Source organism: Protopterus annectens, chromosome 14.part0 (genome assembly GCF_019279795.1).
Source record: "Protopterus annectens isolate FY-2018-M chromosome 14.part0, PAN1.0, whole genome shotgun sequence".
Lineage (NCBI taxonomy): Eukaryota > Metazoa > Chordata > Ceratodontiformes > Protopteridae > Protopterus > Protopterus annectens.
Window position 1 is genome coordinate 374372964 of NC_056748.1, and position 144179 is coordinate 374517142.

Below are 144179 nucleotides of genomic sequence, written 5' to 3' on the forward strand. Positions count from 1 at the left end.
GTTGAGGCCAGCCTCCCAAGAGAGTCTCAGGGATGTTTCACGTTAGGCCCAAGCAAATCACAAAATGTTAAGTATTTAAAACTTTTAACTGTGTATTGCTTTATGGTACTAGGCTAAATCTGCAAGTACAACACTCCAAGAATATGCATTACCTGACTGAAAATCAAATGAAAAAAAATAATTTACAGTGCAAAATCTTGGTTATTTCAAGTCAAATGGGATGGCTTAAAGTACTTATTTGATACCAATGGGATGCTTAATGACTTATACATGTTTTGAAGACAGTTTACTATGATGCAGTCCAAGATCATATGCTTTCTGCTATACAGTATGTGATCTACCACTTCTGCAAAGACTGCTGATATGATGACCTAATATACTTCATTATTTAAAACGTGTGAGCTAAGCTGTTTGACAGTCATTTATTATGGGATATTTACCTGGAGTTATGCGTATTAAACTACAAGCTGGATACCTAGCATATGCACAGTTTGTATCAGTTTGTAAGGGAATAAAATCAATATATGAAAAGGTTTATACTGTTTTCAGGGACTTAAAATAATAACAACTAACTACTGTCAGATTATGTCGAGTCAAAAACAAGAAAAAGGCAATTTAATTGATTTCATGATATTTTAAAACTTATAATTTGGGAGTTAGGAAATGTGTAGGCACAGAAACCATTTTCCCTTATGCTGAGCTAAAATTTGTAAATATATGAAGCTAAAAGATTTTAGAATAACTAAAAGTTAATGCCAAAGTTGTTAAATTATCATTTAAGTATGGCTCATAGAGAGTAACTTATCTGTAAAGCATTGTGATTGCATAAATAAAATAACACTCCTAGCAAAATCCATAAAACAGTTAGCTTAGATGTGCCTATGTTTTTATATCTGAAGATGAAATACAGCTGTCTCTTCAATGTTTACAGCCTTAGGCTTCTGCATAAATAAATCATTGTTTGAAATGTAGTAGCAAATGTTTTCTAATCTGTTCTCCTTAGCCTGCCAATTCACAAAGGATAATGACAAGGATCTATACAGAACTTCAAAAGGACTTCAATAAGTGAAGTTGTAAATATGTATAAAATGTAATTCCTAATGTGGAAAGAATATCAGCATTTCCTAGGTATTAACTTGTACCTGCCAAGTATTTTGATTTAAAACAGATTAAGTTATCTAGGAACACTGTACTTACAATTAGTTCCCATGATTCTGGCCCCTCAAACAATGTTGGCTGAATCTGTACACTTTTTTATATATTCTTACATTTTTAATTGGAGTCACATACCTACAGATACCCACTGTATGCCTGAGTATCACGTATGCTCACTCACCAAGGATTTTTCTAACTTCCTTAAGCAGTGCAGGTAAGGCATAGTGTGCCACTTAAATCAAAGGGTACATAAGAAGATACCCCCCAAAACTCACTCTCTCTCTCACACATGCACACACACACACACACACACACGCACACACACACACACACACACACACACACACACACACACACACACACACACACACACATACACACACACACACACATATATACGCTGTTGAATATGCTTATAATTGATAAAATGTGTTCCTTTGTTGTGTGCACTATGACTTTGTAAATTAAGTGGGGTTTGTGCTAATGCTGAACCTTTCAGCTATACTGAAAGCTTTGGTATTAGGTGAAGGAGAGTGTGCATATGTATGTGTGTATGTGTGAGTGTTTGTGAGTTAGGGTTTGGGTTAGACTTAGAGCTAGTGAAGGGAATAGGTTAAGTGTTTTGTGTGAGTGTTGATATTTGTTAAGGGATATGAGTTCATGTGTGTGTTCAAGTGTTTTTGGGTTCGAGTTACAGTAAGAGCTAGGTTAGGTGGTAGTTTTAGTGTTTTGTGTGTTTGTTGCTGTATGTGAATTGTGTGTCTTTTGCAGTGGTACTGTTAGGGAAAGGGTTTTTGGTAAAATAATGTGTAAGGCAGGCTGGAGTTAGGGGCAGTGGCAGAGTTAGCAGTAGCAGTCATGAATAAGGTAGTATGGGGAGAAGCCCCCTTGACGATCTTTACTCGTGTGCTAATCCTAATCCTACTACTACCCCAGCTGCAAAGATATGCTGCACACTATGCAATTTTTTTTAGCAGTACTTCTTTGCATCACTTCCAAATAGCGCACTAAGACCATTGTAGTGCTGAAGCCGTATGAAACCTTTGGCAAGTTGCACTACAGTGGTCTGCTGGATACCGATGCATGTAAATTAGTCATGTCTTCTGCCACAGAACTTACATTTAGTCTTAACTAGCACAGTAGAGCATTCAAAGGCAAGCTCTATAACTTTTTTTGAAATGAGTAGTGGTTAGTGAACAAGGTATTTTTTGGTGTACACCCACTGCTTTCAATGGCAGCAGAAGGTCTATAAGTGCCACAGCAGGTAAGTATTGTTCATAGGTTCATACTAGGCTACTAGGTTAATGACCACCAGGGTCTTTACAAGCCTAGCTGTGCAACCCAACCCAGGTTTGTCCCAGAGTTCTTTTGATGCCTATATGGTGAGGTATGTTAGTAAAGAGGTAGCTAAGGGTTATGTGTGGGGTTATATTATGTGGGGGGTTATATTAGTTGGGGATTAATTTACTTGCTATTGATATCTGTCTATCAGAGACCTGGGGGGGGGGGCAGACTGGGGTTGAATTTGTGATTTCCCATCCAGTGATCAGTTTCTTTTGAAGAGAATCAAGGATGAACTCTGCTTCAAGTAGATGGGGAGCTTATTCCATAGCATTGGGTTACTTTGAGACACATATTGGTCTCTCCAGCATGTTCTATTTATGTTGCAGACAATGTTCAGGTCCTTGGATCAAGTGTTTCTGGTGTTGTTTGTCTTGCAGATGTGCAACAGATCCATCAGATTTGCATCTGATAATGCCTTATATGCTAGGCATAGATTGCCCCTCAGTAACCTGTAGGAAACTAAGTACAGATATAGAACCCTATGGTGAGCTGTGCAGGACAGGGTATTCATACCCTGGATTCTACTGGTGAGGAACCTTTAAGACTGTTCCAACTGTAAAGTGCCTGGCAAGGTACAAGGCAAAAGGGGCATTGTATTCAATGATGGGTCTAATAAGGGCTGAGTAGAGTGGTACTATTACCTCCTTGGACCTTGATGCCATAACCTTGCTTATGAGATGGGTGACATAGAATGGTTTTCTTACCATTCTGGCTATGTGTTGGTCAAACACCAGATGACTGACTACATATGTTCCCAGATCCCAAATTATTAGGTCGGTTCTTGGGGGTGTTTTATCAATGAAGTAATTATCTTGGGTGGATGCTTTCCAAAGGACAGTATAATGTATTTCTTTGCTATGAGTTTTAATCCATGTCTTTTGCATCAATCATTTGTTTGTGTTAGACCCTTTTGTAGTATGTTGGTGTCATGGGAGGGGAACCTGTGATGGCTCCCAGTTTACAGTCATCTGCAAACTTGGTGAGCCAGAGGCATTGACTTTCAAGAAATTGATGCCAAACAGGAGTGGGCCCAACACAGAGCCTGGGGTACTCCACTGGTGGATAGTCTCTTGGTGGAGGTGGTCTTACTGATACTGACTTCTTGGGTTGTATCTGTGAGCCAGATGGCAATCCAATGGGTTATGAAAGGATTTATGCCTAATTTAACAATTTCTGAGTGGGATAATATATCAAATGCCTTGGCCAGGTTAAGGTAGGCAGTATGCACCATTTTCGCCTATCCATAACCATGATGACCCTCTCAAAGAAGTCTAACAGAGCTGCACAGGATAGTAGGAACAGAGTGCAGTTAGATAGTGTTTAATTCAAATGCAAATGAGTCACTAATGAGCTTTTCTTTTTGTGATGCTTGTTTATTTCTGAATTACTAGTTAGCTGTATTGTGGTCCTAGAGCACAACAACAAAGCACTACTAGTGTAACAGACGTAACTTTTCCAAATACACCTCAAGGTGTGAAAAATAGTTGATATTTTTTTTTCAGTTTGAAGCATAGTTGCATACTGAGATAATATTGGTTTCTTCTGGTAACTCCACTTTGTTGCATACTCACTCGCTCGGGGATGTTCTGTTGCTTCCACAGGCCACACAACATAATGAATGGTGTGGCACAGGCAGGGCAGTAAAAGCCATTAAGTGACCTTATTTTATAAGAAAAGTATTGTGTGTACTATAAATAAAATAGAACAAGAATCACAAATAAATAAAGAAATACAAATAACAAACTTAAAGGTAGGAAGGTTAGGCAAGTCTTCTGGATAGTGCCTGATAGAGTAGCAAAGACAAACTGGTGTGTTTAATTGGAAAAAAAAACTCTTTATGGTTCATTCAAAGGCAAAGATTTTGCAGCCCAAGCCATCATTTCCTTGGGGGTTGAAGTTAGGGAAAAGACATGAGACACAACATGCTTTTCTATCAATGTGAGCAATTATTTTTTTTATCAAAGTGAGGATTTTGTTACTTAAAATGAACTACGCTATCAACAGAGTTTCTGGATTTGCCAACTTCCTAAAGGCTGTACAACCTTAGAATTAGTACATATAAGTAAGAGTGGGTGGAAGTTCCCCTCATGGGGATAGAAAGAGTATAACTCCCCATAAAACACTATTTTGGACTGTGTTTTATTTTGCTGTTGTGCATTATGGTTACTTGATGTTTGTTATGGTTTCCTTTAAATATGTTTGTTGTAAGCACATTTCTGTCACATGTGACTTTTCTTTATTTTGATTCAAATGTCATGGATTTTATTATTCTTTATTTCCATGATATTACTATAATGGCAACACACCAAAGATATCAGTAATAAGCAAGAAATGACTGTGTGGAACACACTTCAGCCATTATTTGCCAGTGCTTTGCAAATTATTTTATGAGGGCAACTTTTCCTTAGACTTAGCATTTTTAAGAGGGTGTTATTTTTGACAGTGTATTGACTTACACTATGAACCTAATTTCAATTTGAGACACTACACAGTGTCCGCACACCCAAAGTAAGTGCAAACCAATATTCTATGCAATAATAATTTGTGCTATGTAATTCTTAAATGGTATTACTATTGCTGGAACTGATTTACTCGACATGTACTCAAGTTATGGATAAGCGCATAAGTCGGAGTAACATATTGACTTACCAGCAATCACATCACTAAACTTTCACCTGATGCTGTCCTGATAATGTTTGTGATATGATGCTGTATTTGTGTACATGGCATCTTAAAGTACTGCACCAGGAGTTATATTTATATACTGCAATTCAATGACTTGTCTTGTATGAAAATAAATCAAACTGCAGCTTGTTACGTTATTTTAGTTTCACACATGCACACAACCTACCAAACTCTTATTCCGTACTTTAGAATGTCTAGTATTTAAAGAGCTTGCTTTTTATTTTCCACCATCAATGGTCAGGAGTCAATGGTGAATTTAGTGCCAGACTTTTCTAGTCTGCTGCATTTTACCTATGACATGATATAGCATTAACTTACCATACTTTTTGCTCTCTTGTAGGACCATAAACTGGTATGCATCATCTCATCTGTTTACCTGTTTAATACAATTGCTTTTAAGAGATATATGTTTTCCAAGCAAGGCTACCTGGAGATTTTTGTTTTCTTTCCTTGATTCCTGAACTTTGCAATACCAGAAAGGTATACATAAGGGGAGATTATGCATGGTCCAAAGAATTGGCAGACTCAGGGTAATGTACTTTATGAATGAACCATTTTCAGCGTGATGCCATCTTTATAAAGTAACACAGGGAAAATATCTTTGGTTATAGGGCCACCTCCTGACCATACAAAGTAGGGGATAGCAAGCATCTAAGATGAAATGAAGAGATACAATCGTCAACAAATACCATGTTTATAGTTACATTTACATAACATGGCAGCATTCACCAGAATCATTAAAAACAGCATGTAAAGTCTGCAGCAAGTTTGGGACAAGCAATAAAACATATGAACTGGAGTAGCTGATTCTGCAATCTGTGTATATAAATTTGCAGCTGCTAAAAGAGATAAGCTGGAAAAGTTATAGAATGGAAAAAAAAACAAGAAATAATCTAAGATATGTAAAATAGGCCTACATCCACCTGGAAAAAAATATCATTGAAATTCAGTAGATGCAAAAACATCAGTGCAGACATTGACTTAAAGAGGAATAATTATATGCGGAAACATCTGGAATGGAAATAGCAGTTGCACTGGAAGTTAATACGCTGTCAAAAATAATGCCCTCTCAAAAATGCTAATTCTAAGGTGGAAATTATTTAAATTGCTTCCTTCATACAGCTGAGAAAACAGGCCCTCCTTTTCAACATCTTACGAATTTGTTTTAGGATCTTAATGCAGTCTTCAAATAAATTTATGGGACAAACAGGCCTAAAATTAAACCAGCTTTGCCAAGATGCTGTTGAATGACTACTGAAAAACATGTTAAATGCAAACATTCACAAGTGCTTGTGCATACTTAAAGGATATGGTACATGTATCACTGTAGAAGTTCTGAAGGCTGCCTGTAATTACTGAATTTATTTTCCAAGTACTGCCATGACTGCCCAATGATGGCCTCAGTGAAGCAAGCTCCAGATAGGGGTAACCATACAGTCAAAATGTCAGACAGACATTTTTGCCAAATGTAGCAGCTATAATAAAAAGACAGCAACCCTGCAAGGCCAGCCTAAATAAAACAGTGTGGAATTCAAAACAGAAGCCCTATTCAAATACAAGGAAAGACAGTTACCCATAAGGATGCATATGTCAAAAGCAGAGATCTGTGCTGCTGTTGAGTTCCTCGCTATACAGGCAGATGTGTGCATGTTTGCTAGAAAGTGTAGTCTGCTTAAAGAAGGGAAACAGGCATGATGGAAAATCTTAAGGGAGTAAAGGTCATCCTTTTCACATTCTCCCATTCAAATCAATTCTGGCTACACCATCTAAACTCAAAGTTCTAAAATGGGACAAGTGTAATTCTTCTCCGCACTTGGTAAGAGAATGAAAATACATTTACTTACCTAGCTTAAGTTTCAAAAGGTAGTGGTTGGTGTATATATTGGGGGTGGGATAGAGAAAAAAGTGGTTGGTGTATATATATTGGGGGTGGGATAGAGAAAAAAGCCCAACCTACTTAAACTGTATTAGAATATATACAAAATAGTTTGTATTCTAAGAGCATAAACTAATCAACTGGCAGTGGTATGAACTGAACAACTTTGCTGAAGGTGAGTAATACATTAAAATATAGTGGTTAATGAAGACTTTCTTTAATACTTTGTCTAATGAATAATAACCAAAAAATGCAAGATAAAGCAAACAATCTTTACTAATCCCAACACAGTAGAAGATGTACACTATGTATTGAAAAAAGTGGCAGTCTGAGGCTGCCTTTTGCACTGAAGTGGTGGAAACAATAAGCTCTTAAAAATAATTTACAAACACTGAACTGGAATCACATTAATAGAATGAGCAGCTACAGATGCAAAAAAAAAAAATCTACCATGCAGCTCTGAGAACATGAAACAGCATAATCCTGTTTAGAAAGGGAAACACAATTAATATAAAGTACATGCTTATTTTGAGTAGTCTGATGTAGACAATATGGGATCTCCACTATGTCATTAATCTCAGAAAGGAAAAATACATGATGAATACAATATGGTGCTATTAGCTTATGCTAATCAGTACTTCCTAGGCTTTGGCAGTGAATTCCACTGAGACTATCAAGTGAGATGGAAATCTACTGTATATGGTTTCTGAATCTGGTTAATGCTTTCAAGACAATATTTCAGAAGCATGCATTTCACATTAGCTCTGATAAAAGAATCAGAGCAGGAATGTAAAATATTGCAGTTATATTGATCACATTACCACGCAGTATTATTTACTCTTATCCTCTGCTTTAATGCCACTTTCAAAATGTGCTAACATTTTACTGAGCACGGTAGTATTTTTTAAATGACTGCCTCTATTCCCTTTTCCAATGGAAAGTACAACTTCTTTTTTAACATTGGAACATTTTATGCATACCAGGTTCTAAGTTTATGAATGTGTATGCTTAAGGTGGAATGAATGAGAAAAGAAAAACATTTTATTTTGATTTCAGAAGAGATGGCAATGATTATCACACACCATCCATGTTTGAAAAGCAGAGCAAAAAGATGAAAGGGGGAGAGTCACCAAGCAGTTAACTCATAATAACAACAAAATTTTGGCCCAGATCATAATATGGCTATCAGTCTCAACCATAACATACTTACTCGTAACAATAAATATAGGATTACAGATTAGGACAGCTTTGGCAGGTAAAACTGGCAGAGTAACTTAAACAGTGAACCAGATTTCTAAAGTTCTCCTTCCCAAATCTTGCCTAAAATGTACTATACAAAGCATTTTAGTAAGCCAAGGAAATTCTTAATCTTCATGCTTCCATTCGTTCAAAGAAAACTAAGACAGTAGATGTTCCTTGGCTTTCTAAAGAGACCAGGCTCAAAATTAATCTTAGAAATAAAGCTTGGTCTGTATGGCGAACCACTAAACTCCCTCTTGACCAAATTAACTACAGACAACTTAGGAATGAAACCAAAAGACAAATCTTACTTGACAAAAGACAATACTATTGTAAACTGCAGACAGAACATCAAAACTGTCCACAAAAATTCTGGGCTGGATTAAACAATCTTCTTCACCCTGGTCGCTCTACCACCCCTGTCCCAGCCACACTCATCGATAAACCCTCTGATGTAGTCTCCAACAGCTTTAACCGTTTCTTCACCGAGACAATCCAAACCCTTTCTAATCAACTGCCACTCAGCTCCCATAGCCTAGATACTCCCACCTATAAAAACCTCCCCTCATTTACCTTTCAACCTGTAGCTACTTCATTTATCCACAAATTAATCAGAAAACTAAAACCCACCAACTTCCAGCTGAATATTTGCAAAAATCAGCTGAGGCCATTGCCTACCCTGTGTCACTACTTATCAATCGTTCATTAGCAGAGGCCAAAATTCCTGATATCTGGAAGGTATCCTATGTAATACCTCTCCACAAAGGTGGCACTTCCACAGAGCTATCAAATTATAGGCCCATATCTATACTTTCCCCTCTAGCAAAGATAATGGAAAAATGTGTTCAGAAACAATTTAAACAACACCTACTCATCAACCACCTATTGGCTGACACTCAACATGGTTTCAGACCTCTCCACAGTACTACCTCAGCCCTACTTGTCTTCTCTAATACCATAAATACCTATCAAAACAATAACAATATTTCCTCTGCACTATTCTTGGATCTGTCCAAAGCCTTCGATATGGTGGACCACAAACTTCTAATTAACACTCTGCAATCACTCTGTCTGGATACTATAGCCCTTCAATGGTTTAGTTCCTATCTAAATGGAAGAAAACAGGCAGTTTTATGGCAGACTAAACTCTCTACCTTACTGCCCAACACTCTGGGAGTCCCACAAGGATCCATTTTAGGACCACTGTTATTTTCCATCTTCATCAACGACTTGATTACAGTCATACCTAATGACAGTTGTATTCAATATGCAGACGACTCCACGCTGATCTGCTCTGGCACAACCCTCACAGAGTTACAATTAACAACCCAGACCACTTTTAGCAAAATAGAAAACTGGCTCTCCAGTCGTCGCCTGATACTTAATCCCAAAAAAACTAAAATGATGCTGTTTCTACCTACACAAAGGTCTAGCCCCATCTACTTTTCAATCCAAGCCAAGGAGGGGACCATAATCTCTCCAGACCTCTCTACTAAATTACTAGGGGTAATTATTGACAACAACCTAAAATTTGATATACATGTAAACCAAATGATCAAAACCATCAATAAGAAATTAGGCTCGTTATATAGAATAAAAAGCTTTTTGACCCCCCCAAGCCAAAACTGCCATTGCCCAAACTCACCTTCTCTCCACACTCTTGTATTTGTCCCCTCTACTTCACAATATTAGTAAAACTGTCATGAACAAACTCACCTTCTGCTACAATCATATCGCCAGGTTTGTAACTGGGTCACCTTTCAGGACCCATCATTGTACCAATCTAACCCAGCTTAACTGGCTTGAGCTACCAAACCTAATTTCTTATAACCTACTAGTTCTGACCCACAAAATAATATACAACCCCGACTACACTCCCTCGCTCAAAAAACTGGTTACCCCTTGTAATAACCCTCGACCTCTGAGGTCATCCAGCCGACTCCTTATCCAGACATGCAAAACTAAAAACATAGCTGGTGATTCCCTCCTCACCAACTCTGCAGGGAGAACTTGGAACAAACTTCCCCCTGATATTACCTCGCTCTCCTCTTTAAATCAATTTAAAGCTAAACTTAAACCACACCTGGCATCAATACGGAGTGGCCATTGTCTAAACCCTGGCTAGCTAATTCCCTGTTTCACATAGTTTCAGGTACCTGGCTATCACTGCATATTTCTTTATTATGTCAATTCTCTAACATCCTGAACAATAATTATGGAATAAGTAATAGTTTTTGTGCTGTGAATTGTAAATGATTCTGTGACTTTATTAAAGTTTTGTACTGGTTGGAGCTTTTCTCCCCGGGCCTCCGCTGAAAATGGACATGTATCCAGTCGGATTATCCCGGTTAACAAATATAAAATAAAATAAAAAAATAAATAAATAAATAAAATATACATCCAGATCATTTACAGAACCCATTGGTGAACAGATACTTGCTGCCAAGGCTTGACAAGTGTTACATAGCCACAGTCAAGACACCAGAACTATTAAACATGACACTTTGGTGATAAGGGAAAACATATGACCAGGACCTGAAGAACGAGTCTGACTTTTTGAAGATTCGTTGCAATAATCTAGAGAGTAAAGCTAGTATTTTTGTTGCTAATAATGTGAACTGTCTGGTGAGTTTTGTTAGAGTTTTACCCAACCATTTGCAACCATTCAAAATGCTAAGGTCAAAAATACAGCTGAAAAAGCATAGTGAAAAGCATGCACTCCTATAGACCCATATAATTCTATCAGAAATCAACTATGCAAAGTAGTAGATATGTCAGATAACATAAAAGCATTATGGTGCTCAGCCCTGACTTTGTTCTTAAATGATTTGCAAAGGTGTCACAACTTCTGAGAGGTTGCAGGACACCACATGGTAAATCTTAAAGGGGATGTCTATGAGTCGGTGATGAAGAAACCTGCCCCCTAAGCTACAAGCAACCTGGATTCACATTAGAGGCCCAGGGGCTGCAGGTCAGCTGGTAGGTAGAAATGAATGGCTAGGGACCAGCTCTCCTTCTTCAAACAGGGCACTACTGCCACAACAGTGACACTATTGCTCAGAAAGCCCACATGGGGACAGTATACCAACAGCTTTCCACTGGTGTTTCTTATATGCATATGAATAAGCAAGCATTCATTTATATATCAATATGTTCTAACCTATCAAGGGAAATGAGATTTCATGAAGTCATTAAGAAATAACTAACCTACCGTTCATACATCAACCAGATGTTTATCAGGATCAAATGACTTTTATCCTTTTCATCATGTGTACCAGTCTGACACTCTCATTGAATATATACTTTATATATTATATATATATATATATATATATATATATATATATATATATATATATATATATATATATATATATATATACATATATATATATATATAGGTTTACTACCAAAAGGTGGAACGTGAAATGTTTGCAGATGGAAACTCGTAAATGGATGTGCGAATGTCCATCTTGCCAAACATCCCCATGTCTGAAAGTTTATATCAGTGAATGCACAGTGCATTTGCTGATATAAACTTGAAGTACTGTACAGAGATCATGGTACAGTGCAGTGCAGGAAATGTATCCCTTTCCTCACTGTAGTGCGATCTTGGAGTTAGAATATATATAGTTAGCAGGGGGTGTGGGGGGCACAGCCCCTCGCAGGGTGGTGCAGGAGACCTTTCCCCCCTTTAAAAACGTGATGTTAGGTATAGGAGTTTCCTTTACCTGAGCTGCTGTACGGACATCACGTCATGCGTTCGCAAATAATGTGGAATCTGCTGAATTAATTCTGCTGATTCGATGTTGTGCATTTTGACTTTCTTTTTTTTTATTTCGGAGTTTCGAACGGAAATAATTTTAATTTTCAACATTTTAATAGTAAACCATGTGTATATATATATATATATATATATATATATATGTAGGTCTACCTGAAAATGCCGAAATCGCAGAACGCCGACAACAAGAACATTGACACCAGAAGATCGACAATGGAGAAGACCGACAGTTGAGAATCCCGATGCTGAGAACACCGACATGTTAAGGTAAGTGTGCGATAGGGACGGACATTAGGGTCAGGGTGTGGGTAAGGTAAGTGTGTGATAGTGATGGACGTTAGGGTAGGGTGCGGGTCAGGTAAGTGTGCGATAGTGATGGAGTTCAGATTTAGGGGCGGGTTAAGTGAGTTAGGGTGTGGGTAAGGTAAGTGTGCGATAGTGACAGATTTGAGGGTTAGGGGCAGATTAAGTGAGTTAGGGTTAGGGTGTGGGTAAGGTAAGTGTGCGATAGTGACGGACCTTAGGGTTAGGGTTTGGGTTAAGGTTAGTGCATAGATAGTTGTGTATGTAAGGTTTAGTGTAGGTTTGTAAGGATTTTGGTGTGTTTGTGTTGTGTGAGTGTTTTTCGGGAAAGGTATTTGTTTTGTTGATTTCGGGATTTTGGTTTGTCGGGCATGTGAAGTTTCATGTTTTTGAACTTTTTTTTTTTTTTTTTTTCGTGTCGGATATTTCGTTGGTGTTTTGGCATGTCGATGTTATCAGGTAAACCCATATATATATATATATATATATATATATATATATATATATATATATATATATATATATATATATATATATAGATAGATATATATATTCATCAAGTGTGTGTTTGTGGGACATCACTGTGGTAATCTGGTTCAGTCTTATATAGTAAGTGTTTGTCACCATATAAGAGAGTTGCCAGGTTTACACACCAATGTGTCTGTGGGGTGAAAGTTGTTGGTGAATTTACTCACTCTGCAGAGTAAGGCTTGTATGGTGAGCATCTTGTAGGAAGGGCTTGAAGTGGGTTGTCAAAACTGTGTTGCATGGAGGGTTTTGTTAGCGTGGGAGGTCAAAAGCACACAGTTTTTATGTGCTAGTTGGGCTCTAACTGACTGTTCAACAGTGGGGTGTAGTGTGGGTTCTACTTTGTGGAGTGGAGGGTTGAAAGGTTGCAGGCATGTTGTACATACACAGATGGCTGTAGTATGCATGGCCAGAAGCATGAGGTGTATCTGGAATGGTACAGCTTTGTGCGTCTGATTGATTGACCAACAGAATGCAGTATGTGTATACAGGTAAATGTTACAAGGTGCATTTGGGTGTGTGCAATTGCTGGTGAGAAGCTAATGTTTAAATGTACATTACATGTGTGTGGTGGGGATGTGTGAAAAGTATGTGGTGGGTGCTGTGCGAGACTAGTGCAAATCTGTGTCATGAATGGCACTTTACTCAATGAACATTGCAATCTCTGAGTACGTTCAATAAGTCTGAGGGGAGTGGTTGTCTTACCCCATGTTAGAAGTGTTTTATATGTCTGTTTTTATGTGAATAAATGAATGAGTGTCAATTAGTATGTGGGGTGAGCAAGGGGTTCCTGGCATGACTATGCTTTCATGTGTTTGCAATGTCTGTGACAGTTATTTTTAAATTAATTAATGACTGCTCTGTTTCAATGTATATTGTTCAGTGAAGTGGTCATTAACTAGTCTGGTAGTGCTGTAACAAACTACCTTCTTTCACTGTTAGTAGTACCTTTCAGGAGAATGGCAGAATGAAATAGTCACTACAGGCAGTGAAAGCAAGAGGCCACATAAAGAATGTGGGGTGGAAATTTGACTTAAAAGGTTTTTCAACTTAATGTATAGGAAAACTGCAAAGAAAGAATAGAAAAACATCATAAGACATTACAAGTTAGGAATATCAAAGCATGGATTGGACTCTACCAAAGCTGATGTCACAGTTCTGATTCTGAAGCATTACAATACTCATAATTCATACCTCACTAACAGGGCTATGGTAAAAAGTGTTTTAGCTATTTTGGTTGCACTTTTGCACCCATATTCCTACCAGTCCAAATGAATATCCAAGCAGTGCTCCTTTACCCAGGGGTCCCTTCTGGCCCAGGAATCTCCGCTAAAACAGGCAAGACTCAGTATGGAAGGAAGTGACATCATCATGTAGCTGTTTCTACCTTATAGCTCAAACACAGTGCCTGCACAACTACCATCTGCAATGAAGATAGCTCATATTAGGGACTGGTCCCACAAAACTTCTCAGTGTATCATCTCTGGTCCCCCCTCCCCCACCAGTGCATCAAGGATTATGCTGCAGCAGAAGGTGAACACCTCCCTCCTTCTGGCTCAGTAGCCATATCCAAGATGCTAGCATTGCAGGAGGCACTTGACCATATTGCAAATGTGTTGACCTGGTAGCTACATTTTATTATTGGAGAGAAGTACAGTACATGTACTATGAAAATGCTTCATATTACTGACATAGTGCTCTGACAGTTAGTACAGCACAGCTTAAATTATTAGTGCATGGAATACTGAGTCACCATCATTTCTGGTACTACAAACTGCTCAAAAGTGTATTTTTGCATTGGGTCTACTAGATCTCCCCAAGTTTCAACTGAATGAAGCTTCAACTGGACAAAAATAGTTGGCACTTTAATCCAACAAAAAAGTGCTACAAAATATTTTTTGTTGGGGACAAGCCCCTTTGTGTCTTCGACTCCTTCCTTTCTAGCAGATGCTATATCAGCACTGATATTCAGTAGTGAATGTCAATAACTAAACTAAATCCTGGTGAGTTTAAATTAGTGAGTTGAAACCATGTAACACCTGCCAACTGGTAGGGTAATGTTTCTGCAGGTTTATATCAGGGAGGGAGGCAATCTGTTATCTTAAGTTCATTCAAAAATCTCATCCATCATATAATATAATCAAAATTAAGCTGACAGCAATGAAAACTCTTGAGTCTGTTTTAACCTGAAATGAATCCCAGCCTACCCACTTCACTGACAAATGTAGATTTCAAGTGCCCATCTTCAAAAGAAAACTTATAGCACTCCACAAACCCTAATTTTTTTTTCAAAGCTCTCCTGCCAAAATCATGTTTTGAGCAACATTGTCCCATTTAGGAGAAATGAAGTGAGGGAATGCACTCTTAAGACCAAACCAATCTCTGCTGACCAGATGAAGGGTAGAAGAAATAATACAGTTTACTGCCAACAGGCGAAGAAGTATTTTTTTAGTGTAGTGCTGCTTTTGGCACTTGTGTCATCTGAAGAAAAACAAAAGATAACAAATGTCTTGAAATTCTAGTAAAAAGATACGGTCTTACTTTTCTCTAAAACTGCAGAAAGCCACTGTCTCTTACTGTAGTAAGATATGAGAGAGTGTAAACTAATATTCTACAGCAGAAACCTTGGTGTCTGTGATAAAGTAAAATCATATCCAGCCAAAAGTCTGAAGTATCCTGCAAAATCTTACATTCCAGCAACAAAATATTTCATTTTGACAATATGAATGGTAGCTACCTTATTCAGCAAGATCACTGTTCTTTTCTGATGTTACCTACACAGATATAACACCATCTGGCTGTGTACGGTTGGCCAATAATAAAAAGATTAACCAAGCTTACATTATGATCATGGCCATAAAAGGGGCACTGCATCAACACTGGCACACCATATATTTTCCTGTACAGTGACAGCTTCTTTCAGAGCTGTCTGTCTCACCCCTTAGATGCTCCAGGCAGTCAAGGACCAGCTCCCAGCTTCATATACAACACCGCAATACGACCAAGCTGACTAACAATCGTTAAGGCTCCCAATACCTATTGAAACAGCATGACTGGTGATACTGTATGAGGAAAGTGATCTGCTCATCCTCAGCAGAAGCAATTTTAGTAGATAACCCCCCTGTTCTGGGAGTGGATATACTGCAAAGACATCCCCAGTAAGTGTAACCACATTACTAGCAGCCTGACTGGTAAACATAAGAATCCATCAAATGTATTCCTGCCAACAAAACAGGCAGTGTCAATGACTAAACAAACTTCCTTTATTAGATAGCATAGCTAGCTGATGAGCTGTAAGACAGACGTAACAAAGCAGTGTTTTGAAAAGGATAGCCTCAGATGTTTTCTATAATCCCCCTTAGTCATAAACACAAAATCTACTTAGCTTCCCTTATTTCTCATTTGTCATCCTTTACTGACAGAAAGCACTGTACACCCACAGATGCTGGGCTTTCTGCTGAAGCTAATTTGTCAGAAGCACAGGATGTAGATGAATTGCCAGAAAAGCATCAGAAGCCCTGCCAATTCATATGGTTTTAGAGCTCTCCTTCAAAGGCAAAACACTTTAAATACTTAATAACCACTCTGCCTCAATACTGTCATCTCCTTTCTTGGCAAAACAAACTTTATGCAGTAAATGTTCAAGGTATTGTTTGTCGTTTAGTAATTACTGACTTCTTCCCAGAGCTTTCTGGCTGGAATTCACCTAGTAGCTATGGAAAAAAAATGGAAAATTGGATTAAGGAATGGGATGCAGCCTCATAAAATATGCTTGTAATGTCCGACTTTCATTTATTTCCAGCATGTGTTTTTGCAAATCTTTATTGTGCATTTTCTGTTTTATATTGCCAGCCAGGCAAAACGCTAAATGTTTTTTACAGACATACAAATGAATGGAAGATCTCATTCCTCTGTCTCTATCTCTCTCTCTCTCTCTCTCTTTCTCTTTACTTGCAAAATTTACAGTTCACCACATGATCTCTATCTCATAAAAAGACTTATTCACTACACTGATGACCACGAGTCTCGTCCATGGTCTCCTTGCAATAGCAAATTATGTCCTTGGAACTTTAACCACTACATTATTTCTTTACTCGGTTTAACTCTCCTCAACATACCAGGCATGGTAGCCTTCAATGCCCTCTCAGTCTTGTGTCTGTGTTTGTCTAACATTAGCAACTTAATAACTCCCAAAGAAAGGTTCACAAGCTAAAGTATTTGCAAAACCTGTTGGTCCAATAAAAGCTATTACATTAAGTCTGTGTTCCAGTGGTTTGTGTCATATTTTACTGAACCAACACAGCATTTCTTACTTTTTCTTGCTTTTACCTAATGTGCATTTACTTAACAATGATGTAAGGGCTTTGTAAATCTAGGATTTGCTCCCACCTTGTGGCAAATTGTCTAGGAAATTCATGAAATACTCATGTTGCCCATACTATTATGCTTCAGCGCTACTACACCAAACTTCACACTTTTGAGGCCTGCTGTATTTTCTGCTACTCTGGCCTCACACAGGATCAAATCAAGGTACATCTGCTCAAATCAGGCCACACATTTCCACATTGCTCTGTCTGAAAGTGAATGCATGAGCAGACACACTATATCCTAACATATTCATAAATCAGCAAGATCTAGCTTATGTCGGCCACCTATAACGCCAACATACATCTGGAAAGGAGCATCAAATACAGATTCATTAAACTTACAAAAAGGCTAGTTCAGCCCATTTATGTGCCTCATGCTTTTCACACCCCATTACATCTTCTGTGAGATGCCTGGAACAGATTCATTAGGCACTTCTAAGAATATTCACATTTGTTGTGAATAAATTTGTCTTGAGAACACTGGATATTGGCAATAACTACATTGTTATGATCTGTCAGAAAATTCCTAGTGAGTGACATCATTCAAATAAATGTTTCTCAACAAAGGTCTACAAAACTATTGGTATGGCTTCCACTACCTGCCTCCACAGAGAGAGTATACATTTTAAAAGCACATTTAAAAGAAATTTTCAGCTTCAAACCCAATTCTACAAGTGAAAGTGAAAATGAGTTTTCATATCTGTGTTCTACAAAACAGTGACAATGACAGGCTTTGACCCTATATTCCCAGGCCCCCACCCAGACATACACAAAATACAGTTACTTCTAACTCTTCAAAACTAGGATCCAAAGGGTGTCATAACACCTCAATTTAGTGTGCTTGAAGGAGTAAATTTTACACTGATATGTTTCTGTGAGTTGCATGCCTCCTACCCCACCATCACGACCAAATACTCTGTACATCCTCAGCTTTTCTCGCACAAGCTAGGACTACTGGATAAGCACACTAAACAGTAGATCTAGGAAGACATACAGCAAGAGCCCAGAACATTAAAACATCATAGTGGAATGGTCTATGAAGAGATGGCGGAAGCGGGCACAATAGCTCAGTGGTTAAGGCAGCATGTTCAAACAAACCATACCATGGTAACCAAAGATGGATTCCCACAACTTCCACCTGCACACACTATGACTTGGAGCTACCTGAACAGATCAACAATCACTGATTAGTATTCAGTTAAAGCGTTTACATTTAGCGTGTCTCGCTTAGTTATCAAAAGAGAATAATTCCCCGACACAAAAAAATGTGGGCAATACATGAAAGGATGTCTTAACCCTCTAAATGCATTTTCACTTGATCTTTGACAGTGTAGGTTATATTAGCAGCCTCTAGCAGTGTTTTCCTTTGCGCTAAACATCATTCCAATTCATTATGTAGGGGGAGGGACATTTCGATGAGCACATCCCTTTGCAACTTAGCCAACTCTTCAGTGACTTGAGCCTATTTCTGCACTTAGTTGACTAGTATCACAACTCAAAATCTGACCATGGCATCAAATGCTCACTCTGTATAGAAACCATAGAACCATAATACTGATTGACGTGAAGACATCTCACATAAGTGGTGTAGCTATTTAAACTCTTGCTAATAACCTTACCTCAAATTTGATCCTAAACTTCTCAAGGCATATAACATTGACCAGATGACACTAAAGTGACCCTGAATCAAGTAGCCAAAGTACTGCCAGGCAGCCTAAGTAGCCTGTAATATAGCAATATAGATTCAGTATGTCATAACGTATTGGTCAAGCTAATCTTGCATGATTATGAATAAATATATTCCCCCTTAGTGTCTCATTTTTTTCACCTGTATGTTATTCTTTCCTTAATTCAAGAAGCACATTCCAGCTCTTTTATCTGACATTTTGAGAGAGTTCTCCATGCACATTTTAGTGAAAATTTCTGATCATTTTATATTCCTGTCATTAGCTAGTTAATTAGTTCTTCAGTAATAGGTAGGTGGGCTGGTTTGAGGATCCTTCTCTGATACAAGCCAGCACTTAGGCCAGTGCATACATACCTTCAGATACATACAATACACAGATATACAACTAAAGATTTAACATAAGCACACACAGTTAAAATGATACATCAGTGTAATGTGAGGTATAAAACACAGGTATATACTTGTAATAAAGTAAAGAAAGAAAGAAAAACTATGAAAGTGGAGCATTACGAAAGAAACTAAGAAAAAGTGGCATGTATAGTTATCCCCTTTGGGAAAAAACATGTACCCGTGAATTACCACATAGGTGGCAGTACACTAAACACCAAAAGTGTGATAAGAGACTTAGGGACACAGGTGAACAGTGGTCTCACCTTCAATAACCACATCGCCACAACAGTCAGGAAATCCTTCTATGTGGCACACCTCATCACTAAGGGCTTTTCATCCAGAAAAAAGGAGGTCATTGTCCCACTGTACTCATCCCTCATTAGACCCATTATAGAATACAATGCCCCATTTGGTATGTACCTCTCAAGACATCTGCAACAACTGGAAAGGCCGCAGAAATACCTCACTAAAAGAATCACAGGCCTAAAGCAGATGCCCTATGCTGACCGCCTTAAAAAACTCCAGCTATACTCTGTCACATATCATCTACTCCGAGGCGATCTCTGCGTAACATACAAGGCCATGTCAAACCCAGAGCTGTTGGACATGCTACACTAAAAGAAATCCCAATCCCTTAGAGCCACATGCTCCAGGGATCTAAACCTTGTCATCACAAGAAACAAAACATGATGGAGGGATAGGTTCCTGACCCAGAGCCTCCCCAGACTCTGGAATAGACTGCCCATACATGTCAAGCAGAGCAGCTCTTTGGCCCTCTTCAAAAGGAACCTTGATGACTGGATGGGAGAAAGGAAATTCACCCCGGGGATCACGTCAGTTGCCCTGCTAGACAGGCATCCAGGGAAGTAAATAGTGTGGGAAGAAATAGCCAGGGAATTGTTATGGCTAGGCTTGTATAGGCCCTAGGGTCGATAGCCTAGTACCAACCTATGAACCTATGAAGAAAGTGTAACGCTGACAGCTGAAAGAAAGAATTTGATTTAAATTCCCAAAAACACCTTTATTTCACCATAAACACAATAAATGAATGAGCGCTTTTGTTCCTTCAACTAAGGGACTTCATGCAAAAGAGCTCATTCATTTATTGTGTTTATGGTGAAATAAAAGTGCTTTTTGGAATTTAAATCAAATTCTTTCTTTCAGCTGCCAGCATTACACAAAGAAAAAAAGAAGTTATAACTCTTAGTATATAGCAAAATAAGCAAAACTGCTAGTTCATTATATATTATTTCTACATGACTGTGACTTCTACATAGCTAACATTACAGTAATAGTGCATTACCACAAGCTAAACCGTGAGTGACATATTCACAGCTTAAAGTTGTAAGTAATTAAAAGTTTCCAGTTAATGAAAATCACTATATGTTCCTAAATTCATTGTTGATTCTAACTAGACTCGCATAAAGGCTGGGATTCATATATGTCTGTGCAGCAGCAAAACTTCCATTGATCAGATCGGCTTAGTTGTGCTGCTCTACAATACATTAGTTGCTAATACGCATGATTGTGAATCACCCACCTCAGCAGTGTAGTGTAAGAAAGTAGGTGCCTTAGCAAACTGCACAAGTAGTGCATGTTTGTAAACAGAAGCATGCACACAAACAATGACAGATAGATACATGTGCACCCAGACATAAATATTTGCACATATACTGATAGGCATGCAGTCACATACACACACACACACACACACACACACACACACACACACACACACACACACACACAGACAAACAATGAGTACAGTTTCTTATGTTATTTACCTATGTGGATATCAGAGCAGCAAAAGCTGAGTACAGCAGGACTTCTGCAATTTGCACACCTCTGCTCTACTCAGCTGGGCAGATAGTACAACAGCCTACAATTGGTGTAGACACCTAATAGCCATGTACATCTGCTTTATCCAGATCATGTGTATTATTGTCATTTATGATTTGTTCTGTTATGCAGATCACATGCAAAGCAGTTCTTGGAGGTACACTGGTAATAGAAATGCTTAAAATATAATTTTTCAGGATGGGTTTTCCCTAATAGAATTATTTCTGAGCAAGCTAGGCCAGAAATATGTTTGTTTTTGTGAGACATGATGCTGCAGCTATATGTTAGATAAGAGATTGTAGCCCTGCTTTGTTTGTTATTATGAAACATTGCTTGCCTAGGAGAAATATTTAAAAACGTATGCAATCTGCCATTGAATTTCATCCTTACCTTTGTTACAAGTTCAGTTCATACATAAATACTAGGCTAATCCATCTGCAAATTATCAGATGCCTAGCCAGTAACCAGATAGTGACCAAAGGTGAGAATCACAGCCTGTATTTTATATCCACGAAGTAAACACATTAACCAATATGCCAATCCCAACCCCCATTATGCCAGTGTATAAAGTAAATAATAGACAACTGTAATAAACAGAGTATTGTTTGTATAAAAGTAAAAATAGATCATGGGAGATCAGCTGAGAGTAATGAGAACATTCTGAAATGCAACTGTCTGAGTTGTTACAAGATTATGATTGCATTATTTTTCTGTCCGCTTACAGTGCATGAACTATGATTGAAAGGAATGTTCCAGAAAGGTATCACCTAATTTGATTCATGCGTTTAAGTTAATCTTCATAGTCTACCATGCATTAGATTGCCCTTTGTGTAATCTAAGTATCTGTAAATAATATTCCAGACCAATGACACTTCTTGACATAACACGATTTGTGTCTCAGTGAATTTCTTTTGCGTCATACAGTTATTGAATAGTTTACATACAAAGGACCTAATTTCCACAGGCTGCTGCAGCACACTACTGCATTTACATGGGACACAGAAAACCTTTATTACTCAGTTGTATGTCTCTTCCACGTTGCTCAGACACAAGTCTTTCCTTCTTTGCATACTACACACAGTTCTATGAATTACAGCTACTGTTGGATAAAGATTTTTCCTGCATTTTGTTTGCAAGCAATACATCCCAATGAACAGGCAGTTGCTTTGTTAGCATTATTTGTATCTACTAATACTGTACTTAAATGTTTGACTTTTATCTGGAAGTGTACGCTGATCATTATAGCTTTTTGCACTTTCAGTTTTGTGCTCTTTACCTTATATTAATAATTATTAACTTATATCAGTAATTGTTGATATTCATACACTTATGAACAATGTTACTTTATTGATCGCTGGACAATTGAACCCCTACCACCTAAATAATCTCACAATTGTCAAAAGCCCCAAGCCTTTTGTTTTTTGCTTCTTGTAGATTTCACTGTCTTTATGCAATCCACTGTTTAAGACTCCAACACACTATTTCATTCTTGCATGTCACTTGTAAGCCACTCAAATAAGAAAAACATGGATGACAAATCATGGAATAGGCCCCTTGTTGCATTAACAAAAAAAGAAGAACCAAATGGGATGTGAATACACCAAAAATAGAGCAGTTCCACAGCAGTTAAAACTTTATTCACTGATTCTAGCGCCTTGGTGCAACCACCTTCTAGGAATACAAATAGACAACCCAAAACCTCCACTTTTATACAAATCACTCAGCCAATGAACTTCAATACATTCCAATTAAACAATTAAATAATTAATAACACTTCACTTTTAAAGCAAATATTTTGAGTTTTACTCATTATTTAGTCCTTTAGGGACCATTATTTTATACTTTAAAATATAAATGCATTCCTTGTAAAGCAACTTTTCTTTTAATACTTGTTCACTTCCTCATTTACAATTAATTTGTTCCAAAACTGAACCCTGCAATAAAGCAGGGTTACTATCATGTTCTGTTTTAAAGTGGACAGAAATTATTTTATCTTCTCTCCGATGTTTTATATCCCTTAAATATTCCAAAAATCTAATATGGAACATCCTTTTTGTTTCCCCAATATAAAATAAATTACATGGGCAGCATAGAACATATACAACCCCTTTACTATCACATGTATATACCCCTCTAGATGTAAATTTAACATTATTAATAGTACTAAAAAAATTAACAACATGGGAACAGGTCTAACATTTTCCACATTTAAAAGTTCCAAAACTTCTTAAAGGCCTTTGTCTATGAATTAATGCATCTCAAAAGTCCCATGGACCAACATATCCTTTAAACTTTTGCCCTTTGTATAGGACAAAGAGGGATAATTGGGTAATAACTTTGCCAGAAATTCATCTTGAAACAAAAATTTCCAATAACGTTTAACCATACTTACAATTTTCTCACTTTTAATATTATACATAGATACAAAAACATTTGTTCTTTTTTATGTTGCTTAGATATAATACCCTGAGGCTGTATCATGCCCCTTCTGTTCTCAAACCTATTATTTTGAACCATACCATTCGTAACTCTATACTCAGCCTCTTATACCATAATTGGATCATATCCTCTTTCTAGGAACATTTTGGCTGATTGTTTTATTTCCTGTCTCAAAATATACCTATCATTACAAATCCTAGACAAATGCAAAAATTCCCCATAAGGGAGAGTTGCCAATAAATGGTGAGGATGACAACTAGAGGTATGGAGGTATTGACTACCATCTAAAAACTTCCTGTGTACATTGGTAGCAATAGAGCCCTCACTCCTACCCTCTAGAATTAAATCCAAGTATGCTACTTTAATTCCTTGTTGTAACCCATTGAAAGAGAAACCAAAAGGATTTTTATGTAAATCAGCTACAAAATGAACTACTTTTATCTTGAGCCCCATTACAAATAAAAATTAAATCATTGATATATCTAAAATAATGACAGACATGTTCTTTCATAAAATCCTGCTTAAATTAAAAAGGAAATTTCAAAAAAAGCCATAAACAAGTTAGCATATATGGGGGCAAAAGGAGCCCCCATGGCTGTTCCTTGTTTCTGTTTAAACATCTGATTATTATAACAAAAATAATTGTTTTTTTTAAACATAAATCTACTAATTCCACTGTAAAATTAGAAAGTGGATCATCCCCCAAAAAAACAAGAAATGGCCAGCAGGGCATCCATATGTTTAATGGAAATGTAAAGGCTTTTTATGTCTAACACTCCCCAATGCATATCTTTATCCCAAATTATTGAGGAGATCTTTCTCAAAAAGTCAAAATTATATATATATATATATATGAAGATATTCTTTGCATTAAACCTGTCATTACCATATCTAAATCTCATCTTGCGTCTTTTCTTTGCTACTATAGTCCCTACCACCTTTCTCATAACTGCTTCTTTCTACTCTCTTGACTCTCCTAAACTGTACTTTCTACCCCTCTATTTCTACCCCTCTATTTAATACTTCCTTTTCCTCTCTACCAACTTCTTTTTTTCTTTTCCAATGCTTTAATGACGTTTTTCTGATGACCTATTTTAAAATTGTAATTTATAATTTTTAGCCATTGTTTTTGCTTAAGTTTTATGCTTTGTTAATATTCCATTTTTGCATGAATATTAGTTGCATTTTTGTACTCATATTCTCTGATTTGGCATGGATGTATGTATAGTTATGTAACCAAATTTCACATTGCTGCTTATTGTACACTTTGTTACTTATTTCTTTTTGTGGAGCTTTTCTCCTCGGGTCTCCAATGAAAATGGGCCCCTAGCCCAGCTGGACTAACCCGGTTAACAAAAGACATACATGCATAAATAAATAAATAAATAAATAACTGTTCTGTGCTTCCTGCCGTCTACCTAATGTATTAACTACTGTATGATTTGTTCACATAGATCCTAAACTACTAAAGTCTGTACAAGTCTTTTATGACTGAGCAACATGTGTACCTTATACCTTATTATATTTATTATATTGAAATGCTAATTTCATACAGTGATAACAATTGTTCTCAAATAATGGCCCCATTCTACTATAGTTTTATCTGCCAGTTATTCCATCTGGATTTAAATCCAATTCTTAACTCAACATTGGCCATATTTCCACCAGAAGAATTACAAATATCTACCACCCACAGTGTTAAACCATCTCTATATTGCCCTTAAACATTTACAACAAAATTTGACTACCATGCCTTCTTCTACCACCTTACATGCCAACCATATTCCTCAATCCCATTTTAGAATCTTGTGTATGCACATCATACCCCTCTATTTTTTCTTTAATCATGGTAGAGTAACTCCTACCCCTGAAGCTTCTAATTAACTATACCTTTTCAATTTCTGTTACCATTTCAGTAGATCTTATCTGAATATTCCACTAAATTAATCTCCCTATCTCTATCAGGACCCCAAAACTCTATAAAAGTACACCAAATGTGATTGAAACAAGGTCCTTTGAAGTGGCAACAAAGTCCATCAATTGAATCCCTATCCAGTTGATGCAATTCACCATCTCTGAAGATTTTACTAAAATGTTCACATACTAACAAGTGCATTTTAAACCAGGAATAAGTCTAGCCCACTAATGCAGCAGCAAGGGTGTCTGTCTACACCAGATATGACCCGACTTCAATTAGCAGCCCTGACACAAGGAGATCAGTCTGGAAAGCCAAAGCTGTCCTGCATTTTTGTGGGAAGGTGTGGTACTTCCTGACCACAGCAGTGTCCCCAGTACAAACTGGTGACTAAATCCAAGTAGTAGTTGGCTGCTTACATTACAATAATTATGGGATAGACTGGTACCATACCTGCAACTATAACCTATGCAGTTATAGTTGTTGGCAGATGTCAGGTGAGGGGATGTAATCCACATCTCTAGACCCTTGTTTCTGCAGTAACATCAGAAACTACAACAGTCATTATACATATACATACATATTATACAGCATGGAGAAAATCGATGTTTGTGCAGTGACGGAAACCTGGTTCAAGGCTCAAGAGAGCACCCCACAGCACTGCCAGGTTACAATTCATATCATATCTTCTGGCTCCAGTTACCGGATCGCAGTACAAAGGGTGGAAGTGTATCCATATTCATCAAGGATACCCATATCTCCAGGTTAGTAGCGCAGCATGATGCCCCAGAGATCATCCATGTGCAACTATCAGCAGACAAAACCACATTTCAAGTCGTAGCCGGTTATAGACTGCCCACCATGTCCCAAGATGCTCACTCTGCATTCCTTGAGACATTGGAAAATATAAAGGTCCTACCCAACACCATAATCTTGGGTGATTTTAACTACCCTGGTATAGACTGGGCGAACTACCAATGTTCCAACTCCTATGCTCAGTGATTCATAGAATTTATAAATTCAAATGCCCTTGAACAACTAGTATGTTCCCCCACTAGAGGGGACAACATATTGGTTTTAATCATCACAAATATGGGCGTCCATTGTACCACACCCATTATCACCCCCTCCTTGGTCAGATCAGACCACAAACTGATAACCCTGGACATCCTCACTCCTCCACCTCCCCCAATCAAAGAAACCATAGTCAAAAACCTTTCCAAAGCAAACTTCAAACTACTTGCATTCTAAGTGGAAAGCTTCACTATTCCTTTGCAGAAGGATAATGATATCCAGGATGCGGAATCCTACACCAAGACACTCTATATGCATCTTCAGGATTGCATGGACCGTGCTATCCCAAATAAAACCAAGACTCCTTCCTCAAGCAAGAAGAAACCAGTCTGGTGGACCCTGGCCATAAGCAAACTTTACAATGAATGGAGGAGACTTATACAAAAAAAGGCCAAATCTCAAGTAGAAAAATCATCCCTGATCAGCATTAGTAAGAAATTGAGGGCCCTCATCAAGTCAACTAAAGCTAATTTTGAAAAGAAAGTTGCCAAGGATAACCATAAGGCCTTCTATGGCTACGTCAAAAACCTAAATGGCAACACTCAGGTTTGTTCTGAGCTAGTACAAAATGGAACAAAATACACTGACCCTTCTGACATTGCCAACATCTTGGCTGACAGGTTCAGTGCAAATTTGTCTCCCCCCTCACCACCTACAGGGCCTATTACCATTCTAGAGGATTGTGTAAGTCCAATTATTACTGATACGTTGGTTAACAAGGCTTTATCTAAAGCTAAAAACACTGCCTCCATGGGACCAGATGGTATCCCAGGCTGTATCATACACGAGCTCCAAAAGGAATTAACCCCGCATCTTAATACCCTGTTCAGTCTCAGCATCTCTACAGGATATGTGCCCATAGAATGGCGCACGGCAATGGTGGTCCCACTACACAAGGGTGGGGCCACAACTGACCCTGGGAACTACCGACCAATAAGCCTGACCAGTCTGATCTGTAAGGCTATGGAGCGAATCATTATGGAACTCATAAATGGAGAGATTGGGAACATCCAGTCGCTGGACCCCACACAGTTCGGCTTCGTCAAGAGCAGATCACGCCTCCTGAACCTGGTGGATTTTCTTTGAGACAGTTACTCAGGCTATAGATAAGGGAAAGGAGGTACACACGGCTTACGTTGACCTTGCTAAAGCATTTGACACCATTCCCCATTCAGGTATTATTGATAAGCTCACCAGCCTGGGCATAAACCCTTATGTCACAAGATGGATTGCAAACTGGCTCTCAGACAGATCCCATAAAGTAAGAGTAGCGGGATCTATGTCCGAATCCAGACCAGTAATGAGTGGTGTGCCTATCTACATAAGGCAGAGCCCCTCACTATCACTCTTCAAGAGGAACCTTGATGAGTGGATGGGTAACAGAAAGTTCACACCGGGGATCACACCAACAGCACTACTAGATAGGGGCCAAGGGTACTAGCTGCTAAAGGGGCGGTGAATACCGCACAACCTGGCTGGGCTAATATATGCCTTCGGGCAGATAGCCCAGTACCAACCTATGAACCTATGAACCTATATTCATTCTCCAGCAGTGCAAAAATGTATTTCTTTATATTTCACAGTGTTAAAATGCTATTTTCAAAGCCTAGTTTGCAGACCATCCTTCTCTGAGTTTTTCCAACAGAAATAAAACTCCACTTCTGAATTCTCTTTAAAGAGACAGACTACATTTTCTAACCCAACAGAAATAACCAAAAATTAAATAATAAACAGGTCCTTAATTTCAATTTCTGAGACACAACCAAAAAAAACACATTCGCACTTAAAACTACCCCAATCTAAACTAATACTCTTTCAGCTCTTTAGCTCCATCCACTGCTAACACAAACAAACCAGTTTTCTTCCCAGCTCCATATCACTCAAGTCTGACACCAACCTTTCTGAATGCCATCAAGCAAAATATTGTACTAAAATACAAGAATATTATATTAACAGGTACAATGTTATCCAAAGCATTTGTTAGCTAGTCACAGATGCACATCACACTGGAATGATATTCCACTAGCCAAAGTCATGCTTCCCCACACTGTAGACTCATAAAGAAAATATCCATTGTCAGTCCCCTGTCCTCTACCTCTGCTTCTGAGTCAGAGAAATTCAGTTAGTTTATAATATAAAATGGCGTTTATGAAATCTGTATGGATTTATTTCCTCCAAGTTCTTTCATTTTAAATAACCTCTTGTTCTTTCTCCAGAATTACCTTTCTATTAATCTCTACAAATGAATTAAAAAAAATCACATGAAAATACAGTTCTGAATAGGTCACCATTGCAGTAGCCTAAGCTACATGGTCTTTATCCTGCCAAGGATATGACAGCTGACCACCTTCCAAAGCTTAAGGGGCATTCCACAAACTGTAACCACTGAACAGATTATGGAGAGCAGTTTAAAGTCAGTGGCTAGGGCTCCAAACCATTACAGCTTTCCTGCCTCAGACTAAGGGAGGCTACAGCCCAGGGAGATATGTATATGCTATGAATAAAGTAAAATGAAAAATATCCACATCCTGTCCTAATACATAATTAAAGAAGGGGAACGTCTTCCTATAAGAACAGTGATCATTTGAATGTCAACTGTTATAGTAAGTTTACTTACACAGCTATACTATGTTCAGGATTACATCACTGTTGCAGTAGCCTCAGCTATATGGATTGAATAACAATGCTTAGAAAGAAAGAAAGGGTGGAGGAAGAAGGACCAAACTCTAGGAGCCACTGAAGAATGGTCTCAGCATAACCTGCTCTGGACCTAGAGAAAGAGTGCAGTTTGTAGCATTTGGTGAATGTGAGCACAGATGACCACCCTGCCTCTAGTATATTTCTAGAGTCTATTCCTTTCCAAAAACCCTCACAAGTAGTCAAAGCTCTGGTACAGTGGGCCTTTACCCTGCCTTGAAGTGCCTTGTTATGATGAGGACAACAAAAGGCAATAGCATGTGACAATCATTTAAAAATCATGTTTATCGTGCATTGTCTCTTTTTGTTGTCTTCATAAGAAATAAACTGTTGATCAGAATTCTTGAAGGTTTTTGCCCTGTCAATGCAATATCTGAGATGGCTGTGAACATCTACATTGTTTAATATTCTTTTGGCCCTTTTGTTTTTGCTTCTGGATAGAAAACAGGGAGATGTATACCATGGCTCAAGGTAAATTCTGAAACCACTTTAGGCATAAATGAAGGACTTGTTCTCAAAGTTACTTTTTTGTTGTGAAAAATTAGATAAGGTTGGAATGCCATCAGAGTTTGTAACTCAGATACTCATCTTGCCAAAGTCAGATTGATGAATAACACTGCTTTCCTTGGTAAGAATTTCAAATCAGCCTCATGAATAGATTCAAATGGAAAAATTGCATTTTTTTTTCAGTATAAAATATAGATCCCAAGAAGGATCTACCTATCTTCTATAAGGGTGGACATGTGAAATCTTTTTCAATAACTGTTTCCCTTGAGACAGAGCTAAAAGAGAGATCTTGGGCAAACAAGCATAGATGGCTAAGAAGTGAGTCTTGTCAGAAGAGTATGAGAGGCAACAACTCACACAAGCACTGTAGAAACAGATGTATCTGAGCCTTAAAAGGGGCCTGGTTCTTACTTTGGCACCCAACTAGAAAATCTTTTCGTTAAGCTAAATACGATTTTCTAGTAGCACGTTTCTTAGCCTTCTTTAATACCTGTAACTTATCCTCAGAAAACAAGGGCTTAAAAGGTGTTGCAATTCAGTCATCCACATATCTCTCAACCTGTAGACAATGAAAAAGGGAACAAAGGTCCTTGAAAAGTAGGGTCATCCAGCCAAACATATGGACATCTGATTAGTATAAAATATGAATAACAAATAGTACGTAACCATTCCCAGTTCCATTACAAATGTGAGACACAATTCAGAATCACATGTTTAAAAAACAGAGGAACAAAAATGATAGAAAATATTAGGACATTTCAATGAAACAGTGAAAACCTATATCATTTAATGAACTGTATTTCAAAATTCTATCATGCAAGGTCATTTAATTTAGCTTCTGAAAAGAGGAGATGTAAGATGTGTGACATCATATTATTGGTGCCACTAGTGTGTTGTTCATGTAGTGAGGTTTTCTGTTGCACAGTTTCAAAAATCATGTGTGATGAGGGAAGATTTTGAAAATTATGTGAAGGGGTATATTAAGTCTAAACATAGAGGTATACTTCCAATAATAGGTACATCATGTACATGGGTATATCAGGCCTGAAAATAGGAACCTTTCTCCCTACCCCACCCCAGGTTCAACTTCCATTTGTGGACAGTTAAGATGTCTGATCATCCAGACAGTGAGTTGAAGTAACTAAAGGTTGGGGTATATCAAACAACTCCAGTACTGTATGAATAAGTCCATCCTGTGAGGGAGCTTATAGTGACGGGTCTATATTACTAGACCGAAAGAGCACAACAGCAAATGTATGTACATCGACACACTTACGTCGATGTACATACAGAGTGAAACACCTAAACGGCAAAAACCAGAAGGCCGAACGTGTTTCATAGCCAGCAGCATGATGGTGAGGATAAGGAAATATATCCTTTTCCCCACTGTAGTGTGGTCTCGGAGTTGGTATATTTAAGTAGGGGGGTGTGGGGGGGTGCAGGGGGGCTTACCCCCCTGCAAAAGCTAATTAATTTAATATTTTAGTTTAGATTTTACCTACCTGTGTGGCACATTATGATGATGAAACACATTCGGCGTTCTGGTTTTCGCCATTTAGGTGTTTTGCTCATTATGTACATCGACGTACATGTGTCGATGTACATACATTCACTGTTGTGATCTTTCGGTCTCGTAATATAGACCCTATAGTAACTATCATAAGACATTTTCAAAACTGCTGCCTGGACCAAAAGGGTGTCATCACAGTTATTCTGGGAGAGTCCTTCTGAATCTTTAGAAGAAACCTATTTATCAGAGTAATGGGTGGAAAGGCATGTGAATTAAAAGGCATCTATCTTCCAGGCCTTTGGGCTAGGAGTCCAGGAGCAAAATTTGTTTAACTCTCTTTTGTGAGTGGAGAGAAAAAGATCTATTTGAAGAGTTCCCCCATAGTCCAGAAGATCCTTGGTTTCAACTTCCATTCAATGGGTTTTGTCCGTATCCTTCTCAGATTGCAATATTCTACTCTGGCAGAATATAAGCAGCCTATAGGGACAAATTGTGGTGATTTTCCATTTCCCAGGCTACCATAGCTAGTCTGCAAAGGGTAAAGAATCTGGTTCCCCACTATTTGTTTAAGCATCACACCACCACTATGGTGCTGTCCATGATTACTAACTGAGAGTCTACAATACAAAGATGATTTAGAGATGTGAAAGCATTTATTAGAGCCACCATTTCTTTCTTTCTTTCTTTCTTTGACAATTATGTGTTTCAATCTGTCATGCTTGTTCCACAGACCCTGAATTTTCACCACCTTGGAAATGACTCCCTATACAAAGTCTGAGACATCTCTGGTTACAGACTGAGCTGGGATGGGAAGGTCAAGTGGATACCTGAGGTAAGAGACAGCTGCTCTACCCACTAAAGTAATTAGTGGGATCTGAAATGACGGGGTGCTGATGTTGGGTTTAATCTGATTTGAGGTACCACTGGATGTCCCTCATGTTTAGTCTGGCCTATACCTCCCAATTTATTTCTTCATCACTTACCTCAGAATCATCTTCTATGTCCTCTTTATTATTTTTTTTCTCATCTGATTTTTCTTCTATTTCCACTGCTTCTAAAATTTCTTCTTGTTCATTTTCTTCTATTCCTGTTTCTTTTTCCTTACTGTTATTTTCATTTTTGCAGTCCATCCATAAATGGCTAATTTTGTTGCACTTATAACATTTCTATATAAGATATTTCTTTAAAAGCAGAATTGTCTGAAAGAATGAAATATATGGACATTGAACAAAAATGGTGAGCCATACAGACATCTGTATACAAGAAAATGGTACATAAAAATAAATTATCTCCATTACACTAGCATGCACTCTCCCCACATTTATAGAGTGAGATTATGACAAAAAAAATTACATAATATAAAAGAAGTCATAACTGTGAGAGATGTAGAATTTCCACCTTATTTTAGTAATCAATATCCTACTAATAAAAGTGTTAGACAAAGTGTAAGTGGTAATATACTCCGTTAACCCACTACATATACTAGATGTAGTGATGGTGTGAAAAACATAATTGTTTAGAAATTGGAGCATTTAAAGAAGTGCCCCAAAACTACTAGATATCATCTCTGATAAACCTAGATTTTCTTATTCTAATTGTGTGAATTTAAAGCAAATGTTATAAGGACATGAAATGTGTAGATAATAGTCAACTAATAATGTAAAAAGGAACTGTCCCCTGTTTTAATTGTAGTTCTTGTTCATCTATTAACAATGAAGAAAATTTCATACATCCTGCCACTGGGAAGACTCATACTTTAAAATATTTTGCCACATGTAATACCTGTAATGTAGTATATTTAGCTACTTGCCAGATTTGTTCTAGTTTTTATGTAGGCAAATCTACTAGGCATCTCAGAGATGGAATAATAGAATATAAGTTGGATATAAGAAGAAATAATATAACAAATTCATTGACAAAACATATTAATGAGAACAACTCAAGTCATAATTTTACGTTTAGAGTCTTGACTGTCGTTCATAAAAATATTAGGGGAGGTGACCTGAACAACAAGCTTGAACTAAAGGAATATGAGTGGATTTTATTATTACAAGCTGACACTTTTCCTGGTATTAATAAAATGGTTACACTTAAACCAGTTTTAAAAGACAGGATGTTCCATTTAGAGTAGTTCCTAAGCCATAGAGCATTTGGTATAAGTGAAGATGTGAAATTGATGTTTTAGATTTAAATTTAAATTGATGTTCTTAACAGAGTTGTGTTTATGCTTACATACATATATCTATATTCACATATTCTCATATCTATATATTCACGTACTGTAGTGCATATTCATTCTTTGCATTTTAAAATTCTAATTAATGTGTTTGTCTTATTGGCTGTGCTTTATTGAATAAATGATACAAATTTATATTTAAATGTGGAAATAATTGTGCATTCTATCAACTAAGTTTGTAAGAGAATATTTTAAAAAATTCCCTATTTTTGAGCCTTTGTCCAGATTTCTTGCTCTAAGAGGTTGAGAGATATGCTACACAAAAGGTGTCAGAATATTTTATCTTGAAGCATACATGATTGCAAACACAATTGTGTTGATATCTGACCACTGTCACTGAGTGTTTGTTAGAACTGTAAGGTGATAACTTCATTTTTTAAAGGCTCAAGCCACACCCACTGGGAATTAAAGGTACATAGAAGAGCTGTACTGGATGGAAAGAGTTAACAGCTAAGGAACTAAATGTGCACATTTTACCATATTTATCTAACAACCTAGAATCTTTATCAAAAGGTAAAAGAATGTCAAAGAGAAGGTTTTGTCAATTTGCATCTGTGTCTGTTAATTAAAGGTTATAATTGGATCTGCCTTGTGTGGACTGCATATGCCCTGTCTGGTCAAGCAGGTTTGCATATTACATCACCTGTTTTTAGATTGGAGACAATGAACACAATCTGATACGACCACAGAGGATATCAATGTAATTACCAATGAAGTTGCCCTAAGGTTTATCTTTCAGCAGCACTGAGGTTAGAGAGGAGACTTTGTTTTTTTTTTTTGTTTTTTTTTGATAGATTTAATGCACCTGCTTTTGGATCTCATTTGAATAGTTGTACCTTCCCTCTTCAAAAATGGAACTATTAGTAGAGTATTAATTGTTTTTTAATATATACTGCATTCAAAGACAGTTCATGAGTCATGCTTTTTAGTTTTGGCTGCTCACTGTCTAAATGTTATGGTTAAAAGTCCTAAATCTTTGCTTTCTTACTCCAGAATTCCCTAAATACTTTCTTCTGATTATTAATGCAGAACTGCCCTTTGTTTCTCTTATGATGTGTCATAAACTGAAGAGTGGGTTTATTTCAAATATCCTGCTAGCCTCCCACCAACCATTTACTGGACTTGCATCTACCTTTTCAAAAATCAATCAAATCCAGCTCTGTCAAATCACATGTGACTCCCACATAAGTAGTCAATGCTATCAACTACATTCAGAAACAAAAAACTTGAGGTGTAGCCAAGATAGTTAACTGAGACCTCCAACTGATGAATGTTCTGTGACGGAAAACATTTCTCTGACCAAAAATATAGTCAAAAATTTTAAATTTGGAGATACCTGTTAGCTAATTTTATTAAATAATAGTCAGAGAAAAGATTTATAGCTTCAAGTTCTTCAAAAGCTGTAATTTTTCCTGTCAGAATTTCAACTGTTTGATTAAGCAAGAAGATATTTCAACATGAGCCACTCAAGATATGGTACTCATGATTCTTATGTTAAAAAGACATCCAGTCAATAATATCAAGTATACAGGATATATTACTTAAATTGGACAAAATAGAAAGATTCAAAAAAAGAGACCTGAAAGAAGATTGTTGTTTCATAAGAATGTCGAAATGCTCTAAGTGCAAAAATCAGCAGCATGGAAGAAGCTTTAAATGATCATGAAGGGAGAATATCTGAAGGTGAGTCTAAGATGAATTTCTTTTAAAATAAAATAACTGACTCACAGATAAAGTTGATGATTTGGAAAATAGACTGAGATGAAATAATATTAGAATTTATGATATATAACAGAGACAATATAATACATTTTTTAACCTGGCTACATAAAATATTAAATCTACCCTAAACTTTATATTTTGGAATTGAAATAGCACATGGATCCTAGGTTGTACCTTCAAAGAAGGAAAACTCACCACCACTTTCAATTACAATTAAGTTTATGTCTAGCTTAGAAAATGATCAAATATTAAAAACAATGCATTCTAGCCCACCTGTTAAAATAGGTGAACATGTAGTCATATTTGACAATAATTATTCCAATAAAGTAATGAGTAAAAGAAAACCCCTGTTTACCACTGATCAAGGAACTTAAAAAGAACAATATTAAAACTATTTTAGTGCATCCCACAAAGATCAAATTATTTCTTTCTGAAGGAATGAATATATTTGACACACGGAAGAAGGCATCCACTTTTGTTAACAGCAATAAAATCCTTAATAATACAAAATAAATGAAATGGAACATTATATCCCTCAAGGGACAGACTGAGCTGTATTCCTTGAAAACTCTTCTAAAATTAAAAAGATTAAAAACAAGTCAATTTTATTCTTTGATTACAGGACTCTTATTTTTGAAACAACAGATTTACCCTTTAAGTAAAAGGTTGATATTGGACTTTAAGCTTCAAAACATATGTAACTATGTATGTATACTTTAATTTAAAACATTTTTCATGTTGAAGAATACAAATGGTTAGTTTTACTACATTTACAATGAAAGACTTAATATATTTTACTTAACTAAACTTATAAGTGTATTTTTAAATGTTAAAAATACTTCCTGTAAGAGAATGTCATTCAATTATAAGCAATAGAATTGGTAGCTTTACAACTATATCAGTTAAGAATTGTATTTTATTTGTTCAAATTTGCTTAGTATGTGCATTGCTGGGTTAACTGAATGTCAGATCTAAGTAATATGTTAATTACAAGTGTTAAAGTGCTGGTGATTTTGTTTTCGTGGTTCCTGTGTAACACATTCCATCCATGGGTCATTTATGAGGCATGTAACACTTAAAGAAAGCGTGAACAAAAAGAATGTTCAGGTTGTGTCAGAATGCTGGATTCTTGCTTGCTTTGCTTCCTGCCTTGAGTAATTCTAAGAAAATCTACATCAAAGTTCATCATCAGTGATGTCTGTGAAAACAGAAGGGAACCTTCTTTTTATTTTTTTCAAGTGTATATGTGAGGAATCTACTCAAAATAATATCTTTATTTTTCTTTTTTATAAGTGAAGAATTGGTTAAACAAAAGCTAAAGTAATGTTTTATATTGTGCTGTTGCTGACACATAACTTACATTTTGCTCAATGTTGACAGCCAATACTGTTGCGTTATTAACATTAACTATATATATTAATGGAAAGAAGTAAAGTAACATGTGTGTTACTGATTAGAACAGTTCAACAGAATTAAGAAGACTGAAAAACTTGCAGAGGAAATAAGTATCTGCTATGTACTGTGAGTTGTCATTTTCATGTGCAGTAATCAAATTCTAATGCCAGAATGTGAAGCTTAGATCAGAACAGCAGTTCACAATAGCTAAAAACACATTCAAATTAAACAAGCAGGAATTCTTTATATATAGTCAAAATTGCTTGTAATACTAGAATTAATAAGAAGAGTAAATATCTTATGAATAATATGCACATGCACAATGAATGAAATATCTACCGTGTAAGATTAATAAAAGAGCATTATCAGTAAGCTGAGAAATATATACACATAATGTAATCTCTAACAGAGAGATAATTATTACATAGCTCTTTGATTGGGAGATTTTAGAAATACAAGTTATACAGCATAAGGTAGAATATTTGTGGGCAAATAAGGTGGAAAATATATTTAAATAATAAACTGCTTATAAAGAAATATATGTATTACATATACTTGCATATTGGAGACATGTGACTGTACAAGATCCCACATAATATACATAGAAAATCAAATGCAAATATTTGAAAATATCCTGAAAAGCTGAAATCTGAAGCTTGGCCATGTGAATTTTGAAGCATTTTACATACTATACGTTATTAGATTCACTAATACTATCTGAAATAACTCATTTCATAAGTCAGAGCTGAAACTTGAGTGTTATACTGCAGCATTAGTACATCCATTTTGATGGAAAATAAAGTAATTTTTTTAATATAAATCCAAAGCTCCATACAACAACGTAATCACAACAATGAGACTGGAAATAGTCTCTGCTAGGTTAGCAACCAAAGCGTGAATGGACTCGGAACAAGGAATAGAAAAACACAATTTATTGAAGTACTCTGTACAACGTGGTAAGCGCTTTCATCTGCAAAGCAGACTTCTTCAGACCACTAAACATCAAAATAAGGAACATATTTAAAAACTTTTTGGCGCCAGAATTCATTGATAATTGAATAATCACTTCCTATTTAAAGTGCCAATGCAAGTAATATTTAAACACCATAATAAAATACTTTTCCTCCAATAATTAAAAATTTTATACACAATAAAAATACAATAATTAATAATAACATTAAATACCAAAATTGTAATAAATGAATTGACTGTACTAATATATAAAAACTGTAAAATGTAAATGCTGTAAAATGTACATAATATATTTGATGTATACATAATGTATTAGCTATAAATAGAACTCTGCCTGGAAAAATATTGAAAATCAAACTGCACTGAATAAATACTGCTCAAAGTGAGAATAATAATGTCATAAACAATCATATGTATATAAAATTTGATATAAACACATACAAAATAGTGTGACTAAGAAATTAAATATTTTGCTAACTTTCCATATCACACAAACTACAAGTGATATTATATCTATTCAAAATTGATATATCAATACATCTTATAATAACTGCAAAAAAGGTTTAATAGAAATGAATTCATTAATACCAGGGAATTTTGTGGCATTAGTCATCATCTGCCACATACTTTCCCTTTTCGCAAGGAGTGCTTTAAAATTACCACCCCATGGTGTAATAACTACCTGATCAATTATGGCAAATCTAAATGTATGGGTATCACCATGTTCCTTTAAATGTCTATATAAGGCATTTTTGGTGTCATGCACCTTAATCCTATACAAATGCTCATAAATCCGCTTTCTAAATTGCCTTTCAGTTTTCCCAATATAGAAAGCTGTACAGGACATACATTTAGCAAGATATACTATGTTGGTACTATAACAATTCCCTTTCTTAAACCTGATGTAAGTCTTATTGATGTCATTCAACTTGCATCCCTTGCTCTCGTTTATAGCAAAGCATTGTCGACATGAGCCACATTTTTTGGTAGATGCATCCAATTTCTTGTAATTCAAGTTTTTTGCACTCTCTAATATTCTTTTTACATTAAACCCCATTTTGTATACATAACAAGGTCGTTCACCTACTATATTTCTCACTTCATCATCAACAGTTAAGGTGTACCAATGTCTAAACAATATATTTTTAATTTCATTGACATGCGGAGAAAACATTAAGACACAAACTTTGTTAGTCTCAAGCCTATCAATATTACATGACTGGATGTCAGTGTTGTAATTGTATACTGTTCCTAATATCGGAGGGTATTTTTTACCCCATTCATTAGTAATATAAAGAGCAACATCATTCAATAGAGATATAGTAATAAAATTTATTTCTTTGACCATTGTCTCATAATTGGAGGACATCCTAGCTGCCTGTATACATTGTCCTTTAAAAATGTTTCTTAAAATGTGTTTGGGGTGATTACTTGAATATTCCAAATACCCATTGGAAAAAGTTTCCTTTCTAAAAATTTCTGACTGAAACCCAAGATCCGTGTGTCTTATAAAAGTGTCCAAATAGGCAATGCCTTCGTTGTTAACTTTATGAGTAAATTTCAAAAACTATTGGACTGGTTAAGATATACCATGAATTCATCCAAAAGTTCACTTGGTCCATCCCATAACAGGAACATGTCACCCAGGAACCTTGTGTAGTATACTACATGTTGAAAATATGTACAGTTAAAAAAACACTGGTTCTCCCATTCCAACATTACTAAATTCGCAAAAATGGGAGCACACGAGGGCCCCATAGCCACACCTCGTGTCTGTTTATAATACTCCCCTTCAAAATAAATGAAGTTATTATCCATTACCAATTCCATCATATCAGTGATCGAATTGATACGGTCCCAACTAAGATTGGAAAATCTTCTCAGACTCTCACTAAAAAATTCTAGTCCTTCTGCTTTAGGTATACAGGAGAATAAGTCTATGGCGTCTATAGTGATATATAACAAGTTCTTTTTCTATTTTCTGGGGTAAGGTGAGATAAAAAAATCCATGAGTCCTTTATAAGGTGCGGAGTTCTCCCATATATGTGTTTGACCCATCTGTCTATAGCTACTCCTATGTTGTAAGTTTTGGACTTACTGCCCGAAATAACAGGACGAAATGGTGGATCAACAATATCCTTGTGGATTTTTGGTATGCCTACTATTGTAGCTAACACAGGAAAATCAACCTTTAAAAAATTGTAAGTATCCACAGTAATCCTATTGTCAATAAGATACCCTTCCAAAGCTAGGTCAATCTTGCGATATCCTAAGTTAACTTCATTAACTCCTTATTTTGATGTTTAGTGGTCTGAAGAAGTCTGCTTTGCAGATGAAAGTGCTTACCACGTTGTACAGAGTACTTCAATAAATTGTGTTTTTCTATTCCTTGTTCCGAGTCCATTCACGCTTTGGTTGCTAACCTAGCAGAGACTATTTCCAGTCTCATTTTTTTTAATATGTTTGAACCCAGGAAGGGAGAATGGAATTTGAATTAAGTGCATTGTAACTTTTGAATACAATATAGACTGCAATTTTTTTTTTACTCCATAGAAATAGCAACATATCCTCATTGACATTTGTAATGTACAGATTTTTAAGAATTAGTTTAATAAGCTAAATGATTTTTAAATATGTTGATATTTATCATATTGACTGTTACACAACTTTGACATACAGACACTTGTACTTTCAAAATTAATTTAGAGCTTTTGTAGATGTATAAAATATGTGTACATCTTTCAGCATGATAAATATATATGTGCAGACTTGTTTTGTTATTTACAAGTGTTACTATTTTAGTTTGTAGAAAGGAAGAATTCAAAACAAAAATGTGGAATGATAAGATAATGTTGGAAGAATACATTAGAGTTTTATATACAATTAAATTAATATGGTAGATGAATGTGTCATATTATCATTTAAAATAAATCTTTTTAAATACACAGAATGGACAATTTTAATCTCTTAACTATTAATGTAATGGAATAAATGATGTAAAAAAGTGAAATCAACGAGATATCTAAAATTAAATATAGAAGATGTAATATTCTTGGAAGAGACTCACTTGATAGATAAAGATGTACAATATTTAAAAAAAACTTAGGTTATCACCTGCTTCTTTTAACAAAAAGAAAAGAGGAACAGCTATACTTTGGCGAAATCTACTGTAATGCCTAAGGTCAAGGAATCTATTAATGATCCCAAAGAAATGTATACATTTGTAATAATTAAATATAATGGCAAACTATATACACTATCTATTTTTTACTGGATCCATGCAATAGATGCAAGAGTGGCAAAAGATCACTTAAACTTACTATAAAGTCAATAGCTGGTTAATTTAATTCTAGCAGGGGATTTTAACTGCATATTTTGTATAGAATATACAAGTGAACAGAAGAAAGATAAAATTTTGAAATCAGCTAAAGCACTATAGAGATGGTGTAGTAATACTAATTTAGTTGATTTAATTGTAAAAGCAGAAGATAAATCATTGTTCTTCACTCATTGTTCTTATAAGCATGGGAAGCAAACTAGAATTAATAGGAAGTATGCCTCTACAGATTTAATTAATAAAGTAAATTACTTTAAAACTATTCCTTGTCCTTAATCTGATTATAATGCACTAAGTACTAATATATTAATAGATATAAGGAAATGTCAGATTATTTACAGAATCCCAGTATATATGATGAAATTGAAAGAATGTAACAGTTATTTTAATGAGCAAATCAATATTTTTTTTATCTTTGAATGATAATGGTCAGGTTGGTAAACTCATACTACTGGACTCCTTAAAATGCATATTAAAGATAGAATGGGACGATGAGCTGGTAATAAAATGAAAGAGTGGGATAAAGAATTGCTATAAATACAAGATGAAATACACAAAGCAAGGTCTGAACAACAAACAAAGAAATTAGATAACACTGAAGTCATTAAAAATTACCGACAAAATATCAAACAGTTTTAATGCATAAAGTGGAGATAGCTTTAGAAAAAAATAAAATTGCACAGATATGTGATGGCTTCAAAAATGTATATATATATATTAATAAAAGAAATATGTTAAAAAAGGCACACATCAATAATATTATAAATATAGAAGTTATGTTCTTACCATAACGTTCCATGTTAGTTGTCTTCTTCTCGCCTTCTTTCTTGCTGGATGGGTTCGGAGCCGACCTCGGCTCCGACTCGGCCACTCTAAAGCTCGAGAGTTGGTTCCACCGGCTCGAGGCCCCCCTTATATCCCACAATGCTAGGCGTGAATTACCTCAGATCTCATTTGTGAGCTAGGCCCAGCTAATAATACAACCAGGAAAAAACTGGAAAAGAGTCCACCTCTATAAACAAAGGGAAGGAGAAAAGGTGACCTAAGCCTGATCTAGGAAAATATGCACAGCAGAGCATATACCTATCGCAAAGAGGTGGTAGAAAGAGAGGTCACAATCAAACTCCTCTAGGTCTGTCCAGGCCAGGGGAAGGAGGTGGGACGAAGAAAGAAGGCGAAGAAGACAACTAACATGGAACGTTATGGTAAGAACATAACTTCTATATGTTAAGTTGTCTATCTCGCCTTCATTCTTGCTGGATGGGACCGCGTCCCTAGCACCTTGTCCCGGGTGGTCTAACGGAACAGACTCTTGAGAACAGTGGAACCAAAGTTAGCTCTATGCCTAGAAGCTAAATCCAACTTATAATGTGAAATGAAAGTGTGAGGAGTAGCCCAAGTAGCCGCTGCACAAATGGTGTCAATAGGCAGTCTGTCTTGGAAGGCTATAGAAGTAGCCAAAGCTCTGGTGGAATGGGCTTTAGGTTTGTTAGGCAGCTTTTGGTGTCTTATTTCATAGACAATGGAAATTAGAGATGTTAGCCATCTAGATAGTGATACCTTGGAAACAGAAAGAGACAAACAGCTGGTCAGATTTTCTGAATTGTTTGGTTCTATCCAAATAGTACCTTAACTGACGATGAACATCTAGCCAATGCAATTTTTGTTCAGACCTATTAGAATATTCTGGAAAAAACACAGGGAGGTCAATGCTTTGATTTAGGTTAGACGCCGAGGCTATTTTAGGTAAAAAGGATGGGTTGGTTCGTAAGGATACCCTGTCCTTATGGAACAACAGATAAGGAGGTCGACAGCTGAGTGCATGAAGTTCTGAAACTCTTCTAGCTGAAGTAATAGCTACCAGAAAGAGAGTCTTCCATGATAGCAGTTTTAAAGAACAGGAAGCTGCAGGTTCGAAAGGGGAGAATTAAGGAACTGAGAACTAAATTTAGGTCCCAAGGAGGAGGAGGATTTCTTATAGGAGGTCTGAGTAGAAAAACTCCTTCAAAAAGGCTTTGCAAAGCTTGTGGGACATTATGGCAGACTCTGAAATGCCCACATGAAAGTTAGAAATAGCTGCCAATTGAACTTTAAGAGTAGAAGGAGATGAACCTGCATGGAAGAGTTCAGCTAGAAAATCAAGGACTATTTGGATGGAAGCCGTGAAAGGATCTATGTCCCTTCCTTGAGCCCAATAGGCTAAACGCTTCCACTTACTCAGATAAATCTTCGAGTGGAAGATTTATGGGAAGCTATCAAAATATCTCGAACAGAGTGAGATATTTGAGGAAGCCTGGCTAAGGTTGGAATTGGAGGAACCAAGCAGTGAGGTTCAGAGAGGGAGGAGCGATGAAACTGACCCGACTGATGGATCAAAAGATCTGGAACTAGGTCCAGATGCCAAGGTTGCTCCAACAGAAATTGATGTAGAAAGGGGAACCAAACCTGTCGAGGCCAGTAAGGAGCAATGAGGATCAAGGAGGCCTTCTGAGCGATAGCTTTCTGTATCACTTGAGAGATTAGTGGGAAGGGAGGAAATGCATACAGAAGTCCCCGGGCCCAAATTTGGACTAGAGCGCCTCTGCTGGGCTGGCCTGGTAACGGGAATAGGGTGAAATAATCTCTGCACTTGCTGTTTTGGGGAGCAGCAAAAAGGTCGCAGCAAGGCTGACCCCACTTGAGAAAAATTTCTCTCACAACAGAGTCTTTCAGAGACCACTCGTGAGGCATGAGGATAGCTCTGCTCAACTTGTCCGCGATTTGATTGGATTTCCCGGGGATGTGCGTTGCTATCAGAAACCGCTGAGAAGAAATCGCCCATTGCCACAGTCTGAGTGCTTCTCAACATAGGGGATAGGACCTGGTTCCGCCTTGTTTGTTGATATACCACACTACAGACATATTGTCCGTCTGGATTGCTATCGTTCCCAAGGGAAGAGAGTCTTGAAGGGCTTGCAACGCTAAAAGCACTGCTCTCATCTCTAGAACATTTATGTGCAAGTGGCATTTGTGTGGTTGCCATGTGCCCTGGACAGTTCTGCCCTGATAATGCCCCCCCCCACCCGATCAGGGAGGCGTCCGTTGTCAGAGTAGCAACCGGAGGGGAAGGAACAAAGGGTCTTCCCAAGAAGAGCTGAGGGGAAGACATCCACCACAGAAGATGATTCCTGCATGTTTGCGTAATCATAATGGTGTGGGACATCGGAAGTTGCTGGTATGACCATTGTGTGAAGAGCATCCATTGAAGGATTCTCATGTGGAATCTGGCTAATGGAAGCAGAGGTATGGCAGCCGCCATAATCCCCAATACTTTCAGAACTAACCTGGCTTTGACCCTGTTGCTGCTGAAGAGGAGCGAGACCAGTTTGTGTATGTCTGTTATTCTCTGATCTGTTAGTCTGGCAGACATGTTGACTGTGTCTAGATTTGCGCCTATGAAGGTAATAGTACGACAAGGCAACAAAACAGACTTTTCACAATTTATTGAAATGCCTAAGTTTTGACAAATGCGAAAGGTGTAGTCCCTGGCCATTAGAAGAAGATGCTTGGTGGGAGCTGTGAGGAGCCAGTCGTCCAAATATGGAAACACCTGGAATCCTTGACGTCTCAGGTGAGAAGCTACCACTGCCATGCATTTGGTAAACACCCGGGGGGCAGTGGTGAGACCAAAGGGCAGGGCCCTGAATTGAAAATGACTGGTTCCCAGCCTGAAGCAGAGAAACCTTCTGGAGCGTCTGTTCATTTTTATGTGATAGTACGCATCCTGAAGGTCTATAGAGCACATCCAGTTTTCCTTTCCCAATAGGGGAAGGATGGACTGTAGCGTGACCATCCAAAATCTTGTTTTCTTGACAGACTTGTTCAAGATACTGAGATCCAAAATTGGTCTCCAGTCCCCTGTTTTCTTTGGAACCAAAAAGAACCTGGAGTAGATTCCGGATCCTTGCTGGTCTGCTGGAACTGGCTGAATTGCTCTTTTTGCAAGCAGCTTTGAAATTTCCAAAGCTGCAAGATCCCTTTGAGCGGGTGGAACATCTGGAAGGGATTTTTTTGATCGGTTTGGAATGCGAACGAAGGGAATGGAATAGCCTTCGGAAATGATGGACTGTACCCACTTGTCTTGAGTTAGGGATAGCCAGGCTTCTGGGTACAGTGACAATCTTCCCCGACTGCCTCCGAAGGTGGACAGTCGGGCAACACCTCAGGGATGCTGAAAGGGCTTATCGGAAAAAGTGTCTCGATTGCCCTGGTTCTGTGGACCCCCTCTGCCTCTGGGGCGACGTCTACCATTATTGTTCCCTCCTCTGCCTCTGGAGGGGAACCGACTCTGTGCGTCAGGCAAATTCCCTTGAGATTGTTTGCGGAACCACATTTTCCCACTTTTCTGGCCTTTGGGGTAAGGTCTAGAAGGAGTAGAAAAACGGACTCCGACGGCAGATAGAGTTTTGCCATCCGTCTCGCACCTAGTCAAGGTTTCTTTCACTTGAGGACCAAAGAGAGATGATCCATCAAACGGGGAATTAGTGAAAGACGTTTTAAAGGGGTCCGCAAAATTGCATAGTCGCATCCAGGCATGCCGGCGTAAGGCAACACCTGTCCCTGCGGCTCTACTCGCTCCATCAGCCGCATATGAAAGGAGGCGCATGGAGGAGTTAGCTATCGAATTCAGGGTAGTCAGCTGGGTGTTCATTTTGTACTGAAAATCTGCAGCTGTAGGATCCTTCAACATCTCACTCGCTTCCTTGATCAAGTCTCTCTGGAGACGGGTGAAATGGCATAGGTAGTTCAGCTTAACGCATTGCAAAGGTCGCTGACGAAAACATCCGCTTCCCATACCTGTCCATAGACCTAGATTCTTTGTTAGGGGGGTGAACAGGCACTGAAGGATCAGCTAGTTCCTTCTTGGTGGCAGCAGCTACCACCATAGCATCCACAGTAACACCTTTGGTCAGAAATTGTTTGTCAGTTGGTGCTGTTATAAATTTAGAAGGTCTCCTGGGGGTAGGGTCCACTGAGTCAGGAGCCGTCCAGGCTTTCTTTGCCACCACCTGCATGAGGGGATCAAAGGGGGGGGACACCCAGGAGGTGGAAGGGCAAGAGCCAAACGCCTCAAGATACACAGATTCATCCTCTGAAGGGTTAAGGGCTGGCCAATTTCCCCTCTGTTTCAGGATCTCTAGAATGTCCGCAAAGGAGACATCTTCAGAAGGGGAACGGGGGACTAAATCTGTGTCAGAGGTGACAGACTCAGGTGAGTCTATGTGCTTCCTCTTACACTTTCTCTTCCTAGGGGGCTCCCCTGCCAATTCAGGGGAGGCCTCGGAAGAGGATGAGATCCCCACAGGGGATTCTTGAGGAGCTGGCTCTCTGCGGTCTGGGATGAGGGAGTGAGTAGACATAACCTGAGGCACCGAAGAGGGAGGGACGGACGGAGCCGACTGTGGAGTTGAACAAGGTTCCAACACTCTCTGCATGACCTCGAACGCACCCCTGTCAGGCAGAGCCAGAGGTCCCCGCTCCGAGAAGCTGAGAACCTCCCTCGGCACCGACAGAGATGGCTCCGAGGCCGATGTCGGAGCTGAACTCACCAGCGCCGAAGCACCGAGAGGGAGAGGGGGGTCGGACAAGGGTCCGATGCCACTCACCCCCTCGGAGCCAACGAGGGAAGTCCGGCGCCGAGATTCTTCAAAAGAAGAAATCGGAGCCGACGACGGAGCCGAAGACAAATTTATCGGCTCCGATGCTACCACAGTCTCGGTTCCGAGGCGCCTCGGCTCCGAGCTCAAAGGAGTCGGAGGAGGAATATTTAGAGGAATAGGTTGAGGCATCGACTGATGAGTCGGGCTCTGAAGCATTTGGGCCAGTGCCTCGGACTTTAGAAGTCGACTCACTACCCTCTGGAGGTCATGATCCGAGAGCCTCGATGACCTGGAGGAGTGAGATCTATGGCTCCGTTCAGACAGCAAGGGAGACGCTGGAGCCGAATGAACGGAGCCAAGGGATGGTGACCTCGACCTCTTTCTAGATGTCGGCTCCGATGGTCTGATCGGAGCCGACCCAGGAATCTCCAATACCTCGGCTCCAGCTGGAGCCGAGGGAACCACAGAAACTGTAGTCAAAGACTCATCGGCTCCAGCCGGAGCCGATGTAGCAGTAGGCTTCGAAGCCTTAGGCCTCGACTCAGAAACTGAAGTCGAGGTCTTAGAAGCCTTGGAAGGTTTTCCCAATGAAGCAGTTAGGGAACCTTCAGGCTTGAGCAAACCCCTTAGGATGAGTTTGTTCTTTCTTTCCTGCAGGACTCTGGGGCTGAAGCCATGGCATACAGCACAAGAGTCCTGCAGGTGTAAAGGTCCCAGGCAGTACACACAAGAAGTGTGACCGTCTGTCAGAGACATTTTCTGACAGCACGAGTCACACTTCTTGAAGCCTGAGACCTTTGAGTCCTTGGACATTTTCAAGGAACCGAAGTGTAATCACCACACAAAACACACACACACAGATTACACTATCAGAAAAAGGTAAATTAACTAAAAGCTAAAGAAATTAGTTATTTATATAAAATAAATCCCTACAAAACACATACACACCACTATTAGGGATAGAGGGCCCGAAGGCCTAAGGAAAAAACTTAACAGTTCTTGTGGGAAAGGGGCTGGATAAGGGTAGAAAGGATAATATCCACTACACTATAGCTAAAGAAGAAAAAGCTAAGCTAAAAAGGGGTTTAAATAGTTTTTAAGACTGATCTAATACCACTGACCTGAGCCGGTAGAAAAAACAACACCTCGATCGCTGTAGCGGCAAACTAGATCTGAGGTAATTCACGCCTAGCATTGTGGGATATAAGTGGGGCCTCGAGCCGATGGAACCAACTCTCGAGCTTTAGAGTGGCCGAGTCGGAGCCGAGGTCGGCTCCGAACCCATCCAGCAAGAATGAAGGCGAGATAGACAACTTAACATCCATGTTTTAATAATCTTACTTTAGACAGAGGAAATGCTTAATATTTTAAAAAATCCATGAGGATCTTAATAAAGAGAAAAATAGCAATCCTGATGGTTACACAATTGATAAGTATTTAAAGAAAAATGTTAATAATAATTTTAATGACCAATAAATATCTCTGTTGAATAAGCCTATTAACCCAGTATAAGTTAAATAAGCCTAAACAAGAGAAAATGGTAAAGCTCCAGGGTTAAATTGTTTAAGTATGGAATTATATAGTCTGCTTCCATTAAATATTTTGGAATTACTGAGTTACATTTTCAGAATAATTCAGAGTAACAAAATAATTGCTCTCTCGTAGAAATTTTCTGAAATCTCACCTATACTTAAACAAGGGAAATATAACTTAGTTTCCCCATATAGACATAAAATATTTACTCCTATCTTCACTACAAGATTAAAAGATATAGCAGATTAATTAATAAAGATCAGACAGGAATTTTAGTCAATAGATTAACGTACGATAATACAAAAAGTGTAGTATCTATCTTAGATTTAGCAAAAGGAATAAACAAGAAATTGGCCCTAATTAGCTTAGATACTAAGAGAGCTTTTCATTCTGTCGAGTAGAACTACTTCTTTAAAACTTTATAAATATATGCATTTCCAGAACATTTTAATGGAATTAAAAAAACTGTATTGAGACTCCAACCATGTGTTAAAATTGAATCTTACATTTCTCAAGGACTCACTTTAAACAAAGGTGCAAAGCAAGGGTGTCCCCTCAACTATTTGCATTAGTTTTCAAACCCTTAGCTAATAGTTTAAGAAGCAATGAGAAAAATTATGTATTCTCAATTAATAAGGATTGTCAATTTAAAATACAACCTTTTGCAGATGATATTTTGCAAACTATATGAGATTTGAATTATTCAATTGAAGAAATAGATGAAGAAATTGAAAAGTTTCAAGAAGTACTACTGCTGAAATTTAATAATAATAAAACTAAAACTTTAGTGTTAAATCAATTACTAGACAGTAAGTTTAAAAATAAATATAAATAAATTGGAAAGGAAAATAACGAAAATATTTAGGAATAAAAATCTATCAAGATGTGGGTATGACTGTTGATAATAATTTTGAAAAAATAGTTGAAGAAGTGTTGCTTCTTATTAAAAAATGGAATTAATGTTTTTTACTATTGAAAATAGGTTAGTATTTATTAAAACTATTACATTATCCAAGATTATATACATACTGCATTCAATAGCTTTAATGCCTGACAAAAACAATGAAAGAAAATGGGAAAAAATGATAACTTCATTCTTATGATATCCTAAAAAGTTGAACATTTCTTAAAGAATTCATATAAGACTGTGGGAGTGTTGTGGTATTAGCTTCCCAGATACTGAATCTTATTCTGTTGCTGCAAATTTTAACTTTATTATTCTCTAGATAGACTCAACTTGTACCAGTCAATGGAAAACCATTCAGGAGCAGATTCCACTAAATTCTTATAAGTTTATCAAATATAATAAATCAGAAATATGAAACAATCCTTTCATCTAGTTAATAAAATTTACCTTATAAGGAACTTAATTTCATTCTTTAGATTCTGCATATATGAAATCAATTTTTAAAACAGTTAAGAAATGTGCTTTTAAACCTCCATTAATATCAAAATGGAAATTTTTGTGCTTTCCCATTGTACGTACATCTAGACTTAAGGAATCTCAGAACATTGTTAAAATGAATTTACCAAAAAAGAATGGATTAGTATTATGGTCTGATTGCTTTGAAAAAGGAAAAGCTAAGTTGCCAAAATATTTAATGAAAGATTGTAAGTTGGATGGATCTGTTAACCAGTTAATATTAGCCACTATTAAGAAATTAAATGAATTTATAGATAATATAAGTAAGAGGAACAGTACACTATTCCCCCATTATATGAATATATGAATGCTATAACTGAGGGTAAACTGACCTACAAAGGAAGTTTGTCCAAATTATATGTTACTTAAATCAGTTAGTCAAACTTCAACTTGTACTCAAAATTTCTTATGTGGAAATATATACACAGAATGTTTGTTACTTCCTATAAAATCTCTAAGTTTAGTAAAATTACTTCTTCATTCTGTGGGAGATGTACTAAAGAGTTTAAAGCTGATTGGACACACATGCTTATGGATTGTGAAAAATTAAATGTATACTGAGAAGAGATAAATATGTTTTTTCAGGACTTATGATCTGATAATTGTTCTTTAACTAGATCAGTAATACTAATAAATGTTCCACTTTGTTTATCAGCAAATGCCAAACAACAAAACCTGTTTTGAAGTTTCCTGCCAGTTGTTAGAAAAGTTATTACAAAAAATTAGGAATCTAATTCAGTTCCTACATTCAAATATTTGTTTAAATTTAACAGCAATATTATGTAAAACTGAAAAAGAAGTGATCAAAAAAAGATCTTTAAATCATACTAAGACTTTTAGTGTTTGGGATAGCCTTGAAATGTTGCTACTGAAATACAAAGACTCTTAATTTGTTAATTGTATAAGATTACCTTGATGATTCAATGTATTCCTAACATTGCATAACAGTATGTGATGTTGAATTTCTTCCTGTGTATATACTATAAATATGTTAAATTAGTAAAAATGTTCTTAAAAAAGAAACAATATGCTCATACTGTGTATGAGAAACACAAACCTCTATTAGCTTATCAAATGCATGCTAGGCTATATAACGAACAGAAATTCATACAGAGATGCCTTAAATGTTTTTCACACATTTACAAAAGTTTGTTTCAAATAATTAAAAAGGTCAAATACTACCCTATCAAATGTAGGATTTTATGCATTATAACAATTAAAACACTTAGCTTCATATAAAAGGTTGGCATTTAACTTTAAATATGGATAAACATGAAGAAAAGAACCCAACAGTAACAGCAAGTGAAGGAAGTAAAAATACAAATAACAGCAGGACCATTGCAATTGTCAGTCATAGTAGCCACAAGAAAAAGAATCTGCACAACTACAGAGAAGAAAATAGACAAACTGCAAAAACAGAACAGGTAAACAGTCATTTGAATTTAATTTTCCATAATAAAGTGAACAAGGCATTGTTTGACCATTGCATCCACAGTGAAAAATCACAGGCATGAAAGTTACATTTCAGAAATAAAGTAATTGGATATAGTCTCATAGAGGGCAACCCCAATGTAGAGTTTTAAAAAGGAGATTCAAATATGTATGTATGGTACACCTTGGTGAGTTCTAATTCAATTTCACAACAGTTTAATAGCTACTGTAGCAGACTGCAGTTTCAAAGGAAAAATAAATCCATTCTACCACATGGATAACTGCTGTATTAATGTCATTCATGCCAAACAACATTAAATACTTTTGAAAAATTCTGCTGCTGTTAGAGACTACTGCAACACACTGCAGAGTCCTTTAAAAATGAGATTAACCTTGCCAGATTTACTACATCGGGGAAGGGGAGATAATATAACATAATAATTACCTATTCAAGTTACTCACAATAATAAAGGAAGACTATTTCAAATCTGCAAATAATTTTAATGGAAATGTGAACATATTCAGGACAAATCATGCCCATGACCAGAGGACTAGACTTCATTTTTTTTTTTGCCAAAATTAAAACTCAATCTTGTAACGTATGAGTTATATATGTTCGTTCTTGTAATATTATGGTGCTCTAGATAAAAAATAATTACTTTATGGAACTATTATAGCAAAATTAGGAAATACATTTTGTCCTAAAATCTCAGGATATTTCCAGTTATCATGTTTTTTTCCCCCAGGACACAAGTGCCCAAATAAGACCTGTCCTGCATCAAGAGAGAGAGAGGGATATGGCAACCTTATGCAAAATATGCAATGAAGTTGGGGGGGGGGGTGCAATTCAAGAGACTATGACTAAATAATTGACCACTGACACTTTATTGTTGTTTAGAAAAGATTGTTAACAGAACTGGTGCAGGAGTGCTGAAGCACACAAGGTACATTGAATAGTACAAAATCAGATGGAAGGGCAAAAAAAAAAGACTGTACTGGTGAAATGCAAGCAGATATTTAGCACACTATGCGAGTTAAACATATCACTTTTCATTACTAATTTTTTATGATTTTATATAACAATGAAGGTAAAGGACAAAAGTAATCTATCAGATACCAAAAGGACCCCTGGCAGGAACATGCTAGCCTTCAGGATATCAGATACAATAGGAATCCTAGGAGAGTATAAAAAGGCAGCAAATATCAGACAGAAGAGATGCAGACATCCATCCATTTTCCAATAACTTACTTTATCCTTTTCCAGAGTGATGGGGATGTCAGAATTTATCTTGGCAACCAGTGGATGGAAGGCACTAAAATCCCATTTTGAACAGGGAGCAAGTCTATCCCAAAACAGACATACAAACGCACTGACACACTTTATGTACATGGACAATTTGGAGAATGACAACTCACCTCCTATATGTTTTACCGAGGTGAGAGGAAACTGAAGTACCCAGAGAAAGCCAACACAAATGCAGGAAGGCAATGCCAGACTTTGCCAAGAAGGCAAGAAGTCAATCCAGCTGAAAATTAAACCAGAGAATCTCTTTCTGTGAGGTGGACACTATTTCACATCAGAAGAGGTGCAATTAAGCTGAAATGTAAGAGCCTCTGCTAGTGACTGAGCATAAAATGGCACTAACATATCAAACATTAGCATAATGTGTTAGTTCTCATCAGAAAGAAGTGTAAATGACCCAAATGTGCGTCAAAAGTGGTGTAAAAATGTCTATATGTGAAAATTGTGTTGTAAATATTGTTTATACCAGTGTTGCAAAGAATCAAACACAAACAGTGATAGTTCTTTCATTTCATTAAGTGTGACCCATTGTTTTTAAGATCAGATAGTAACCTAGCTGTATTAGAAACAGCAAGTTTCTTTAAAGGTTTACTTAATGTAATATAAAAACAGGGCTGAAGAAAGTTTGCCCTTTGTGGAAATGGACTGAGAGTCCAGAGCAGCGGCTGTGAAACAGAGTACCAACTACATTACGAATGAAGATGAAAACTATTGCTACCAGAGAAAATCAGTGTGAGAGACAGACCGAGAGAGAGAGAGAGACATACCAACAGAGACAGTTTCCCAGCATTATAAGCCTGACGCAACAGTATTTGTTGTACATAAAGATTTTGTTTTGTTTGAAAAAACCTTTCTTATTTGCAGTTTGATATAATAAATTGCTTTTTTTTAATAAAGATTGGTGGTCTGCATACATTGTACTTTTTTCTACTCTGTGTATGTGTGTATATATGTGTGTGTGTGTGTGTGTGTGTGTGTGTGTGTGTGTATCTACATACACACACGTGTTTATGTTTATTATAATATTTTGGTGTCCTGTTACTTAAAATACAAATATTTGTCAATGATCTATACGAGATGTACATATAAAGATAACTGATAAAGATCACTTACCACACAAAAAAAACAAAACAATCTTGCCTTATGTGAATTGACAGGATAAGACTTCTTTCTATTTCTCCCTCGCCTCTGCCCAACAGCAGATTCACTCTTCTTTCTATTCTACAGAAGCTGGTCCCATTCTCTTTAGCTCTTCCTTTTTTCTGAGAAGGGGACATATCCTCCTCCACATCCACAGTGGCCCATTACCGCAGCCCACATCTTGCCTGATGATTTAACAATGTGGTGAGGTAGCATCTGGTGCTTTTCAAGATATATTTTATGTTCCAATGGGACTGCCACTGGAGATGCCACACAAAATGTTAAAAAGACAAAGTAACAGGCTCACAGAAAATAAATGCATTTAAATGTCTCAAACATAAATGTTTTGAGTAACCTTTTCATCATCCTGTTCAAACACATTCAGAAGAACATTGTCTTATGTAACAGCATTAATTAAATAATTTTCCAGTTACTTACCTAACTGTTCTTGCTTCACTGAAAGTAAAAATACAATATGAAACTTGATATTTACTCCAGGAGGTTTACAAGCCTCAACTTTAAGTTGCAGCTGGGTTTTTAAATTTAAAATGTTGTTTTCATGATCCCTTTCACATTTTAAGTAAGATATCAAAACACTAAAAGTTAAACCTTTTGATATTAGTTTGGTCTCACCAGCTACCTATGCATGTTTAGCCAGGGCATTATCAAAATGCTTGCTGCTTATGTCCTTAATATGTTTGTATAATGATAAGTTATGTACTTACCATAACGTTCCATGTTAGTTGTCTTCTTCTCGCCTTCTTTCTTGCTGGATTGGTTCGGAGCCGAACCTCGGCTCCGACTTGGCCTATTACTAAAGCTCGAGAGCTATTTTTACAGGCTCGAGGCTATCCTATGTTCCATAATGCTAGGCGTGATGTACCCAGATCTCGTTTGATAGCTAACACTATGGACATACATGTCCCCACCATGACAGAGAATATATATATATAGATATATATATATATATATATATATATATAGATATAGATATAGATATATGTATGTATATATATATATATATATATATATATAGATATAGATATATGTATGTATATATATATATATATATATATATATATATATATATATATATATATATATATATATATATATATATATATATATATATATCTACCTCTATACATCTAGGTATACAAAACTCTTATAAGAGTTACCAAGAAAAGGAAAGAGGTAGCTAAGAAGATAACTCTCATGATAACACATCTCAGAAGATACTCTCGGTCTTGCCAGGCTAGGGGGATGGAGGGTGGGACGCAAGAAAGAAGGCGAGAAGAAGACAACTAACATGGAACGTTATGGTAAGTGCATAACTTCTCAATGTTAAGTTGTCAATCTCGCCTTCATTCTTGCTGGATGGGACAGCGTCCCTAGCACCTTAGTCCTGGGTGGCTCAATGGAACAAACTCTTGAGCACAGTGGAACCAAAATCAGCCCTACTTCTAGAGGTCATGTCCAGCTTGTAATGAGAAATGAAGGTATGAGGAGGGGCCCATGTGGCTGCTGCACAAATGGAATCCATTCGCAATCTTGCCTGAAAGGCTACTGAAGAAGCTAATGCTCTGGTTGAATGAGCTCTGGGCTTAATAGGGAGCTCTTTATGCCTCAATTGGTAAATCAACATGATAAAAGAGGTCACCCAGCTGGACAAGGTTACTTTGGAAACTGGCAGGCCTTGTTTCCCTTCCGCGTAAGACAGGAAGAGCTGTTCTGATTTCCTTGTCTGCTTGGTTCTATCCAGGTAGAAGCGTAATTGACGGTGAACGTCTAGATAATGTAACTTCCGTTCAGACCTATTGGTATAAAGTGGGAAGAAAACAGAAAGATTGATGATGTGAGTCAGATTTTTTTCAGAGAGTACTTTGGGTAAAAAGGACGGAATAGTCCTAAGTGACACTCTATCTTTGTGAAAAACAAGGTAAGGAGGGCGAACACAAAGGGCTTGAAGTTCCGATACCCTTCTCGCTGAAGTGATGGCTACTAAAAACAGAGTTTTCCAAGAGAGCAACTTTAACGAACAGGAAGCTGCAGGCTCAAAGGGAGGGAGAATTAAAGATGACAGCACCAAATTTAGGTCCCATGGTGGGGGAGGATCTTTTACCAGGGGCCTAAGTAAGAGGGTTCCTTTTAGAAAGGCTTTACAAAGTTTGTGTGACATAATGCAGGTCTCTGACACTCCAACATGAAAATTCGCAATAGCTGCCAACTGAACTCTGATGGTGGCTGAAGAAGACCCCATTTGAAAAAGTTCTGCCAAAAACTCTAAGACTGTATGGACAGGGGCTGTAAAAGGGTCAGCTTGTTTCTCCCCTGCCCAAACAGAGAAACGCTTCCATTTGCTAGCATAAGTCTTTCTGGTAGTAGACTTGTGCGAAGCGAGGATGATGTCACAAACTGAATGAGAGATTGAGGGAAGCCTGGCTAGGGTTGGAAGTGAAGCAACCAAGCTGTGAGGTTGAGAGATTGGAGAGACTGATGCAGCCCGCCTGACTGATGTGTCAGAAGATCTGGCGCTGGGACAAGATGCCAGGGTTGATCTAGCAGATGACGTTGCAGGAACGGAAACCAAATTTGTCGAGGCCAGTAAGGGGTAACAAGGATCATTCTGGATCTCAAAACAGTTGCTTTCTGGATTAGCTGAGTAATTAAGGGAAAGGGAGGAAAAGCATACAGAAGACACCGGGGCCAATCGTGGACTAGAGTGTCTCTGGGGGGAAGACCTGGGAGAGAGAAGAGGGTGAAGAAGTCTGGGCACTTGCTGTTTTGAGGGGTTGCAAAAAGATCGCAGCAAGGCTGACCCCACCTCCTGAAGATTTTTTCCGCTACTAGCTGGTTGAAAGACCACTCGTGGGGCATGAGAATGGCTCTGCTCAGCCTGTCCGCTATGACGTTGGACTTCCTGGGGATATGCGTTGCTACCAGAAACCGTTGAGTAGAGATTGCCCACTGCCACAATCTGAGTGCTTCTCGACATAGGGGGTAGGACCTGGTTCCGCCCTCTTGTTGATGTACCACACTACAGACATATTGTCTGTCTGAATTGCAATAGTTCCGGTCGGTAGAGAGTCTTGAAGGGCCTGCAACGCTAAAAGTACCACTCTCATTTCCAAGACATTTATGTGCAGGTGGTTTTCGAAAGGCTGCCATGTGCCCTGGACTGTCCTGCCCTGAAAATGCCCCCCCCCCACCCGATCAGGGAGGCATCCGTTGTCACAGTAGCCACAGGAGAAGGAAGGACAAAGGGTCTGCCCTGAAGAACCTGAGGGGAGACCATCCACCATGAAAGGTGCCTTTTGCATGACTGAGTGATTAGAATGCTGTGTGACATTGGAAGCTGTTGAAAGGACCACTGGGAAAACAGCATCCATTGCAGGATCCGCAAGTAAAAGTGAGCTAGGGGGAGTAATGTGATAGCTGCTGCCATGAGACCTAGGGTTTTTAGTACGAATCTGGCCTGGACTCTGCTCTCTTGTAGTAGGATTTGAACATGATCGCGAATGTCTGAAATCCTTTGTACAGGCAGTTTTGCTGACAGTTCCACAGTGTCCAAAATGGTGCCTATGAAGGTAATAGATTGACAAGGCGACAAGGCAGACTTTTCAAAGTTTATAGAGATACCTAGCTCGTTGCAAATTTGGAGGGTATAATCTCTGGAATGGAGTAGCTGACGCTTGGTGGTGGCAGTAAGGAGCCAGTCATCTAAGTATGGAAACACCTGGAATCCTTTTCGTCTCAGATGAGCCGCAACCACTGCCATGCATTTGGTAAACACCCTGGGGGCTGTGGTGAGGCCAAAGGGCAGGGCTCTGAATTGGTAGTGACTGGCTCCCAGCCAGAAGTGGAGAAACCTCCTGGAGCACCTGTTCATTTTGATATGATAGTACACATCCTGAAGGTCTACAGAGCACATCCAATTGTCCTGACCCAGTAAGGGTAGAATGGACTGAAGCATGACCATCCGGAATTTCGTTCTTTGAACAGACTTGCTCAGCCTGCTGAGATCCAAAATAGGTCTCCAGTCCCCTGTCTTTTTTGGTACCAAAAAGAACTTGGAGTAGACTCTGGATCCTTGCTGGTCTGCTGGGACTGGCTGGATGGCTCTTTTTTCTAGCAGCTTTGAAATTTCTAGTGCTGCTTGATCCCTCAGACTGGGTGGAATGTCTGGAAGGGGCCCTTTTGGCAGTTGTGGGGTATGAATAAAGGGAATTTTGTAACCCTCAGATATGATTGACCGTACCCAATTGTCTTGCATGAGGGAATGCCAGGCTTCTGGGTACAGTGATAGTCTTCCCCCGACTGCCTCCGAAGGTGGACAGTCGGGCAGCTCCTCAGGGGTGCTGGAAGGGTTTGTCAGAGAAAGATTCTCTGCTACCCTGATTCTGCGGACCCCCCCTGCCCCTCGGGCGGTGTCTATTATTGTTCCCTCCTCTGCCTCTGGAGGGAAGCTCACCACGTGCGACAGGCAGTACTCCCTGAGGTTTGCGGAACCACATTTTCCCACCTTTCTGACCCTTAGGGTATGGTCTAGAAGGGGTAGAAAAACAGACTCCTACAGCAGAGAGAGTCTTGCCTTCCTGCTCGCACCTGGTCAATTTATCCTTCACTTGAGGTCCAAACAAGGCAGAACCATCAAAGGGGGTGTTAGTGAAGGATGCCTTGAAGGGGTCAGCAAAATTGCAAAGCCGCATCCAGGTGTGTCTCCTTAGAGCAACGCCCATGCCTGCAGCCCTACTCACTCCATCGGCTGCAGAGGAAATGAGCCGCATGGAGGAGATGACAATAGAGTTTAGGGTCCCCAGCTGGGAGTTGATCTTTTCCTGAGACCCCGCAGCTGATGGGTCCTGTAAGGTATCACCCAGTTCCTTGAGAAGGTCTCTCTGGAGACGGGTGAAATGGCACAAATAATTCAGCGACCGCATAGCAAAGGTCGCTGAGGAAATCATCCGCTTGCCATACCTGCCCATAGTCCTAGATTCCTTATTAGGAGGATGGACAGGTACTGAAGGGTCAGCCAACTCCTTTTTAGTGGCCACCGCCACCACCATGGCATCAACAGGGATGCCCTTAGTTAGAAACTGCTTGTCAGAAGGGGCTGTAATAAATTTTGTAGGCCTCCGGGGAGTTGGTTCCATAGTATCCGGAGCCGTCCATGCCTTCCGAGCCACCACATCCATGAGTGGGTCGAAAGGCGGAGACACCCAGGAGGTGGAAGGGTGAGAACCGAACGCATCCAGGTATACCGACTCGTCCTCAGAAGGGTTAAGGGCAGACCAGTTTCCCCTCTGCTTAAGAATCTCCAGGATGTCAGAAAATGAGACATCCTCAGAGGGGGACCTTGGGGACCCTTCTGAGTCATCCAAGTCAGTGTCCGATGTGACTGACTCAGGGGAGTCTACATGCTTCCTCTTGCATTTTCTCTTTCGAGTTGGCTCCCCTGAAGGATCAGGGGAGGCCTCAGAAGAGGAGGATACACCCAATGGGGCTACCTGTAGCATCAGTTCTCCATGCTCGGGATCGGAAGAGTGCATAGAGACTGAAGCAGGCACCATAGAGGGAGGAGCCGAAGGAGCCGACCGTGGAGGAGGCACAAGGGCCAGCACACTCCTCATGACCTCAAAGGCGCCACTATCAGGCAAGGAAGGGGGTCCCCGCTCCGAAGAGACAAGGACTCCTCCCGGCACCGAGAGGGACGGCTCCAAGGCTGATGTTGGGGCTGAACTCATCTGCGCCAAAGCTCCAAGAGGGAGAACGGGGTCAGACAAGGGTCCAATGCCACTCACCCCCTCGGAACCAACGAGAGAGTCCCGGCACCCGGATCCCTCCAAGGATGGAACCAAGGAAGAGATTGGAGCTGACGAGGGAGCCTAAAGGAGTGGTATCAGCTCCGACATTCCAACGGTCCCGACCCCTACAATCTCTGGCTCCGAACTCAAAGGAAGAGTCGGAATCGAAGAGGGAGTAGTGAAAGCCACTGCCTGATGAGGAGGGCTATGCAACATTTGGGCCAGTGCCTGCGACTTAAGTAGTCTGCTAACCACCCTCTTGAGGTCATGGTCCAACAGCCTGGAAGACCGAGAGGAATGGGACCTGTGACTCCGCTCCGATAACAAGGGAGACTTCGGAGCCGAATGGACAGATTCCAGGGAAGGAGACCTGGAATGCTTTCTGCTCGAAGACGGCTCCGACAGCAGAGTCGGAGCCGACTGAGGCCTTGAATCATCGGTTATGGCCGGAACCGATGCAGTGATAGTAGTAGCAGCGCTCGGCAACGGCTCTGAACATGGAGCCGACGGTTTGGCGGGCTTGGAAGGTTTACCAACGAAGGCTTAGCCGGGGAACCTTCAGGCTTTAACAAGCCTCTCAAAATAAGTTTGTTTCTGCGTTCCTGCAGAACTCTTGGACTGAACGCATGGCAGACAGAACAAGAGTCCTGCAGGTGCAGAGGGCCCAAGCAATATACACAAGAAGTGTGACCGTCTGTCAGAGACATATTCTGACAGCACGAGTCACACTTCTTGAATCCCGAGACCTTGGTGTCTTTCGACATCCTGAAACAAGGATGACGGGCAGAAAAAGACAACTCTGGGAGGTCTAGTCACAATCAGCCAACACACACACACACAAAAAGGTTGTAACAGACCAAGAAATAAACCAAAAAACCCCACACTTATTAATACAATTTAACTAGGCACACACATACATCTACAGACAAAAAAGTATGGAAGAAGTTTGGCCAAGGGCCTAACTATTCAGTGAGAGGAAAAACTGTATAAAAAACTACCTAAGAGGGAATCCTAAACAGGGATCTAAAGGGTAGTAACTATAAAAAACTATTGCTAAGATTTTAACCCAAAAAGCTGACTAAATACAAGAAAAATATTAATACAACCTGGAGCCAGCAAAAAGACGCAACCTCGCAGCTGAAGCAGCAAACGAGATCTGGGTATATCACGCCTGGCATTATGGGACATAGGATAGCCTCGAGCCAGTAAAAATAGCTCTCGAGCTTTAGTAATAGGCCTAGTCGGAGCCGAGGTTCGGCTCCGAACCCATCCAGCAAGAATGAAGGCGAGATTGACAACTTAACATTCTTTATTTACATTTTTTAGCTTTCCCTGAGTAAAATGGTTTACAACAAGCAGCTAAATAAACCATACGTAGAACAAGTACACGCCTTGTGTATATTATACACACTCCCCGCAGAAGGATGTATAAAAAAACATGATTTGGTTTAATATTTCTACATGCCTTACAGTTTACACTTGAGTGTGCACCTTTAGTATATGGATGTATTTTCTTTCCACATTGTTGACGTGCACTAAAATATATACCTACATTCTTAGGTTTTCTATATGTGACTTGTTGATGCTCACTGTGTACTATCCCCACAACATCATTATACATCAGAATATTACAGTGTTTAAGTACCCCCAAAACATCATTGCATATCAGAACAATACAGTGTTTAAGTACCCCCATGACATCATTACACATCAGAATATTACAGTGTTTAAGTACCCCCACAACATCATTACACATCAGAATATTACCGTGTTTAAGTACCCCCACAACATCATTACACATCAGAACAATGCAGTGTTTAAGACACAAATGTACACTCTAAGCATTTATCAACTAAGTGGTCTAAAATTTTATTTATTTATTTATTTAACATTTGTTTACCAGGGTGGTCTGACTGGGTCTACAGAACTTGTTTTCAGCAGACGCCCAGGGAGAAAAGCGCCACATACAGTACAATACAAATGACATGAGAAATACTGTACAAATATAAGTTGAAAGAACATAAACTATGTTACAAGATGTTACAAGATATACTACACATGTAGGCAATTATATATAGAGTTAAAACATTATAGAAAACTATAGTCACTCTCACCATATGGGAACACTACACAATCTCAAAAGTTTGAAATCTCGACTTTCAAACTATCGAGACCAGAGTGCCGAAACCCCACAATACAGAAAAATCAGAAGTGCGAATTTCAAAATCCCGATGATCTGGGATGTTGAAATTCGCGGTTGTGGTGTTGCAGTTTGTGAATGAGTAGGTGGAAGGTAGGGTAAGTATTTCTGTGTGTGTGTGTTGGTTAGGGGTTGTAATGTGTGTGTAAGTGTGTGTTGTGAATGTGATGTGTGTGTGTGCGAGGTGAATGGTGGTGTGTGGTGTTTTTTTTCATGTGTGCCTGTGTAGTGCAACCTTGGAGTTAGAATATTTAAGTAGGGGGGTGTGGGGGGTGAAGCGTCCCACATGGGGGGTGCAGGGGGGCTTGCCCCTCTGCTTGTCTGTAGTGTAGGTTTGTTTGTTTGTGTTCTGGGGAGGGTGTGTGAATATTTATGTGTGTGCTGTACGTTTGGTATACATTTCGCAATTTTGAATTTCGCGGTTTTGGTTTTTCTTTTTTTGGTCTCGGTATTTTGGGCGTCGGGAATGTGTGCGTTTGGTATTTAGTAGGGGATCCCACCATACACATAGCCTATGAGTAGATAGTGTACAAAAATAATATGTAGGTAGTGTAATGTATGACACTGACTGTTATAGTACATGAAAAAATAGAATGTTGGTTTTAGTTAGGAAAATAATATCCAGAAAGTTAGTGATGCAGATAGATAGTGAGAGAGTTAAGAATAGAGGCATTATTGCCTGAGTAGTAATTTAAGGATATGGTGTAGATAGAATGGAGTTAGGAGAGCCTTAGGATCTTGCAGACTGTGAGGGAGTCAAATATGACAGAAGAGGATTAGGATGGGGCTAATATGGAAGAAGAGGAAGAGCTGAGCATTAGCCAGGCTTCATGCAGGAGCACAGCCATGTATTTTTTAGATGATATTTTAAAGAAGTTTTCAAATGGGTTAGGCCAGGTATAGACCTGGTAGATAGAGGCAGTGAATTCCAAAGTATAGTGACAGAGTATGAATACGGAGAATGACCTGGTTTTCTTGTGGATTTTGAAATAGCTAAGATATTTTTGTCTTCTGATCGTAGGGATTGATTTGGTGTGTAAGGTGTCACTAGATTGGCTAGTGCAGGGCAGGCAGAAAGCTTGAAAATAAGGTTGTGCAAGGTGGATAGCTGAATAAAGGCAAGGGGAGTTCAAGCCTGTTTAGTTCTAGCAGTGGTTTACAGCAGTGTATGTGATATTCAGAGTTTGTGGAAAACTTTGCACCTTTGTTGTAGCACTGTTCCATCTTGCTTAAGGTAGAAATTTGTAAGTTAGTTAGGATAGGGGCACCATGATGACTGCCTTTCAGTGACCCTGTCATAGAATTTCTTAGTTGTAGTATTTGCTTGTCTCTTCTCATGGCTATAGGTCATAGAGGGATCATTGTTTTCTCTGGCACAATGTTCATTTTTAACTGTCCTCTCTTCTTTCAAAATATATTTATAATATATAATATTAAATAGTTTATCTGTCATTGCAGCAGCAGTTGAATAGTAATTCTGATTATATTATAAGATGTTAACATCCTTTCTCTTTGTTCTAACCCCTTAGTAAACTGTTTACCACATGTCTAGGATGGCAGTTGTACGTAATAAGGTATTGGCTTTGAATACAGGCTACTAGTGGCCAGATGGCCAGACTATAGCATTAGATCCATGGGCCACTGTCAGACCTACATTGCATGTCTGCACACACTGTAAGATTACATTCTATATTATTTGTTCACATATTACACCAAAGTAAGGTTGACTGACTAAAGTAATCATCTCATCTCCCATTCCAAAGATCTGATGGTGAGATAGTTTATGAAAGCAGCCTTTCCTGGTGAAGTCATTTTTCCTAAGCAAAGGGGAGACCAGGTTAGCTTCCCAACATATCAGCAAATTATCCAGATTTAGTTAGTGCTACAGGTACAGCTGTAGGAAAGGAAAAACCAAAATGAAGGAATATGAATAATCCACCTCTCAAAAACCTAATGACAGGGCTCAAACAAAAACAGCAGGCCTGTTGGGCGGCACCCTCATTCACAAGTTGAAAAAACTGTGCTGATAGTGGTTCTGCAAGTTCAAATGGTTTAGGAAGGTTTGAATCTGTACTACTTGCAGATAGCCAAGGCTATGATGTTTCATACTTCCTCTGTGGGCAGAAATGTCCAACTAAGTATAGTGTTAAACTTTTCGTGAATAAAGGCAGTTCTTTTTGCCTGAACAAGAAGGGACTTCTCCCAATTTACAATTATCCTCTATGACCTGTAGCCATGAGAAGATACAAGCAAATGCTACAACTAAGAAGTTCTTTGACAGGGCCACTGAGAGACAGTCATCATGGTAAGTGAACACAAGAAATTCCTTCTTTTAAAAGGCTTTTTTCACATCTCCTAGAACTATGGGAAGCACTGGGTGCAGAAGACAGACCAAGTGGCCATATATTGTCTCTTCAGCAAGTTAAAAGTACCTGTTGTGCTGACCTGAGAGAGTTATGTGCCAGTATCCATCATGGCCAGCAACACTGTCCTGTTGCTGTGCTGGAACAGGACATGACTACCTGAAAAGTTACCAATGTGCTTGTTAAACTTGAAGTCTTGGATGAGACAGAAGGCTTGTTAAACTTGTTGAATTCTTGGATGAGACAGAAGCTTTCTGGCTTCATGAAAACAAAAAACAGGTAGGAAAATAACCTTCGACCTCTCTCTCTCTCTCTTTCAACCTTTCCCTGAAGGAAGAACATACTTGGACGAAGAAGCTCTGTAGTGGTTTTGATGAGTACAGTCTGATCTTATACATCAGGAAATGTGCAAAGTTGGTCACTACTGGGTACAGAGGGCAAACCAAATGGAGGTAACTTTTATAAGCAGATGTTCCAGAGGATATAACAACATTTGTGGAGGTGGAACAGAGCAGTTCATTTCTTTTAATATGGTAGTTAATTATATGTTTTCCCTCTCATCATCAGCTGATGATGGTTATGAGTTCAATCCTATGTCAGTTGAGGGAAAATTTGTGAGCAGCAGGAGGCTGTCTCAGGAACAGACTTCATGAATTGTGCCTTTTGTCAATACCTGTCCTAGTGATCCTTACTTTCACCAGTATGCCTGGAACCTCCTACCAGTCCCTGAGCTGGCCATCCTCTAGAGCTGCCATGTTCTGGGCAGTGGTTACTGTCTTGATCATCTTACATCTCCTCCTGTAGATGTTTGGGTTGGAACACTAGCATTAATGGGAGAGTTTGACATCATGCTCTTCTTGGTAGTACAAGCAACACTAATATGCATATTTTAATCCAATGACCTCTAGATCAGGCACCAAACATGGGAAGTTTCCAATTATGCATGTTAAACTTGAGAGGTGAATTGAGTGAAGGGCAGAAAAGCACTGTAAAGTGCGCGGACATAGAACACCATCCTTTCCTAGCCTGGCACTTGATATCATGATTTTCAATGGCTAGAAGTACACATTCTACTAACAAGGAAATGAGACACATTTCAGCACAACGAATACCATAACAGGAAATCCCCAGAAGTTAGTCACTGCAAAGAATCTTCATTGTAGGATGCTTTTAATATCTAAGGTCAGTAAATATGTCTATAATAAATTGAAAAATATGAGCAGCATCAAAATAGATGAAAGGAAAGGTTATGTCAATTAAATAAACTAAAATGAAATGCAGTACTGAAATTAATTTGAATTATGAATATTCTAACAAAAGACATAGTAAAAAAAAAACTTTCTTTTCTAAAGATTCAGACCACTCCTGCAAGTTAAGTATCCTTTGCCTATGTCATATAATGATATGGAGAGTGAGAACAAAGTTAAACTGAGCACTGAGGTTCTAGCAACTATGATGAACATGGTAGAAGCTGTGAAGGACATAATTAATGATTTCTGGTTTCTCATGTTCTGAAATATTAACCAGTGTGCAGAGAGGCCATAGATGCCACAGCACGGTAAGCCTGTGCAAACAGCAAGATCATTTTACCCATCCTAGAGGTGGTCACAGTTATAAAGCTTTAACAGAATCCCTCTCTGGCTTCAACTACTAGTGTCTTCTATCATCATCACCACACCTGCCCTCATGGCTCAAGGTTAACCTCTCATGTTCACAGATGAAGTCAGTCCATTATCATAACAACTTTATTCAGTTGCACTTAATTGTCAGCAAACATTTTTTCATCCCCCCAAAAAAATGAACACACGGCAGCTATGCATCAGATGCCATGCTTACAGCTATGGATATAAACCCTATTTTTCCATCTACAGTAACAAAAAAATCACAAGGAAAGCACATACAGTTCTTTGGTAATGACCACATGCCAAACATGAGCTGTTTGGGAGTTAAACAGTAAGAAAGAATGGAATATAACCATGGAAAGCACCCAGTATTTCCTTCTTGTAAGGAAGAGGATTCTTCAGACTGGTTTCACATGTGACAGAAAATGGAAGTCAGTATGACAGGGGTGAACAAGCTTGGGGAAAACTGACTCGTAGCTCAGATCACAGGGCTATCCATAGGCTGCATTAATGCACACTGGTAGCCCCTATAAGTAGGAAACAATACAAAGGGGTCCGAATGGAGAGATGAAAAGTCAGCAAGCAAAGGAGAGTAGTAGTGCTGAAATTGAATTTATCCTCAAGTCTTGGTGAGTGCCTCCACGATGTGGACCCTGTTTTCTACAAAATCTCACTAAAGCGACACTGATATATAGACTGTATTTATGTATATATATCATGGACAGAAGTAGGTAAAAAATTGAAAAAGACAGCTGGGATCACAAGACCCAGGAGTGCCCAATCCTGGTAGGCACACTGGTGCCAGGACTGGAAAAAATGACAGTGTAGAATCTTCAAAATATGGAAACATTCCTACAATGGGGAAAGACCAGGCCCAGGGGGAAGATGGCTCTCCTGTTGTAGAAGGAAATAACAATCCACAAAAATCACAAAATCTGATAGGCCAAAGAAGAGCCATAAAGACGACAGAGTGGACTATTGAGGATAAGAAAGAAATTATGTATTGTTACTATTATGTAGAAAGCCCAGAATTTCCAGATGCAAGATACACAAAAGATTAAGAGCAAAATTAGAGGAAAGAAAAATACTTCCGCAAGAAAAACTATCAGAAGCTTCAAATAAAAATTTGTGGTCATCAATACAATAGATTTTTCAAAAACAGTATATAGATCAAGAAACTTTGACCTGTTTGGAAAAAGAAGCATTTGAAGAAGTACAAAAATGTAAACAACAAAACTTAGATATTTTTGAAAAGTATAAAAAAGAAATATAGGCATGGGAAAGAAATAGAGATTTGATATGGTACACAATTTATGCAAAGGTGAAAGCCAAATTAATCAACATAAAAAAAGGCAGCCCCAAAGATATTCAAAGAGAAATACAGGCAAAGGCATCCAGACATGGAAAATTTCACAATAAAAAAATAATATCACAAAGAGGGAATGTAGAAAAGCAGATTAGTAAACTAAAAGTTAAAAAATAGAAGTCGAATTTATTGATTGCCTGCGAAGTGAAGGATTTGATGTAGATCACAGGATGATGGAGTGAGTCCCCAAAGTAAGAAGAAACAGGAACATCAGGAGACATCTGAAGAAGAAGTATGGACATTGGAAAGAAAAAGAGAGTTACTATGGTGTAATATCTATGCAAAGAGAAAGAAAAAACTAATCAATACAAAAAGAGCAACACCACAGATATTTGAAGAGAAATACAGACAGAGGAATCCAGACATGGAAAACTTTACAATACAAAAAATAAGAAGACAAAGAGGAAAAGTAGAAAAGGTGATCAGTAATGGAGGAGATAAAGAAATAGAAACTCAGGTTATGGAGTACCTCCAAAGTGAACGATTCAGTGTAGAAAATCTAATTCAAAAAGCACCACAAAAGTATAGAACAATATAACTCCAAATTAAGGGCAAACCAGTGGAATGGGAAGCAATTGGTCAGGTGCCATATGAAGATATTTTGGAGCCTTCCACAGGAAATGAGTATAAACATTCACTTGAAGATGGACAGCAAGATGAGGAACAGAAAACTATGGAAACTCTGACACAGTTAATGTTGAGGAGTGATGGGTCAGTGAGTTCTCATATGACAGAGCAATAGATGGCACAGGATCAAATTGAAGAGAATGTGTCACAGGAACATGCAATAGAACTTTCTATAGAATGCCCGCAGGAAATGGAAAACAAAAAAATGTGCCCTCAGTTTAGAAGAAAACGAGCTAAGAGAAAAGTTGCTTGACTTAATAGAGATAGATAGGCATTAAGATCAATGAAAGAAATAGACTGCAGAAGGTCAATAAAACCCAAAAAGTCAGAAGTTTGATAAAACAAATGAACACAATAATTAGGACTGTCCATAGAGATCCATGCGATATAACAGAAGTAAACAGGATATATTACTGTGCAACTAAATTAATAACTGATAAAGTTCTACCACAAGAACATAGGATAGTGAAGGAGAGAAAGGGGAAAAATTGAATACCATCATGGAAGTATCGAATAGAGAAAACGGTACTTGCGTATTATCGCAACCACATTTTCAACCTGTCAGCATTCGTCATGTTATGGGAATGTGGTTAATTTATTTATAAAGCCATATGTTTTGGGTTTGAAAGATGGTATGATTATACGTTACTGACGATATATTTTTTTCATATGGATGTTCGATGTCTCTTATGTATCATGCAGCAGTTGGCCCACTAGCGTGGAAGCAAAGGGCAAGAGGGAGAGAACAAATTCCGGAATGACACCCCAGTCTGCTGCTACAAATACACATGCAGGCACACAAAAAGAGAGGTGCACATGGCACCATTCTCCTATCAGCATGTGTTTGGGATGTGACAGGAAGCAACAAACCTGGCCAAAAAAAAAAAAAAAAAAAAAAAAAAAAAACAATTATACCTAGTGAGGGCATTCATAGCACATGAACTGGGAGAACAAGTTCACAATGCCGACCGCGGCATTATGGTGCCACCCATGAATACAAAAAAAGCCAAATATTTGTCATGTGCATCAAGAGAGCCCTTGAAAGGTTGCTGACCCTTGAACAACCTGAAATGTTCCTTTCCGAATCTTTTGTTTTCACAGTCCGTTGAAGCACTTTCCCCAAGTTTTGTAAGAATGACTAGCTTAATATACATGAGGAAAATGACATTCCCCCAATTTAGTTTCCTGGTGGTTTTGTATCAAGAATTCTTCAACAGACTTTTAACACAGTGACACACACCACCCCAGTAACTTGCACTACATATTTCGGCAGGACAAGGGCTTGGGAATGAGCCACTTCTCCTGCTCCGAATGTGGTTGCGGTAATACGTAAATACCGAGAAAACTATAAAGCAGCTAAGACAAGAAGTGTCACTGTTAGAAGAGCATAGAAGAGAGAACAGATCAACAAAAATACTTATAAAGATAGACATGATAAAAGAAATACGCAGTATAAGAACAGATCAGGATCTATCATGCACCATCGCAAATAACAAGCTAAAAATCTTAGCACAGGTGGAAAAACTTAGAAGATACTCAGACAAATATAAAGGAAAAGTACAAAATAAGCAATGTATTGATGACCCAAAAAGGTTTTACAGAGAACTGGGAAACAAGGTAAAAGGAATCGAAAGACTACCAAAAAAAGAAGAAATAGACAAATTTTGGAGAAGTATCTATGTAGATCCTGTGAAACAAAAAAATACTAAATGGCTAGAAGAAGTAAAAGAAAGAACAGGAAGTTTAAAGGTACAGGATATGAAATGGGATGAAGTAACAGCCAGAAAGATTGAAACAAAGTTAAGAAAAGCCTCAAATTGTAAAACCCCAGACCCAGATGCAGCACCTAACTTCTGGTTAAAACTATTAACATCTTTGCATGAACATTTAGCCATGAGTACTATTTACATGTGTTCCCCGAACAGACACCAACCTGGCTAACAATGCTTCTACTTAAGAGTGAACCTGCAAGCTACCCTAAAAATTACAGACCAATAACTTGCCTTCCGACACCGTATAATCTATACACTGGAATTGATGCAGACATAGTCTATGGTCATTTAGAAGAAAACTCATTTATGGCAATACAATAAAAGGGCAATAAAAGAAAGTTATAGGGAACAAAGGATCATTTGTTGTTGAATAAAGTCATAGTGGAGAACTGAAAAAAGGGAAAGAATTTAAGTATGGTATGGATTGACTACAAAAAAACATTTGATACTATCCCACATTCACGGATAAAAGAATGCTTAAAAATGTATAAAGTACACCCTACACTGATCCACTACATTACAGTGACCATGAAACACTGGTAGATCACTTTGCAATTAAGCCATGATAAAGGACAAATTATTATTTCAGGGATAAAAATTCAAAGGGGGATAACTCCAGGGTGACTGTCAATTGTGCAAACATTATGGTAGTGAAGTGGCTGAAAAACACTGGAAACATGAGCCACAAAGCATCATAAGAAATGATGAAGTCTACATCACATGGGATCATCCATTACCAACAGTTCAAAAGAAAGATGCTAGAAAACCAGATATAGTGGTTGGTTCAAGAAAAGAAGACAAAAGTAGCATTGATCATTGAAATCGCCATACCTAGTGACTACAGTGTCCTGCACACAGAGAGACACAAAATCATAAAATCAGGATTTGCAAGCAGAAATGAGAGCAATGTGGAAGAAAGATACCCAGATAGTTCCAATAGTAGTAGGAGCAATGGGCCTTATAAAAATGTCTACAATCCTATTTAGATATGCGACCAGTACATGTAACTCTGTACGAACTGCAGAAGGAGTCATTACTGGGCACATTACTGGTGCTGCGAAGAGCACTTTTGGCTGACATCAAACAGTGAAACAATACTAATTTCATGAACTTTAATCATACATTGGCTTTGGAATGGGGTTCATTCTTGTCATGGTATTAGAAACCCAAAAGATTTGGAGAAATAAAAATAGGAAACAAAGGTGGAATAATACTCTAGTCCCTTGCATGGCCCGTAATAATGACTGCACCATCTCTGTGTATGGGATATGTGGTTTTAAAGGTGTTTCGATTAAGTGCTCTGATATATCGTTCTCCAAAGCTCTACTCATTATGACTTTGTAACTACTTATAGATGAGAGCTAGGCCCTGAATCCTCAAGACTAATACTGCAAAGCAAGGATTTTTTTTATCATATCCCTCCTAAACAGACAAACCTTGCAAACAAGGCACTGAGGTAGCAGTCAGCATATCCTGTCACATGCACACATGCTTCACACAACATATTTTAGCTGCACTGTCTGCCATGAGCCAGCCATTACAGCCATATGGCAGACTGCAGGATTTCTGCACAAAGCCTTCTACCAGAAAAGTAAATTTTATTTTTCACTTTATCCTCCATGACCCTTAAGCACCCAGACCATTAATCAAATCACCTACACTGCTGACAGTAATTCCCCTCCAAATGAGTGGTAATGCTTAGTTTGTGTTTTTAAAGGACCTAGCCTTGAAGTACTTCCTGAAGACATAATGCAAAATGCGGTGAACAACCGGAGCAAGAAATAAGCAATAACCCAACAAGCAAAGGGCATAATGATTAAATATGAAGAAAATGACAATTAACTGCTCGATTCTCAACCAAGTATTTGTTGATACAAGACAGACTAAAAATGACTTGCAACAATGAATAAAAGATTCTTAGGGAGGCCTCCAGTCTCACAATGTAATGAAATGTATTCACAAGTTTGTACCACACACAGCTGGTCAGAAGGTACAAAAGAAGAGCTCAGACCTATGTTGATGGTAGCCTGGGCAAAATTAGCATCTGGATACATAAAAATTAGCCAAGGGTCAAGCAGCCAAAGGCCAGCAATGCTCTCCTAAAGGAAGGATTAAAGGCTTTCATTACATTTAGCATTACTAATGTAGAAACTGGACAGTTTGCAACAAGCAAGCAGTACGCTGGTAGTTGTGTCAACAGATGTCCATAGCAAGACAGCCACTTGCTTCCCACAATTAGAACAATGCTAGTTGTGTGCATGCATGAAGTGTGATGATGTACACCACATATTAGGGCAAAATCTCCCACTAGCACTACAATGGCACTCTTGCATTAGTTCTGTTGCTGTTGTTCTCCCTATGAGAAAATGAGGAGTGCCCAAAGTTAGGAGACACACATGCCTCAAAATAAATACACAATAAAAAAGTGTGGCATACTAAATAAGAGACGTTCTAGATGATAAATGAGATAGCTCTCCTTTTAAATGTGAGCTTCCACATGCATCAACACAACTAACTGCATTACCAGTTACACGTGTGTGTTTGTTCACAGTGGTTCAATTACAAGCTTAGCCAAGAAGTATAGAGAAAGAGAAGATGTAAGTCATCAGCTACAGGTTGCCTCCATCAAGACATCTGAACCATCTGCACATCATAATGTGGATCATCCTAACTAGCCAACATGTTACTCCTTGATCATATGCTAAAAACTTTCACCTATTTGCACTTCTGTATGTTAAAACTGACAAAAACAAAACTGGCACAAGCACATTGCATTTTGCTGCAGTTTATGCAATGCACAGTATGACACCTTCCGTGTCTCAAAATTAAGATTTGATTTTTTGTCTGATGATGTTATTTTCATAAATAAAATATTTGCAACCAGTTCCAGTTTGTTTAATTTAGTTCATTACATTTGACTTTATTAAGTAGTTAAGAGCCACTGAACAAAACTCTTTATAGAGGTGACCCTAAGAAAAAATACCAGAAAAGATAAATATATAGATAATGAAACAGTGTCCTATATTTCATTAGTTAAGCAATTAAGATAAACCTCTATTTTTTGTTGTGTCAAAACATTACTGATTAACAAGTCCAACATTATTAGCAACACATTTAAAAATAAAAAAAAAAAAACACTGGTAGAGCAAATAAACATTTTTGATCCTTTTTATTAGTTTCTTTGCTATTTAAATTAACCAATAATTTTAGTATACACTGCAGATCAAAAGACAAATTCAGGGATTCATGAACAGTCCTAGCACAAGCCAAAGGTTCCTCTCACATGATACTGTATTTTGTGATTGAGAAACGTTAGCTGCAATGAAGAAAGACCTCATTATTGGCTAATAAGCATGTTTCTCAATCCCAGTTAACTACCATGACATGCAAATCATAACTATGACAGATGCATAGTGTAGACAAAGAGTAGTATCCCTGGTGTCTAGCGGGTCCCCCGTTCTAGATTTCCATAGTGCTTTATGTGCCATTATGGCACATAAGTAGTATTCCTGGTACCTAGTGATTCTCCCCACCCCACCCAATCCCTTAGTGCTGTAAGTACTGTTATGGCACATAAGTAGTATCCCTGGTGTCTAGTGATTCTCAGCAGGACAAAAATAACAAATAGACTGGCACTAAGGTAAACCATCTTTGGAGATAAAAACTTCAGCAGAAAATAGTGAAACTCCAAAAAATACGGAAATGATGAGCGTATTATAAAAAATCCATTGCAAGTTTATTAGTTCACAAAGCTTTTGGGGATAACCCTTCTTCAGTGTGTGTACTTACATCAAAGAACCAACACTGCTTTTATACTCATTAAAACCATGTGACACAGCCAAGAACAATTAACTAGTTAAATAAACTTCTCTCAGTCAATATTCAGCATCTCAATAAAATTCTATACAATTAAAAGCATATATATTCTAAACACATTCATCTCCAGCTCATACTATCTATATAACATATATTATAAATATAAAGTAGTTAGGAAAACCTTCTATATCGCCCACCTGATCATGAAGGGATTCACATCTAGATCAAGGGAGGTCATCGTCCCCCTGTACTCATCACTCAATAGACCTATGATTGAGTACAATGCCCCGTTCGGAATGTATCTGACCAGACACCTGCTGCAGCTTGAAAGGCCCCAAAAGTTCCTCACCAAAAGGATAAAGGGTCTCAAAAATATGTCTTATGCTGCCCGACTGAAAGAACTCCAGCTCTATTCAGTCTCATACCGCTTGCTCAGAGGTGAACTGTGCCTGACATATAAGGCCATGTCAAACCCAGATTTGATGAATATGCTTCACCTCAAAAAATCTAGATCCCTCAGAACCACAAGGGCGGGAGACTTAAACCTTGACACGGTTATAAACAGAACGTGCTGGAGGGACAGATTCATCACCCAGAGACTCCCTATGCTATGGAACAAAATCCTGGTACATGTGAGGCAGAGCACCTCGCTGGCCTTGTTCAAGAGGAATCTTGACCAATGGATGGGAGATCGCAGATATACCCCAGGGATTACTTCAGTGTCACTGCTTGACAGAGGCACAGAAAAATGATAGACATAGTTTTTATTCAAACTAAAGGGGTGGCGAAAGCCACATAACTATGGGCTAGGCTTATAAATGCCCTTGGGCAGATAGCCTAGTATGAACCTATGAACCTATGAATTAGTCTTTTAAAAAAAAGGAATATCAGTTTTTAAATCAATTTTGAAACAACTAATAATTTCTGTATACTTATATACCCTTAAACATCATTTGTCGCTGCTTCAAAACTGGCTTGATACTGACCGATGCATTAAGCCCTGGCAAATGTTCTGCATCTAGCCTTATAATCCACTCGTATTCACATAGCTCAAATTTGCTATTTAAAGCACCACCTCTCTTATTTTTAAACTTCATGTCTGTAGCCCTAAACAGAAACCTATGGTCGCGCCCTTTATCCATTACATGCCTAGCAAGGGCATTACTAGAAAACCCTCTTCTTATTTCGGACTTATCCTCAGTGATTCTATCTTTTAGATTCCTTGTGCTTTTCCCTATATAAAATGCAGGGAATTTTACACAGTGGGCCATATATACTATTTTGATGGCATTACAAGTAGTAAAACACTTAAATATATATTCTTTGTTATACACTGGCTGCACAAATCTATTTTCCTTCATAATATCAGCACAGTATTTACAATTATAGCAAGGTACCATGCCTACTCTTGCTGACACTTGTGGATTATTATAACTGTTATCAAGCATATCTGTATAACATAACCTTTGTTTCAAATTTCGACATTTTTTATATGCAAAGTTTGGTCTCATTCCTATGCTATCAATTACTTCTGGCATAGATCTTAAAATGTCTCAGTTTTTGGTGATAATATGCTTCACCCCAGCAGACCTTCTACTAAAAGTTGCAATGTACCTCATATGTTTATTTTTATTGTTTCTTTCATTACTAGCATTAGCACCATTATTATTCATTTCTATATTATACTCTGAAAAATAAAGTTTAGCTAAATTTCCCCGGTTGTCAGTACATTAGCTTTGGTACTCTCTAACAATCTATCCTCATAACCTCATTCTTTAAATTCAGACATCATTTAATCCAAGTTCCCGTCACACATTTCATCATTAGTATTCAGTCTACTGGCTCTTATTAACTGGCTTTTAACTATGCTCCTACATGTATGTGGAGCACGCATACTGGCTCTATGGACATATCTGTTCACCTGTACTGGGTTCTTACAGACTGAAGATACTATATTGCTATTCTCCTTTTCTTTTGTCAAATTTATATCTAAATAATGTATATTATCTTTCAAATACTCTGCAGTGAAACACAGAAAACTACTAGTATGATTTAAATAATCAATAAACAAATTTAACTGAAAAGTATCACTAGCTCATAATAAAAATATATCATCAACAAAACATTTGAAAAAATAACCTTCCTACTTAATTCAAATGAGCTGTTAAAAATATTCGCTTCTTCCCATTTACCTATTACTGTATTTGCATAGGTATTTCTAATGGAAGTACCCATTGCCACCCCTATTTTTGATGAAAGTAATGATCTTGAAACATAAATACAGTATTTTATTAAGAACAACTTCAAGCAGATAGATATAGTTTCAATTTCGCTCCCAGTAGTATTTGTATTAGGACATAAAAATTCATGCACAGCATTCACACTATAATCAATCGGGATTACAGTGTATAATGGCCATATATTTAGAGTAACAAAGAAGAAATCATCATTCATTTGTGCAATACTATGCCAGCTGTATAGCTTATGCAAAAAGTCTTTTGTATCCTGTATGTTAATTTTTACCTTCTATAAATGTTTACTTAATACAGCTTGTAGTTAAATTGAAATTGGTTGTTGCCCACTACCTGAGACTATATGTCTCATGGGTTGGGTGATACAGATATTTATGTATCTTTGGTAGCCCATATATAATAGGTATCTTAGGACAAGGAACAGTAAAATAGTTAAACAATTCAAGAGAAATATCAGAGTTAATGTGCAACTCATATGCAGCCATATTAACCCTACTGACAAATTTGGAAATATCAGCACTATTGATCTCATTAAATGCATTACTATCATTCAAAAAGTCATACATAGATGTCTCATCGTCCACCTTATTCAGAATCACTACAGCCCCTCCTTTGTTGCCCTGCTTTATAATTATGACCTTATTGTATTCTAGTTTCTTAAAAGCTTCATACTCTAAAAAAGTAAGATTATAAAACTTATTGCTATCTTTCTTGCTATAATATTCCCTAGTCTCGCGCTCACATACATCATGAAATGCATTGACAGGAGGACAGTTCATTAGTACAAATACACTTGACTTGTAGATACAGAATCCTTAAAGATCAATTTTAAACTCAAATTTCTAGTAAAAACTTTCAATTCTGTTAGTGCATTGACTACATCATCAGTTCCTGAGGGAATAAACTGTAGGCCCTTAAATTCACAGCTGAGGACTTATTCATTTTGCCTTGCTTCCTGTTCAGCTCCAGGTTTGGGGACCTTTGCTGCATCATCTCTTTTGCTCACCACCTCTTCTCTGGGTCCTGCCTCTCGATGTTTCCCTCTGTTTAGATGCTACCACTTCCGGTAGCTTTAACACTAAAGGGATAATGCTGCTCCAGGATTCAGTCAAAGGCTGGACTCTTCCATTCTTAGAAAGAGCTTGGGTAGAGTCTACTACTTTATTGGACAAACCTCGCTGGTTTACCTGGCTAGTATTTAATGTACTGATATTAACAGTTATCTGTTCTGTGTTGTTATTCACATTGTTGACACCAGGATTAGTCTAATTCAAGGAGAAGCTATCTAGAGTATCAAGACATTGACCAGTTCTATTATTAGCCTCCCCCTATTCACAGTAATATTGTGATGTTCTCACGGCCTGGAAAAAAATGTTTCAATTTTTGAAATCATTAAAGTCCCAAACCAACTTACGCTTTTTCACAGTGATCAGTTTTCTCTCAAATTCAGTCACCTGCTGTAACATTTCATTATATATAACATGGTTGTCAGCAAAAGTAGGCATTTCTAGTAGTTTACTTTCAGCTAGTAAAATAGGGCGGCCATGGTGGTGCAGCGGTTAGCGTTGTCGCCTCACAGCAAGAGGTTCTCTGGTTCGATTCTCGGCTGGGGTGCCTTCTGTGCAGAGTCTGCATGTCCTCCCTGTGGTCGTGTAGGTTTCCTCCGGGTGCTCCGGTTTCCTCCCACATCCCAAAGACATGCAGTAGGTGGATTGGACACTCTAAATTGACCCTAGGTGTGAGTGTGTGCGTGTGTGTGCCTTCTGTGGAAGGTTGGGCGCCGGGCTGGCAACTCGACACAGTAAAACTCCACTGCCAATCATGAGCAGACAGATGATCTGCTGTGGCGACCCCTAACCAGGAAAAGCCGAAAGAAAAAGAAGAAGACTTTAGCTAGTAAAATCTCTTCTTGCAAGTCCATTTTAATTTTAAGATAGAAATCATTCATGAGTATCTTATAGTCACCACTTAACTTCAAATTCAATTCCTGCCATTTGGCTAAAAATTCAGGATATAGGTTACCTGAAGAGGGCATCTTGAGCCCTCTCAGTCCACAATGGACTATCCCGTATTCAAGATATGCTAGAAAACTGAAGCTTTGCCATTGTAACTTTTTAAAATACTGAGTTTTCTTTTCTAATAAAATTAATTGTGTATTAAATAAATCATCAGGAGCTTGATCATATCACAGGCCATTCAGTTTAGTTAATAATGGATTATTATACCATGACCCCCCCCCCCAAACGTGCACGCTGATTGGCCAGCGTGCCCGTTGTAAATCGAGTTATACTAATAGAAAAAGGTCCGGTCGCCCAGACTTTTTTCCATTAGTATAACTCGTTTTTTTAAAACACTGTCTCGCTATGTTAAATGGGTTTAACATAGCGAGACAGCTTTAAAATAAGCAACGGAGATCTCCGTTGCTTATTTTAAAGCTGTCTCGCCATGTTAAACCCATTTAACATAGCGAGACAGTGTTTTAAAGCAACGGAAAAAGCAAGATCTCCGTTGCTTTTTTAGTGTTTCGCTATGTTAAATGAGTTTAACATAGCGAGACAGTTTAAAATAAGCAGCGGACATCTCCGTTGCTTATTTTAAAACTGTCTCGCTATGTTAAACTCATTTAACATAGCGAAACTAAAAAGCAACGGAGATCTTGCTTTCTCCGTTGCTTTTGCTCAACTCTGATGTACTGCGCGGCGCAGTACATCAGAACTGCCGGATGCCAGACATCTGCGGAAGGGCAGTAAACAGGCATTATACTATGCCATTATTTAAGAAAAGTAATAGTTTCTTTTCTTAAATAATGTCATGGTATAATAGCAATAACCCACTTCTGGGTGTGGGTAATGCTAAATTTACCCATGGTTGGCTTTGTTTGGTCCCTCGGGCTTCGCCCTCGGGACCAAACCACGCCAACCGTGGGTAAATTTAGCATTACCCACACCCAGGCGTGGGTTATTGCTATAATATTCACCTGCATTTTTGGAGTTTGACTGTTGTCTAGTGATTCTCACCACCCCTGAGTCTCATAGTGATATAAGTGAAATTATGGCACATATATAGTACACCTGGTGTCTAGTGATTCCCTGCATCCTACCCCCAATCCCTATACTAGCTTAAGTGCTGTTAAGGCACTAGTCTTATGATGTAATCCCTGGTGAATAGTGTTTCTCTCACTCCCCTAGTACATTGATTCCTGGTGACTAGTTAACTAGTGGTCCCCCATCCCTGTAGTTCATTAATTCCTGATGGCTAGTGGCCCCCCACACAATGTTATAAATTATGCACAACACACACACACACACACACACACACACACACACACACACACACACACACACAAACACACACACACACACACACACACACACACACACACACACACACACAACACACACACCTTCCTCACCCATCTCACTACCCGCTTTATGCCATCTCTCAGACAGACAGACACATACACACATACACACACTCACAAACATATGCAACCTTTCAAATACACTCACTCATACACTTCCTGACTCTACTCTACCCTACCACTAAAATCTCCAGTAATTATCTTTTCCATGAATGCTGAACATGGATATTTATTTGGCTGTGTTCACTATGGCTGACCATGCCTATATACACAGTCGAATGAGTTTATGAAATGCTCAGCCAGTAGATGGCTTCCAGGGGGCTGTTCTCGGGGAGAGAGAGCACATGGCTAATTAGCATACACATATTTCCCTACCTTCCTCATTTGCATATAGCACACCCTCTGAGACAGCACAATGCATATCTTTGTGCTACAGCACTACATTAGGGCTGTCTCTGAATTCAAAAAGTTTACCACAAGGTGTACAACTTAAGTACACCTCGCAATAACCTTTATGAATTCTCTCTAAAGTTTTCAAAAAAACTATATTCCATTCAAAGTAGAAGGGCAACTGAAGAACATGGAAAAGCTGGTTGTACAAAGCAATATTTGTTACCTTTATACAATACTTCTGCTCAGCAAATTGTTAAACCCTCAACCATAATATTTTTAAGTACTCTAAAAAGTGTCCTTCTTTTAGTAGCAATAATGAGGTGATAAAAATAATAACTTTTTGTAGTTATTTGAATAAAGTTAAGTTTTGCAGCCTACAGATCTAGTATATCTTGAAAAATACATATGAATGAAAAATGATCAAAAATACTGCTACAACGAAACATAGTGGCCTTTTGACTAGGAAAACAGGTGGCATTATCCGAGATAATTATTAGACCCATTTCTAAGTTTACCTTCTGCATTTTATGTTAGATACTAACGCCACAAGTGGAATAAAACCTAAGGGATTAAATCAGCAACGTGGAATGAACTCTGTAGCTCTGATAAGTGCAAGCTTGATTCAAAACCCTTCTGACTGCCTGACAACTTTTAATCATTTAAGCTAACCATTTACTCTCAAACACGAGCACACATGTTAATGTGATCATTCAGACAACTAAATAACAAAATTAATAGGTGTTTTGAAGTAGACAACAGAAGAAAAGAAGCTTTGTTTGATCAGTTTATGACAAACTGCAATTTCAGCTTCCTGCCAGTCAAAAGCTAATTGGAATTTCCTTCTTTAATCTTATTTTAAAATTATCAACTGAACAAGTCCAAACCAGCCAGCATGTCCCAGTATTTGATAAAGAAGCAGTCTTTGTATGTTTCACAGTTGTCTACTGCATGTGTTTATGATGTGTTCTGAGGATGTTAAAAAAATTAAAATTACATCCGATCAGCTGAAATAAAGATGTTACAATAACTTGGAAATAAGTAAAGGTAAATATTAATTTGGCAAAGAAAGACAAAGACCATATCTAAACACAAACGCTGTGTGGTTCACCACATAACAAAATAAAACAGGTATCCAAGTGTTTCAGTTCTAGGTGATTTAAGGTCAAGGAACAGAAACATAAAACAGTACTATTCATTCATGCAAAAAGATTATATATCAGATTCCACTGCTTGTTTCAATTTACTCTCACAAGTAAGTCTTTCTCATTCAACTGTTCACCTTGTTCTGTTTATTACCTGTGCTATAAGTGCTTTCTGTGCACTAACCACCCTTCCAGTGAAGAAATACATTGTTATACTACCTACTAACAGCAATTATGCATCATATTTATTTTTGCCTTTTTCCTAGTATGAGATACATAGATGAAATTATCTCAATTCTTTTTAGTATATATTCCATCCTACCTTTCTCCATGATATTTAAGATGTCCATATGGCAAATTGATGTGATAGTTGTGAGAGTGGTTTATTCAATTAACTAAATAATTTTTTTTTGGTGTAATCTAAAGGACTCTGCCATGGAGCAAGCTGCAATCTGATAGGACAGCACCATGCATTCCTCTTCCAGAAAAGCAGCCAACAGAGCTGAATGTTAAAGTACGTGGAACGATAATTTATACAAAAATCATTATTTAAAGCAATCAATCCATACTAATCTATAGGAGAGTACATCAAAAAATGTACAGGTACAAACAGAAAAGAAAGACATACAGAATGGGGGACTGTGCAGCATGTACAAGTCCAGTGATGGAACACTAGGAAATATTAAATTGGATCAGTGACTAAGAGTCAAAGGAATATCTTACACAGGTAGAAGGGGAGACCAAAAAATAATTTTCAAAGGACATTGTATTTTCACTGAGAGAAGCGAAATATGACAATTGCCTCTTGTCTGGAGACGATAGTTTATCACTCTTTTTTTTTTTTTTTTTTTTTTTTTTTTTTTTGAATATAAAAAAACTATGCTATGCTTTTTCCTTTATTCCAGATCAGTAAGAATATGTTATATTTCACAGTGAAAACATAATTTAAACTACATGTGCAATATGTGAACTCCATCAAACAATTCTGAATGGTTCGGCTTTAACACAACGCTTGCTGCAGTCTAGCCTCACAACTAAATTAGAAAAGATCAATACATCCTGTGCAGGAGTGTTTAGAGAAATAAAAATGTCGGATGTCAACAAATCTAACAAAAAGGAAAGCATTATAGACTGGATCTTAATAAATAATAATAATATTAAATAAACAGTACCTTGCACAGCAAAGCTATCTGACTGAACTAGTGCAAAGCAGCTGTCAATGGATAGTTTGCATGCAGTTTAGACCAGGGTACAACCACCCATATTAACTTACATGGTTTCTCACAAACTATTACAACCCCCACCAGAATCAACAAATCTAACAAAAAGGAAAGCATTATAGACTGGATCTTAATAAATAACAAACCTCAGCTTTACAAAGCAGGCACCCTACCTGAGGATATGAGCGACCACCTCCTAACCTACATAATTAGAAAAAGAGACAACATGCCCCTCCACACCACCGTTAAAACCCTCAGGTACACAAAGAACTTTAACCTAAATAGTTTCCAATCTGATCTAGGCCTATGTAAATGGGAGAGTCTTAAAATTCTACCCCTTGACCAAGCAGTTTCAGAATTCAACACTACATTCCTAGCCATCTTAGACAAGTATGCTCCCACATGCAGAATCAGAACCAAAAACAAAATAGCACCATGGCTAACCAATACTACCAGACAAAAAAATACTAACAGAAATAGAGCATGGTCCTCATGGAAAGCTACCAAATCCCCACAAGCCCACTTAACATACAAGCAGGCAAGAAATGAAGCTAAAAGATCCACACTATTAGATAAGCAAAACTACTTTTGCAATTTACAGCAAAAGCATCAAAATCAGCCTCAAAAATTCTGGTCAGGTCTAAATAAGCTGCTCAACCCAGGTAAATCTTCTACCCCAACCCCCTCGTCTACCATACAACTACCCCCTAATTCAGTAGCTAATAACTTTAACATTTTTTTCACTGAAACCGTCCAGTCCCTAGCCAATAATCTTTCTCCCTCCTCTTCATCTATCATCCCTCCTACTCATACATACCCCCCACCCTTAAAATTTGAGCCTATCCCCACTGACTATATCAAATCTTTACTCAAGAAATTAAAACCTACCACCCTTGCAGCCGACCTACTTCCCGCAGAATTCCTACAAAAAGCTGCTAAAGAAATAGCTTACCCTATCTCCATCTTAATCAATCGTACAATCAAAGAATCCTACATCCCCTCCATTTGGAAAATCGCTCACATTCTTCCACTTCATAAGGGAGGTAACTCCACAGAACTCTCTAACTACAGACCTATCGCAATACTATCTCCCCTAGCCAAAATAATGGAAAAATGCATACAGAAGCAACTATTAGCCCACCTTACTCACCATTCTCTCCTAACCTCATCCCAGCATGGTTTCAGACCAGCCCACAGTACAACCACTGCCCTTCTCTCCTTCTCTCACACAATAAATCACAACCGTAATCAAAACATGCTCTCCTCTGCCCTCTTCCTCGATCTATCAAAAGCATTCGACATGGTAAATCACAACTTACTCTTAGAATCTCTAAAATCACTGTCCATAGATAACCCAGTATGTAACTGGTTCCACTCATACTTGAAAGATCGACAACAAGCTGTCTTGTGGAAAGATAAACTATCCCCCCTTCTACCTGTCACCCTTGGAGTATCCCAAGGTTCTATTCTGGGTCCCCTTCTTTTCTCTATATTCATCAATGATCTGCCCAAAGTCATATCACAGGCAACTACCATACAGTACGCAGATGATTCTACTCTAATCTGCACTGCCTCTACTCCCACAGAATTACAATTCATAACCCAGAATACATTCAACAAAGTAGAGAACTGGCTTAATAATCGTCTTCTCTTATTGAACCCAAACAAAACCAAACTACTACTTTTCTCCCCCACCCATAAGCTAACACCACTAATAATTACAGTATCTTCAAACAATGGCACCATAATCTCTCCTGAACCAAACACTAAACTACTAGGTATAATCATTGACAACAATCTGAATTATAATGCCCATATAGACAAAACCATAAAAAGAGTAAATAAAAAAATAGGCTCCATGTACAGGATAAAGAAATTTTTAACCCCAACTGCCAGAACCGCAACAGCCCGCACACATCTTCTATCTTCTCTTCTATATGCCTCACCCATCCTCACTAATCTATCTAAAGCAAACCTCAACAAAATCACCAGCTGCTATAACAATATAGCTAGATTGCCACAGGCTCCACATACAGAACCCACCATTGTCATAACCTTCACAAATTAGGCTGGCTAGAACTTCCCAATCAAATATTTTATAACTAACTCATAGTTGTACATAAAATCCTCTACCAACCTACCAGTACCCCTAGTCTATCTAAACTTATAACCCCCTATAACAACCTAACATCCCTACGCTCATCCAGCAGAGTTCTAGTACAAACAACCAAAGCCTACAACTCAGCTGGAGATTCACTGTTTTCCAACTCTGCTGGTAAAAAATGGAACTCCCTGCCTCCAGAAGTAACCACTAATAGCTCCTTCCCTCAATTCAAAATTTCCATGAAAACACACATGCACAGAGTCTGGCTATGTCCATGCCTAAATCCCAACTAACTATATAAAGTAGACTGAGATAATCAAACTATACTCATGCTCATATCTCAACCCTGACTAACCTAAAAACACACCAATAAACATTTTAGACCAAACTTAGCTCTCAATTGTGGTTTCCCTTTTCTCCTTCTTAGATGACTATACTAGACTATACTACCATCTCTATTTCTTCTTCATCACTCGCTAACTGAAAATTCTTATCCTTCAGACACACCTCTCTAAAACTGGTTTTTCCCTGTATATTTACTGCCTAAGCGATAATGTTTTTATCTCCTATCTATTTATAACTAATATATATCTTTTGTCCTTGCCCAACTGTTAACCTTATAGAGACCCTTGTAACCTGCATTTTTTAAGTAGTATAAATAGATTCATTGTTAAATTTTAGATATGCTATTACCTAAATTTTTATTGTTACTAAATTTTTCATAACTTGGAGCTTTTCTCCCCGGGCCTCCGCTGTAAATGGATATATATCCAGTCGGACTTTTCCCGGTTAACAAATGTAAAATAAAATAAATAAATGAATAAATGTTTCTAGAAGACAGCAACTTTCAATAGGAGTGTTTCCTTATTTTCATTGTAGGTCATTTATCTAAACAGTACCTTGCACAGCAAAGCTATCTGACTGAACTAGTGCAAAGCAGCTGTCAATGAATAGTCTGCATGCAGTTTAGACCAGGGTACAACTAGAGACTGATTAGGATATTTAGCCTAATTCTTTGGAGCTTGTCCAAACTAGGCAGATTGTGTTTGTGTTGCTGAAACCGTTCTTGCAGTGCTACTATGATCTTTGTATGTTTTATATCAAAGGCAGTCAAAATACCCACAGTTCTCATGTTTTTTTTTTATTTATTATATTTGAGGGTACTGCTGGATGGAGGCTAGATCTCATGAAAACTTCTGAGCCATTAAAAGTGTTTAAACGTATATACAAGTTATATAGCACGTTTTTTTTTTTTTTTTTTTTTTTTCTGATGCCAAGGTTTCAAGGGAGAGCTGAATAACTCTAAAGGAAGAGGGAATAAAAGTGCAGGGGAATAACATATGTGCATTTAGCTTGTCAGTTAATCCTGTCAGGGAGTCCTCTCTTACGAGTTAAATGATGGGACTTTATCTTCTGGGATCCCGTAATTATTTTTTTTCACTTTGTTTCCCTCAACTGGTATTGAATGTACTTCCATCATTTCTGTCATGGCATTATGTATTGGGCTAACAGTCCTTACCTCTGCACCAATCATTTCAGTCCTCCATCCATTTTGTGAACACAACCTGCAAGACAGGAAACACAAAACAAGGATCTGAAGAGAGGGGGGTCAATGGAAGGGTAACAAGTAGTCATTTCGGAGGCCCCCCTCATAGATCAATTTACTTAATAGGTAGATATCTGTTTTCTGACATAAAAAGACCACTGCAATGGGTTAACTGTTGGGAAGAATTCCAAGCACTGCCACTAAACCTTTCAGGACACCTTGGACAGAGAAAGGCCAAAAGGCAAAAGCTCCCAAAAGTAGAATCCTCCTAATACCAAAGTAGGAAAGGAAACCCAGCTCATGTAATCATGTTCCAAGCAATAATGCATGGTGAACATGTGAAATGACAATCAATAGGTTGTAGCACAAACATTCACAATTTAGACACTCAATCATTGAAAGCAGCACATGTGGTCAAGTGTACCTTGATCAAGTGGTTGCTAACACTATTTTCCAAAGACTGACTTGCTGCCTGACATCTAAACACAGTGCATTTAGTAATACTCTTGGATTAGGCTTGTTTGGTAACTGTAAGCACCTCCTTCTCTCAGCCATGTAAGATAAATGTTTCTTCCATTTTCTTGAACTCACTCACTCATTTTCTTCATGTAAAACATAAGTTACTTACACACATTCACATTATAAGGGATGTTTCTTTCTCTAGTTTTTTCCCACCAAATAGAAAGAAAACAGGTATGTGAATGGACTGACTTGGACTTTCAGGAGAAAAATGTGGCCTTGTTCTATGGGGCAACTAATCCTTGTTATAAATGAAATATGGTATCATACAATAAATCCCTGAAATGCAGAGACCTTGTGAGGGGGAATGGCCCCCCAAGAAGAATGTCTTCTTAGAAATTAACATACAAAACACTAAAACCAGAGACTTTAAAGACAGAATGGGCAAGTAGGCAAATCATGAAGAAAAGTCCAAAGATGACAAGGTTCTTTACAGCTAGATAAAGATACAGAGTTCCTTTAATGAACTGTTTAAGCAGATGATGCTGGATCTCACTGCTGGCATCCACAAAATTATGATCAGTAGAAATGTCAGAGGTGTGCACCATGAGTGCGGAAAAGAATGAAAGTTACAACCTACAGATGGCAGAACTGACCCAATGAATGGCAAAGGATACCTCTGCATGGATGGAAATCTCTTCAGCTTAGTTGTATATGTCTAGCAAGTGGCAATGCTCATAACTTCCAAACGTTTTGGCAGATAACTGTATAGGAGGGAGCATGGGATCTAAAGCAGGAGCCAAACCCTGAAGAGGAATTGGCTGTCCTCCCAGCTGTGGGGGGTGGACTTGCATGGCTGTTACTAAGATAGTTACCTGTACTACAAAAGACTGGAGATCCTGAAGCCATACACATCTCAGCCATCACAGGGCAATAAGGACAGCCTGATATGTTTCTTCAATAAATTTTGTGATAAAAAGCACAATTGGAAGAGAAGAATCATTTTGATATGGGATATAAAACATGTCTGCCATCAACTCCTCATTACTATGCAATCAAATGAGCCAGAATAAGGATGCAGCTAAAAGTCTTCCAAATGGAGAACAGGTTGAGCTTAGTCTTCTCAGAGTAGGACAATCCTATTAGCAGAAAGGGCTCCCAAATCCTCAGTTCCAGGAAAGTCCTATACATGCAACTCAGGAAATCTTCTGGCACATTCCTATTGCCAGAATTTGAACTGTTATAAAGGTAACTTATTTTATTTATTTAATTTAAGTAAACTGAAAACCACTTTAGCTATGACATTGTTGCATAAGTGAAATAAAATACTAATATAATAAAATAAGTACAGTGCAATAAAATAGTAATGAAAGAACAACAATATGTAAAAGCAGTGAGATTAATTTCAAATATCAGAGAACTGCATTTTTCATATAATATGGATTTTAATTAATTACTTTGAAAGCTATATACGGTATTCTTTTTAAGATGCTTGCTCAAATTAAATCTGAATTTCTACAAAGCAGGTAATGATGATGCTCAGCAAAACTGAGTTCCATAATGCATGCGAAAGTGAAGTTGGTAGACAATCATCTTATATAGACAAAACACCACTACAAAATGAAAATGTAGTCAAGGGCCTAGAAAGTGACATTAATAACTCTGTCTCTCTTGACCGTCATGTGACACTTGTCAGGAAATACTCATAATTAGCATAGCTAATAGACAAAGGAATACTATCAAGGCCTAAAGGGGTAATCACTCACTGCCTTACACTCAGCATTGATCAAACCATTTGTCAGGTACAATGCCCACTTTGGGATATACAGTCCTTTAGTCTCTTAGCTATCAAGAGAGGAAGGAAGCTCTAGCACTTTATTCAGTGTCATATAGACTTTCAAGGGGAGATCTCCATCCTCACTTACCACATCATTAGAGACTCAGTTGTCCTGGACCTCCTGTATCTCTACAAATGCAATGCCTCCACCAGTACTAGAACCAAGAACCTAAATATTTATTGATAAACAAAGCACAATGGAGGGACAAGTTTATAAGCCATCATCTCCAAAACCTTTGGAAAAGACTTTCCCTGCATGTTAAACAGTGTAACTCACTAGCTTCCTTTAAATATAATCTAGATGACTGGATGGGTAGCCATAAATTTACTCCAGAATTGACTCATATGGCCCTCTTGGACAAAGGAGGTGTGACATGAGTGAGGGTACTGGCAAAGCACAAATGACTCCCACTTCATGTCAAACAGAGCACCTCATTGGCCCTCTTCAAATCTAATCTGGACAATTGGATGAGTAACCGTAAATTCACCCTGGGGGTTCCAACTGTGTTCCTCATGGACAAGGACAATAGGTGCTTATCGTGGAAATAAAGGTAGAACTTGGCTAGGCTTGTAAGGGCCCTAGGGCCATTAGCCTAGTAACGTCCTAGGATTCTAATGGTCATCAGATATAGTGGCCTTGGAATACTTATGAAATCTACGACTTCTGAAAAAAATGTGAAATATGAAAGGTGAAGGAATAGTCTTCAGGACTTTAACCATGCCAGAAAGGATGGTTTTAGTTTGACATTTGATAAGCCAACTGAATTAGACCAACACTAAATAGCTTTAAGGGCCATTCTAATGCAGGGCTTAGGCATGAGGCAGTAAGTTGAGTTAGAATTCCAGATACCCATAATATTAGTATTAAAACATAGAATGGTAATATGATTGCTTCAGTGGTCTTTAATTTCTAACACAAGACAAGAAAACTGGTTTAAGCATTTATAACTTATGGGCGGCGCAGTGGTGCAGCGGTTAATGCTGTCGCCTCACAGCAAGAGGTTCTCTGGTTCGATTCTTGGCTGGGGTGCCTTCTGTGCGGAGTTTGCATGTTCTCCCTGCATTCGCGTGGGTTTCCTCCGGGTACTCAGGTTTCCTCCCACATTCTAAAGACATGCTTCTAGAGCATTTCTCCCCGGGCCTCCACTGAAAACAGGATCTGTGGAACCTAGTCGGACTTCCCCGGTCAACAAATGTTAAATAAAAATAAAAAAATAAAATAAATAAAAATAACTTATTTATTTAGTTAGTTATTCTTTACACCAAGCAGTGACTGACCAGGTAAATTAATTATTCCAAATTGGGGACGGGCGGTTAAATATGTGAAAGAAAGGGAGAGATGTATGTTAAAATGTTTTTAGAAAAAATAGGTACAAACATATTTGGCCCCTACCCCTCGAACATCATAGTGATGAATTTACTAGCAAGTTTAAAGAAGGAGCATGAAGAAAACTTATGGAAAGAGGAAACGGGAGGGGCATTTCATAATTACTTATGATTGCAGTGGAGGACTGACAAAAGTATCTGTCTTACAGTAACAGGAGCAGAGTAGGGGAAACTATTAAACCTGAGGGAAATGAGTTTACTGTTTTTTTTTTCCTTCCAGCTAAGACATTTAAAATGCATCCAAAATGCTTTGGGATAGTAAGATGATCTGCTTACTTGTCCTTAAAGTATGATGCTTTACGGACTTTCACTTTCTTTATGCAGGAATTTCAAACATTTCTATCCTCAAGACACTTCAAAGACAGGAGCTGTCACCTCAGATTCTGAATGGAATTTATATGTGGTCTACCACACATACACATTTTTGTGAGACATCATGAAGGACCACCACAAACCTTTTCCTGCTGGAAGAGAAAAGAATTGAAAACAAAGAAAAGTGTTTGCATAATATTAAGGGCTACAGTGGTGTTAGATTATAGTATGGCTGTCTGACCATTCAGTCTGTTACTGGGAATGGTCAAAAGGGAAGCAAGTGTGCTCATTATGAAAATATGAAATGATATAGTTGGGGGATTTAATTATTTTTCTAGAGTTAGATAAAAATATGTACATCACTTAACGGAACTCACCAAACATAAATGTTACCAATTCCTTTTGTCCGTTGGTCAAACCCAATTGAGGAAGTACAGTCGTGCAAGGAAATTTACCGTAATGGTAGAAGTTCAAATTATCATTGCTGCAGTAGCTTTAGCTATAAGGGTTATATCCTGTCAAGGATATAACAGCTGGCCAGCTTCCAAAGCTTCAGGGTACCTCCCATACACCCAAACTGTCAAGCAGCTTGAGCTGAGCTCACTAAAATTCAAGTCTGGGCACCAAGCCCTTTACAGCTTTAAAGCCAATAGAGGGAGAGAGACTGAGCCCTAAAAGGGCAGTGCTAGGTAGAACAAAAAATAAATAACTACACCCTGGCAAAAACAACACACCAAAAACAAGGTGGGGTTGGGTGGTGGCTACTGCTGCAGTGATCATTCAAACATCTACTGTTATGGTACGTTTACTTACACAACAGTACTATGTTTATAATATTGATCACTGCTGCAGTAGCCTTAGCTATATGGTTAGATTACCCCAACTTACCACATTTAGGAGGTGGAAGGAGAAGAGTCCAGGACTCTCTGGAAAGCAGTCCTTGCCAAACCTGATCTAGACCTAAAGAAATAATCAAGTTTATATTGCTTTGTAAATGTATATACAAAGGACCAAGTTTCAGCTTCTAGAGTACTTCTGGAATCCAAACCTTTCCAAAAAGCCGTAGATGAAGACAATGCCCTAGTAGAATATGCCTTGACCCTGTCTGGAATAGTTTTGCTGTGGTGAGTATAACTAAGAGGTAATAGCCTTAGATAACCATTTGATAAACGCCTGTTTTGACACAGGTTGTCTCTTTTAACCTGAGTTGTCTGTGGACATCCAAGGTATGAAGTATCCTTCCTCATTCAGATACTCTTCTTGCAGAGGTCATTGCAATCAGTTAAACTGTTTTCTGTTTTAAAAACTTCAAGTCAGCTAGGTTAGCTGGTTCAAATGGTACAAGTGTTAGCTTCTCTAACACAAAATTAGGATCCCAAGGAGGGACCACGATTTTTTTGGAGGTCTGTTATGCAAAACCTCTTTCAAAAACATTTTGACATGAAAATGCATTGCGTGAGGTATATCCATGGTCAGATATGCTGAAAAAGCCAATAAATTAACACTGACAGAGGAGTAAGAAAGGCCATAGGATTGTAACTCACACAAATATAATAAATCCAGAGAACAACTAGCTATGAATGGGTGCTGGTTTTGTTGCTGACACCAACTAGAAAATATTTTCTATTGGCCACTATATGATTTTCTGATAGTAGGCTTTCTTGCCTTCATTACTACCTGCTGCACATTGTTAGTAAACAGGTGCCTAAAAGGAATTAAGATCCTAACATCCAGGCAGTCAATTGAAGTTGATTGGTGCTGGGTTGACTGATGTATATCAACACCCCTCTTCTTATATAGACAGATCCAGTCTGTGAGGAAGCTTGTGGTAATTGCCTCTGGATATTTTCAAAAGAAGGGAGAACCACAGTTGCCTAGGCCAGAAGGAAATCACCACAATAATCTTGTGGGATTCATTCTGAATCTTCATTTGTATCCTGGGGATTAGTGGAAAGGGTGAAAAGCATACAGGGACATTCCTGTCCAAGGAAAAGAAAAGGCACCTCTCTTCTAGGCCTTTATTGCATGGATCCTGGACCAGAATCCTGCCTACTGATTTTCAGAGAGGAGGCAAAGGTATCAACTCTTACTTTCCATTCATGGGGGTCTGCCCTTCTCCTGCTCAGCTTGTCTACCACACAGTTTTACTCTAATGGAATGTAGGATGCCTGTAGAGTGAGACTGTGATGTGAAACTGTATCCCAAGCTAACATTGGGAGTCTACAGGGGAGATATAGGTTCATAGGTTTATAGGTGCGTATTAGGCTAATAGCCCTGGAGCCTTTACAAGCCTAGCCCATAGGATTACCCTGGCATTGTGCCACCCGACCTTAGTTCCCAGTACCTCTGTCAAGTAGAGCCACTGGAGTGATCACCAGGGTGAATTTTCTATTTCCCGTCCACTCATCAAGATTTCTCTTGAAGAGGGCCAGTGAAGTGCTCTGACTGACATGTATGGGAAGTCTGTTCCATAGCATGGGCAGTCTCTGGGTTATGAACCTGTAACCCCAGGATGTTCTGTTGACTATGGTAATGAGGTTGAGGTCTCTGGAGAGTGTGGTGTGGTGGGATTGGGATTTCTTTAGATGTACCATTTCTAACAGAGCTGGGTCAGACATGGCTTTGTAAGTCAAGCAGAGATCGTCTCTAAGCAGGCGATATGAGACAGAGAATAGTTGGAGTTTTTTGAGTCTGTCCATATAGGACAAGTGTTTAAGGCCTAGAATCCTCTTTGTGAGGTAATTTTGTGGCCTCTCCAGTTGTTGCAGGTGTCTAGTGAGGTACATGCCAAATGGGACATTGTACTCGATGATTGGCCTAATGAGGGAAGAGTAGAGGGAGGCAATGACCTCTTTCTTTCTGGATGCAAAACCCTTAGCAATGAGATGTGCCACACAGAAGGACTTTCGGACCACAGTTTCAATCTGGTGGTCGAAAGAGAGGTTGCTGTCAACCTGTGTTCCCAGATCTCTTAAAATGCCTTCTGTGTTCAGTGGACTTACCATTGATGTGGTAATTCATGGGAACCGGGTTTTTCCCAAAGGGGCTGATGACACATTTTTTGGCATTGAGCTTAAGGCCATGGTTCTGACACCAGTCATTGGTCTCAGTGAGGCCTTTCTGTAGGATGTCAGCATCACATGGGGAGTTAATAATAGCTCCCAACTTGCAATTGCCTGCGAACTTTGTCAGCCAGAGTCCCTTCGTAATGGCCTGGACTTCTGAGAAGTAGATACCAAACAGGAGAGGACCCAGGACTGAACCCTGTGGGTTTCCACTCGTGACTGGTTGGCAGTCTGACTTGAAGTCAGCTACTTTCACACTGTGGATTCTATCTGTGAGCCAGTTTGCAACCTACCTAGTGATATAGGGGTTGATGCCTAGCTTACTGAGTTTTTCTATGATTCCTGAGTGGGGAATGGTATCAAAGGCCTTGGCCAGATCAAGGTAGGCTTGCCTTCATCCACAGCTCTGGTGACGGACTCAAAGAAGTTGACCTAGTTGAGCAGGCATGATCTACCCTTCAGAAAACCAAACTGTGTGGGATCCAGAGTTTGGAGATTCCCTGTATCCTTGTTTATTAGGTCCATGATGATGCAGTCAATAGCTTTACATATCAGACTCATTAGGCTAATGGGGCGATAGTTCCTAGGGTCTGTACTCGCTCCTCCTTTGTGGAGAGGGATGACTGTAGCAGTGCGACATTCGGTAGGGACAAAGCCTGAGGTGAGGCTGTGACTGAACAGGGCACACAGCTGAGGTGCCAGTTAACTCTGTAGTTCATGTAGAACACAGTCAGGGATATTGTCAGGTCCCACAGAAGCTGTATTCTTGGCCTTGGACAGTGCTGTTTTAACCTGTGCAGCAGTAATACTGGGTGCCTGGCAATCTACTGTTAATGTGATACGTCCTTTGGGAGGGTAGAGAGGTGCAAAGTTGGCACTGAATATGTCGGACAGTATATATTGGCAATATCTGTTGGCTCGGTATAGGAGATACCATTGTGCAGTAGCTCAGAGCAAATCTGGGTATTGCCATGGAAATTCTTTACATAACTATAGAAGGCCTTGTGGTTGTCTTTACTATCTGCTGCAATTCTGTTTTCATAGCTAGCATTAGAGGATTTGATAAGGGATCTCAACTTTCTGCTGAGGCTGATAAGGGAGTTTTTCCAGTCTTGGGACTTCACCTTATTCTGCATCAGTTTCCTCCTTCTGTTGTAGAGTTTGTTTATGGCAGGGGACCACCAGATTGGCTTCCTATTTTTGGAGGAGAGCATCTTGGTTCTATTAGGTATGGTGAGATACATGCATTCGTGTACATGTTTGTACAGTGAACTGGTGTATGATTCGGTGGTTATGCAACTATTCTCCATTTACATGGGTGCCGTGAAGTTAGCTACCTCTGTTTTTAGGAGCACAAAGTTAGCTTTGGAGAAGTTTTTCATGGTGGTTACCTTTGTGGGTGGGTGGGAGGGATGTGGATTTCCAAGGTGATTAGTTTGTGGTTAGATCTAACCAGGGAGGAGTTGACTACCGGTGGAGAGCAATGGCTGCCCATGTTAGTAATGACCAGGTCAAGGATGTTGCTACCTCTAGTGGGGGTAAGAACAAGCTGGTCCAGGACATTGGAATTAATGAATTCCAGGAAATGTTGGGCAAGTGTATTGGTACGAGTTGTTTTCCCAGTTAATGGAGGGGTAGTTCAATTCACCCAGTACTTGAGTGTTAGAATGGACCCTAATATTCTCCAGGGTGCTTAGGAACATGGACTGCGAGTCTTGGGACATGGTGGGGGACCTATAGCAGGCTACGACCTGAATCGCTGTCTTACCCAATGTTAGCTGCACCTGAAATATCTCTGATGCATTATGTTGGGCTACCAGTCTGGAGGTGTGCGCATCCTTTATGAATATGGAAACACCACTGCCTTTGGAGCTTCAGTCCAAGTTCTGGGGCTGAAAGGTGTAGAAGGAGTTATAGTCTGGTAGTGCAGGGGTGCTTTCTGCTGCCTTGAACCAGGTCTCTGTTACAGCACAAATGTCGTTGTTCTCCATTTTAAAGAGTGCTTTGAGTGAGTGCACTTTGAAATTTAGACTTCTAGTGTTGAGCAGCATGACCCTCAGATTGCATTTGTTTGTAGCTGTTAAGGTGGTAATTTGGTCTTTTGAACACCGCCTAAAAAATGCACTATAGGAGTGGCAAGAGCCTTGGCCAGTATCCGGAAGCCCAGGGATGACAGATGCAGGTCATCTCTGACAAAGCATCGAGGTCTGTCAATCCTATACTAAGGCACTGTACGAGCACATCCACTCGTGCATGAATCGTGCCATCCCAAATAGAACCAAGATGTTCTTCTCCAAAAAAAGGAAGCCAATCTGGTGGTCCCCTGCTATAAACAAACTATACAACAGAAGGAAGAAACTGTTGCAGAAAAGAGGAAAATCCCAGGATGCAAAAAACTCTCTCACCAGCCTCAGTAAGAAGCTGAGATCCCTCATAAAATCCCCAAAAGCTAGTTACGAAAATAAAATTGCCAAAGATTCCAAGACAACCACAAGGCATTCTATAGTTATGTCAAGAATCTAAATGGCAATGCTCAGATCTGCTCTGAACTACAACAGAATGGCATTAAATATACTGATCCCAAGGATATTGCCAATATCCTGGCAGATCGATTTAGTGCCAACTTCACTCCCATCTCACCCCCTAAAGGGCCCATCTCAATACCAAAAGACTGCCAAATTCCGATAATCACAGCCACACAGGTAGAAACAGCACTCTCCAAAGCTAAGAATACAGCATTCATGGGACCAGATGACATCCCAGGCTGTGTACTACATGAACTACAAAATGAACTGGCACCCCACCTAAGTGTCATGTTTAATCATAGCCTCACCTCAGGCTTCGTGCCCACTGAGTGGCACACAGCTACAGTTATCTCGCTCCACAAGGGAGGATCCACCTTGGATCCTGGGAACCACCTTCCCATCAGTCTGATAAGCCTAATCTGCAAGGGCATGGAACGCATTATCATGGAACTTATAAACAAAGACATTGGCAACCTCCAGACACTGGACCCCACCCAGTTTGGGTTTGTGAAGGGCCGATCTTGTCTCCTGAATCTGACTGACTTCTTTGAGTCGGTCTCCAGAGCTGTGGACGAGGGTAAGGAGGTCCATACAGCCTATCTGGACCTCACCAAGGCCATTGACAGCATCCCCCACTCTGGAATCATAGATAAACTTACTAAGCTGGGCATAAATCCCTAAGTCACTCGATGGGTTGCCAACTGGCTTACTGACAGAACCCAGACTGTAAAAGTAGCCGACTCCAAATCCAGCTCCAGACAAGTGACAAGTGGAGTACCTCAGGGTTCAGTCCTGGGACCACTCTTGTTTGGCATCTACTTCTCTGAAGTACAGGCCAACACTAAGGGACTCTGGCTAACAAAGTTCACAGATGGCTGCAAACTGGGAGCCATTATTGAATCCCCAAATGATGTGGATATTCTACAAAAGGGCCTTACAGAAACAGATGCCTGGTGCCAGAGCCATGGGCTCAAGCTTAATGCCAAGAAATGTATAGTCATCCCCTTTGGAAAAAAACATGTACCCATGAACTACCACATAGGTGGCAGGACACTAAACATCAAAAGTGTGATGAGAGGCTTAGGGACACAAGTGGACAGTGGTCTCACTTTCGATAACCACATCGCCACAACAGTCAGGAAATCCTTCTACGTGGCACACCTCATCACTAAGGGCTTTTCATCCAGAAAAAAGGAGGTCATTGTCCCACTGTACTTATCCCTCATTAGACCTATTATATAGTATAATGCCCCATTTGGTATGTACCTCACAAGACATCTGCAACAGCTGGAAAGGTCACAGAAATACCTCACTAAAAGAATCACAGGCCTAAAGCAGATGCCATATGCTGACCGTCTAAAAAACCTCCAGCTATACTCTGTGGCATATCATCGACTCAGAGGCGATCTCTGCTTAACATACAAGGCCATGTCAAACCCTGAGCTGTTGGACATGCTCCACTTAAAGAAATCCCAATCCCTCAGAGCCACAGGGATCTAAACCTTATCATCAGAATGAACAAAACATGCTGGAGGGATAGGTTCCTGACCCAGAGACTCCCCATACTCTGGAATAGACTGCCCATACATGTCAAGCAGAGCACGTCATTGGCCCTCTTCAAAAGGAACCTTGATGATTGGATGGGAGATAGGAAATTCACCCCGGGGATCATGTCAGTCGCCCTGCTAGACAGGGGCCCAGAGAAGTAAATATTGTGGGAAAAAATTTCCAGGGAATTTTTATGGCTAGGCTTGCATAGGCCTTAGGGCCGATAGCCTAGTACCAACCTATGAACCTATGAATCATGTCATCCCAGGCAGACAAATAATATGGATCCCCTTAGAATGACAATAGAAACTTTACAAATTGTTGAAATTATTCATTTTTTTGCTTGTACTGTGGCATCACACTGGGTGATGGTAGAATGCTGCTCAGGGCTAGGGTCATATACGCCTGTGCAACATAATCTGAGAGTTCCTCCATGTCACTTTTCATGTAGTCCAGGGAGGTACGTCTTAGGTCATTCACACCCACATGTACAATGACAGAGTCATATTTGTACCTGTTGTTGAGGCACCTGAGTGCGTGTGTTATTTGGCAGATCCTGGCACATGACAGGCAGCTGACTGTTACTTTCTCCTTATTCAACATAGTGAGTGGGACATCAGTGTGCCTCACTACTGAGTCACCTATGACTAGTGTGTTGGGCATGCTGTTTTGCCTTAATGGCTTTGGTTGAGGGGCACACTGTTTAAAAGAGTTATGTGTCCCGTGATTAGTGTTGTGATGTGGTGGTTGCATGCATTTCTGCCTTGGAGGTCTCTGCTGTTTGGGTAGATTTTTATTGAAAGCCTCCGCGAAGGTGGGTGTGTGGTTTGTGTTTTTATGTGAAGGCAGTGCTGGTGTGTGCTCTGGAGGGCTATGTGTTCCATGTGGTGTGGTGCAAATGTTGACCTTTTCCTCTTGACCAGCTATTCCAGTGTTGGCTGGTGAGTGGGTGGCTTCCAATTTGGATATATAAGTGCATCTCTTGCATGTCTGAGTGTTGGGAGGTAAGAGGACAGGGCTGTCTGTGTACATGAGGCAGTTGCTACATTGCCTCAGGATGCCCAAGTTCATCAGGTTAGTTGGAGAAAGCACAGAGAGCTGACCTTTAGACATGCCTGGAGGGGTGGGCATTAATAATAAGTACTGAAGCTGTTTCCTTGTAGAACGTTTAGTGCTGGTAGCACTTTTGTATGCTACAATAATTGCTACAAGAAGTCTGTTAAAGTGCTAGACTAATAAGCTAGTAAACGTGCAGTAGAGAAGAGAACTAGCAGATCTAAGGGAAAAGTTGAAGAGCAGACTTTGCACTGTTAGGAAGCTTACAAACAGTCCTGGATACTGCAAATCTGTATCTGGACTACACTAGTTACAAGAAAGGTGGGAAACAAGTGCAAATGTGGGCTTTAAAATCAGAAAGTTGAAAGAGATGGAAAGACTGCCCAAACGGCCAATAAACTACAGTTTCTGGGCCAGAAACCACTCCTCTTGTGGTAGATAGGCTACCTAGTGCTTACTGCTCTCACTGACAAGCTAGAAGGCTTCCCTCTGACACAGAAAGGCTTGGCAATCTCAGAAGCTTACAAACAGTCCTGGATACAGCAAATCTGTATCTGGGGAGTTCAAAATGGCTGCTGTTCTGTGAACACTGCTATCACATAGCTCTCTGATATACCCTGGATTAAAACAAACCCAGAAGGCAACGCAGAATTAATAATACAGAAATAACTGTAGATATTTACTACTAATTCATCCAGCAAACAAAAGAGGAAGAAAAAGTGACAGATTCAGCTCAGAAACAGCAGGATTAACTAAGATTTCTGAATAACAGCTTAAGCAATGTGGTACTAAGGCCCTGCATCTGACTACAAGATTGGTAAAACACTATACAGCAAGATGTCAAAAGAGGAAAATAATATGGAAACAACAACAACTAAGACCAAATTCTCAGTACTAGCCTCACCTGAGAAAGACACAACTTCAAAAAGACAAAAGACATCTAAACAAACTGAAACTCTAAAACTGCAAATAAATCCAAGACAGACCTGCCAGCTAATCTGGAAGACATAAAAACTGCCTTATTACCTATCCGGCAAGCAATAAAGGACTTATCATTACAATTTCAAACCTTTGGTGACTCATTCAGCCAAATAATACCCAGAATGGAAAAATCTGACTCCAAAATAATAGAAAATGAAATAAAAATAGACTCTATTTCTCAAATAACTAATACCCATGAAAAAGAAATACAAAACTTACAAGCAAAAATAAGAGACCTAGAAGCAAGATCTCGAAGGAACAATATCATCATCAGAGGAATACCTGAAACTGTACCTCATAACAATCTAATACCAACAATCAAGCAAATAATAAATTTCCTGCTAGAGGAACCTGAAGAAATACAGCAAATAACAATGGAGAGAGCCCACAGAGCCCTGAGGGAAATGCAAACACCACTGAAACCAAGACTTGTCGATATTAAAATATTAAACTATCAAGATGTAAATAAAATCATACTAGCAGCAAAGAAAAAAGGCTCACTCACCTGGAATAATAATAAAATCTCCTTTGCTCAAGACCTCCCAATACAAATAAGACAAGCAAGGCAACTACTATCTCCATACTGCAGGTTCCTAATAGGAAAAAAAATCAAATTCCAGATGAAATATCCAAACCAGTTAATCTTCTACATCAAAGAAGTTAAATACATGGTTGCTAACCCCAAAGAGGCAAAAGAGACATTCCTGGCCGTTTTCAAGCAAATTCCACCTTCAGAAACGAAATAAATCAACAAAAAATCGTAAACGACCCTTGGGTGAAGAAACAACCCCATTCATGAGCACTCTAGCTGAGATCCAACTCTGAAAGCTTCCCCTTGCTGTCTAGGCCCTTAAATCCACAATGTGAGCCATGAGGAACATAGGAAAAGGAAGTACAGCCTGGGTAGAAACCAAAAATCAACTGCCATTTCCGATGCATGAATATAGGAAAGAACCTCCTCCTGGGACATTGGACTGCAAAATCAGTCCCCCTACGATTTTGAGAGCTCCATTAAGAAGATCAGTCAGACAAAATGGATCTCAGCAAGCTCCAAAAGATTTTACTGCCTAAAAAACAAAAATTGATCTGCACCAGCTAAAAGAAGAAAGCTGCACCATATGTGTCAACCAACCTGCAAGCAAAACCTTGAAGAAATAAGGTACTGTTGAACTGAACCATTCACTAAAACAGTACACCCAGTACTGTGAAGGTGAATGAAAATCCAGCCTTAAATAATAGGCAAGAAATAAACTGTCAGAAACAGACTAGCCCATAGATTAATATTGGGGAAAAAATGTTAAATGCTTTAAGTAAATACTTGAAATGTGTTAAAAGATCCTGGAGAGAAGTAATCTCAGGAAAATAGTAAAATAACCTAACAATCTTGGGATAATGTAAATATAGCCTTAATATGCTAACTATAGCAGAAGGACTGTTTGGCTAAATTTTATAACCCACACAGATTGATGTGGAAAAACATTACAGGCACCAAAAAAGGCCAAAATCTGAATAAATAAAGGGGAGGAAAAGAAATCAAATGAAAGAAAAATGTAAAAATGACAAGATTGATTGTTTATCAATACTGCTATGGTTCATATATTGCTATAATTTACTGAGGAATGTATATTAATATACTGTTTTAAAAAATACTATTAGAAAGAATTAGTCACAAGACAAAAACAATACATGATGTACCTTAAATGCAATACCATAATTGTATAAATAGTATGTTGGAAGAGGCTAGGAACATTAAGTAACAGTGTTTGTTGAGGGAACTAGTATGTTCAGCTTTGTCCGCATTGTATATAGTAACACAGGGGGGATACTATGGGTTAAATCTATATCTAAAAAGAAAACACATTTCAAGATTAGACGTAAAGGTAAACCATATGATGAACCTTCATCCTCCCCCCCTGATTATTCCTGGTCCAGGGATATAGTGGTTAGGCACAGAGTAGGGATGGGGATAAATAGATGCTTTCCTAAACCATCACACAGTAACACATACAAAGATAACAAAACTTATATACATGACATATCTAAGGAATACACAATGAATAAATGTGGGAAATAGAATCATGGAACATTAAAGGGCTCTAAAACAAGAAGAAAAGAAAACTATTCTTACACCTTACATTACAAATCACAGCCAACCTCATACTAATACAAGAAACACACTTGACTGCAGAGCAATGGGCAGAAATTATCAGAAAGAAATGCATAAGTTAAATCATAGCTTCAGAGGGAAAAACAAACAGTGCTGGGGCGGCCATAATAATTAAAAAACAATTTAAGGAAAAAATACTTAAAACCAAAGCTGACAAGGAGGGAAGATGGTGTTAGGTAACATTTACTAGTCCTACAATACCAAAACCTATAATGGTACTTAATGTTTACGCACCTTGTAATAACCAACAACACTTTTTATGTCATTATACCCAACCTTAAACCAATTTAAAGATCACTACCTAGTGATTGGAGGTGACTGGAACACATATCAAAACCCAGAAAAGGATAAATCGAATCTGACCAAATCACATAATAAACAAGCCACATTAGCCCTTAATGAACTCAAATAGGATTTCAAACTATATGACCCTTTTAAATATGGGAACAGTGAAGATAAAACAGGGAAATTCACATTCTATTCACAATGCCACAAAATGTGGTCAAGGATAGACTTCTTCTTAATCTCTGACATATTCATTAACATGGACCCAACAATAACTATACATACCAGGTTCTTTTCAGATCACTCCAAAATCACACTGAACATTAACTGGGACAAAAAGATATATTTAAAGAATAGGGATCATAACTGGTCATTAAACCCTAATTTACTTTCCAAAATTGATGTAATAAAAGAAACAGAAGCAATACTAAAATAGCTCTTACAAATATCACTAACTCCCAAGTACCAACTGACATAGAATGGGCTGCAACCAAAGCACAAATTAGAGGATTGTTTATCAAAAAAGCAGCATACTATAAAAAAATACAACTGAAAGAGGAGCATAGACTGAAAGGGAAAATAGAGCATCTTGAAAAAGAATAATAAATAACCCCAAGAGCCAAACAGAAGCAAAACTTTTAAAACTGCAAAGGGATCTATATATGTTAGAAACCAGGAACCTATCTTTTTATGAAGTCAGAATGTTAGCCACTTAATGCAGAAGAAGCTCAAATACCATCTAGAGCTCTGGCCAGAATTATCTCCCAACACAAAAATGCCTCCAATATATCAGAAATAAACTACAGAGACAAAAACTACACAAAAATGAAGATATTATTAAAACATTTGAACAAATATCCTCTCAAATATATGGAGCACAAATACTACAAACCTCAAAGGAAGCTAGAACTCTTTTCCTTCAAAAACTGAAATTCCCTAAACTAAATTTAGACCATCAAAAAAATTAAGTGAACTGATATCCATCAGTAAAATTATTACAACAATCAAACATTTAAAAGCGCTTAAGGCTCTGGGTCCAGGTGGACTCACATCAGAATTTTACAAAGCATTTTCCACCTTGATAGCCAAACTACTATACTATACACTGAATTACATAATAAAATATAAAATAAATGAAATCCACTTTAATGCCTCTAAAACCATCTTTATATTAAAAGAACACACAGACCCCAAAAACCCCGACAGCTACAGACCCATCTCCCCCTTAAATATAGATAATAAAATATTTACCTCTATACTTGCAAACAGAATGAAAAATCTGATAGAGAAAATCATCTCCCCAGAACAATCCAGTTTTAAGCCACATAGACAGACTAGTGACAATACATTAACATTAGATGCACTAATATCTTATGCTAACCGATACAATATCAACATCTACACAATGGTAGTGGATGCCCACAAGGCATTTGATAGGGTTAACCTAGAATTCTTACTCCAAACACTACCCTACTTTAATATACCCAATAATGTCATTCAGATCATCCAAATTCTCTATAGCAACCCATACACATCTCTATATATAAATAAAACTTGGTCAGATAGGATTCTAATAAAAAATGGATCAAGACAAGGATGTCCATTGTCACCCTTCCTGTTTAACCTATACCTAGAGCCACTCTTTCTATACATTAAACAAATTACATACCACAATCCTCCATCAACACACAACTTCAAAATATACCTCACTGCATTTGCGGATGATCTGAACATATACTGCACTACACCAAATTCAGATATTAACAAAATAATAGCTGCAATCGAACATTTTTCGACTATGTCTAACTACAAACTAAACCTCAATAAAACTAATATTTTCCCCCTAAAAACACCCAAACTCATCTCACTAATACCATTGTTAAACACAATAAAAATAAAAAAAGAAACTAAATACCTGGGAATCACCTTTTTCCAGAATAACAAAGACTTCTACCAACACAATGTAAACCTTAAATGGCAAAATATAATGCAACACTATAAAAGATGGAACAACCTAAAACTACCATTCTTGGCCAAAGTATCAATAATCAAAATGAACATCTTACCTAGACTAATGTATATATTCATGACATCACAGACAATAATACATAAGAAATTCTTCAAACAAATTCATACCTTCCTAGCAAAATGTATATGGGAACCCAAAAAAAAAACAGAATCTCCTATCCAAAATCAACACTCCCCCAAAACAAAGGAGGACTAAATTTACCAGATTTTAAAATGTACTACTCGATCATTAACACTAACAGAATATTAAGAATAGCTGAACATAACCCGTCAATGGAAAATTGGTCTCCTCTTTGGGTGTCAATCTATTATAGATATATTAAAGCTCTAGGTTTCAATCCCAAAGCACTTCTATTCCTCAATCAGAAAGAAATACAAACTTATAACATTATAGAGCCCTTAAAACATTCTATCAACTTAGCTCAAAAACTCTTTCAATTCTTGAACCGTGGACAAGCCATGACAATACTGCAACCCCTTCATAAAAACCCAAATTTAAAAATAAACGATAAGATGCTGGACATAGTCCCTTTTCCCAGACTGAAAGATAAAGCAATCCAAGATATTTATCCTTACCTTAGCTGCTCAATACAAGAAATGAGGACCAACTTAAACCTCCCTAAATCACACATAATAATCCTAAGACAAATCAAAGAACTGTGTTCCAGTTACCTCCAAAATGCTACTATGACCAATAGTGACACTGAAACTTGTAGCAGGTTTTGGAAAACTATTATCATAACAAAGAAAACTATTACTAATTCATATAAAATGATAAATGAAATCAAATACCAGAAAGACCTCCTCTTTTCTAACTACTGGAGAAAAATTAAACCATCCATAGATGATCAGCAAATAAGCCAGGCAATCAATCTAACACTGAAGATTATACCCCTCAAAAAGTTAGCATACACTCAGCTCATGATCAATAATAATGCATATTTTACACCTGCAATCCCACACAAATTTAACACATCAAAATCACTTTTCTGCCCACACTGTAAGGACCAGATAGCTGACTTAATCCATGTATTTGGAGTTGTAAATGTCTATAAATTCTGGAACTCACTCAAGGTACAATTACAAAAAATGGGTGATCAAACATCAACATTAACTTGGGAATTCACTGTATAACACATTCTCCCACCCAACATACCAAGAAAACAAGCAAATACACTTTTAACAATCTTCCTACTAATGAAACTGTATATAGCTTCTAAATGGCTAGATACGATAAATATCTCTTGGAAGGGTTTTAAACAAGTAGCTATACAACACCTTTTAGCTCATAAAATAGTAATAGATAAAAGAAACAAAAACATGAAATCCAGAGAAATTTGGGGACAAACCTTTAATATCATATTAGCATAATTCATCACACAGCAACTTAGAAATACACTCTAATGGAACCGAAGAACACATACAAGTTCAGATATTAAATAATAACTTGGATATTATGAATGTATATACTGTCTGTATACCTGTGGAATTAACAGTGAAAGCATCTATGTACACAGTGTAAATAGTTAAATTGTACAACCTATATCTTGTGGTATTGACATCAATGTATAACATATATATATATATATATATATATATATATATATATATATATATATATATATATATATATAAGGTCATGTTGTAAGATGGTTTTTATCTGTGACATTTATTAATGTAAAAAGAAAAAGAAAAATTATTGAAAAAAAAATCTGTATCTGGACCAGATTAATTACAGGAAAGGTGAGAAACAAGCACAGACATTGGCTTTTAAACCAGAAAATAAAAGAGATGATAAAACTGCCCAAATAGCGAATAAACTACAATTTCTGGGCCAGAAACCACTCTTGTGGTAGATGGAGTGGTAAGTGCTTACCACTCCCACTGAAAAGCTAGAAGGCTTCCCTCCAACACAGAAAGGCTTTGGGGGCTCAGAAGCTTACAGTCCTGGATTCAGCAAATCTGTATCTGAACTAGACTAGTTACAGGAAATGTGGGAAACAAGTGGAAATGCAGGTTTTTAAAGCAGAAGTTGAAAGAGATGGAAAAATTGCCCAAATGGTCAATAAACTACAATTTCTGGGCCAGAAACCACTCTTGTCTTAGATAGACTACCTAGTGCTTACCACTCCCACTGATAAGCTAGGTGGTTTCCCTCCAACACAGAAAGGCTTGGGGGACTCAGAAACTTGCAAACAGTCCTGGATACAGCAAATCTGTATCTGGACTATACTAGTTACAGGAAAGGCAGGAAACAAGCTTAGATTTTTTTTTGTAAAGTGGAAAGGGAGAAAGGAGAAACAGAAGATAATTCAAGGTTAAGGACCTAAGTGGCTTACCCTTCTCAAATGATCTCTCTGTGTTAGGTAGAATGAGCTAGTGACACAAGACTGGGATAGAGCTGGGATACAGATGAACAGATAGGACTGGTAGGAGTGTCTGAAGTCAAAATATGATCTCACTGTACTTGGTTGAGTGAGCAAATCAGATAGACCCAGGAGGGGTGTTCAAACACAAATTTACAGGAGGGGTGGGCAGTTCCAAAGCCACCAAGATTAATACCAGAACAAGAATAGGGAGGGAGAGCAAGAAACTAATTGCAGAGAGAGAGACCACAGTATTCTATGAAACAAATAAATAGAAAAATAAATAACTGCAGAGAGACACAGACCACAATATTCAATGAATCAATTAAACAGACAGAAAAATAAAATGCAGTACAATCTTTAACACTGCAGGTTTGTACTTAACTAAGTTAGTAATGCAGTTGATTGTAGGTATATAGCAGAAAGCCAAACAACTCAGATATTGAGCAGTAATAAATTCAAAGATATGTAACTAGTACTTATAAATACAGAGAAGCCCTCTAGGTTAAGAGTTTAACACTGAATATCAATGAAGTGAAACACAATGACTCCCACTTACTGCAGAGAGAGAGAGAGAGAGAGAGAGAGAGAGAGACCACAGTATTCTATGAAACAAATAAATAGAAACATAAATATCTGCAGAGAGACACAGATCACAATATTCAATGAAACAATTAAATAGACAGAAAAAAAATCAGTACAATCTATGGTTCTCCCATGCTTGTTGATATACCACATGACATGACTGTGATATTTGTTTGCAGCAACTTGAAGAGGTCCTGGTGACCAAAGATGATTCAGAGATTTGACTGACTTGATCAGGCCAAGCGTCTGTTCTATATTTATGTGTTTGCATCTGTCCTTGGTGTCCCACACACTGTGTCCTGTTATCCTTCCTGAAACTGCTCCCAAAACAAAGTCTGAGGCATCTGTGGTGACTAACTGTTTTGGAACAGGGACAGAGAAGGGGAGACCTGGTTTTAGGGATATCTGTTATCTACAGCAAGTAATTTCCATTCTGACAAACTCCACGCACCTGGATATGAAAAGACAAGGGGTGTTGGTGCTAGGACCAAACAGACTTCAAATACCACTGAACCTTTAGAGGCCATGAGAACCAAAATCCTCAGATATTCCCTCACAGTGACCAAAGTGTGAGTGGAAAACATAGAAATAGATCTAGAAACAGATCTACTTTTTTTTCTGTGGAAGAAAAGCTTTTTGAACTGTGGTGTCTAGTTGACATCACAGAAACACAATCCTGTGAGGAGTCAAGAAACACTTTTGAATGTTCTCTAGAAATCCCAGTTTATGTAAGAGATCACTTACCCAAAAGAGATTCCTGACACTTTGAAAAAGACTCTGTCTAAATATGAAAAAAATGTGTATACCCTTTAGCATGCAATGATGTGTAACAGGAACTAGACACTTTGTGAACACACTTGGCACTTGGTGCAGTGGATAGTCCAAAGGGTAAGGCAAAGAACTGATACTGTGATTCAGACACACAAAACCCTAAGAAACATCTGAAGTCTAAATTAATAGGAATGTGATGATAGGCATCTTTTAATTCTGGTATTCTCTGGAAATTCAAGGGGAAGAAGTAACAGGTTGTAAAGGGACTTCATTTTGAATTTGGGCACTATCGCAAACTCAGAGCAGCGATTTGTTATTTTTATGTCTTTATAGTATGCATGTTGTGTTTTTGGCTATTTTTGAGGTTTAGGAAAGTAAGATCCAGAACTGGTCTCCAAGCATTTTCTTTCTCTGGCACTAAAAACATCCTTGAATAAAAGCACTTTCCCTCCTAGGAAGGAAGATCTGGTTCTATTTCTCCCTCGGACAGCATGTGATGAAGGACAGTTGGAAACAATAAAGTCTGCTCTGGAAGATGAGGAATTACCTCCTACTACCATCTGTAATCTTGATAAATGATCTTAAAACCAGTATGTCTGAAATTATCTGTTGCCAAAGAGAAAAGTGGAGATTCAGACTTTCTGGAAGAAAAAAGGAGCTTCAAGGGTGGGAAGGGGGGTCAAAGCAGTCAGTCTGACATGCTGGACTGGCCTTGGTTTTGGGAGTTTCCAGAATTCTTCGTGGAACTCCCTTGTCATTTCTCCTTAAACATCTGTTTACCTGCATTTTGATGAGACTGTTTATTTTGTTTCTTACCAAAACTGTAAGAGGAGTTAGAGAATTCTTCGGGAAATTTGGAAAAGGAGGGCTGAAAAATCTTAAAGATTCCCTAAATCAGCTTACCCCTTTCATCACACTTTTAATTACCTCTGCAGCAGTGATGCCAAAAACTAAACTTCTATCAAAAGGAAAATTTTAAATATCACTTTTAACACCATCTGGGAGGTTCTGAGAAAACAGCCATGCAGACCTCCTCAAAATAATATCAATGGCCATAGCCCTGGAGGAAATATCAGAGTCATACACACATTGTATATGAGTAGTGACTTGAAAAGTAAAAGAAATTAAATTATTTAAATCAGATTTTTTTCTCACAAGATGAAACTGCAGACAAAGCATTCTGGATACCTTTACAATTAGCCAGGGCAGACCTTAATATATGTGCAGCCTGACAATCCAAAATTCTGAAAATCAAAGTTGCAGAAGCATACGCTTTTTCTCATACTTACGATTAATCTTTCTATCCTTATCAGAAATAGAAGGATTAGAATTAACTAAGTATTTTATCAGCAGAAGAATTAACTTAATCTATAGCTGCTTGATCAGGTTTGGGTAGAGTGTATAAAGATGTAAAAGACTGAGGAATTTTATTCAACCTATCTGCCTTTTTAGGGGCAGCTGGTTGACTGTCAAGAAAATTGCAGGCAGTAACACACACATCTTCTAAAGCTGACAAAACTGGAGGAATGGGTGCAGGTTCTGGAAATTCCTTCTGTAACATCACATAGTATTTTCTTAGAGACTGAGAATCCTCATTGTTCTCTCACTGAAAATACTGACATATTCTGGAAAGTCTCAGAGAAACAGAACCCCCCCACAGGGAGAGTCAAAACTGAGCTCTACTCTAAAGCTGCATCAGAAATCTGAGGGGAAAACCCTGTATCGGTCTGTCCTTCATCCTCCTGTCTGGATTCAGAATCTTGAATCTCTTCAGGAAAAGAGGTATGGGCACAGCATTCTGGCAAAACAAGGAAGCCTTCCCTTTTCTCTCTCCCAGGACCAACAAGAATGTCTGTCTCTTGCCCATTGAGGGGACCCCAACAGTGCAGACGATGTGTCGAACCCCTGGTCCATAGTGGCTTTAGGTGCTACACCAGAGGGATTTGAGGAAAAGACAAGTGGTCTGAAGTACAACTAATGGCCGCAGCACAGTCGCCCACCTGTGGCTGAGGGAAATTGCTAGCCTGCTGTGATAGTAAAGGCTGATTGCTTAACTTTTTCTTTTTGTGGCTGGAAGGACTGATCAGTAACTGACAGATTATTCCATGGTCAAGCTGCAAATGGTGACTCTTTCCCGAGGATTACAAGCAGAAATTGCCAGTAAAAACAATCTTTAAAAGTCAGTTTTCCCAGACAAACACAGTAGAAAGCACTTTAAACACTTTGCCAGCCCCACAAAGTAAAGCAAACACAATTTCTCCTCAGAAAAAAAATGTTTTTTCAGTTACTTTAAATAAGTTTTAAACTGACAGGAAAAAAGACAGCTCCCATTTAAAATTACAATACAGTCCAGACACAGTCCATTAAAAGACCAAAAAATGGTAGAGCCTTGCAACAAGTAAAAAACTATTTAATATGAAGTGCTTTTCATTTGTAAGATTTGCAAACTTCTTCATATGAATACAAACAGTTTAAAAAGTTTTTTTCAAAAGTCATGTGATTTGTGACAGCTAATATGCATACTCCCAGGACCTTTTTAGCCTGACTGCCCAGATAGGTGCCTTGACTCAATGAGTAGATACTTTGGCAACCAGTTTGGAGGCACTAGATGAATGTCAACAACCTCGGAGTTCCCCCAGTTTACATCGCACCATGCTCAATGATGTACTGACACCAGGAGTATCTGACTCAGTGATGTAATGACACCAGGATTACCTGACTCAGTGGTAACAGCTCCCATAACAGTAAGCGATCGAGGGAATCAACATGACGGTAACTCAACTAATTTAATTCAACAATCATCACCAAGGAGTGTTACAACGCCAAATAGTAGAGCGGGACTTGTACGGACTAACGAACAAAGTGCTACAGGGCTTATTGGAGTCCCAATCCTGAGCGAGTGGCTGAATAGCCCTATACAGTTCTTAAGGAACTCTTCGCTCATACAGCAGGGACAACCGGCCAACAGCATGACTTTCGAACAGGTCAGTATACCAACTTTATCAGAAAAACTTAAAAGTGTTTGATCATAAACTTTTAAAATTGAAAAAGCTCCAATTAGAAGTGGCATATTTCAAAGAGTGCTTACAGTTATGTATTGTACCTAAAGGGTTATGCTCATATCAGTACCCTATGGGGTTAATACGGGATTCAACGTTTCATCTTGAATTGTTGAGCTTGTTTGATCAACAAAGATTTGAACTAATGGAACTCATGACAAAACATTATTCTGCCTTCGGTTCTACCATATCCAAAGATATTATAGAACTTGACAATAATATTAAAACAGATATTGATTTCTCATGACACAAGTATAAATATACAAGTTTTTTTCAAGTTTAGACCAGTATATGGAGAAATTGAAAGGCATTAAGCTTAAAAAGATACACCGTGACCATTTGGCCTATGATCAAGGCTTGGTGTATCCCTGCCCCGAACCATCTCAAGTTTGGTCTGCAGTAGGGACACATAAAGAGAATGAAGGACTTTTGAATGTATTGAATACAGGAATCAGTTCAATAGATGACAGAACTGATATTTAGAACAACAATGACCCTGTTAATGACTTGAGACCGAGTGAGCGTATCCATAATTTACGTAATGACAATAACTTTATGGATGCGCATGTTAATAAAGGTAACAACGGCCAGAATGTTCACAACGTGAGACAGACGGGGGCTATTCCAAAACAGAAGACATTTCAGAAGACCAAGAACAAACAGCCCTTCAAACAAGCACAAATGTTAGCCCCTGACTGTGTTAATAGCTTGAATATTATTACTAATAGCACTGGAGACTTTAAAATTTTCAATTATTCATCTTGTGTTGTTGACCCAATAGTAGTGGATTTATTAGCTAAAGGTTACACTTTTGTACCAAGCCAACATATGAATGTGGCTAGGGTTATTATGGATATTAAACATTTTTCAAGAAAACTGAACTTAGCAGCCTTGTTGGGCAACAACAAAGGGGTGGAAAACAAATTTACGATAGCTAGTATATATAATCCACCCTTACACCCAGTGCTAAATATTTTTGAGAGATTATGTGAATTAGACATAAGATTTGTTTGTAACAACATCAATAGGAAGTCCAATTCTTTTAATGTGTATCGCAATGTGTCAAAAAGTAAAAATGTAAAGTTGGAGGAATGGCAAGCATTGAACCAACTAAAGTTCACCAAGGTCAGGGTTACTAAACCAGACAAAGGGGGTGGTTTGACTATTTTCGACCAAGACGATTATGTACAACGGATGAAAGGGGTGCTACAGAGTGAGGCCTATGAACAAGTCTCTCTCAATGAGTTAAATATAGCACATAATCGTATTAAGGGCTATTTAAATGACTTGTTTATAGAAGCCAAGATTAATGTGGAATTATTTAACTAAATGACAATGTTACATCCAAAAATACCAATTTTGTTTGACATCCCGAAGGTACATAAAATCTCACAAATCCACCGATGAGACCTCTTATAGATGCTCCAGGTTCTATTACATACCCCTGTGCAAAAGTTTTGGATAAAATTAACAACTTAGATTTTGATGTGGATAATAATTTTATAACAATTGATGTCAAGGATCTTTATACTTCAATACCCCATCAGGAAGGTGTAGAATGAGTATGTTTACTGCTTAAATGAAGAGGGTCAAGTTATTCTGAAATTTCCCTGGTAGAATAATTACTTAATATAATACTCACAAACAATTATTTTACTTTTGATAAGGAGTATTATCTCCAAAAAATAGGAGTAGCTATGGGGCTCCCCTTGTGGAGCAAGCCTAGCTAATTTAGTGATGGCACATTGGGAGACGAAGACTATATTTAAGAACCCTCATTACATACAAAGATTGACTTTTTACACAAGGTACCTTGACATTATATTTATAATGTATAAAGGTGACCTAAAACGGGCAACAGAGCTAGTAGATTATTTTAATAATTATACACAGTTCTTTGAATTTACATTCAGGTTTAGTGTAGAAGAAATAGATTATTTAAATATCAAATTAAATAAAGACCCCCATAATAGGAGATATGTGTCTAAGATTTATAGGAAGAATACTTACTCAAATTTCTTTCTGCATTACTCTAGCTGCCATCCTTTTTCACAAAAAAAAAAAAAACGTTATAAAGGGACAATTAGTTAAAGTGGCTAAAATAGTCTCATTAGAAGAGGACTTCTTGGCTGAATGTGAATTCTTAGGCAATATGTTTGCTAGCCGTGAGTATCCAATGGATTTGATTGAAGCAGTTATGGAAGAAGTTCAAATTAAAAGACAGAATGGGGTAATTATACCTCTTCTGTAAAGGTCTGTAGATCAAGATCAGTCAATCTATGCTGTAAGTCCTTCCACCTCCTCGGGTTATTCCCAAGTATCATTTGGTCATCAAAACCAAGCTGATACTAATACTAATTATAATGCTAGTTTCATAACAACGTTTAACTTGGATAGTACTATAATATCTCATATTATATGTAAACATTGGGAGTTAATAAATAATGACATGTTTCTCACTAAAAAATTGGGAGTATGCCGGAAAATAATTTATAGAAGGGGTTGTAATTTAAAAAAATCTGTTAGAAAGTAATCATACTAACTTGGTTAAACAACCAGGAATGCAGAGATGTGGAATGTGTAGATTTTGTAAATACATGGATATAGGTAGCAAATATGAAGGAAGTAAAGGTAGGAGATTTATGTCTAAACAAAAATTTACATGTAATTCAAGATTTGTTCTTTATCTTGCTAAGTGCCAGCTCTGCTCAGCTTTCTATATAGGAAAGACAGAGCACAGGCTCCGTGAAAGAGTTTATGAGCACTTACATGCAATGGAAAAATGTAAACTAGAGAATGCTCTGGCTAAACACTCTGAGATGTCAAGAGGTCATACCTTTACCTTTAAACAAGCACAGGTTCTGCCAATGCATAGATCCGTTCTGTCAGAGCTGCTTACAAATCAAATATTAATGGATGGTAGAGGTGGACCAGCTACATTATTACTAGAGGAGTTAGAGTTGTACTGGCAATTGTTATTAAATGCGTTTAACTTTCCAGGCTTAAATGAAGCATGCACTATTACACGCTTGCTTAAATTGAAAAGCCTTGAAAGATAAAGTTGAAAATATAACAATATATAATTTTACCTGTTATAAGTTCTTATAGTTAGGATATATATGTATGTATGTTTTTTATTTTATTTTATTTTTATAAAGTTAAGGGATTTAATAATACATAGTAGGTAAATGTGGCTTTAAATGTTAGTTCCTGGGTTTCACTGGGTGTATGCATATTGGTTGTCACAAATCACATGACTTTTGAAAAAAGTTTTTAAACTGTTTGCATTCATATTGTTTGGTTAACTGAAGAAGTTTCCAAATCTTTCAAATGAAAAGTGCTTCATATTAAATAGTCTTTTACTCGCTGCAAGGCTCTGCCATTTTTTGGTCTGTTTGTGACATTTTGGTTTAGTTGACAGTCCATTAAAACACAGACTCTGAGCTTTAAAGTAATTATCCAAAAGAAGAAGTATGAATAACAAAATTATAAAAATGGAAGTTTTTTCCCCCAAAAGGAACTTATGTGCCCAGCAAAGGAACAGCACAAGCCAAACGTTGATCCTCAAAAGGCTCAAAGGAGTGCAGTCTTCATCAGCAGTAAAACTCTTAAGGGCTTGATGCTCGAACTTGTCTTTCAATCAGCTCAACTCGAGCTGCTTGACAGTTTGGGTGCATGGAAGGTGCCCTGAAGCTTTGGAAGATGGCCAGATGTTATATCCTTGGTAAGATATAACCCATAGACTTATGGATACTGCAGCAATGACCAATATACTGAACATCAAAACTTACTTCAAGCAGAGTTGCATCAAGTGGGATCAGAGATATGCTTCCCTTACAAGAAATGCTAAAGTGTGTTTGTTACTTTATTTATTGTGTTTATTTTACTAATTTTTATAGTCTTTTTTTTGTTGTGCACTAGTATTCTCTATATACCAGCCTTGTTTTTACTACTTTGTTAAACAAACACAGGTTCTGCCAATGCATAGATCCATTCTGTCAGAGCTGCTTACAAAACAAATTATAATGTCTGCCTGAATCCAGCCTGCTTTAGTGATGTCATTTTTAGGGTGGGCTAGTCAATAAGATATCGATTATAAGTCACGCTTCCATCTCTGAACACTGTGACTGCTGCATTACAGGTAAGTATTTGTAAAGTAAGTTTTATAAATAATGCATCCTTATTTGACTTATCAGTATAAACAATGAACACTACATGCAATGTGATGAAACAGCTGCAGTACCAACTACATCTAGTTTCTATCGGTACATATGTGAACAGGGACAGCTTAATCGCAGTACAAGTTCTAAAACTATCTGAATGCTGATGCTTTTACATACATCCACAGTGCAGTGTTACAGCTGTAAATTGCTGGAAATGTAAATATATGACCAGATTGTTTATGCCTACACTGTTATAGTTACCTGAAACAACACAAATACTATCTTATGCATGTGTCACAAAGTGGTTAAAGCATGACTATATTTTGAATTACAGTGGCAGCCCAGTTTGAACAGCAGCACAGCTGTGCATCACAATTAATTTTTTTCAGAGGCAATTGTCATTCATGGCATATACAACATCAACTGCAGGTTTATGTTTTTTAAGGTTACAGGAAAATTGTCATTTTGTTTTATAAATATTATGGTGCTTCAAACTGTCTACACAAAACCTTTTCAAATTTTTAGTATGGGGGTATCTCTGTGGTAATCAGAGGAAATAACTTTCAGTAAAGAAACACCACCCAAAATTATTTCACTTTAGAAAATGGTTTTAGAATTATGGCATGGGAAAGAAGAAAACCTAGAACTACTTGATACACTGCAGAATCACATTCAGTGAATTATCACTAGTTGATACCATGCAGCTACCATCAAGTTAATTAAAATGTTACTAAGCACTATGTCAGAAGTGAAATAGAAATGTGAATTTCCATAACACATTCAGAACCAAAAGTTTGCCAACAACTCAGCACATAACAATTAACAAGTGTTCTTATAAACAGAAAGATAAAGAGAACACTGCTATAGTCACAGCCTAAATTTAGCTAAATAGTGATCCTACAGAAATTATTAGTTTCTTTTCATTCATTCATTTACAGATTACCCAATCGGTCAAATTCAGGTTCAGGTGGAACAAGAGCCTACTATGACAGTCAGCAAGCTCCAGTAAGAAAAATTACTGTGGAATAAGGACACCAGTGTATCATAGGACGTGAAACACACACACATGCACACACACACACACACACACACACACACACACACACACACACACACACACACACACACACACACACACACACACACACACACACACACACACTCACACACAGTCATACAGTACATGCACACTTATGACTATGGGCAATTTGGAGGACTTGCAATTTACCTAGAGAAAGTTTTTCAAATGTGTGAGGAAACCATTGCACCCAACAAAACCCCACAGTAACACAGGGAGGACATGCAGACTTCACACAGAGGGCATCCCATTAAAGAACAACACTGGAGAACCAAGTGTTGTAAGGTAGTAATGCTAACCATTACACCACTCTGCCCTTCCTCATAATAAGCATCACTCACTAAAGCAATAGCCTGCAGCACAAATCCATGCATAAACATGTGGAAAGCTAGTTCAGCTGCAGGAAAAGAGGTGAGTGTCACTGTGTATGGGAATGAAGCTTTAAAAATAGGGTCTATGTCATAAAATCTAAAATTCAAAAGACTGAAAACCAAAATATCTAAAACTCAGAATAGCAAAAATGTGAATTTGTCCCTTCTCCACTGCTGTACAATCTGAGAGTTGGTATATATAATTAGTAGGGTGTGGGGGTGCATAAGGTTATTGGATATTTTGGTTTTCAGTCTTTTGAACTTTCGATTTTATGACATAGACCCTCAAAAATAATAACAGGAATTAACTTTTGTGTTTGTTGAGAAATGCACAGAAGGATCATAGTTTTGCTCCAAAATGAAAACTCTTTATTTAGATCCAGGAAGAAAATCTCAAGCTATTTACTGACAAGTTAATTTATCTTCGAAGGAACTTCATCAGATTTTAAAAAAATTGCAGTTTGTCTTCTTATTTAAATACTAAGACATCTAGATGAGCGAACTGGAAGTGGCAGGGAAAACATTGGGAGGAAAATAGTAAAGAAGAAGAAGAATACGATCAGGAGAGAATCACTATGAATGGAAGGCCATTCAAATCTCAGAAAATGAAGTCCAGATGAATTGGTGGAAAGACAGTGGGACAATCACTTTCCAGAAAAGTAAAGTCAATGGAACAAAAAAAATGTGGAAAACAAAAGGCCAATGACACACAAATATTGTGTCCTGCATTAGCCATTTGTCATTCAGAAACTTCTTGAGCTGCAAGGGGAAATAATGGCTGTGAGCCAGACATATCTCAGCACTTAGATTAAGATTCAGAATAATTAATGAAAGGTTACCTAAAAAGCACAGATTTTAATACAATCATCAAAAAACAAACAGCAGCATGATGGAAAGAAGTCAAACCCAACCAATGTAACAGTCAAAAAATAAGTTTAAAATAAATGCATAAAATAGCTTACAGACATCTAAGTATGCAAAAATGGTTGTCAATGTAAAGTTGTAAATGTAAAGGTACTTAAATGCAGAGTCTTTTTAAAATATTTTGAGTTTTTACAAAGGCATGAGCTCATTTGTTTTGTCCTGTCCTTTTTATCCTTTTAAGATGACTGGATCATAAGATGATGAAGGTGTAGTCCACCACTACCAAGAAAAGTCCATTTTTTATGGTGTATTGAAAGCAGTTCCAAGGTAGATCCTGGCTTCCATGAAAATAATCATATTAAAAGCTATACATTCCGGGATTCCAAGATGGTGGATATCCATGAACACCCTTTCCATGGGGCTTCCTGTAACTGCTCATAAAACCTGCCTTAAGCCAACTATAAAGAACCTAAAAATCTTATCAAAACTTTTACTTGAGATTTTAAAGCCATTTAAATGCTTTCTGAAAGGAAAAGTATCTGCTCACCAGAGAAGAAACTATTAATTTAAATCTTAACATATTGGGAATTCCTTACCACATGTGACTGGGCCTGTTACTCAAGTGGAAACAGAAAACTTAAGAAGTCATTCAATTGATTAAAATGTCAAATGAAATGGATGGTATGGACACTCAAACTACAAAATCTAAATTATCTATTACTTCACCTGAGAAAGAAGCTGTAGTAAAAAGACAACTAACGACCAAGCAGGAACAGGAAAACCCCAAATCTACTAAAAAACAAAGTTGGATATCCCTTTCATTGTAACCAAGTACTTTCAAATTCTTTTGCAAATACTGAATTGGTCTCAAACGTCTGTCAACTATTTGAATGTTAACATCACATTGGAGGAAGGAAATAAAATTAATACAGTTTTACACAGGAAAAGCACATGGAGGAATCATTATCTGCATAAAAGCAGTATGCATCCTTGGCATATTACAAAGAATATTATGCAGAATAAGACCACAAGGATTTTGAAAAGATGCACTCAAAGTGCAGTTATAGAGAAAGAGATTCAATATTTGCAAATGAATTTGAAAGTACGTGGTTAAAATGAAAGGGATATTTATATTCCAATGGATAATACAATCAGAGAAACACATTATGGAGAGATTACATCTAAAATATGTAAGAAACAAAAAGTTAGTAGTGAACAGAAGAACAATATATTAAGGATGATGTTGACCTACAGTAAAGTTAATGGACAAATTCAAAAAGTTATACAACAGTTTTGGCCCGTCTTAACCCAGGATCCCAAACTAAAGGAGATAGTAGGGGAAAATCCAAGTTTTGGATATAAGAATAGAAAGAATATCAAACGTTTATTATGCACAAAAGATGTTTTTTCAAAACCCCAAATTTTGGGTCACAAAGGGACATTTCAATGTGGGAAATGCTTAGCTTGTGAATATATTGCCAGCAGCAATTCCTTTCTTCAACCAAACTCAGGAAGGGAATATACTTTTAATTTGAAAGCGACCTGTAGCACCCCAAATATTGTATATCTGGTGACCTGTACATCATGTTCGGCATACTATGTCGGTAAAACCATGAAGTCTTCAAAAAACGTATTTTGAGACATTTGAGAGACATCCGTGGAAAGGATTTGCATAATCTTGCTACACATTAATGATTTCCCCACACATTCCTTTCTGTTCAAAGTAATACAACAGATTTATGCGGGAATAAAACAAGGAGATATCAATAACCAAACAGAAAAAAGTGAGATCAAATTGATAATTAATTTAAGAGCAGACCAGATCCCCAGTCTAAATACGATAATTCCGTTCAAACCAATGTTGAAAGACAGAAGGCCAACTATTGGCTGAAAAGAAGGAGTGTCCATTTTTTAGACCACTGAGATTGGAAGAAAGTCTTCTTGCCTATTATTGGCTGAAAAGGAGTGTCTACTTCAGACTACTGTGATTGGAAGTAAGAAAATCTTCTTGCCACTCTCACAGTTGTAAGTCAGTAAAATGATTACTGGCTAATAAGGTGTGTTTGTTTTAAACATTTATGATTGGTTTATTTTCAAAAAAGGAGAAAAGACTGCTTTAAACTTTAAGTATTAAAAGGTAGCTTTAGTCCCAGTTTATCAGCGATCTGATGAAGATTTATCGAAAGCGCTTATTGTTTCTGGAAATTAAGGGACTTCATTTCTTTTCTTTTTAACAGTGTGTCAACATTAAATATTTATTTTCAGCTCCTGACACTACAGCAGTGGAGGTGTAGCCCATTTATCATCAAACAAATCTTTGGTATCTGCTACAGAATGACACAGTTGCATCAGAAATAATCATAGAAAGAGCTCATCGGGTACTTCGCAGCAAACAAGACCCTGCCAAACACAGACAAGTATATGCTAAACTCCTTAATTACCAAGATGTTCAAAAAATTCTGCTTGCAGCCAAAACCAAAAAGTTTATAACCTGGAATAGCTATAAAATCATCTTTGCTCAAGACCTCCCTATACAGATCAAACAAAAAAGGCAATTGCTGTCCCTGTACTGTGCATATTTACTGAACCAGAAAATTAAATTTCAAATGAAATACCCTAATACTCTGGTATTTCATCACAAAGAACATAAATACTCATCTGACTCACCTAGAGAGGCAAAAGCAGCTTTTTGCAAGCCTAATCTAAATTTGAAGGAGGTACATAGATTTAAGCTCCTGTTGCAGGAGTGATTCATTTACCAGCGAATCTTTCCTCCTTAGCCTCTTAAAGATGTAGTCTATACCTTCATCCAGGAGTGGTTTTGTGACCCTCTAAAGCATCTGTAGCTTGTTATGTATGCTCTATGACCCTATGGCAGAGGTTGGATGCAAACGTTAATCTTGAAAACTTGAATTTATTAAAGTTATACATTAACATTATTATGCAGTCAGACGGATCTCAGACAAAATCAGAAATATCAGCATTTGCTTTCCAGTTATAAGGTCAAAAACAGAAATCTTCCTGCAACCACTAACACAGAGCAGTACAACTTAAACTTTTGGAAATAAAACTCCAGAAGTTGAGACTTGTGTAGGAAAAGTTTTTTTTTTGAGAACCTGCTTACTTAAATTGGTAGTAATACTTTTTTCTTTTGTTTCATGTCTGCTCAGTATATAAATGGAAAACAAAAAAGATTTGGGTAAAAATAAAAATATATATATTACATTAAGATGAAAATAAAATATATAAAACTGTATGGACTTAGCTCACACAGCTAACAGTCTCAAATGGGATATGAAGTCATGAAATTTAAATTAATTAATAATCAAGTTCTCTATGATGTAAACAATTTTGTGACTAAATTAGTAACTTTGTTATTATGCAGTTATAGGATGTTAATGATAGATGCAATGACTATGGCTGAGTGATTATGCTACCTTTCAAAAATGCATAGATGGTCTACTCAGATCTGCATGTCACGTCTGATTGCTATATATTTTTCTTGAATACCAGGCGAAGTTTCTCTGATCTTCTCCCATTGCAGAATAAGTGAGACAGAGTTGATAAAGTTACTAAAATATATTCTCTGTAAATTGGTTGTTTATGCTAGTGTAAACTTGGCAATCATGTATGTTTCTGATTCACAAATATTCTTTACATGAATTACTTCTTATTATTGTTAACAAATATTACACAAACAGAAATTATAACTTCTTGTTTAGAATAGGTTAATGAATGCATTTCGTTTAATCACAAATAGGTGATATTAATGACTATCTTCAAAATAATCTTGTTTGATGTTATTATAAGAACCCATATATGGCCATTAAAATTTTGAATGAAAGAGACCCTTCCTAATGAATGTAGTACTACTGAGGCAAATTCAGTGAGTATCTTGTTGTAGAATCTGGTACAGAAAGCATTTCTAAGTGATGTCATTGTTACTATTTCATTGTTAAAATTTCAGTAACTACAATGATAATACAACCTTCTTGGCACTACCCTACAATCAGGAGCTGATGGTTATTGGTGTACTGCTAAGGGATAGCAAATCTAGGAATGCCTACATTTTTATATAACAAGTTTTTAAAAACTATGAAGAATTTATTAGTGAGGGAATGAGAGGTTATTTTATTACTTGTTACAATTGTCCTAGTTACCCGTATACACGTTCTTCTCTTTTGGAAGGGATAGTTAGGTGGTTAGACAGTGTGTAGTTCTGAAAGGGTCAAGTGCTACAGTTTTAAAGATAAATTCTGCTAGTTTGCTATGCATCGTTTGTTATATTATGGAGAAGAAAATTACTAAAATAAAATATAATCAGGAAGAAATAGTAGAGAAAAAATGTGGATAATTGATTCTTAGAATGTACATGCTTTACATAGTAAGAGGGAAAAAAAAGTTAATTATGCACTTAGCATTTAAATCTGAAGCCAGTGTGCTTTTTCTTCAAGAAACACATCTGTTGAAAAAAAGAATGGGACAAAGGCAGGGAAAAAATGGATAAAATGTATTAGTGCCATCAGGGTGTAACTCTAATTCCAAGGGAGTGGCAATACTAATTAAAAATTTTGTTCAAGATCCAATCATTACCCAGGAATTGGACATTAACAGTAGGTGGTCCCTTTTTGTATCCTGAAACTCACATTTCCAAAAACCTGTTTTGTTTCTAAATATATATGGCCCATGTGCAAAACAGCAAGACTTTATTCTTGAACTCCACAATCTGTTTGAATAGATTCCTTGATTATTACTACATCTTGCATGGTAACTTGAATGCAGTAATTGACCCATTATTAGACAGAACCAACCGAGGTAACTCATATAGCAATCAAACCTCAGTCACTTTCGCAGATTTAATGTCTGACTTAAACCTTGTAGACCCTTTTTCTCCAGGCAGTAATATCCCACCAAAAGACAAATTTATCTATTATTCAAAATGCTATAAATCTTGGTCAAGAATTGATTTTTTTTCTGATCTTAGAAACCTTATTAAAGGGAGAAATTAGATATTTAAAAGAACCAATATTTTTTCAGACCATTCCAGAATTACATTAAGACTTGAGTGGTTAAATAAAGATCATTTAAAACTTTTAGGATGGAATTGGTCCCCAAACTGTAATCTATTGCAAAAGGATGATGTAGCTCAAGAAATAACAAACATTTTAGAAGAATTAAGAATAGTCTAGTCAATGCTAATATCCCCTATGCTATCCAATGGGCAGCATGTAAAGCTAGAATAAGACAGGTCTTAATCCAGAAAGCAACATACTACAAAAAACTATCTAAAGACAAGGAAAACAAATTAATTTCTAAAATTAATGTGACAGAAAAAAAGATACAATCTACTAAAGATTTTAAATTAGAATCTCAACTAAATACATTACAGAAAGAACGCACCAACAGCAATATACATTTCAAGAAATGAACTTCTTGGCTAAATATTCAGAATGGGCACAAATGCCCTCAAAAACCTTAGCGAGAATTCTTCTTCCACTTCTTCTTCTTCTTTCAGCTTTTCCTGGTTAGGGGTTGCCACAGTGGATCACCTGTTTCCATTTCTTCCTGTCCTCTGCATCTTGCTCTGTCACACCAACCACCTGCATGTCCTCTCTAACCATATCCATAAACCTTATCTTAGGCCTTCCTCTTTTTACTCATACCTGGCAGCTTCATCCTTAGCATCCTTTTCCCAATATACCCAGCATCCCTCCTCAGCACATGTCCAAACCAACACAATCTCACCTCTCTGGCTTTGACTCCAAACTGTCCAACCTGGGCTAACCCTCTAATATACTTATGCCTAATCCTGTCTACCCTCGTCACACCCAGTGCAAATCTTAACATCTTTAACTCTGCCACATCCAGCTCTGACTCCTGCCTTTTTATCAATGGCACTGTCTCCAACCCATATAACATAGCTGGTCTCACTACCCTTTTGTAGACCTTCCCTTTCACTCTTACTAGTACTCGTCTGTCACAAATCACTCCTGACACTCTTCTCCACCCACTCCACCCTGCCTATACTCTCTTCTTCACCTCTCTTCCACACTCGCCATTACTCTGAACTGTTGATCCCAAGTATTTAAACTCATCCACCTTTGCCAACTCTACTCCCTGCATCCTCACCATTCCTCTATCCCCCCTTTCATTCACACACACATATATTCCATCTTAGTCCAGCTGACCTTCATTCCTCTCCTCTCTAGAGCATATCTCCACCTATCCAGGATCTCCTCAACCTGTTCCCTACTCTCACTACAAATCACAATGTCATCTGCAAACATCATAGTCCATGGGGACTCCTGTCTGATCTCGTCTGTCAACCTGTCCCTCACCAGTGCAAATAAGAAAGGGCTCAGAGCTGATCCTTGATGTAATCCCACCTCCACCTTAAATGCATCTGTCACTCCCACTGCAGATCTTACTGCTGTCACACTACCCTTGTACATATCCTGTACCACTCTTGCATACTTCTCTGCCACTCCCGACTTCCTCATACAATACTACAACTCCTCTCTAGGCACCCTGTTATATGCTTTCTCGAAGTCCACAAAGACCCAATGCAACTCCTTCTGACCTTCTCTGTACTTCTTTAACACTCTCAGAGCAAACATCGCATCTGTAGTGCTCTTTCTTGCATTAAACCACACTGCTGATCATTAATCATCACCTCCCTTCTTAACCTAGCTTCCACTACTCTTTCACATAATTTCATGCTGTGACTGATCAATTTTATCCCTCTGTAGTTACTACAGCTCTGTACATTACCCTTATTCTTAAAAATTGGTACCAAAACACTTTTTCTCCACTCCTCAGGCATCCTCTCACTTTCCAAGATTTCATTAAACAATCTGGTTAAAATTTTCACTGCCATTTCTCCTAAACACCTCCAAGCTTCCATAGGTATGTCATCTGGACCAACAGCCTTTCCATTCTTCATCCTCTTCATAGTTATCCTTACTTCTGCCTTGCTAATCCATTGCACTTCCTGATTCACTATCTCCACATCATCCAGCCTTCTCTCTCTCTCTCTCTCATTCTCTTCATTCATCAGCCCCTCAAAGTACTCCTTCCATCTGTTCAACACATTCTCCTTGCTAGTGAGTACGTTCCCCTCATTATCCTTTATCACCATTACCTGCTGCACATCTTTCCTAGCTCGGTCCCTCTGTGTAGCCAATTGGTACAGGTCCTTTTCGCCCACCTTAGTGTCCAACCTTTCATACAACTTTCTATATGCCTTATCCTTAGCCTTTGCCACCTCTCTCTTTACCATGCACCTCATTTCTTTATACTCCTGACTACTTTCCTCATCTCTCTGACAATCCCATTTCTTCTTCGCCAGTCTCTTTCTCCATATACTCTCCTGTACTTCCTCATTCCACCACCAGGCCTCCCTGCCCTCCTTCCTCTGTCCAGATGTCACACCAAGCACCTTTCTAGCAGTCTCCCTTACTAGCTCTGCTGTAATTACCCAGCTATTCGGTAACACTTCACTGCCACCCAGTGCCTGTCTTAACTCTCCTCCCTGAACTCTGAATATGATCAGGAGAGAATCACTACGAATGGAAGACCATTCAAATCTCAGAAAATGAAGTCCAGATGAATTGGTGGAAAGACAGTGGGCCAATCACTTTCCAGAAAAGTAAAGTCAATGGAACAAAAAAAAATGAGGAAAACAAAAGGCCAATGACACACAGATAGTGTGTCCTGCATTAGCCATTTGTCATTCAGGAACTCCTTGAGCTGCAAAAGGAAATAATTGCTGTGAGCCAGACATATCTCAGCACTTAGATTAAGATTCAGAATAATCAATGAAAGGTTACCTAAGAAGCTCATATTTTAATACAATCATCAAAAAACAAACAGCAGCGTGATGGAAAGAAGTCAAACCCAACCAATATAACAGTCAAAAAATAAGTTTAAAATAAATGCATAAAATACCTTACTGACATCTAAGTATGCAAAAATGGATGTCAATGTAAATTTGTAAATGTAAAGGTACTTAAATGCAGAGTCTTTTTAAAATATTTTGAGTTTTTACAAAGGCATGACCTCATTTGTTTTGTCCTGTCCTTTTTATCCCTTTAAGATGACTGGATCATAAGATGATGAAGGTGTAGTCCGCCACAACAAAGAAAAGTCCATTTTTTATGGTGTAGTGAAAGCAGTTCCAATGTAGATTATGGCTTCCCTGAAAATAATCATATTAAAAGCTATACATTCCTGGATTCCAAGATGGTGGATATCCATGAACACCCTTTCCATGTGGCTTCCTGTAACTGTTCATAAAACTTGCCTTAAGCCAACTATACAGAACCTAAAAATCTTATCAAAACTTTTACTTGAGATTTTAAAGCCATTTAATTGCTTTTTGAAAGGAAAAGTATCTGCTCACCAGAGAAGAAACTATTAATTTAAATCTTAACATATCGGGAATTCCTTACCACATGTGACTGGGCCTGTTACTCAAGTGGAAACAGAAAATTTAAGAAGTCATTCAATTGATTAAAATGTCAAATGAAATAGATTATATGGACACTCAAACTACAAAATCTAAATTATCTATTACTTCACCTGAGAAAGAAGCTATAGTAAAAAGGCAACTAACGAACAAGCAGGAACTAGAAAACCCCAAATCTACTGTAAAACCAAAGTTGGATATCCCTTTCATTGTAACCACATACTGTCAAATTCTTTTGCAAATACTGAATTGGTCTCAAACTTCTGTCAACTATTTGAATGTTAGCATCACATTGGAGGAAGGAAATAAAATGAATACAGCTTTATACAGGAAAAGCACATGGAGGAATCATTATCGGCATAAAAGCAGTATGCATCCTAGGCATATTACAAAGAATATTATGCAGAATTATACCACAAGGATTTTGAAAAGATGCACTCAAAGTGCAGTTATAGAGAAAGAGATTCAATATTTGCAAAAGAATTTGAAAGTACGTGGTTACAATGAAAGGGATATTTATATTCCAATGGATAATATAATCAGAGAAATGCATTATGGAGAGATTACATCTAAAATATGTAAGAAACAAAAAGTTAGTAGTGAACAGAAGGACAATATATTAAGGATGATGTTGACCTACAGTACAGATAATGCACAAATTCAAAAAGTTATTCAACAATTTTGGCCTGTCTTAACCCAGGATCCAAACTAAAGGAGATAGTAGGGGAGAGTCCAAGTTTTGGATATAAGAATATAAAGAATATCAAACATTTATTATACACAAAAGATGGTTTTTCAAAACCCCAAACTTTGGGTCACAAAGGGACATTTCAATGTGGGAACTGCTTAGCTTGTGAAAATATTGACAGCAGCAATTCCTTTCTTCAACCAAACTCAGGAAGGGAATAAACTTTTAATTTGAAAATGACCTGTAGAACCCAAGATGTTGTATATCTGGTGACCTGTATATCATGTTTGGCATATTATGTCGGTAAAACAAATGAAGTCTTCAAAAACTGTATTTTGAGACATTTGAGAGACATCAGTGGAAAGGATTTGCATAATTCCCTTGCTACACGTTAATGATTTCCCCACACATTCCTTTCTGTTCAAAGTAATAGAATGGATTTATGTGGGAATAAAACAAGGAGATATCAATAACAAAACAGAAAAAAGTGAGATCAAATGGATAATTAATTTAAGAGCGGACCAGTTCCTTAGTCTAAATGCGGTAATTCCGTTCAAACCTACTGGCTGAAAAGAAGGAGTGACCATTTTTAGACCACTGTGATTGGAAGAAGGTCTTCTTGCCAATTATTGGCTGAAAAGAAGGAGTGTCTACTTCAGACTACTGTGACTGGAAGTAAGAAAATCTTGCCGCTCTCAGGGTTGTAAGTCAGTGAAATGATCATTGGCTAATAAGAAGGTGTGTTTGTTTTAAACATTTATGATTGGTTTATTTTTCAAAAAAGGAGAAAAGACTGCTTTAAATTTTAAGTATTAAAAGATATCTTTAGTCCCACTTTATCGGTGATCTGATGAAGATTTATCGAAAGTGCTTATCGTTTGTGGAAATTAAGGGACTTTATTTCTTTTTAACAGTGTGTCAACATTAAATATTGATTTTCAGCTCCTGACACTACAGCCGTGTAGGTGTATCCCATTTATCGTCAAACAAATCTTTGGTATCTGCTAAAGAATGACACAGTTGCATCAGAAATAATCATAGAAAGAGCACATTGGGTACTTTGCAGCAAACAAGACCCTGCCAAACCCAGACAAGTATATGCTAAACTCCTTAATTACCAAGATGTTCAAAAAATCCTGCTGGCAGCCAAAACCAAAAAGTTTATAACCTGGAATATTTATAAAATCATCTTTGCTCAAGACCTCCCTATACAGATCAAACAAAAAAGGCAATTGCTGTCCCTGTACTGTGCATATTTACTTAACCAGAAAATTAAATTTCAAATGAAATGGATTCAAAGATGGCTGCCATTCTGTGAACACTGCTGAACTGCAGCTCTTCATATAACCTAAGAAAATCTAAACCCTGAAGTGATACCAAGAACTTTTCTACAACAAATCTTTGAAAAAATAATTATAACTTCACTCAACTATCCTGCAGGAAGAGAAAAAACTGAAGAATAAGACGATATTTAACAGGATTATAGTAGATTAGCTGGCTCTGAAGAGAGAATCAAACAAAGAAACCGTTTGCTCTTTACACTTTAAGTTTCTGTACTGAGATAAAATGTCGAAAGAGGGAAAAAAATATGGACACAACTACTACTAAAACAAAACTTTCAGAACTACAGTCACCGGAGAAAGATGTAATTTCCAAAAGACAAAAAGTTATAAAGCAACAGGAACAACAAAAGCCAGGGATTAAAACTAAAGCTGATCAAGTGTTAAACATGGAAGACATCAAGACTGCTCTGTTACCCATTCAAAAAGCTCTGAAAGAACTTACTACCCAAATACAAACGTTTGGAATTTCCTGCACCCAAATTCTTGAAAGAATGGACAAGACTGAAGCTTGGATATCAGAAAATGAAGATAAACTAACTTTACTTGCAAAAAAATCAGATACACATGATCTGGACATTCTGGCTATTCAAACAAAGATTACTGATTTAGAAGCAAGATCCAGGAGAAACAATATAATTATTAGAGGAATTCCAGAATCCATACAGTATAATGAGTTAATCCCATCTATAACACAAATACTTACAGTGCTTCTTAATGACTCTGACATGGTAAAACAAATAATCATAAAAAGGGCACATAGAGCATTGAGAGAATCACAAGCATCGAATAGCCCAAGACCTGTGTATGTTAAAATACTTAATTACCAAGATGTCAGCAAAATCCTTATAACAGCAAAAAAAAGTGGTGGACATATTATGTGGAATAATAATAGAATTTTTCTGGCGCAGGATTTGGCCTTACACGTCAGACAAGCTAGACAGTCTTTATCTCCATACTGTAAGTTTCTTATTGATAAACATATTAAATTTCAAATGAAATATCCTAATATGTTAATATTTACAATAGATGGGTCTAAATACTCTGTTTCAATGAAAAGCGAGACACAAATCATCTTTTTGAAAGTTTTTAAGTGTTTACCTGCTTCTGAGACTTGATCTGGCTTTCCATTGAGACTAACATGCTGTCCGAGGTCGGATTCATCTGTTGCTGTGGCTCGAGGTCTTGGTAATCCTTTGTTTTCATTTTAAATACTTTAGGCCTCTTTTGGAATAGATAAGGGCTTTGTTTTGTTGATCCTGGTTATCTACATCTTATTTCCAAAGTTTTATGACTTTCACGAAGTGTTTACATTGACGAGTAGACAGGAAATGCCTTGGATGCTGCTGAGGGGAAGTATTTTACTGTGGCGCTTCCGGAAGTCCGTCTGCATTAACTGTCTCTCATCGCGAGTGTTCTGTAAGGTTTCCAGGCTTGGAAATCCGAAGTGAACTGTTTTAAGCATTGGAAAGTATGATTAACATTAAAAGATGATGTTTTACAGCAATTCAAGCACATAGGAACATTTGATTATACTTGCTTTTCATATAACAAAAAAAGTCTTGTAGTATATAATAAATAATTGGGGTACAGGGAATATTTGTTTCTTTCTTTTTCTTTTCTTTTTTTCTTTTCCTTTTTTGTTTTTTGTTTTTAAATAAGTAGGTATTGGTTTACTATTTCAGAACTAATTTGAAAGGACATGTTGAGTTTTTTTTAATGTTAGTGAGGGATACATATATAGAAACTACAATTAACATCCTATATAAATAGAACATATAATTAAACTCATATATTATTAATTAGATGTGACATAGCTATATACTACACTAGTTAGACATCATTTTTTTTTTTTTTTACATTTGTTGACCGGGCTAGTCCAGCTGGATATATGTCCATTTTCAGTGGAGGCCTGGGAAGAAAAGCTCCACAAATTACAACAACATAAAAGGTCAAGACAAAGACAATAACAGTATAATTTGGTACATAGGTTTTAACAATTATAGTACAAGCCTAAGATTATATATTTTATATTTCAGTAGGAAAAAGGAAAAATTTATCTAAGAATAGACGAATAAGACTAATACATTTGTATTAGAAATGGTGTAGTACAAATCTTTATAACATATTACAAAATTAGATACACCTAGTAATTTATAATAAGAGATACTAAGGTCTCACAAAAACCTAAGAAAGAAAAACACTAGAGATCAATAGAAAAAGTATAGAAGAACAGCAAACAAGGATGGATTTCTAGTGTTATTTAACACATAGGTTGTGATTTTATAATATTAGGAGATAGAGCTGACCTGAAGTATATAAATAATGAAGGACCTAACATATTCATTAGGAAAGTTAATTAATTTTATGTTTTTATGTTTGTACCTCTTTTTATATAGGGTTACAATACAGTATGAATAAGATGTGTTTTTTTTCTCTCTCTCTCTCTTCATTTGATACATATATGATAGAGAACAATGTTGTCTCTATGTTGGACTTGTATATTTCAGAATGACAATTGTCAATTATCTTATTTGATTCATGTTGTTTATGTACAGCTAGTTAATCAAAATGACTGAAAGTTTATGTTAATGTTATATCTTCAGTATGATTTACTTAAATAACAGTTAACAAAAGAGATGTAGATGCACAGTAGTGTTTGGTAGGGAATGTTTAGATTAGACTTTGTAGAAGTAAAATTAGTTTATATAGGTCCTATCTATGGGAAGTTTTTGAGTTGTTGTAACCTGATGACATTACACATGTTTACTTTTTTGACCCTTTCAGTTTTTTATGTTATACAAGACCTATATATGTCCTGGTCCGGGGATAGAGTGGGTAGGCTCTGGTATAGGACAGGAAGTCAAGAATGCTTCCAAATTACATATGTCTTTAAACTCACTTTGACTTTATATTATGTTTTTCCCTTTAAACCTCTATTATACAAAATAACTCATTAAATGTGGGAAATAGACTCATGGAACACAAAAGGGCTCCAGAACTTAAAGAAAAGAAAGTTATTTTTACATTTATTATTGCAGGCTAGGGCATCGTTTATACTTCTTCAAGAAACGCATTTAACTAATGATCAATGGGCTGACATTAAGAAAAGGAAATGGATTAGAGAAATTGTAGCCTCAGAAGGTAAAACTAATAGTGCTGGGGTAGCTATACTTATTAAAAATCAATATCAAGAGAAGATTTTAGACTCTAAATCAGATAAAGAAGGAAGATGGTGTTATGTTATTCTTTCTTCTACTCGACTTGATAAACCTATTTTAATTTTAAATGTTTATGCACCTTGCAATAATCAACAACTTTCCATAGCATCATTTTATCCGATTTTGTCACAATATGATAATTATATAATTATTGGAGGGGACTGGAACTCTTATCAAAATCCGAAGTTGGATAGATCTTGTCCACAAAGAGCATTTAATAAACAAGCAGTAATAGCAATAAGTGATATAAAGGAAGATTTCCAATTATATGACCCTTTAAGTATTTAAATAACCCTGGTAATACAAATAATTATACTTTTTATTCAACATGTCATAAAATGTGGTCCAGATTGGATTTTTTTTTATTTCAGCAACAATGATTAATTTTGAACCTTTAGTCTCTATACATGCACGTTATTTATCAGACCACTCAAAAATCTCATTAAGTTTTGCTAAAGAACCTAGAGATACCATGCGGCAAAGAGGTTATAATTTGTCTCTTAACCCAAATCTGTTAAATAAAGAGGAAATAATACATGAAATTACAGATTACCTCAAAGACCTATTGGCTAGATTAGAGAAACAACAACATACACCTGATATCGAATGGGCGACAGTTAAAGCACAAGTAAAAGGGATCTTTTTGCAAAAAGCTTCATATTATTAAAAAATACAGATTAGAGATATTCAGGAATTGGAAGCTAAAATTAAGACACTTGACCAAGAATTGATTCAAAATTATAATAGTCAAACAGAAATGGAATTATTTAAATGCCAAAAAGACCTCTTCTTAATTCAAAATAGTAGATTGACATTTCAGGAACATAGAATGTTAGGGAGGTATGCCAACCATGTTCAAACACCATCAAGGGCTTTAGCTAGAATTATTAATCAATCGAGAACAGCAGTACAAATTTCGGAAATACAATTTAAGAATACAATTTACTCTAAAACGGAAGATATTATTAATATTTTCGAACAGATATATACGAATATATATGGTGACCAAAAAGATCTACCCTCACATAGGACCAATGAAGATTTCTTACAAACAATTAATTTTCCGAAAATAGATGACAATATGCAGAAGGATTTGGTTAAACCGATATCTGATGAAGAAGTAATATATATAATTAAACATATGAAATCATATAAAGCACCGGGTCCTGATGGTTTGACGGTGGAATTTTATAAAGTTTTTGATGATATTTTTGGTAAAATACTCTCGCGTGTATTTAACTATACAATTAAGAATAAAATAAATGATCCTCATTTTAATGCCTCAAAAACTATTCTTATACCTAAAGTTAATTCTGACCCCCAAAATCCTGACAATTATAGACCAATATCATTAATAAATGTAGATATGAAAATTTTGACCTCTATTCTAGCCAGTAGATTAAAATAAATAATGAATAAAATAATATCTAAGGAACAAGCTGGTTTTATGGCAACTAGACAAACTAGTGACAATACACTTACACTTCATACACTGATAGCTTATGCTAAACAGAAAAATCTTAATATTTATGCGCTTATTATTGATGCACAGAAGGCTTTTGACAGGGTTGACATAATTTTTTTGTTTGATACTCTACCATATTTTAATATATCCCAAGAATTTGTTCGAGTGTTAAAAATCTTATATAGCAATCCTTATACAACTTTATACATTAATAAAATGTTCTAGAAAGAATACAGATTAAAAATGGAACACGTCAGGGTTGTCCGTTGTCCCCATTATTATTTAATATATATCTGGAACCCTTATTCTTATATATTAAACAGAAGGTATACCATAATGCCCCAATAATTTATGGAACAAAAATATCAATGGCGGCGTTTGCGGATGATCTCAATATATATATTGTACAACTCCAATTTCAGACACTAAAAAAATTATTAAAAGCAGTGGATGACTTTGCAGAAATATCTAATTATAAAATTAATCTTAAAAAAACAAATATTTTCCCCTTAAGAACTCCCAAACCTTTCTCGCTTTTGCCACTGGTGGGACAGGTAATGTTCAAAGATAATATTAAATACTTGGGCATTGTTTTCTCTTCAGATAATAAAGATTTTTATACTATTAACATTAAAACAGTTTGGGATCAAATAATATCTGACTTTGGGAGATGGAATAATTTAAGATTACCAGTATTGGCGAAGGTCTCAATTATTAAAATGAATATATTATCGAGATTATTATATATTTTTAGATCTGCTCAAGTAGCAATTTTGAAGAAATTTTTTAAACAAATTCATTAAAGAATCGGCTAAATTTATTTGGGAGCCAAGGAAAACAAGGATATCGTATGAGAAATTAATGACACCAAAAAATAGAGGGGGGTTGGATTTACCAAATTTTGAAATTTACTATTTAATAATAAACTCTAATAGACTCCTAAGAATTGCTAATTATGATGTATGTAGCACTAAGTGGGCACCAACATGGGTAATCTTGAATTATAAACATATATTAAATTTGAGTATTAATCCTAAAGCATTACCCTTTCTAGGAAAAGATAAGTTGAAATTATATGGTATAATGGACCACATTAAACATATATATAACATATATAAAAAAATGTATTTCAATCATTAGATCTTGCTCAACATATGATGTTTTTTCAACCCTTTCATAGGAACCCTAATTTGAGAATAAATAATCAATTAATAGATCTTAAAAAATTCCCATTAATAGTTAATTTAACTTTAATTGACATTTACATATATCTCAAATTTTCAGCTAATCAAATAAGACAAGAATTAAACTTACCTAAAATGATCTAGTTATATTGAGACAAATTATGGAACTCTCTATAAGCTACTTTAAGAATGTTAAACCCAGAAATGAGGATTTAACCAAATGCTCAAATTTGTGGCAAGCTCTTCAACAAGATGTTAAATTTATAACCGCATCAAATAAATTAATAAAAGAGTTTAAATTTCAGGATAAGGTTCTTTTATTGAAATATTGGAAAGAGAAAATCCCACTGATAGAAGAAAGTCAAATAATAAAAGCAATAGATTTGACAACAAAATCTATTTCTCTTCAAAAGCTGATGTATACTCAGCTTATGATATGGAATAATGTGTATTATGCACGCCTTAGCCTGCATAAATTCAATTCTAAAAACTCCCCAAATTGTCCATTCTGTAAAGACCAACCTGCTGATTTTCTTCATATGTTCTGGAGCTGCAAATGCATTTATAAACTTTGGAACTCTTTAAAAATGCAACTTCAAAAGATGGGTTATCAAAGTACAACACTTTCATGGAAATTTATGATTTTGCATATCCCTCCAAAAGAACTTTCTAGATCACAAAGTATCATAATTATTAATATCTTCTTATTAATGAAACTATATATAGCTACTAATTGGTTAAACCCATCCCAAACTTCATGGGATGACTTTAAAATTCTAGCTATGAGACATATATAGCCCACAAATTACTTCTACATCAACACAATAAAAATATCAATAACCCGAAAATATGGGAACAAGTGTTTAATATCATATTAGCATAATATTTTAAACCTAAATCTATTATGAGTTATTTATACTCTGTAAGAGAACTTTGTAACAACAAATTGTGTAATACTTGAACTAATCTCAATTATTTTTATATCTTTTTGTATAAACTTGTGTTGCAGGTGGAAGCATGTATGTAAATATTGTATATATGTTATGGTGTTATTGTTAGATACATTAGTTGGTTTTTATTTTCAATCTTGTATTTGTTTGGAATTTGTATTGAAAATGATAAAACAATAAAGATTTATTATTGAAAAAAAAATTCAAATGAAATACCCTAATACTCTGGTATTTCATCATAAAGAACATAAATACTCATCCGACTCACCTAGAGAGGCAAAAGCAGCTTTTTGCAAGCTTTTGGCAAAACCCCGGAGTCTTGAGTCATTGAGGAAACATAAACTAATTAGTTGTCATGTTGAAAAACTGTCTTTATAAAGAGTCAAGCAATAGTTTACCAATCTCTCCACTCCTACCTGAAGTGACTTCATAAAATCTAAATTTGAAGGAGGTACGTTGATTTAAGCTCCTGTTGCAGGAGTGATTAATTTACCAGTGACTCCTTCCTCCTTAGCCTCTTAAAGATGTAGTCTATATCTTCATCCAGGAGTGGTTTTGTGACCCTCTAAAGCGTCTCTAGCTTGTTATGTATGCTCTATGACCCTATGGCAGAGGTTGGATGCAAACTTTAATCTTGAAAACTTGAAATTATTAAAGTTATACGTTAACATGATTATGCAGTCAGACGGATCTCAGACAAAATCAGAAATATCAGCGTTTGCTTTCCAGTTATAAGGTCAAAAATAGAAATCTTCCTGCAACCACTAACACAGAGCAGTACGACTTAAACTTTTGGAAATAAAACTCCAGAAGTTGAGACTTGTGTAGGAAAAGTTTTTTTGAGAACCTGCTTACTTAAATTGGTAGTAATACTCTTTCTTTTTTCAAGTCTGCTCAGTATATAAATGGAAAACAAAAAAAGATTTGGGTAAAAATAAAAAAAATATATATTACATTAAGATGAAAATAAAATATATAAAACTGTATGGACTTAGCTCACACAACTAACAGTCTCAAATGAGATATGAAGTCATCAAATTTAAATGAATTAATAATCAAGTTCTCTATGATGTAAACTGTTTTGTAACTAAATTAGTAACTTTGTTATTATGCAGTTATAAGATGTTAATGAGAGATGCAATGACTATGGCTGAGTGATTATGCTACCTTTCAAAAATGCATAGATGGTCTAGCTACTCAGATCTGCATGTCACGTCTGATTGCTATATATTTTTCTTGAATACCAGGCAAAGTTTCTCTGATCTTCTCCCATTGCAGAATAAGTGAGACAGAGTTGATAAAGTTACTAAAATATATTCTCTGTAAATTGGTTGTTTATGCTAGTGCAAACTTGGCAATCATGTATGTTTCTGATTCACAAATATTCTTTACATGAATTACTTATTATTGTGAACAAATATTACACAAACAGAAATTATAACTTCTTGTTTAGAATAGGTTAATAAATGCATTTTGTTTAATCACAAATAGGTGACATTAACCACTATCTTCAAAATAATCTTGTTTGATGTTATTATAAGAACCCATATATGGCCATTAAAATTTTGAATGAAAGAGACCCTTCCTAATGAATGTAGTACTACTGAGGCAAATTCAGCAATTATCTTGTTGTAGAATCTGGTACAGAAAGCATTTCTAAGTGATGTCATTGTTACTATTTCATTGTTAAAATTTCAGTAACTACAATGATAATACAACCTTCTTGGCACTACCCTACAATCAGGAGCTGATGGTTATTGGTGTATTGCTAAAGGATAGCAAATCTAGGAATGCCTACATTTTTGTATAACAAGTTTTCCAAAACTATGAAGAATTTATTAGTGAGGGAATGAGAGGTTATTTTATTACTTGTTACAATTGTCCTAGTTACCTCTATACACAAATGGTCTCTTTTGGAAGGGATAGTTAGGTGGTTAGGCAGTGTGTAGTTCTGAAAGGGTCAAGTGCTACAGTCTTAAAGATAAATTCTGCTAGTTTGGTATGCCTGGTTTATTATATTATGGAGAAGAAAATTACTAAAATAAAATATAATCAGGAGGAAATAGTAGAGAAAAAAATGTGGATAACTGATTCTTAGAATGTACATGCTCTACATAGTAAGAGGGAAAAGAAGTTACTTATGCACTTAGCATTTAAATCTGAAGCCAGTGTGCTTTTTCTTCAAGAAACACATCTGTTGAAAAAATGAATGGGACAAAGACAAGGAAAAAAATGGATAAAATGTATTAGTGCATCAGGATGTAACTCTAACTCCAAGGGAGTGGCAATACTAATTAAAAAATCTTTTCAAGATCCAATCATTACCCAGGAATCGGACATTAACAGTAGGTGGTCACATTCTGTATCCTGAAACTCACATTTCCAAAAACCTATTTTGTTTCTAAATATATATGGCCCATGTGCAAAACAGCAAGACTTTATTCTTGAACTCCACAATCTATTGAATAGATTCCTTGATTATTACTACATCTTGCGTGGCAATTGAAATGCAGTAATTGACCAATTATTGCACAGAACCAACAGAGGTAACTCATATAGCAATCAAGCCTCAATCACTTTAGCTGATTTAATGTCTGACTTCAACCTTGTAGACCCTTTTTCTCTAGGCAGTAATATCCCACCAAAAGACAAATTTACATATTATTCAAAATGCTATAAATCTTGGTCAAGAATTGATTTTTTTCTGATCTTAGAAACCTTCTTAAAGGGAGAAATTAGATACTTAATAGAACCAATAGTTTTTCAGACCATTCCAGAATTATAATAAGACTTGAGAGGTTAATTAAAGATAATTTAAAATTTTAGGATGGAATTCGTCCCCGAACCATAATCTATTGCAAAAGGATGATGTAGCTCAAGAAATAACAAATATTTTAAAAGAACTAAAGAATAGTCTAGTCAATGCTAATATCCCCTATGCTGTCCAATGGGCAGCATGTAAAGCTAGGATAAGACAGGTCTTAATCCAGAAAGCAACATACTACAAAAAACTATCTAAAGACAAGGAAAACAAATTAATTTCTAAAATTAATGTGACAGAAAAGAACATACAATCTACTAAAGATTCTAAATTAGAATCCCAACTAAATACATTACAGAAAGAACTGTACCAAATGCACCAACAACAATATACATTTCAAGAAATGAAGTTCTTGGCTAAATATTTAGAATGGGCACAAATGCCCTCAAAAACCTTAGCAAGAATTCTTCTTCTTCTTTCGGTTTTTCCTGGTTAGGGGTTGCCACAGTGGATCACCTGTTTCCATTTCTTCCTGTCCTCTGCATCTTGCTCTGTCACACCAACCACCTGCATGTCCTCTCTAACCACATCCATAAACCTTATCTTAGGCCTTCCTCTTTTCCTCATACCTGGCAGCTTCATCCTTAGCATCCTTTTCCCAATATACCCAGTATCCCTCCTCAGCACATATCCAAACCAATGCAATCTCACCTCTCTGGCTTTGTCTCCAAACTGTCCAACCTGGGCTGACTCTCTAATATACTTATTCCTAATCCTGTCTACCCTCATCACACCCAGTGCAAATCTTAACATATTTAACTCTGCCACATCCAGCTCTGACTCCTGCCTTTTTGTTAATGCCACTGTCTCCAACCCATATAACATAGCTGGTATCACTACCCTTTTGTAAACCTTCTCTTTCACTCTTACTGGTACTCGTCTGTCACAAATCACTCCTGACACTCTTCTCCACCCACTCCACCCTATCTGTACTCTCTTCTTCACCTCTCTTCCACACTCGCCATTACTCTGAACTGTTGATCCCAAGTATTTAAACTCATCCACCTTCACCAACTCTACTCCCTGCATCCTCAGCATTCCTCTATCCTCCCTTTCATTCACACACATATATTCAGTCTTAGTCCGGCTGACCTTCATTCCTCTCCTCTCTAGAGCATATCTCCACCTCTCCAGGATCTCCTCAACCTGTTCCCTACTCTCACTAAAACTCACAATGTCATCTGCAAACATCATAGTCCATTGGGACTCCTGTCTGATCTTGTCTGTCAACCTGTCCATCACCAATGCAAATAAGAAAGGGCTCAGAGCTGATCCTTGATGTAATCCCACCTCCACCTTAAATGCATCTGTCACTCCCACTGCAGATCTTGCCGCTGTCTCACTACCCTTGTACATATCCTGTACCACTCTTACATACTTCTCTGCCACTCCCGACTTCCTCATACAATACCACAACTCCTCTCTAGGCACCCTGTCATATGATTTCTCTAAGTCCACAAAGATGCAATGCAACTCCTTCTGATCTTCTCTGTACTTCTTCATCAACACTCTCAGAGCAATTATCGCATCTGTAGTGCTCTTTCCCAGCATGAAACCATTCTGCTGATCACTAATCATCACCTCCCTTCTTAACCTAGCTTCCACTACTCTTTCCCATAATTTCATGCTGTGACTGATCAGTTTTATCCCTCTGTAGTTACTACAGCTTGGCACATCACCCTTATTCTTAAAAATTGGTACCAAAACACTTTTTCTCCACTCCTCAGGCATCCTCTCACTTTCCAAGATTTCATTAAACAATCTGGTTAAAAATTCCACTGCCATTTCTCCTAAACACCTCCAAACTTTCACAAGTATGTCATCTGGACCAACAGCCTTTCCATTCTTCATCCTCTTCATAGTTATCCTTACTTCCGCCTTGCTAATCCATTGCACCTCCTGATTCACTATCCGCACATCATCCAACCTTCTCTCGCTCTCATTCTTTTCATTCATCAACCCCTCAAAGGACTCTTTCCATCTGTTCAGCACATTCTCCTCGCTAGTGAGTACGTTTCCGTCATTATCCTTTATCACCCTTACCTGCTGCACATCTTTCCTAGCTCGGTCCCTCTGTCTAGCCAATCGGTACAGGTCCTGTTCTCCCTCCTTAGTGTCCAACCTTTCATACAACTCTCTATATGCCTTATCCTTAGCCTTTGCCACCTCTCGCTTTACCATGCACCTCATCTCCTTATACTCCTGTCTACTTTCTTCATCTCTCTAACAATCCCACTTCTTCATTGCCAGCCTCTTTCTCCGTATACTCTCCTGTACTTTCTCATTCCACCACCAGGTCTCCTTGTCCTCCTTCCTCTGTCCAGATGTCACACCAAGCACCTTTCTAGCAGTCTCCCTTACTAGCTCTGCTGTAATTACCCAGCTATTCTGTAACACTTCACTGCCACCCAGTGCCTGTCTTAACTCTTCCCTGAACTCCACTTCACAATCACACTTTTTCAATTTCCACCATTTGATCCTTGGTGCTGCCCTCACACTCCTCCTCTTCTTCTTGATCACCAATGTCATTCTACAGACCACCATTCTATGCTGCCTAACTACCCTTTCCCTGTCACCACTTTACAGTCTCCATTCCTTCAAACTGGCCCTCCTGCATAGGATATAATCCACCTGTGTGCATCTCCCTCCACTCTTGTATGTCACCCTATGCTCCTTCCTCTTGTTAAAATATGTATTCACCACAGCCATGTCCATCCTTTTTGCAAAATCCACTACCATCTGACCTTCTGCATTCCTTTCCTTAACATCAAACATACCCATCACGTCCTCATCCCCTCTGTTCCCTTTACCAACATGCCCACTGAAATCTGCTCCGATCACCACTCTCTCACCCTTGGGTATAGTCATCACCACTTCATCCAACTCACTCCAAAATTTTTCTTTCTCATCCATCGCACACCCAACTTGCGGAGCATATGCACTAACAACATTCATCATTACACCATCAATTTCCAGCTTCATAAACATCACTCTATCCGACACTCTTTTCACCTCCAAAACACTCTTGGTATACCGTTCCTTCAGGATAACCCCTACCCCATTTCTCCTCCCATCCACACTATGATAGAACAATTTGAACCCACCTCCAATACACCTGGCCTTACTTCCCTTCCACCTGGTCTCTTGCACACACAATATATCAACCTTCCTTCTGTCCATCATATCAGCTAGCTCTCTCCCTATACCAGTCATGTTGCCAACATTCAAAGTTCCTACTCTCTCTACCACACTCCTAACCTTTCTCCTCTCTTCCTGCCATCGGGCATGCCTTCCCCCTTTTCTTCTCCTTCTCCTCCTGTGGCCAACAGTAGCCCATTTTCTGCCAGCACCCTGTCGGCTAACAGTACTCGTGGTGGTCGTTCTTAACCCGGGCCTTAACTGATCTGGTATGCAAATCTGTATTGATTTCCACATATCTCATTTGGCAGATGTTTTACGCCAGATGCCTTTCCTGATGCAACCCTCCCCATTTATCCGGGCTTGGGACGGGCATGGAGAAATGCACTGGCTTGTGCATCCCCAGTGGCTGGGTTAGCAAGAATTATTAACATTAAACAAGCAATCCCCAGGATATCACCAATACACTATGAAGTCAAGTCATTTAATACCGATCAAGAAGTTCTGAATATTTTTGAAATGATTTATATGAAGATTTATGGTTCATCTGCTAACCAAATTTCAAATACTGATTGTGAAGAGGTCTTCAACTATCTAAATTTCACAAAAATTAGTGAATTGCAGAAAAAAATGTCTTAAAGCCCCCTTCCCACAACAGGCAATTCTATATGTCATAAATAAATTGAAAACAAACAAAGCCCCTGGCCCAGATGGGTATACAGCAGACTTTTACAAGACATTTGCCCAAATCTTATCAAACATTCTCCTAAAAATTTTCAGTTATATAAGACAACATAGTATTACTGATCTCTATCTAAAGTCAAAAACAACTTTTAGTCTGAAAAATAACTCTGATAAATCTAATCCATTCACTTATAGGCCAATTTCTTTAATAAATGTAGACATAAAAATTATGTTCTCACTGTTAGTGGAGAGGCTTAAGATGGTTTTACCTCAGATTATATAATCTGAACAATCAGGCTTTATAAATAATAAACAGGCATATGACAATACTTTGACACTAGATTCAATGATTCAACTCCTTAAACATGACAGAAATCCTAGATATGCCCTTGCATTAGATGCATGCAAAGCATTTGATCGAGTTGATCTAAACTTCCTGTTTACAACATTACCTCATTATAACATACTAAGGGAGTTCACAGAAATGATAAAGATACTTTACAGTAATTCCTATACATCTCTCCATATAAATAAATTAACCTCAAATCCTATTAGAACTTTAAATGGGACCAGGCAGGGATGCCTCCTTTCCCTTTTCCTTTTCAATTATATATATTGAACCTCTATTTATGTATATATATATATATATATATATATATATATATATATATATATATATATGTATATTATGTATTTGATTGATGAAACTTGATGATATATAAAGAAGGGTGTCTTGGGTAGATATTTTGTTAGATCTGAAGAAGCGTATTTTATACGTGAAAGCGCTAATTTTACCTCAATAAATCCTCACATTGCTTTTATTACTGAGTCGTGGTGGTCATTTTCCAGTTTGTCTCTCCACTTGAGTTTCTTGTTTGGGAACACGACCTTTGGACTTGAGCGGTGTTTTTGTATTCAAAATATATATATATATATATATATATATATATATATATATATATATATATATATATATATATATATATATCCCAAACATCATACCATCATATCCCTAAAATTATGAATAATAAGGTAACTCTTTCAGCTTTGCTGATGACCTAAATATATATTTTGAACTTCAAAATACAGACTTAAATAAAATCTTATCCTCAGTTGAAAAATCTTCTAAAATTTCTAACAATGAAATAAATAAATCTAAATCATTAATTTTTCCAATAAACCCCACAAATCATTAAGAATCAATTCCCGGAATCGCTACTGGGATAAAATATGTTTTTAAATATTTAGGAATAACTTTTGCACATGACCATCAGTCTAAGAAGTATAGCAATATATATAAAACCTGGAAATGACATTCTACAAGACACTTATAGATGGAGGCAAATGAAACTATCGCACTTCTCTAAAGCTGCAATAATTAAGATGAACATTCTACCTTAATTACTATATCAATTTAATGTGTCAAATATGATTATCCCAAAAAAAGTCCATAAAATTAATGCAGAACTGTTTAAATTCTTCTGGAACCCCAAATCAACCAGAATATCTATACAAAAGAAAAGAGGGGCCTTGGCTTGCCAGATTTCCAGTTGTATTATGACATAATCTGTTCCAATAGAATAGTACAAATTTCTGAATTCAGCCCCAATACAAAAGAATGGACTCCTCCCTGGGTAAAAATTTGGTATGAGCACATTAAAAAATGTAATATTAATCCAAAAGCTCTTCCCTTCCTTAAACTAGAAAACTGCGGGAAGCTGAAACTGCATCCTTTTTTAATACATACAAATCAGAGTATTCCAAAATCTCCTTGAAACTCTAAACTTAAAAAATAGCTTTATCTTGCTACAGCCTACCAACTTAAACCCAAATATTAAATTAAATAACAATATGATAAACCTGGAAAAATTCCCACTAATTAAAATTGTAGTCTATGGGATATTCTAAAATATAGAGAAAAATCCCTTGACTAAGTTAGACTTGCCTTCAGTTTACATAAAGACAATGTCATAATACGAAGACAAGTCAGAGAGCTCTTATTCACTCTGACAGTAACCTCAGATGTTAATGAATCTGACATTACTACCTGCATAACACTATTTAAAACTCTATCTTGTAAAAAAAAAAAAAAAAGATGGTATCCAATGTTTATAAGTTAATTACCACAATAAAATACCAGTCATCTCTGTTATATTCTAAGTACTGGTCCAAAGTGAACAAAGAACTGACAGATGAACAGAAGTCCCAAGCTATCTAATTTGCTCTCAAATTAACTCCATTCAATAATCTCATTTATACACAACTAACGAGTAATAATAATGCATATCATACACCACGAAACTTAACATTTCTAACCCAAAAATCACTCTTCACTACCCACACTGCTCATTTTCCAAAGCAGATCTACTATATATACTCTATAGAATTGTAAGCACGTGCACAACCTCTGGTGTTCTCTAAAGGCAAGATTGGAAAAAATGGGCTATGAAAATTCAACCCTGTCTTGGGAATTTGCCATTTTAAATATTGCTATACATAAACTAGCTAAGCAAAAGCTACATATCCTAATTACTCTTTTTGCTTTAGTTAAATTATTCATTACTCAAAATTGTTTAGACTTCAATAAACTTTCTTGGACAGGCTTCAGAAGTATGGTTGTTAAACATATATCCTCACATAAACTTATAACAAAGAATGTGAATATGCATGCCTATTACCAGCAATATTGGAATCTTCTAGAACATATATTAAAAGTTTAATTCAAGCTAAGTTACTCTACTTCAACTAATATAGGTAAATTAGAAAGTTTATTTTTGATCTCCAATGGCGACATTATGCAAATGATTTGTATCACTTGTATATAGTGTATATAGTTTTATTTGAGTATTTTCTTCCCCTGATGGTTATTGTATCTTTTAAATGACTGATTTATTGTTTACTGTTTCAAATAACATTGTAACTTTTATTTGTCAAATTAATACATTCTATAATATGAAAGAAAAATAAAACATTTTTGGAAGAAAAAAAAGCTATACATTCCCGGTCCTCAGAATTGGCTAAAATGCATTGATAAAGCATAAATGAGTGGCATTTTTATATCAGATGAAGCAAGCAAAACAAGGAAAATGCCTTCTACTAAATGGTCAGTGCAGACTCTGCAGATAAGCAGAGAGGGAAGCATATGCACCTCAGGAATATCCACTGCAATGGACACAAACTGTCTTGTATGGCTTTATTTTCCTATAATAAAGAAAATGAAACAATAAATCAATATACAGTATGGCACCGTGAATGCTGTAAAATTCTCCTATATTAATGTAAATAAAGGGAACTGAAATATAGAAAACAAATGCAAAAAAATGCAAATACACAACAATGTATGGGTTGTAAAGCCTGTGAACCTTAGCAATGAAGAGAGTAAATACAATATTTTGTAGAGGAACTTTCTGTGTAAATCTTTACATGTAATGCTCATCTTGTTCAAACAATAAAAACTGTAGATGTGAATGTTATATGTTCATAGGTTGTTACCAGGCTAACAACCACTAGGGCCCTTACAAGCCTAACCACATACTCCAAACCATTTGGGTTCCAAGTATGATATAGAGGACCATGTTAGTAGGCAGGTAGCCAAGGATTTCTAGGAGGGTGTTAGGATAATACTTTTCTTATTGACAGCCTTTGTCCATAAGGGACATGGGGGTCAGACCAGGGGTAAATTAATGATTTCTCATCCAGTTGTCAAGGTTTTGTTTGAATAGTGTCAGGAATGAATTCTGTTTTACATGGATGGACAGCCTATTCCATAGTGTGGAAATCCTTTGGGACACATATCTCTCTGTCCAGCATGTTCTGTTTATGTCACAAAGTTTAGATCCCTGGATCTAGTGTTTCTGGTGCTATCTGTTTGTGTATATGCAACAGATCCATCAGGGCTGGATTTGAAGAAGTCCTGTAATCCAGGCAAAGACCACTCTCAGCAGCCTGTAGTAGACTGAATACAGACACAGACCCTTTAAGCAATCAGTGTAGGACAGGGTATTTATACCCTGGAATTATCCTAGTGAGAAACCTTTGTGGGTATTCCAACTGTTGCAAGTGTCTGGTTAGATACATGCCAAAGGAGGGCATTGTATTCAATGTTAGGTCTGATAAGGGCTGAGTACACTGGTGCTATAACTTCCTTGGACCTGGATGCCATACCGTTACCTATAAGTTGGGTGACATAGAATGATTTGCTTAATATCTTAACTACAGAAAACAAAATAATTGCACCAGGCCAGTGGACTTCACTTG